Consider the following 123,758-nt stretch of genomic DNA (forward strand, 5'->3'; position numbering starts at 1 on the left):
GCTATAGTATGGCAAAATGTCAAAATATGACATGTGCCAAAATCAGCTAAAAACCACTTTAAATGAAATAAAATAATGTTTCGAGACATGCCATAGCATAGAAAGTTGCAAAAAGGGCCAAATACACCATAAATTTGGCATGTCCAAAAAATGAGCGAAAATGCAAGGCTATAGTATGGCAAAAATTTCAAAATATGACATGTGCCAAAATCAGCTGAAAACCACATTAAACAACATAAAATAGCCTCCCAAAACACACCATAGCATAGAAAGTTGCAAAAAGGGCCAAAAACACCATAATTTGGCATGTCCAAAAAATGACCAAAAATGCAAGGCTATAGTATGGCAAAAATGTCAAAATATGACATATCCCAAAATCAGCTGAAAACCACCTTAAACAACATAAAATAGCCTCCCAAGGAATGCCATCGCATAGAAAGTTGCAAAAAGGGCCAAAAACACCATCAAGTGGTTTGTCCAAAAAATGAGCGAAAATGCAAGGCTATAGTATGGCAAAACTGTCAAAATATCACATATCCCAAAACTGCTGAAAACCACTTTAAATAACATAAAATAGCCGCTCAAGACACACCATAGCATAGAAAGTTACAAAAGGGGCCAAAAACACCATAATTTGGTATCTCAAAAAAATGACAAATAATACAAGGCTATAGTATGGCAAAAATGTCAAAATATGACATGTCCCAAAATCAGCTGAAAACCACTTTAAACGAAATAAAATAGCATTTCAAGACATGCCATAGCATAGAAAGTTGCAAAAAGGGCCAAAAACACCAGAAGTTTGCATGTCCAAAAAATGGGCGAAAATGCAAGGCTATAGTATGGCAAAATGTCAAAATATGACATGTCCCAAAATCAGCTAAAAACCACTTTAAATGAAATAAAATAATGTTTCGAGACATGCCATAGCATAGAAAGTTGCAAAAAGGGCCAAATACACCATAAATTTGCATGTCCAAAAATGACCAAAAATGCAAGGCTATAGTATGGCAAAATGTCAAAATATGACATATCCCAAAATCAGCTGAAAACCACCTTAAACAACATAAAATAGCCTCCCAAGGAATGCCATCGCATAGAAAGTTGCAAAAAGGGCCAAAAACACCATAAAGTGGTTTGTCCAAAAAATGAGTGAAAATGCAAGGCTATAGTATGGCAAAAACGTCAAAATATGACATGTCCCAAATTCAGCTGAAAACCACTTTGAACCAAATGAAATAACGTTTCGAGACATGCCATAGCATAGAAAGTTGCAAAAAGGGCAAAATACACCATAAATTTGCATGTCCAAAAAATGAGCGAAAATGCAAGGCTATAGTATGGCAAAAATGTCAAAATGTCAAAATATGACATGTCCCAAAATCAGGTGAAAAACACATTAAACAACATAAAATAGCCCTCCAAGGAATGCCATCGCATAGAAAGTTGCAAAAAGGTCCAAAAACACCATAATTTGGCGTGTGGAAAAAAATGACAAAAATTGCAAGGCTATAGTATGGCAAAAATGTCAAAATATGACATGTCCCAAAATCAGCTGAAAACCACATTAAACAACATGAAATAGCCTCCCAAGGAATGCCATCGCATAGAAAGTTGTAAAAAGGGTCAAAAACACCATAATTTTGTGTGTGGAAAAAATGAGCGAAAATGCAAGGCTATAGTATGGCAAAAATGTCAAAATATGACATGTCCCAAAATCAGCTGAAAACCACTTTAAACCAAATGAAATAACGTTTCCAGACATGCCATCGCATAGAAAGTTGCAAAAAGGGCCAAATACACCATAAATTTGCATGTCCAAAAATTGAGCGAAAATGCAAGGCTATAGTATGGCAAAAATGTCAAAATATGACATGTCCCAAATCAGGTGAAAACCACATTAAACAACATAAAATAGCCCTCCAAGGAATGCCATCACATAGAAAGTTGCAAAAAGGGCCAAAAACACCATCAAGTGGTTTGTCCAAAAAATGAGCGAAAATGCAAGGCTATAGTATGGCAAAAACGTCAAAATATGACATGTCCCAAAATCAGGTGAAAACCACTTTAAACCAAATGAAATAACGTTTCCAGACATGCCATAGCATAGAAAGTTGCAAAAAGGGCCAAATACACCATAAATTTGCATGTCCAAAAAATGAGCGAAAATGCAAGGCTATAGTATGGCAAAAATGTCAAAATGTCAAAATATGACATGTCCCGAAATCAGGTGAAAAACACATTAAACAACATAAAATAGCCCTCCAAGGAATGCCATCGCATAGAAAGTTGCAAAAAGGTCCAAAAACACCATAATTTGGCGTGTGGAAAAAAATGACAAAAATTGCAAGGCTATAGTATGGCAAAAATGTCAAAATATGACATGTCCCAAAATCAGCTGAAAACCACATGAAACAACATGAAATAGCCTCCCAAGTAATGCCATCGCACAGAAAGTTGTAAAAAGGGTCAAAAACACCATAATTTTGTGTGTGGAAAAAATGAGCGAAAATGCAAGGCTATAGTATGGCAAAAATGTCAAAATATCACATGTCCCAAAATCAGCTGAAAACCACTTTAAACCAAATGAAATAACGTTTCCAGACATGCCATAGCATAGAAAGTTGCAAAAAGGGCCAAATACACCATAAATTTGCATGTCCAAAAATGAGCGAAAATGCAAGGCTATAGTATGGCAAAAATGTCAAAATATGACATGTCCCAAATCAGGTGAAAACCACATTAAACAACATAAAATAGCCCTCCAAGGAATGCCATCACATAGAAAGTTGCAAAAAGGGCCAAAAACACCATCAAGTGGTTTGTCCAAAAAATGAGCGAAAATGCAAGGCTATAGTATGGCAAAAACGTCAAAATATGACATGTCCCAAAATCAGGTGAAAACCACTTTAAACCAAATGAAATAACGTTTCCAGACATGCCATAGCATAGAAAGTTGCAAAAAGGGCCAAATACACCATAAATTTGCATGTCCAAAAAATGAGCGAAAATGCAAGGCTATAGTATGGCAAAAATGTCAAAATGTCAAAATATGACATGTCCCGAAATCAGGTGAAAAACACATTAAACAACATAAAATAGCCCTCCAAGGAATGCCATCGCATAGAAAGTTGCAAAAAGGTCCAAAAACACCATAATTTGGCGTGTGGAAAAAAATGACAAAAATTGCAAGGCTATAGTATGGCAAAAATGTCAAAATATGACATGTCCCAAAATCAGCTGAAAACCACATGAAACAACATGAAATAGCCTCCCAAGTAATGCCATCGCACAGAAAGTTGTAAAAAGGGTCAAAAACACCATAATTTTGTGTGTGGAAAAAATGAGCGAAAATGCAAGGCTATAGTATGGCAAAAATGTCAAAATATCACATGTCCCAAAATCAGCTGAAAACCACTTTAAACCAAATGAAATAACGTTTCCAGACATGCCATAGCATAGAAAGTTGCAAAAAGGGCCAAATACACCATAAATTTGCATGTCCAAAAAATGAGCGAAAATGCAAGGCTATAGTATGGCAAAAATGTCAAAATATGACATGTCCCAAATCAGGTGAAAACCACATTAAACAACATAAAATAGCCCTCCAAGGAATGCCATCACATAGAAAGTTGCAAAAAGGGCCAAATACACCATAAATTTGCATGTCCAAAAAATGAGCGAAAATGCAAGGCTATAGTATGGCAAAAACGTCAAAATATGACATGTCCCAAAATCAGCTGAAAACCACATTAAACAACATAAAATAGCCTCCCAAGTAATGCCATCGCATAGAAAGTTGTAAAAAGGGCCAAAAACACCATAATTTTGTGTGTGGAAAAAATGAGCGGAAATGCAAGGCTATAGTATGGCAAAAATGTCAAAATATCACATGTCCCAAAATCAGCTGAAAACCACATTAAACAACATAAAATAGCCTCCCAAGTAATGCCATCGCATAGAAAGTTGTAAAAAGGGCCAAAAACACCATAATTTTGTGTGTGGAAAAAATGAGCGAAAATGCAAGGCTATAGTATGGCAAAAATGTCAAAATATGACATGTCCCAAAATCAGCTGAAAACCACTTTAAACCAAATGAAATAACGTTTCGAGACATGCCATAGCATAGAAAGTTGCAAAAAGGGCCAAATACACCATAAATTTGCATGTCCAAAAACTGAGCGAAAATGCAAGGCTATAGTATGGCAAAAATGTCAAAATATGACATGTCCCAAAATCAGCTGAAAACCACATTAAACAACATAAAATAGCCCTCCAAGGAATGCCACCGCATAGAAAGTTGTAAAAAGGGTCAAAAACACCATAATTTTGTGTGTGGAAAAAATGAGCGAAAATGCAAGGCTATAGTATGGCAAAAATGTCAAAATGTCAAAATATCACATGTCCCAAAATCAGCTGAAAACCACATTAAACAACATAAAATAGCCCCCCAAGGAATGCCATCACATAGAAAGTTGCAAAAAGGGCCAAAAACACCATCAAGTGGTTTGTCCAAAAAATGAGTGAAAATGCAAGGCTATAGTATGGCAAAAACGTCAAAATATGACATGTCCCAAAATCAGCTGAAAACCACTTTAAACCAAATGAAATAACGTTTCGAGACACGCCATAGCATAGAAAGTTGCAAAAAGGGCCAAATACACCATAAATTTGCATGTCCAAAAAATGAGCGAAAATGCAAGGCTATAGTATGGCAAAAATGTCAAAATGTCAAAATATGACATGTCCCAAAATCAGCTGAAAACCACATTAAACAACATAAAATAGCCCTCCAAGGAATGCCATCGCATAGAAAGTTGCAAAAAGGTCCAAAAACACCATAATTTGGCGTGTGGAAAAAAATGACAAAAATTGCAAGGCTATAGTATGGCAAAAATGTCAAAATATGACATGTCCCAAAATCAGCTGAAAACCACATTAAACAACATGAAATAGCCTCCCAAGTAATGCCATCGCATAGAAAGTTGTAAAAAGGGTCAAAAACACCATAATTTTGTGTGTGGAAAAAATGAGCGAAAATGCAAGGCTATAGTATGGCAAAAATGTCAAAATGTCAAAATATCACATGTCCCAAAATCAGCTGAAAACCACATTAAACAACATAAAATAGCCCCCCAAGGAATGCCATCACATAGAAAGTTGCAAAAAGGGCCAAAAACACCATCAAGTGGTTTGTCCAAAAAATGAGTGAAAATGCAAGGCTATAGTATGGCAAAAACGTCAAAATATGACATGTCCCAAAATCAGCTGAAAACCACTTTAAACCAAATGAAATAACGTTTCGAGACACGCCATAGCATAGAAAGTTGCAAAAAGGTCCAAAAACACCATAATTTGGCGTGTGGAAAAAAATGACAAAAATTGCAAGGCTATAGTATGGCAAAAATGTCAAAATATGACATGTCCCAAAATCAGCTGAAAACCACATTAAACAACATAAAATAGCCCCCCAAGGAATGCCATCGCAAAGAAAGTTGCAAAAAGGGCCAAAAACACCATAAAGTGGTTTGTCCAAAAAATGAGCGAAAATGCAAGGCTATAGTATGGCAAAAATGTCAAAATATCACATGTCCCAAAATCAGCTGAAAACCACTTTAAACCAAATGAAATAATGTTTCGAGACATGCCATCGCATAGAAAGTTGCAAAAAGGGCCAAATACACCATAAATTTGCATGTCCAAAAAATGAGCGAAAATGCAAGGCTATAGTATGGCAAAAATGTCAAAATATGACATATCCCAAAATCAGCTGAAAACCACATTAAACAACATAAAATAGCCTCCCAAAACACACCATAGCATAGAAAGTTGCAAAAAGGGCCAAAAACACCATAATTTGGCATGTCCAAAAAATGACCAAAAATGCAAGGCTATAGTATGGCAAAAATGTCAAAATATGACATATCCCAAAATCAGCTGAAAACCACCTTAAACAACATAAAATAGCCTCCCAAGGAATGCCATCGCATAGAAAGTTGCAAAAAGGGCCAAAAACACCATCAAGTGGTTTGTCCAAAAAATGAGCGAAAATGCAAGGCTATAGTATGGCAAAACTGTCAAAATATCACATATCCCAAAACTGCTGAAAACCACTTTAAATAACATAAAATAGCCGCTCAAGACACACCATAGCATAGAAAGTTACAAAAGGGGCCAAAAACACCATAATTTGGTATCTCAAAAAAATGACAAATAATACAAGGCTATAGTATGGCAAAAATGTCAAAATATGACATGTCCCAAAATCAGCTGAAAACCACTTTAAACGAAATAAAATAGCATTTCAAGACATGCCATAGCATAGAAAGTTGCAAAAAGGGCCAAAAACACCAGAAGTTTGCATGTCCAAAAAATGGGCGAAAATGCAAGGCTATAGTATGGCAAAATGTCAAAATATGACATGTCCCAAAATCAGCTAAAAACCACTTTAAATGAAATAAAATAATGTTTCGAGACATGCCATAGCATAGAAAGTTGCAAAAAGGGCCAAATACACCATAAATTTGCATGTCCAAAAAATGACCAAAAATGCAAGGCTATAGTATGGCAAAAATGTCAAAATATGACATATCCCAAAATCAGCTGAAAACCACCTTAAACAACATAAAATAGCCTCCCAAGGAATGCCATCGCATAGAAAGTTGCAAAAAGGGCCAAAAACACCATAAAGTGGTTTGTCCAAAAAATGAGTGAAAATGCAAGGCTATAGTATGGCAAAAACGTCAAAATATGACATGTCCCAAATTCAGCTGAAAACCACTTTGAACCAAATGAAATCACGTTTCGAGACATGCCATAGCATAGAAAGTTGCAAAAGGGCAAAATACACCATAAATTTGCATGTCCAAAAAATGAGCGAAAATGCAAGGCTATAGTATGGCAAAAATGTCAAAATGTCAAAATATGACATGTCCCAAAATCAGGTGAAAAACACATTAAACAACATAAAATAGCCCTCCAAGGAATGCCATCGCATAGAAAGTTGCAAAAAGGTCCAAAAACACCATAATTTGGCGTGTGGAAAAAAATGACAAAAATTGCAAGGCTATAGTATGGCAAAAATGTCAAAATATGACATGTCCCAAAATCAGCTGAAAACCACATTAAACAACATGAAATAGCCTCCCAAGGAATGCCATCGCATAGAAAGTTGTAAAAAGGGTCAAAAACACCATAATTTTGTGTGTGGAAAAAATGAGCGAAAATGCAAGGCTATAGTATGGCAAAAATGTCAAAATATGACATGTCCCAAAATCAGCTGAAAACCACTTTAAACCAAATGAAATAACGTTTCCAGACATGCCATCGCATAGAAAGTTGCAAAAAGGGCCAAATACACCATAAATTTGCATGTCCAAAAATTGAGCGAAAATGCAAGGCTATAGTATGGCAAAAATGTCAAAATATGACATGTCCCAAATCAGGTGAAAACCACATTAAACAACATAAAATAGCCCTCCAAGGAATGCCATCACATAGAAAGTTGCAAAAAGGGCCAAAAACACCATCAAGTGGTTTGTCCAAAAAATGAGCGAAAATGCAAGGCTATAGTATGGCAAAAACGTCAAAATATGACATGTCCCAAAATCAGCTGAAAACCACTTTAAACCAAATGAAATAACGTTTCCAGACATGCCATAGCATAGAAAGTTGCAAAAAGGGCCAAATACACCATAAATTTGCATGTCCAAAAAATGAGCGAAAATGCAAGGCTATAGTATGGCAAAATGTCAAAATGTCAAAATATGACATGTCCCAAAATCAGGTGAAAAACACATTAAACAACATAAAATAGCCTCCAAGGAATGCCATCGCATAGAAAGTTGCAAAAAGGTCCAAAAACACCATAATTTGGCGTGTGGAAAAAAATGACAAAAATTGCAAGGCTATAGTATGGCAAAAATGTCAAAATATGACATGTCCCAAAATCAGCTGAAAACCACATTAAACAACATGAAATAGCCTCCCAAGTAATGCCATCGCACAGAAAGTTGTAAAAAGGGTCAAAAACACCATAATTTTGTGTGTGGAAAAAATGAGCGAAAATGCAAGGCTATAGTATGGCAAAAATGTCAAAATATCACATGTCCCAAAATCAGCTGAAAACCACTTTAAACCAAATGAAATAACGTTTCCAGACATGCCATAGCATAGAAAGTTGCAAAAAGGGCCAAATACACCATAAATTTGCATGTCCAAAAAATGAGCGAAAATGCAAGGCTATAGTATGGCAAAAATGTCAAAATATGACATGTCCCAAATCAGGTGAAAACCACATTAAACAACATAAAATAGCCCTCCAAGGAATGCCATCACATAGAAAGTTGCAAAAAGGGCCAAAAACACCATCAAGTGGTTTGTCCAAAAAATGAGCGAAAATGCAAGGCTATAGTATGGCAAAAACGTCAAAATATGACATGTCCCAAAATCAGCTGAAAACCACTTTAAACCAAATGAAATAACGTTTCGAGACATGCCATAGCATAGAAAGTTGCAAAAAGGGCCAAATACACCATAAATTTGCATGTCCAAAAAATGAGCGAAAATGCAAGGCTATAGTATGGCAAAAATGTCAAAATGTCAAAATATGACATGTCCCGAAATCAGGTGAAAAACACATTAAACAACATAAAATAGCCCTCCAAGGAATGCCATCGCATAGAAAGTTGCAAAAAGGTCCAAAAACACCATAATTTGGCGTGTGGAAAAAAATGACAAAAATTGCAAGGCTATAGTATGGCAAAAATGTCAAAATATGACATGTCCCAAAATCAGCTGAAAACCACATGAAACAACATGAAATAGCCTCCCAAGTAATGCCATCGCACAGAAAGTTGTAAAAAGGGTCAAAAACACCATAATTTTGTGTGTGGAAAAAATGAGCGAAAATGCAAGGCTATAGTATGGCAAAAATGTCAAAATATCACATGTCCCAAAATCAGCTGAAAACCACTTTAAACCAAATGAAATAACGTTTCCAGACATGCCATAGCATAGAAAGTTGCAAAAAGGGCCAAATACACCATAAATTTGCATGTCCAAAAAATGAGCGAAAATGCAAGGCTATAGTATGGCAAAAATGTCAAAATATGACATGTCCCAAATCAGGTGAAAACCACATTAAACAACATAAAATAGCCCTCCAAGGAATGCCATCACATAGAAAGTTGCAAAAAGGGCCAAATACACCATAAATTTGCATGTCCAAAAAATGAGCGAAAATGCAAGGCTATAGTATGGCAAAAACGTCAAAATATGACATGTCCCAAAATCAGCTGAAAACCACATTAAACAACATAAAATAGCCTCCCAAGTAATGCCATCGCATAGAAAGTTGTAAAAAGGGCCAAAAACACCATAATTTTGTGTGTGGAAAAATGAGCGAAATGCAAGGCTATAGTATTGCAAAAATGTCAAAATATCACATGTCCCAAAATCAGCTGAAAACCACATTAAACAACATAAAATAGCCTCCCAAGTAATGCCATCGCATAGAAAGTTGTAAAAGGGCCAAAAACACCATAATTTTGTGTGTGGAAAAAATGAGCGAAAATGCAAGGCTATAGTATGGCAAAAATGTCAAAATATGACATGTCCCAAAATCAGCTGAAAACCACTTTAAACCAAATGAAATAACGTTTCGAGACATGCCATAGCATAGAAAGTTGCAAAAAGGGCCAAATACACCATAAATTTGCATGTCCAAAAACTGAGCGAAAATGCAAGGCTATAGTATGGCAAAAATGTCAAAATATGACATGTCCCAAAATCAGCTGAAAACCACATTAAACAACATAAAATAGCCCTCCAAGGAATGCCACCGCATAGAAAGTTGTAAAAAGGGTCAAAAACACCATAATTTTGTGTGTGGAAAAAATGAGCGAAAATGCAAGGCTATAGTATGGCAAAAATGTCAAAATGTCAAAATATCACATGTCCCAAAATCAGCTGAAAACCACATTAAACAACATAAAATAGCCCCCCAAGGAATGCCATCACATAGAAAGTTGCAAAAAGGGCCAACAAAACAATCAAGAGGAATGTCCAAAAATGAGTGAAAATGCAAGGCTATAGTATGGCAAAACGTCAAAATATGACATGTCCCAAAATCAGCTGAAAACCACTTTAAACCAAATGAAATAACGTTTCGAGACACGCCATAGCATAGAAAGTTGCAAAAAGGGCCAAATACACCATAAATTTGCATGTCCAAAAAATGAGCGAAAATGCAAGGCTATAGTATGGCAAAAATGTCAAAATGTCAAAATATGACATGTCCCAAAATCAGCTGAAAACCACATTAAACAACATAAAATAGCCCTCCAAGGAATGCCATCGCATAGAAAGTTGCAAAAAGGTCCAAAAACACCATAATTTGGCGTGTGGAAAAAAATGACAAAAATTGCAAGGCTATAGTATGGCAAAAATGTCAAAATATGACATGTCCCAAAATCAGCTGAAAACCACATTAAACAACATGAAATAGCCTCCCAAGTAATGCCATCGCATAGAAAGTTGTAAAAAGGGTCAAAAACACCATAATTTTGTGTGTGGAAAAAATGAGCGAAAATGCAAGGCTATAGTATGGCAAAAATGTCAAAATGTCAAAATATCACATGTCCCAAAATCAGCTGAAAACCACATTAAACAACATAAAATAGCCCCCCAAGGAATGCCATCACATAGAAAGTTGCAAAAAGGGCCAAAAACACCATAAAGTGGTTTGTCCAAAAATGAGTGAAAATGCAAGGCTATAGTATGGCAAAAACGTCAAAATATGACATGTCCCAAAATCAGCTGAAAACCACTTTAAACCAAATGAAATAACGTTTCGAGACACGCCATAGCATAGAAAGTTGCAAAAAGGGCCAAATACACCATAAATTTGCATGTCCAAAAAATGAGCGAAAATGCAAGGCTATAGTATGGCAAAAATGTCAAAATGTCAAAATATGACATGTCCCAAAATCAGCTGAAAACCACATTAAACAACATAAAATAGCCTCCCAAGTAATGCCATTGCATAGAAAGTTGCAAAAAGGTCCAAAAACACCATAATTTGGCGTGTGGAAAAAAATGACAAAAATTGCAAGGCTATAGTATGGCAAAAATGTCAAAATATGACATGTCCCAAAATCAGCTGAAAACCACATTAAACAACATGAAATAGCCTCCCAAGTAATGCCATCGCATAGAAAGTTGTAAAAAGGGTCAAAAACACCATAATTTTGTGTGTGGAAAAAATGAGCGAAAATGCAAGGCTATAGTATGGCAAAAATGTCAAAATGTCAAAATATCACATGTCCCAAAATCAGCTGAAAACCACATTAAACAACATAAAATAGCCCCCCAAGGAATGCCATCACATAGAAAGTTGCAAAAAGGGCCAAAAAACACCATCAAGTGGTTTGTCCAAAAAATGAGTGAAAATGCAAGGCTATAGTATGGCAAAAACGTCAAAATATGACATGTCCCAAAATCAGCTGAAAACCACTTTAAACCAAATGAAATAACGTTTCGAGACACGCCATAGCATAGAAAGTTGCAAAAAGGTCCAAAAACACCATAATTTGTGTGTGGAAAAAAATGACCAAAATTGCAAGGCTATAGTATGGCAAAAATGTCAAAATATCACATGTCCCAAAATCAGCTGAAAACCACATTAAACAACATAAAATAGCCCCCCAAGGAATGCCATCGCAAAGAAAGTTGCAAAAAGGGCCAAAAACACCATAAAGTGGTTTGTCCAAAAAATGAGCGAAAATGCAAGGCTATAGTATGGCAAAAATGTCAAAATGTCAAAATATGACATGTCCCAAAATCAGGTGAAAAACACATTAAACAACATAAAATAGCATTTCAAGACATGCCATAGCATAGAAAGTTGCAAAAAGGGCGAAATACACCATAAGTTTACATGTCCAAAAAATGAGTGAAAATGCAAGGCTATAGTATGGCAAAAATGTCAAAATATCACATGTCCCAAAATCAGCTGAAAACCACTTTAAACCAAATGAAATAATGTTTCGAGACATGCCATCGCATAGAAAGTTGCAAAAAGGGCCAAATACACCATAAATTTGCATGTCCAAAAATGATGAAAATGCAAGGCTATAGTATGGCAAAATGTCAAAATGTCAAAATATCACATGTCCCAAAATCAGCTGAAAACCACATTAAACAACATAAAATAGCCCCCCAAGGAATGCCATCACATAGAAAGTTGCAAAAAGGGCCAAAAACACCATCAAGTGGTTTGTCCAAAAAATGAGTGAAAATGCAAGGCTATAGTATGGCAAAAACGTCAAAATATGACATGTCCCAAAATCAGCTGAAAACCACTTTAAACCAAATGAAATAACGTTTCGAGACACGCCATAGCATAGAAAGTTGCAAAAAGGTCCAAAAACACCATAATTTGGCGTGTGGAAAAAAATGACAAAAATTGCAAGGCTATAGTATGGCAAAAATGTCAAAATATGACATGTCCCAAAATCAGCTGAAAACCACATTAAACAACATAAAATAGCCCCCCAAGGAATGCCATCGCAAAGAAAGTTGCAAAAAGGGCCAAAAACACCATAAAGTGGTTTGTCCAAAAAATGAGCGAAAATGCAAGGCTATAGTATGGCAAAAATGTCAAAATGTCAAAATATGACATGTCCCAAAATCAGGTGAAAAACACATTAAACAACATAAAATAGCATTTCAAGACATGCCATAGCATAGAAAGTTGCAAAAAGGGCGAAATACACCATAAGTTTACATGTCCAAAAAATGAGTGAAAATGCAAGGCTATAGTATGGCAAAAATGTCAAAATATCACATGTCCCAAAATCAGCTGAAAACCACTTTAAACCAAATGAAATAATGTTTCGAGACATGCCATCGCATAGAAAGTTGCAAAAAGGGCCAAATACACCATAAATTTGCATGTCCAAAAAATGAGCGAAAATGCAAGGCTATAGTATGGCAAAAATGTCAAAATGTCAAAATATCACATGTCCCAAAATCAGCTGAAAACCACATTAAACAACATAAAATAGCCCCCCAAGGAATGCCATCACATAGAAAGTTGCAAAAAGGGCCAAAAACACCATCAAGTGGTTTGTCCAAAAAATGAGTGAAAATGCAAGGCTATAGTATGGCAAAAACGTCAAAATATGACATGTCCCAAAATCAGCTGAAAACCACTTTAAACCAAATGAAATAACGTTTCGAGACACGCCATAGCATAGAAAGTTGCAAAAAGGGCCAAATACACCATAAATTTGCATGTCCAAAAAATGAGCGAAAATGCAAGGCTATAGTATGGCAAAAATGTCAAAATGTCAAAATATGACATGTCCCAAAATCAGCTGAAAACCACATTAAACAACATAAAATAGCCCTCCAAGGAATGCCATCGCATAGAAAGTTGCAAAAAGGTCCAAAAACACCATAATTTGGCGTGTGGAAAAAAATGACAAAAATTGCAAGGCTATAGTATGGCAAAAATGTCAAAATATGACATGTCCCAAAATCAGCTGAAAACCACATTAAACAACATGAAATAGCCTCCCAAGTAATGCCATAGCATCGAAAGTTGTAAAAAGGGTCAAAAACACCATAATTTTGTGTGTGGAAAAAATGAGCGAAAATGCAAGGCTATAGTATGGCAAAAATGTCAAAATGTCAAAATATCACATGTCCCAAAATCAGCTGAAAACCACATTAAACAACATAAAATAGCCCCCCAAGGAATGCCATCACATAGAAAGTTGCAAAAAGGGCCAAAAACACCATCAAGTGGTTTGTCCAAAAAATGAGTGAAAATGCAAGGCTATAGTATGGCAAAAACGTCAAAATATGACATGTCCCAAAATCAGCTGAAAACCACTTTAAACCAAATGAAATAACGTTTCGAGACACGCCATAGCATAGAAAGTTGCAAAAAGGTCCAAAAACACCATAATTTGGCGTGTGGAAAAAATGACAAAAATTGCAATGCTATAGTATGGCAAAAATGTCAAAATATCACATGTCCCAAAATCAGCTGAAAACCACATTAAACAACATAAAATAGCCCCCCAAGGAATGCCATCGCAAAGAAAGTTGCAAAAAGGGCCAAAAACACCATAAAGTGGTTTGTCCAAAAAATGAGCGAAAATGCAAGGCTATAGTATGGCAAAAATGTCAAAATGTCAAAATATGACATGTCCCAAAATCAGGTGAAAAACACATTAAACAACATAAAATAGCATTTCAAGACATGCCATAGCATAGAAAGTTGCAAAAAGGGCCAAATACACCATAAGTTTACATGTCCAAAAAATGACCAAAAATGCAAGGCTATAGTATGGCAAAAATGTCAAAATATGACATGTGCCAAAATCAGCTGAAAACCACTTTAAACGAAATAAAATAACGTTTCGAGACATGCTATAGCATAAAAAGTTGCAAAAAGAGCCAAAAACACCATAAAGTGGTTTGTCCAAAAAATGAGCGAAAATGCAAGGCTATAGTATGGCAAAAATGTCAAAATGTCAAAATATCACATGTCCCAAAATCAGCTGAAAACCACATTAAACAACATAAAATAGCCCCCCAAGGAATGCCATCACATAGAAAGTTGCAAAAAGGGCCAAAAACACCATCAAGTGGTTTGTCCAAAAAATGAGTGAAAATGCAAGGCTATAGTATGGCAAAAACGTCAAAATATGACATGTCCCAAAATCAGCTGAAAACCACTTTAAACCAAATGAAATAACGTTTCGAGACACGCCATAGCATAGAAAGTTGCAAAAAGGGCCAAATACACCATAAATTTGCATATATCGGCCAAATACACCATAAATTTGCATGTGCAAAAAATGAGCAAAAATGCCAAAATGTCAAAATATCACATGTCCCAAAATCAGCTGAAAACCACATTAAACAACATAAAATAGCCCTCCAAGGAATGCCATCGCATAGAAAGTTGCAAAAAGGTCCAAATACACCATAATTTGGTGTGTGGAAAAAAATGACAAAAATTGCAAGGCTATAGTATGGCAAAAATGTCAAAATATGACATGTCCCAAAATCAGCTGAAAACCACATTAAACAACATGAAATAGCCTCCCAAGTAATGCCATCACACAGAAAGTTGTAAAAAGGGCCAAAAACACCATAATTTTGTGTGTGGAAAAAATGAGCGAAAATGCAAGGCTATAGTATGGCAAAAATGTCAAAATATCACATGTCCCAAAATCAGCTGAAAACCACATTAAACAACATAAAATAGCCCCCCAAGGAATGCCATCGCATAGAAAGTTGCAAAAAGGGCCAAAAACACCATAAAGTGGTTTGTCCAAAAAATGAGCGAAAATGCAAGGCTATAGTATGGCAAAAATGTCAAAATGTCAAAATATCACATGTCCCAAAATCAGGTGAAAAACACATTAAACAACATAAAATAGCATTTCAAGACATGCCATAGCATAGAAAGTTGCAAAAAGGGCCAAATACACCATAAGTTTACATGTCCAAAAAATGACCAAAAATGCAAGGCTATAGTATGGCAAAAATGTCAAAATATGACATGTGCCAAAATCAGCTGAAAACCACTTTAAACGAAATAAAATAGCCCCCAAGGACATGCTATAGCATAAAAAGTTGCAAAAAGAGCCAAAAACACCATAAAGTGGTTTGTCCAAAAAATGAGCGAAAATGCAAGGCTATAGTATGGCAAAAATGTCAAAATATCACATGTCCCAAAATCAGCTGAAAACCACTTTAAACCAAATGAAATAATGTTTCGAGACATGCCATCGCATAGAAAGTTGCAAAAAGGGCCAAATACACCATAAATTTGCATGTCCAAAAAATGAGCGAAAATGCAAGGCTATAGTATGGCAAAAATGTCAAAATGTCAAAATATGACATGTCCCAAAATCAGCTGAAAACCACATTAAACAACATAAAATAGCCCTCCAAGGAATGCCATCGCATAGAAAGTTGCAAAAAGGTCCAAAAACACCATAATTTGGCGTGTGGAAAAAAATGACAAAAATTGCAAGGCTATAGTATGGCAAAAATGTCAAAATATGACATGTCCCAAAATCAGCTGAAAACCACATTAAACAACATGAAATAGCCTCCCAAGTAATGCCATCGCATAGAAAGTTGTAAAAAGGGTCAAAAACACCATAATTTTGTGTGTGGAAAAAATGAGTGAAAATGCAAGGCTATAGTATGGCAAAAATGTCAAAATATGACATGTCCCAAAATCAGCTGAAAACCACATTAAACAACATAAAATAGTCCCCCAAGGAATGCCATCGCATAGAAAGTTGCAAAAAGGGCCAAAAACACCATAAAGTGGTTTGTCCAAAAAATGAGCGAAAATGCAAGGCTATAGTATGGCAAAAATGTCAAAATATGACATGTGCCAAAATCAGCTGAAAACCACTTTAAACGAAATAAAATAACGTTTCGAGACATGCTATAGCATAAAAAGTTGTAAAAAGAGCCAAAAACACCATAAAGTGGTTTGTCCAAAAAATGAGCGAAAATGCAAGGCTATAGTATGGCAAAAATGTCAAAATATGACATGTCCCAAAATCAGCTGAAAACCACTTTAAACCAAATGAAATAACGTTTCGAGACATGCTATAGCATAAAAAGTTGCAAAAAGAGCCAAAAACACCATAAAGTGGTTTGTCCAAAAAATGAGCGAAAATGCAAGGCTATAGTATGGCAAAAATGTCAAAATGTCAAAATATGACATGTCCCAAAATCAGGTGAAAACCACATTAAACAACATAAAATAGCCCTCCAAGGAATGCCATCGCATAGAAAGTTGCAAAAAGGGCCAAAAACACCATAAAGTGGTTTGTCCAAAAAATGAGTGAAAATGCAAGGCTATAGTATGGCAAAAATGTCAAAATGTCAAAATATGACATGTCCCAAAATCAGCTGAAAACCACATTAAACAACATAAAATAGCCCTCCAAGGAATGCCATCGCATAGAAAGTTGCAAAAAGGGCCAAAAACACCATAAAGTGGTTTGTCCAAAAAATGAGTGAAAATGCAAGGCTATAGTATGGCAAAAATGTCAAAATGTCAAAATATGACATGTCCCAAAATCAGGTGAAAAACACATTAAACAACATAAAATAGCATTTCAAGACATGCCATAGCATCGAAAGTTGCAAAAAGGGCCAAAAACTCCATAATTTAGCATGTGGAAAAAATGAGCGAAAATGCAAGGCTATAGTATGGCAAAAAATGTCAAAATATGACATGTCAAAATGTCAAAATATGACATGTCCCAAAATCAGGTGAAAACCACTTTAAACGAAATAAAATAACGTTTCGAGACATGCTATAGCATAGAAAGTTGCAAAAAGGGCCAATACACCATAAATCTGCATGTCCAAAAAATGAGCGAAAATGCAAGGCTATAGTATGGCAAAAATTTCAATATATGACATGTCCCAAAATCAGCTGAAAACCACATTAAACAACATAAATAGCCTTCCAAGACAAGCCATAGCAGATACAGTTGCCAAAAGGGCAAAAAAACCCACAATAATTTGGTATGTCCAAAGAATGACCGAAAATGCAAGGCGAGAGTCTGGCAAAAATGTCAAAATATGACATATCACAAAATCAGCTGTAAGCAACATAAAAACTCATAAAATAGCCTTCAGAGATACACCATAGTATAGAAAGTTGTAAAAAAGGGCAAAAAACACCATAATTTGGTATGTCCAAAAAATGACTGAAAATGCAAGGCTATAGTATGGCAAAAATGTCACAATATGACATGTCCCCAAAACAGCTGAAATCCACATTGAATGCTGTGCCATGGCATGTCTCTACAGGCTACGACATACGGATTTCAGCCCTTTTTGAGATATGCCAAAATTTGAGATCTTTCACCTCACTATACTAATATCTCCTTTTCAGCCATTTTTTCGATGTGGCTTTTTTTTTAATGTATTTGGCCACTTTTTGAACATGCTATAGTATGACATAAAATTTTGTTTTCAGACATTTTTTTGACATGTCAAAATTTGATATTTTCGTACACTAAGTACTTTTTTTCGTAAAGGGTATTCCATGATGTATTTTTAACATGCTATACTATAACATGTCTCAACAAGCTATCATATGTCGTTTACAGCCATTTTTTGACAAATTCAAATTTTGACATGTCGAAAAAACGTCTGAAAACAACATATTGCAAAAAAATGCATAATCTTTTTCTTTCTCTCTTGCCTCTTGGGCTTCAGGGAATCATAGAGGCATGAAATATGCTTTTTGTGCATTTCCTCGTAACACATCACACAGTAGAATAAAAGATCATGTGAGCAAACTTTTATTTACATTTAACTTGTGAATGACTGTTATCTTAATACTAATGAACGGCTATCATCCATTTGTCTCTGTGTTGTGGTGCATCTTAAATCATGTGAACTGAAGTGGAGTAGAAATAGCCCTAATTCACACTATGGAGATAGCATGACTCTAAAGAACAAGTGTAAACAGATATCAAGGCACAAACATATGTAGAAAGACTTTGAATGGAACAAATAGTACAGAACAATCCATGTTAGGAACAGACATAACCACTTAAAAATCTTGCAGATATCTTAAAAGTGACACTTAACCATTTCTGTTTTGTTTCTTTAAAGAAGTTACTTAAGGAATGTTATTCAGTTTGAGGGGGGTACAGGCTAATCTATGGACAGTCATGCAGAACAATGCACTATAGTACAACCGTGATTATTGATTCCGTGTAAACATTGTACAAAAACATTTTCCCTTCATCTATTTCATTCTCCATGCTTGTTTGTTTTCTTCTAAAAATAAGCTCTGTGCAGTCAAAAGGTTCATAAAATGCCAACATTAGTTAACATAAGTTAATGTGGTTTTTATAAAAAGTTGTTTCTTTTGTACTGTATCTTCATACTAAACTTCAAAGCAAATAAGGAAAGTAAAATGAAAACCTAAAAAACTCAAAAAGAGATCTGAATACAAAAAATGAGCCACATCAAATCAAATAATTACCCTTAAAAGTGGTTCTCAGACCAATCCTTGAAGGCCCATAAAGGATGAAAAATACTTTAATTTTGCTGCATTTTCATTTGCCATGTGGCATGATGAGATAATGGGTTATTATTATGATAAGTTTTCCTCTTTCAACAATTATTTTCCATGTGAGCCAGCTGGATAATATAATTTATGTTACAAATCTAATTTAAAAACCAATAAGGGGGTCCTTGGTCAAATATCTATTTACAGGCACTCAGTATGAATAGAATGAGAACCCCTGATCAAGAGCAGTAAGAAATATATTTCAAAAAAATATTAACACAATTGACAGAGGATGTGATGGTTGCAAATCAGTGATTGTTGAAGTTATGTAAGGTTTCCCCTCTAGGAATCAAGTCTGTTATGGTTTTCATTATGAAAAGCAGTAATCATCACATGGCTGTTGTAGTCTCTCATGCAGTCTGTTTGCGTCAGGCATTTTCCTGAATGGACAGAAAGACAAAAAATATCACCTTTAGATAAATACAATGAAAAATAAAAGAAGAGCTTGAGTTAAACACACAGATTTAGAGCTGCTCAAAGTCACAACTTTCTCTCTTTAAGGATGCCAGCCATCTGTGCTTAAACTAGCTGCAAATAATAATTACATGCATTGTTTAAGTTGACAATTATTTTCTGGTTGGGGATACAAAATGTCATCCACAATTAATGAAATCGCTGGTTTCCTATCTGACAGACAGCTCAAAACAAATATACACTTTTTTACTGTTGTACGAAAGTAAGACAACCTAAAATATTTACATTCAGGAAGCTAGAACCAGCGTGTTTTGACATTTTTGCTTAAAAATGAGCTCTGGAACCTCTAAACTACCTACAATTGTTTGGTAATACCATATATTTCATCATCCTTTTGTCCTACCTTTAGAAAAGACCACAGTCTTTCAGGTTGTTCTTAATAATGACATCAGTGACAGCGTCAAAAACAAACTGCACGTTCTTGGTGTCAGTGGCACACGTGAAATGGGTGTAGATCTCCTTTGTGTCCTTTTTCTTGTTCAGGTCCTCAAACTTGGTCTGAATATAACTTGCTGCTTCATCAAACTTGTTGGCTCCTGGGAAAGAGACAGTTTGGAAAGACGAGGGAGTGTTTTGTTATTAAGATGACGTATTACATTTTCTCATGCTGTGATTTGTTAGGATGTGATTCGTGTTTGTTAGCTGAAACTGTCCCGACTGCAGCCACCGCAGCATGTCTGCAGTCATACTGAAACGTTTAACCATTAAAGCGCTTTACCTGTGTATTCTGGGAAGCAGATGGTAAGGGGGCTGCGAGTAATTTTCTCCTCAAAGAGATCCTTTTTGTTGAGGAAGAGGATGATGGAAGTCTCCGTGAACCACTTGTTGTTGCAGATTGAGTCAAATAGCTTCATGCTCTCATGCATTCGGTTCTAAAGAGAAGCAAAGTTAGTCATGGATTAAAGGGAAATTTCTTTATTTTTCAGTCGGGACCATATTTTCCCATATTTTTAATATGTCTAAGTGACAAATGGAGACAACAATTTTTCAAATTATTCCAGTATTAAGAGAGAGGGCTACAGCCATCAACGTCAAAACCGGCTGCAATGTAACAACTTGGGGCATTTTGCACACCGTCAACATACGTCCACTAAAAGTGTGTGTTTTTGCCTCTGACAGACTTAGATAGTTAATATAAGTTCCCTATTGAGATAGCCTTTTTGTTAAAGGGTAAGGTCCTTTTTGAACCATTAAACCATAAACCATTAAATCCCATTTAATTTATTATCATAAAACACACAATAATACTCATAAAGCCATCTTGGTTTATCTTTCCACTGTTAACTGTTGGATTAGGTGATGGTGATTTGGGGGCTGTTTCTGGTTAAACAAAAAGGATCTTACTCTTTAACAAAAATGTCTATCTTTGTAGGATATTTTCCATTATGTTGTTTGGCACTTAACAATAACAATCTGAGCCTGTCAGTGAAAAAAAATGCACTTTTAGTGGACGTACATTGAGAATGCACAAAATGACCTGTGTGGTTACGCTGCAGCTTGTTTCACGGCTGCCGGCTGCGTTCTTGCTCAATACTGGACTAATTCCAAAAACCTACCTTCTCAATATACATTAGAAATAAAACATTGGAAAATAGGATCTAGGCACAGAAATACCAACATTTCCCTTGAAGGCCTCTACTGAAGCACACCAACATATCAGAGCTGCCACCAGGGGACAATGTTGTTTAATATTTAAAATGGGAGGAATAACCATTGCAGAGGAGGTTCTTCAAAGCATCTTTCAGCCAAGTCTCTCCTGAACACTTTAAACAGTTCAAGAAATTAGGTCAAATGGATCAAATCACTTGAAAAATTTGCTTTTACTGCATAATTACACTCCATTGGTTTAACTATAAATGGACCACTGAACCAGTTTCACTACCTGGACCTTGCTATTATCAAGCTATAAAAAAGGAGGGAGGGGGGATATGTGTAACGCTCTACAATCTAAACTACCTCATACTGAAAATGAGCCAAATTGCAGATTTATGAAGCTCGTAAAGTTAAGTCATCCATGAAGAAGGTTTTTTTTTCCCCTTACCATCTCCTCATCCTCGGCCAGCACCAGGTCATAAGCGCTCAGTGCAACGCAAAAAATAATGGCTGTGACTCCTTCAAAACAGTGAATCCACTTCTTTCTCTCCGAGCGCTGGCCTCCCACATCAAACATTCTGCACAGGGGATGAAGTAAAGGAGATACATTATGCGTGTGTAGAGGGGAAGGAGGTCACAATGAAAGACAGTAAGGTGAAGCAGATAGAGAGCCGGGTACTGAAGAGACATTTCAGGAAGGATATCGGTGAGGAAGGTAGGAAATAGAAAGTTAGTGACACTCCATCCCTGGATGTACATTAAGTTTTCATGAGACTGCTTTGAGAACAGAAGTGATGAGGAGGTGGAGAGATGTCTGTCAGATATCTGATAAAAGACTGCAGGCATCAATGCTGGGCTATGAGAGCAAGAAACGACTGTAGGAGATGAACAAGACATTTAAAAAATGAACAATATAGTTGAAAGCATTCTTCTTCAAAACATCACGATACATGTAATGGACTCAGACCTTTGCTGTCTACCATGCTGCCTGTTAAAAAGTACCTTATTACTACCTCCTCCACCATCGCCTCATTTGTTGTTGTGTGAAGTGTTTGACTCTGCACTCTAATGCCACCTCATGGCTGTATCTATGCTATCATGAAGAACGCATGGAAGTATGAGGGCATTGACAAATACATCATCTGAAATAGACCTAGATCTGTATTTGTACATAAATAGAGTATAAATGCACCCAGATACTTACACGCAGCTCAGATGGAAAAGCTCCACTTCAGCGATATAGTAACGTGACACAAAAGACACTTTGAAATCCAACTTGAGCAGCCTGATAATCTGGACTGAGATGCATCAATATAAATCCAGTTAGAATCTTATTTCAAATCACCGCAAAATGTGGCTTGGATCCGATCTGCAAAAATTACATTTTGAAGAAGAACATTGCCATAACATGAATAAGCATTCAAAGAAACTGCAAACTCCCCGTGGTGCACAGTATACATTAAAAAATAAATAAACTAAAAATAGTCACAAAGTAAAGACAAGGCACTAATGGTTATGAAGGCACAATAATAAGTAATACAGTATTAAGGGGGACAGTGTGGTAGTGTGGTGTGGCTCTTAATCAATCACACATGATTGCATAATGATTGATTCAACTGCACAACAGCACTTGGGTAAAAAGCTTTTTTGCTGTACAGACTTTCTTAAGTCAATCTGCATACATTCTAGATATGCCAAAATCTGATTCGGGCCGTGAGTCTGAACAAGGCCTTAGAGGTGAGAACAAAAACCCTTCATATGGCTGAAGCAACGACATCAAGGAGAGCTGCCATATTTTGATGATACACAGGGCAAATGTGAGGTGTCACAAGAAGCATCATTTCGACAGATCTAAATTGAGCCATTGTCAAAAGCTGACACCACTTTGTTTCTACAAGCATTTCCTTTCTGTACTTATTATGGCAAACAGGACAGACTTATAAAAACGTGACTTTCTTCTTATTGATTGCCTTCATGTATTATTCAGGCCAAATATTGAGGCAGTGACAGAAGGTAAATATCAAAGAGTTTATCAGGAAACAGGTCACACAAGAGCCATGACGTGACGTAGCTGCTGTTATCAACCAGATCTATTTAGCTGCTTTAAAAAGTGTTGGGTATTTCATATACATATCAATACCTAAAATAAAGAAAAAGAGCAGAGATACAGTTTTTTCACTATTACATGACATACTTTATGCAGAATACAACACTCGGAATGTATATGTCTTGTTATAAAATGTTTAAACACTGTATATGTCTCACGCATCCTCTATCAAGAGATATACCTATACATCCATTAATATCCCACACTCGAGTGCTCAGGCTGGGTCAGAGTATATTTTATGTAAGACCTACAGCGCCATGTGAGACACACTCAAATGTTAGCACTGTATAAAGCTCTGGTGGTATTGAGCGAGAGCAGGGTGGGCAGAATCTAATTTATTTACTCAGCTCACAGTGAAATCATGATAATTAAGCTTTTAATTGCTGGTATAATTTAGCTTATGCGTAGCTGAGTTGCACATTTCAAGCCAGGAGGGTCAGTCGCCCCTTGATGCTATTAATGTTGAGAATAAAGTCTAGCAATTTGTTTAGGAGGAGGCTGGTAAGGTGATGTCACTGCTCACACTGACAGATCCTGATGCAATATCAAAGAAACGTATGATGACGGACCTGCTTATACTTTAACATCAAGGCTGATCTCCCAAAATAGCCACAAGGACATTTGATTCAGTATCGGTCATGTTTCTTGTGCTGGGTGGCTAACAAGACAAACTGACATCTGGCAGTATTTTTATGTATCACCAAATAAGACTGCAAGCATGCATCAGAGATGAGTGAACATCAGGGGGTCACATTACCAGTCAGGTTACTGGAGGTCAAATACACCTTCTCACTGCAGGTGAATTGCTGAAAGTTCCCTGGACTCTCACATTGGTCGCAAATGGCTAAAGCGACTGTTTTGGTGAAAGGGAGACAGGGTGAGAATGGAGATAGCAGTGTTTTTTTAAATTTCTTGTTCATTTATTACTATTTTTTATTTGTTTTTTTGTTTCTGAAGTATCTGATGTCCCTTAAAACAGATATCAGATCAGTGCTATATGGCCTTACTTGAAGTGCAGTTCCTTAAAAGTGAAGTGAGTCTCCACGATGCCAGTGGTCTTAACCCGAGTTCGCAGCACATCCTGCTGGGTGGGGATATAATCTGCTTTAGCTATCCTCTCCAGGTCGTTCAGGTAACTGTGAGAGAGACAGACAGAGAGAAAGAGAGACAGATAAGACAGACAGAGATTTCAGCATGATTTGCAGCCTGCATGGAAAAGAAAGAAAAAACAGGCTGCGCACACGCACACGCACACACACACACAAATCTGATGCATTAACATCAGACTAAACACACTGCATTTTACCGAACTGCCTTGAACTGTAATGAACTTGAGCAATTTAGTGAACATTCAGCAGTGAGTCATATTCTGCTGCATTCAATTACAGACAGTTAAACTTTACTTGATAGCTTTCATTAGCCTTTTTAAAAGGCTTTTAAGGGATTATGCAAAGGCCTTGTAATAATTAAGTTATGACCAAATGCATTATGTAGAATAGACACAAATACATGGGTTCTTCCCCAAACTGCAGCTCCAAACAGTTTTACTTAAACCTGGAGTAACTGATTTTGTTTTAACTTTGTAAGGGGATTGGAAACAAGTTGTGGAAAACTAGATGTATTTCATAAGATCTGTATACGATATGGCAAATTTGAAAGCTGAGGAGAGCTGCAGATTGAGGTGGTCGTTTTTAGAAAAATATCAATTAGCCGCTTTAGCCCCACCAGAATGCATTTACTTTTTAAGTCACTATGGCTGCATGCTTGGACATCTACATGAACCAGGACCAGGTGCCTCTACAGTAAAATACAACAGGCAAAGAAAGCAACTTTGTCTTTAAGGGACCGGCTCAACCTACAACATGGTAAAACCAGCAATACCACCAGCATAGTACAACTCAGTACATTGACATGATGTTAGAAAAAGTCAAATTATTACAGCATTATTATGATAGTATGACTTTTTTCAACATTTTAAATGTTGACTTTTTGGACCATTTCTTCCACATTCTATATTATTATAGTCTTCAAAATGCAATACTATGACTTTTTTAACATTTGGAACAATTAATTTTTCAACCATTTTTCCACATGCTATAGTATGGCATTCTGCAACATACTATGCTATGACTTTTTCAACATTTTAAACGTTGACTTTTTGGACTGTTCTTTTGAAATTCTACACCAAAAACGTCTTCAAAATGCTATACTGTTACTTTTTTGACATTTACAATGATGAATTCCTAGCCCTCGCCCTGACCCCAAACGCTACTCCTACTATAGTTAGCCATTTTTCAACATTTTAAACGTTGACTTTTTGGACTGTTCTTTTGAAATTCTACACCAAAAACTTCTTCAAAATGCTGTACCATAAGTTTTATCGGCATCTGCAACAATGTCTTTTTTGACTGTTTTTACCGCATGCTATAGTATGGCATTTTTCAACGTAGTTCAGTATGACTTTTTTCAGCATTCTAATTGTTGACTCTTTGGATTTGGACTGTTTCTTCCATATTCTATATTATAATAGAATTTCCGGCTGACGTTACACTGCCCACCCGCACTGCTGGCTGAATTAATTTAACCCAGGAAATTTTTCAGATAACTTCTTCTTTTGTAGTGTTTGGCACATCCACTAAGATATTTTGATTTACCACATAGTGGTGATATACATATGTTTGAGTATCATGAGTGTATACGCTGAATTGGTTTTAAAGCATATTTCCCCCAGGGTTGTTGATGTCGGGCTTTCACAATGGCTCATTGCAGGCACATATTGTATATTGGCTCTGGGGATGTAAGAATGACTGTTGTCTTGCATGCAGCCCATTCACATTATCATTTCTATATTCTGGCCTTAGCTCAAACTCACCATGGCACGTGTCACACACACACACACACAAGACACTCTAGGTAATAATCCACACATCAACACTGCATTACTATTCACAGAATACTAACACAGTACATCAAAATTGTTGGTACTGTTTACACTACTGCCTTTCTCTCTGCTGCACTCTTTACAAACCACTGACATATATATATAGGTAAATGTACTTGGTTAACTGCTGCTGCTCAACAGTACATAACATTTCTTAAGAAACTATTATGCTGGAGTTAAATATTATCCACTGCATAGCTAATGTCCTAGTCTACTGCTGCATATCTGTTGGTTTAGCGGTGTTATGATTTATCCATGCCAGTCAAAAATTTATTACATCTCCTGCAACAGTAAGACCTGGTGTAAGGCTCTCTATCTAATGCAGATTTTTGGGAGGGAAAGTTTTATTGTCACTCTCCAATCTCCAATCTGTGCTTTGCTTAGTGTAGCTTGTGGGAAGTGAGATGAGGTTAGAGCATGGATGACTAATATCAACTCTGCACATACTCTGTATTCACATAAAAAATCCCCATGTGAAATGGCTGACTGAAATGTCTGAGACCGCTGGGATTATCGCTAGACCCACTCGTACTATGTACTATCCTTGGCGGGAGGATTTCTATGGCAACTTGCATATTCTCTACTGATTTGCTCCCACTTAGTGAATTTGATATACTAGTGAAAAAATAATGTGTATGTATTCAGCAGTGGAATGTAACTAAGTACATTTACTCAAGTAGTGTACTTAAGAACAAATTTGAGGTACATGTACTTGAGTATTTTCCTCTAATTTCACTTTATACTTTTACTCCTCTACATTTCAGAGAACAATATTGTACTTTTTTTAAAAATACATTTATCTGAATGCTTAAATCATGGTACAGATTAAGAGTTTTGCATTAAAAAAGGAAGAGTTCATATTATATATTATATTGTTAGAAATTAAATTACTAAAACAGTTTATACAAGTGCAGCTGAAATGATTAGTTAATTAATCAGTCGGTTGACAGAATATTAATTGGCAATTATTTTGATCAACATTTAAATCTTTTTCTAATATTTAAGAATTATTATCTTGAGTTTTCTGGGTGTTTGGTGTTTTATGTTTTTTTGTATAATTTTGGGTTTTGTTTGTATGTTTTTTTTTACATGGGATTTTGGATTACTGCAGGAAATAAGATCTGTGGCAAATACGTTTATGATACTTGCACATTTTGTTCAGCAAAATGGTCTTAAAATAAATGAACTCCACTTCATGATTTTCTTAAGTGTAAATGAAATCGGCAGAAGTAAAGAGCTAGCATTAGACGATAAACAAACTACACCACTTTCACTCATTTTAGACCTTATTTTAGGCTATTAAAAAAATACAATGCTTACTCATTTCTGGGTTTTAGGACTCGTTCCTGCACCACTCTATTTCAATTAATTAATTTATCTCTGTCTCAACATCTTCCTGATCAAAAACATGGGAGGTGTGTGTTGAGCCAACAGTCTGCTGAAGCTCCGCATCACAGTAAACGTTAAGCCTGTCCACTTTTTTAGTGGTTCAATGAAATACTAAGGATTTAATCTAAAATCCTCTTGTGACTGTACACTGCTTAAATATTGTGTTTCACTGGGAAATACCTCACAATACAGAAGTTAAGGATGCTTACTTTCATTTCACTGAGACTTAAAAGTTGACTTGTCTCCTAACAGTAAAATAATGGGTCTTTAGCTACTTGCAATGGGTAGTACCCAAAAATGTTGAATGGAACATTACAAAGGGTCGAAGCAACACAGACATACGTACACACAATTCACACAAAGTAAGAAGACAGTGGGTTGTCTCCTTCTTTCAGTCTATCAGGTTGGCTGCATTTCTTTCACTTTCGCTCTCTTTCAGTTCTCCATTCACAACTCTTCTCAATCTCCCTCTGTCCCTTTTTGTCTTTTCTCTGTTTTCTGACAGACTGTTGGTCAGTAGGGGAGTGCGGAGGCATCTTCACCATGCTTGACACAACCTGCTCCACTTACACAAGCATTGCATCATCGTCCAAGGCCAGCTGGGAGCTGTAGTGGCCCAGCCAACCTTCGCTTCACAGACAAAAAGAGCTATAAACCCAGCATTACTCTTGTACTTGTATCATAATAATTAATGAATGAACAAAACCTGGCAGACTTACCGAAGTCAATAAAAAGCATAATAAATTATTAAACTTTTTTTTCCTGTCTCAACACAACAGCAATTAAAAATACTTACTTCATATAATTTACTTTATATAACACTGCCACAACATTTATCAACTTATTAAAAAAAAGACAAAAAAACAAAAACAAAAGTGTCACTTGGGAGATTTATCATCACGACTATCAACTCAGAGTTTACTTGGAGGCTAATGCAATGTTTTCATCCCTCAGGACAAACTATTCAGTTCTATGCATATTAGGTTACAATATTAAAGAATCAAACCCAGAGAGGCAGAAAAAAAATCACTAAATGGAAGTTATTGGACTATCTTTCCAGTCTCTGTAGCTCCCCAGGGAAGTTAAAGACACTTTTTCAATACAGCGCGTATGAGAGAGGCTGACAGGAGTGCACCATTAGATCCATCACAATCCCAACAGAACAGCACCCCCAAACACAGGATTATTAAACAGCTTTAAGATTTAATCACAAAACCATGAACCAAATACAAACACCCAGACCTTTGTCACTGTCACTTTTTTGCCTCTGTTATCTTTTAAAAAATAACCTTTAGATGCACTGTTTCTGTTGAGACACTATTTTCTCATATGAATAACAAACAGAATGCAGGATGACAAACGGAGCACATTTGGCAGGTAGCTGTGAGGTTTCCTGCTTGGCCACATTTACATTTATAGTGGTGAAACACAAAAGCGTCCGGCGAAAGCAGGAGTAGAGTGCTTAAGGATAAATGTACAAGTAAAGGAGGATATGCGGGGACAATGTTGATAACAACAGCCTGAATGTTTACCAGTCGCAACAATGTTGAAACGGCTGTTATTGTTTTCACCTCATGCGCCTGTGTGTGTCTGTGTCTGTGTGTGTGTGTGTGTGTGTGTGTGTGTGTGTGTGTGTGTGTGTGTGTGTGTGATGGTGAAATGTGTTCCTGGTGCCACCTATTCTAGAGGAAACTACCACTGAAGCTGTTGAGAACATTGTCAGGTGTTGTAAATGTAGTCATCAGACTTTACAGGTTAGTGGTTGAGATCAAAACGAAGGCAAAGTTGGAAGATGGTAGGAAATAGGAAAGGGACCAATGCCCCCCCAACTATATGCCCCTAGCTCACAAAACTTTACAGGTGTGTAGTTTAGATCAAAGTTAATGCCCAGATTGCAGATAAGTGTGGTCTGAGCAAAGGGGCCAGAAGTTGAAGGGTAGAAAGTAGGAAAGACACCCTCAGATCACACCACTGTGTCCAACATTCACTTTAAGGCAGGTCTGTCAAACATATGGCCCCTGGGTAAGAACCGGCCCACCATGCGTTGGAGGGATAAGGGTGCTAGAGCCAGAACTGGTGCGGGAGGAGTTGTGTTTTAGGTTTTGTTTAGTTTTTTTGGATAACGTTGCTAAGTGTGAGATTTTAAATAAGTCATTAATACCAGAGCCCGACCAATATGATCTCAGACTAATTATGAAGTTAATACTACTAAATTGCGAGAAAAATGTCTTTATTCTTTGATTTTTTGGGTTGCTGGAGATAAAAATATAATAGATAATCCCTGACGATGATTGGTACAATTCAGTTACGGACATTTCTGACTATAAACAGACACAAAAATCAAGCATATTTATTGTATAACTTTGGAAATTTTCCAAAGTAAAAGCCCCAAATGTCTATACTACAAATCTGAAAATCGAGGCCCTATGAAAAAAACATTGCTCCATGAAGTAGTTGATTTCAGATCTGATTTCTCATCTCATCTCAAACTACAGCCAAACTGAAACTCAAGCATTTTTAGTGTATCAAAGTTTGTTAAACTGTAAAATACCTGATGATTTTACTGGCCCAGCCCACCTGGCATCAAATTGTGCTGGATGTGGACCCCAACTTAAAATGAATTTGACATCCCTGCTTTAATAGATAGATTGTTGCATCACAAGTTCTAGTACAAAAGCCGGCACGTTATTTTTTATAAAAAAACAAACATATTTAAATCCTACGTGGCGTCACAGTTTAAAATATAAATAAATTCACACTCACTACGCTGCAGAGTCGTTGAGTTGGTACTCTCGCGACCGTGCGAAGCAACTCTGTATGCCGCTGTCAGCCCACAATCGCCTGATCACGTTGGACAGATCATCAGGAAAGATGCCCTGTTCCTCAGCAGCAGCAGACAGGGCGAAGAGCTGCTGGGCATCATCCTGCAGGGGGCGATAAGGACAAAGTCACAATATGAGCATCACTGCTAAAAAATACATGAAAACTGTTACATCATCTGTATCTACTGTACAGACTTGTGTATGGATTGAAGCAACAATAATACATAATTTAAGGATAGTTTTTCTTAATGGAACAGACACATGCCCATATGTACACTGACAGGGTTTGAAAAAATTATTTTGTCTAACACAAACTGCGGAAGCCTCATATGAGCTTTGGCTCCACTCTAAAATGCATTTCTGCAGTGACTTTTGATCATGTCCTTTATTTCTCATATTGAAATTTTTCTAAGAAAGAATCTTTTTTACAGCGAGGACACCCAGGACAACTACAGAGACCAACATTTCCGATGAACTTATTGGCTAGTAAATATTATTTTAAAGTCTCACTCAAGACACTTTTTAAATGACAATACTAATAGTGTGTTTAACATGATTTTCCCATATAAAAGTGAAAAAAAGAAAAGGGGCAGGGTGCAGATCTATTCTGCCTCTCTCACTGAGAAATTTGTTTCGCTATGGCTTTCTGCTTTCTCCAGTGCTGTTCACACAAGATTGATTGGTGAAAGGGCAGCGCACATCAAGACTGCTGCCGTTAGTATCAGAGGAAACCTTGGAGAGAATTGCTTTTGATTCGTCATGTAAATTTTGCCCTGTGTACATTTGAATCTCATATTTTGGGAAAGTGCACACACAGTACCCCCTTCAGTAGATGAATGCGAAAACACCTCTCCAGTGACAAACTTCGCAGAGACAAAAGTCAGTTTAGTTTTTTTTTTTTTTTTTTAATTTTCAGTTCAGCTCTTTACTCTGAAAATGAAAAATAAAATGGGAAAATAAAAACATAAGTTAGAGAACAACACCAGAATACCCATCAGGCATATTCAGTAAGCAATGCAAGTATTTCATGTCCCCTACCTCCAAACGTTTTGGGGACATTAACCTAAGGAGAAGGACTTTAAGGCTATCTTGAAAAGATCTATTTAAATCTATCTAAATTTATCTATCTATCTATCTATCTATCTATCTATCTATCTATCTATCTATCTGCCTATCTATCTATCTATCTATCACTAAAACCTATAATAATCCAAGCCAATACATGACTCAGGTAACAGCATGCAGGGATGCAAAAACAGAGTGTGGTTTGATTTCCTGCTGTTTTCCACCATGTTTGTTTCTCTCAATTCTCCATCTTCCTTTTGGCATAAAATGACCAATCCTCTCTGAGCTTTATTCAAAATAAGTGAAATAATACAATAAAACAGTGATTAATCACTGGTCAGTATCTGGCTGCTGGATAAACTGTTTCTCTGTGTACAAGAATTATGAATATGTATGTAGTCTTCTCTGAAATAAAGGAATACTTCACAATGAATACATTTCACAATGTTTACTGTGTGTATTTGTCACATTTGAGGGAAAACGAGTATCCATCTCAACCTGCTTCTCTGTCAGGCAGCAAATACATCCTCGCTCCTTTTGTGGGTAGCTGTGATTTTATATTTTTAATGGTTTTTATTCAGCCAACTGACGTTTATTTACCTTGTTATTTGTGAGCATCAATCACCACTTCTGTATTGTGAGGACGATAACAGTTAAGTTTACAGAGTTTTTGTGCATTCAAATGTTTGAAAAAGACAAATAGTCTTGTTTTATTCTAGAGTTTTTTTTTGTTGCAGTGAGTATGACTGTTGAAATTACACACCACCAACAAAAGAGATGCTTTTTTAAAGCTCATCAATTGGATCCTAAGTGATTTATATAGCAGTAAATTTCTGGGACTGTAATATATTTGTTAGAAGTCTTTCTCCTCCATAAACCAAACTAAACAGCAAATAGCGTGGATAACGTGCACATTTTGATTTCGTTGCACATGCACAATCTGCATGTGTGTACTACAATGCTGTAGTGTGTAAGTATGGGCAGGCTAGAACACTAATTGCCATGTGTGGGAGTCTGTGAGAGTATCGTCACGTACATGCAGCCATTTGAAAAGATCTGTCAGAGGGGGGAAAAAAAATCTATTTATCTCGCTCTAATGACCACAGCAGAGTCCTCAATCCTTTATGACAGCCTCACTTACAGCACACATACGCTGCCAAAGCACACTGACACACACTCCTCCACAGGAACGACTTCAGCCACTGTTAGACCTCACTGACAGCTTGTTCATAGGCCGATAGCGTTCTCAGAGTGCAGCAGACTGCATCTCAGCCCGAAGCTGTGACTTGTTGATGTTGATGGTGGCATGTGTTTTCATGTGTGTGCAGGGTGTGTCTGTCGCTCTGTATGTTTTGTATTTAATGAATGCACTGATGCAGTTCTGTGTATGTGCGTTGATTAAAGCTGTACTTCAATATTATAAATTCTTGTTATTAAGCTTTCAATCTAGGCTATAAAATGTCAAAAATAATCACAAATGGCAAATGGCCACATAGGAAACAACCGAAAGTCCCAAAATCCCAAAGACATTACATGTATAATCATACGAAGGTTAAAAAAAAAAGGTTCCTCATGTTGGAGAAACTGAAATCACTGATTTTTTACTGATGCAAATGAATTGGTTGCTAAGGGCCTGACCCCATTAGTTTCTAATGCTATGCCTGTCAATCTTTCTGTTTGCATGAGGCAAACAGTTTACAATGGTACTGATGTAAAATTGTAGATTTCCACTTGACATTCTTAGTACAGTAATTTTTTGAAACAGTGGGTCCTTGATTTCAGACATTTGACAAACAAAAGCAAGCAGATTTGATCAGTAGCTAGCTAATGAAGCTCCATGTTGTTAGCTCCATGATGTGGTTGAAAACACACTTTCTGACTGACTTTTTAATGTTTCCAGCTGATTCATAAAAAAAAATGCATCAGGGGGGTTTTACAATCTGTACAACAAACAACACCCTCTGATCTTGGACCCTCACAGCAAATAAGAAAGAAAAAAAACTCCCAAAAGCTCATTTAACAGGCAAAATATGGATGAAAAGCATCTGAGGAGAGATGCATCTCCCTCTCCCCTTTATGTCGTAGAAAAAAACGTGAAAGTCTCTTGAGCTTGCGTTAACCACAGACCTTACTACAAGCATCTAACCAAAAAACCATTCAAAAAACCCATAGACTTTAAGACGAGAGAACCAGGAGTGCTAAAATGGACTCATTTCTGCACCACTCCATAAGAATTGGAAATAACACTTGATTATAGGCAGCAGGAGTTAGCCAGACAAGCTGACATTTGCATCTTATGATATAGCAAATAAAAACACAGTTAAATCCAATTCACACACCTTTACTCCAATAATTTTGTTTCTGAAAGGCAGAAAGGAAAGGAACCATCCTCCAGACTTACTTACTGAATTCCAAATGAAAACCGCCTCAACAAGTGGATATATTCAGATCTTGACAGGCCTGACGTGCTTTGTTAGATCTGCTAAGCTATGATTTGACAATTACTGTTTGGGGGAGGCGTTTAACTAAAGCTCGGGGCAACAGTCGGCAGTCCGCCAACGTTGTGCCAATTTTGAGCGCCCTCTGCACTCATCGCCGAGGTGTGTCCTGCACTGTTGGCCCTCGTCAACCCTCAGCGGCTTTTTTTTGGCCGATTGACTATGTTGAATCAACAGCGGCTGTGGAGCCTGCCGCTGAATGAAATCACCCTGACTGGCAGTTCAGCTCAGTGCACAATAAGACAAACTGAAATGAAAAATGAAAACAAACAGCTAAAGTGGCTAACTAGCTTTGCTGACTGACTGGTGGTCTTCCTTTCCTATTTTAAATGCCTATTACAGATGGCCGCTGTCTGCTGGTATGGACACAGGTGCAGAACACACGCCGTTGGTTTGGTGTGTTCCTGTGCAACTATTTGTCCGAGACGCTACAATGTGAGGATGAGTCAGCAGGGGGCTTTCATCAACACTGATTCTCAAATGACGGTCGGCCCTTGGTCGGTGTCCGGCTGTTGGTGTGTGTCTATCGCCCTAGTTTTTGCGATGTGTCCCTTACTGTTGGAACTAGCCTGCTTTTTTTCTGGCTTACTCAGCATGCTGAATAGGCAATGGAGCCCATCAGTGAATGAAATCCTTCCGATTGGCTGTTCGATGCATGACAAGAAAAGAGCAAGTGCAACTTTTTGTTTGAGACACAGGCGACCTTAAGTGACATAAGGCAACACAACAGTTGGCCTTCGTCACCACTAATTCTTTGATATTGGTTTGTCTTGGCCTTCGGTCCAAACAAAAAGCAGAAACAGACATGCAAAGAAGTTATAAAATGATGAATCACAGTTGTTTAAAAAGCAGAAACCAGACAATTCTTGCCCACCTGTAAGGTCTTCCTTTCACAGGTGGTAGCCTTCAAAACAATGAATTCATTTGTGTCATTGCTGAGGCCGCAGAGAGCACCTGGCAAACTAAATGTTCTGTTAAAATGTGTTGTGCCAGTGCTTCAGAATAAATCCAATACCCAAAGCAGCCCTCAGTGGAGCTGCGGCTGCTGGTATTACGCACACTTGCAGCCTCTTCTCTCTCTGTATATTGCCACTTTTAGGAGAGAGCAGATCAAAGATGGAGGAGGTGAAGCCTGTCGAAGACAAGGACAGTTTTCCCTGCAGGATCCAGAGATGGATCAGAGAAGCATTACACTGTGTTCTAGTTTCTAGTATCAGCGGCAATTCTTACAGCTGAGAAAAAGGGCTGAACAGGTGAATGTTGGAAATCACATGATCAAGCATTCAGTTTGGCACAGCTTTATTGACTGAACAAGAATTGCCGAGAGGAGGCGTGATTTGAGAAACAAACCTGTTTTCCCAGAGGTATCGCAGTCTTGAAATAATCTTGGTTCACTGGGTTATACTGGAATACAGATACGCGAGGGAGTAAAACGCTTGTATCAGAGATAATGGGCAGGGTTTGCAGCTGAGTTTTGCTTTCATTATTATTTTGAGACGGAAAGAAAAGTGAAAGGGACACAGTGTTTTGTAGAAACAAAGGCAAAGTCTTCTGGGCAAGTATTAGTCTTAAGGACTGCAGCGGCTTTGCAACTACAAGATGCTGTTGATAAAACAGGCTTTGTTTTGTTGTGGCCTGAGGGAGATCCTGATCTGTCCACAGTTAGTGAGGCCAGTTGAATTCTGCCTTCTTGCACAATGACAATTTTTTTCAGGCTGCTATGTTATAAATGCTATGTTATAAAAATGCATTGTGTTTTTGAGTGTTGAGTGTGTGCTTGTGCGTCTCACCACTCTGCCAGGGTTGCTGTACTCTATCTTGAGACTGGCCATGGCTTTGACAATGGCCATAACAGACTGGATGGTATTACTATAAACCACAGCTCGGTACTGCTTGCATTCATCCTCTGAATACCCATCTTCATGGATGATCCTGAGAATGAAAAATATAAATAATATTTATTAGAGTGCACATCAAAGGATAGGTTTTCATTTTTTTCCCCCATGCCTGTCTTCCGTCTGATTCAAAACACCCTGTAGTGCTGAGGGAAACTGCACTGGTTCATCAATACAAGCAGCCCCATTGACATTAACATTACATGTAGTCATTTGATCCATTGTTAAAATAAAATTATTTATTTTAGCAGCTCTGAAATAAGATTTTTTTTATGGCAAGTGGGTATCCTGCCGTCTTTGCGACATTAAAATTAAGGTTTCAAAGCAGTCACTAATATTTTATTATCAGTGAGAATACTTCAGCGATATACCTTATTACTTCAATCAAAAAAAAGACAGTTCACCCCCAAATCAAAAAATACAAATACCTCTTACCTGTAGTGCTGTTTATCAATCTACATTGTGTTAGTGTGAGATGCCAAAGTTTGGAGATACCGGCAGTAGAGATGTTTGCCTTTTCTCCAATATAATGGAACTAGATGGCACTCGGCTTGTGGTGCTCAAAGTGCAAAGAAAAAACAGTTGGAAAACTCAACAGCAATACCTCTTTTCCAGCTGTTTCATATAGGAACTATTTTCTTCCTACTGAACTACAAACGCCAACTGCATCTCTGTACAGAAGGTGGCGTGCATCTACTGCTAGCTCACCTAGCATCACTGAGCTAGCTTATGTTACATTTCAGCCCGAGGACGACGCCATTAATATTTACATGCTATGCTGTTATAAGCATGAGCCTCTTGTCCATGAGTGGATGCATGCTTATTTCTGCATGGTGATTAAGTTGGCAGGTTTGGTAGAAAGAAAATAGTTCCTACACGAAACTGCTCACAGCAAGGTCTTGAGTAACGAGGTCATGATTTCTAGAAAGAGACATTGTTGTTGAGTTTTTCAAATATTTAAAAAAAAGACCACCACAAGCCAAGTGCCATCTAGTTTTGTTTTATTCAAGCCAAGGCAGACATCTCTGATACCTCTGATACCTCCAACACTCAGAAACTCACATTACAGCAATAAAGATTGATTAATAGCACCACTGATAAGAGGAAAAGATGTATTTTTGATTTTGGGGTGAACTGTTGTTTTAAATTAATTATTAAAGCTTTGCTGTCTGTGTACAATTGCTACCTTATTCACCAAGAAGCATATACTCTACACTCTGCATCACATTTACCATGTCAGCATGCTGTGTAGGGTCGGTGCTGTATAGAAGTGCAGCTAACACACAATGAGACTGCTTAAACTCTGCAGCACCCAGGTGATGCAGTTTCCCGAATTTACCTCTTAAAATATTAGAACTCAGAACATGAGAGTGAGAGAACTAAGAGTCTGTGCTTCCTATCCTGAAATGCAATCCTCCAGACTTATCGGGCTGCAGGGGGAAGTGCAGAGAGAGACGGCCCCACATTAATTCTAAAGCAGACCTGCCAACTGCTTTTAATAGCGTCAATGCAAGTAATACTGTACAGCAATAATGTAGCAAACAAATAGTTTGCCTCATTTTTTCCTATCTTACTATTCTGTAATGTCATGTTTACACAGGATGCATCAATGTGTAATGTTACATAATCAACAAGTGTTTCTGTCTTGTCGGATGATTTATCTGTATGCCTGTACGTGTTAATAACCTGGCTTCAGAAACCGACAGACTGTTCCTGCTCCAAGCTCATAAAAAATGGATTCAGCGCATGGCTAGCCCAGAGGAATGTGAATAATTAAGCCATTTAGGGTCCTGTGTGAGTGTGTGTGTTCTGATTGGCGCACAGGCATTACAATATCTTCTGGACTCACAAAATCTTCATGCTGGTCTTGTGCTATGAGCAGTAAAAGACAATAACAAACAGTAGAGGCTGCAAATGTCCCCTGAAACCACACAGCTGAAAGTCTAATTTATATTATTTAACAATGATGTTGTAAAAGCAAACTATTGAGCTTCAGCGTCTGATTTTATACAGTCATTTCCTGAGTATCTTAGCAAAATGCAGAACATAAGACAAGTGAGGTACAGCAACTTTAACAGTGAGCAGAGAATCATCTACAGCTGAAACATTTTCCTCGCAACAAGGAAAACAGAACAACAGAAACATTAAAGCCACAAGCAGCGATGAGCCGGCCCTCACACCTCCACACACGTCGGGGGTGCGGGCGGGACACAGACTGATGCAGCCTTGTCTTTCTGTAAAAGGGAACACAGCATGCAGCAGTAAAATAGTATTTCCTGTGATGCTGGAGCTGGGGATGTGTCAAGTTGCCTTTCATTTGTGTGTGTGTGAGTGACAGAGGTGTCAAAAAGGGGAGGAGCCAGCCTGTGTTACTTGCTAGGCTGCTTGCGAGCTGTGTGAGAATTGACAGGAGCTCCCAAATAAGCAGTTTGATGTTGTCTTTTCCTTCCTCCCATATCATAGAACAGATTTGTGTGGCTGATGTTAATAAAAGGATATTGGGACTCTGTATCGCAAGTTTGTTCATTGATCAGAGCATGCTTTTTTTCTTTTTGCATACTAAATCTGGTCTTGATTAATTTTAGGCCACTTCCAAAAATGAGATTTGTTCTGGAGAAAAATAATAATTCCTTGCATTCCAAGAGGGTCCTTGCACGGTTCGTGCTCGTGTCCTCACAAGTTGACAGATTAATTTATCTTCCTACATAAAACAAATATTATGATCAGTCGTTTGTGATTACGTAAACCTGTGGCCAGGTTCGGTCAGATTTGGTTTGTGGCAAATAACTGGTCAAGTTTCACAGTGAAAACACTCATTTTGGGATGAAGAACTCATATTTGGGTTAATAGAAAAGACCAAGTATTAAAAAATAAAGTAAGATAAAGTTTGCTTTTGCAACTTACTTCATCTGCTTTACAATGGTGCTCTTCCCAGACTCCCCAGCGCCTGTTGGAACATTAAAAAGATTAGAGTTACAAAAGCAACTTCAAAACCATGTTGTTGTTGTCCTTGTTTGTCTTTGTGTGTGGAATAAAGTTGAACTATGGTTATAGTTTTTAGGCTGTACATCAGTGACCCAGCAATGACTCGGAACTAACATCACATTTTGTTCTTTGGGTTGTCTGGTTTATTTATGTTTCCATTTTTGAGGACATGATGTACAGATATGCATGAAATATTCTGCTATTAGTGTAACGTTGATTTTTCATGCTGATAGAAGAAGGGTGCAGGGAAGAGAGATGGTTTAATAGCTTTTTAAAATTTTAATGCTTCATGATGGTAATACTTTTCCTTGGCTTTGCATGTTTCAATCTATTAAAAAGGTTCAGTGTGTGAGATTACGGGGAATTTGGCATCTCTCAGTGAGGGTGGAAGGGGTGAAACTTCCTTCAGTGTTCACTAGTATGAATAGAAAGGTAAGGCCTTAAAGACAGTTCAGAACTAAAGGGGCAAGAGAAGTCCAGGTTATATTGATTACAATTAAAGAATTAAAGATACATTAAAATAAGCTTGAAGATTTTCCTTCAAATGAATGTCCATTAAGTCACTCCCTCTCACTGAATGAGGTAACACAATGGTGACTGTGCCTACAGCCCACTGATGAAAGCCGTTGCAGTAGAGTTTTTTCAGGGTTAGGGCTGCCCTTTAAAAGTCGACGGCTCGATTTATCAGTCCGAGACCTAGGTCGACTGAGATTGCTGCGCAATGTACTTCTGGGGATGTTTTGGTCCCCAGACTTTGCTGCTCTTGACTTTCATGCCATTCTTTGCAGCTGCAGACATGTAAGTATCAGCAAAGAGGGAGAGAGAGACCAAAGTGAAGAAGTGGTGAATTTACAGCTCACAGCAAGTTAATATGATACAGTCTCTGGCTTTTGTTGATATCTAGTGTGAGCAAAAAATCATTAGCACCGTTAGCTTGTCTACTATATTACATGAATGCTGTTGTCACCCTGACGGTCCTGCAGAGCCCATTCAGACTTTATATGGAAAACAAAACAAATAGTCAAATATTCACACTGTACAGCTAAATCCAATTCGACTGGCATAATTCGGGTTCAGCCCCAGAAAAAACAAAAATCGAAGCATTTGATTACCGAGTTGGACGTCCATACCAAGGAAACGACTGAAGCTTCGAAGCATTTGGGTTGTACCTAATTTGCAGTATTATGAGCTGTGTGTCTGTGACAACATTCATGGGAAAAATCAAAAGCAGCATACAATTAGTGATGCATTTTTCCAACACCTAACAGTGGTTGGCCTGCTAGAGAGGGTAGTCGGGGGGTAACGCAACATACTTGCTCTTCAATTCATTTGTGCGCTAGCGCTGCAATGAATGGTTAGTCTGGGAAGTGAGATCAAAAGAGACTCCTGCATATCACCATAGATGCTGCAAAGGACAACGAAACAGAGATCTTTGAGATTGTAACTTAAATTTAAAAAAATTAAGAACATAAGATCTAAGTGAAAAACTGTTTGACAGAAAGTCATTAGGCACAAAACTTTTTTTTTTTTGTTTCATGGTGAATACACCTACCCTGATGAGCCATTATTATCTTGTTATAATAACTAAGCCCGACTGTTTGGCACTTCCCTCGTGCTGTCAGGACCATGCCACCATGCACTGTCCCTTCACGCCACCTGACCCAACCCTGCCAACAAACATTAGCCCAGCCCAAAGCTGATGGAACAAGTGGGACCAGCAGTGCTGTCAGCTCTTATCATAATCATACACATCCAGCACTTTTTTGAGAGAGAGGGTGGAACACAGGGCAAGGGGAGCGCTGTGAAAGCAATGTCAGGGGCTGTGTTCGCTGTCATATGAGCTGTCACTCATGATTTGCTGCTAGACAGGCACGGTGGCGGAGAGGTAGCTTTTAGCTGGACTATCAGGAGATTAGAGTCCCTATGAACAAAAGTACAACATCCCAGAAGACAAAATTAGATTTAATTGAAAACAAATAACAGAACACATGGTTATTTTTTATTAAGTGCTGATTTTCAAGTTCATTTTTTCTCTTTGATCCTCTTTTATTCCCGACTTATACCTGAGTGAATCCTGAGGCAGAAACTTTTTAATCTTACTTAAAGCTAATGAAGATGAAATTATGTAACCAGGCTGCTGCTTCTATTCATTCGTCATACTATCTCAAGGAACACAATGTTTTATCACATCTTGTTCATCTCGTCTCTTAGACCACCATCTACCTCCATCTGGAACATCCTCTAAGTTTCCTTTTATGAGATAAATATGAATAAGTAACATAAAAAAGAATCACATATTTTAGGGACTTGTATGAAAAGGTCCTAAAAAGGTTGACTGTGAAAAGTGGAATTTAAGTCTCCATGCAGACACACATGCACGAAGGTCACCTTTCTGACTCCAGAATAAACTCATCCATTAATACTTCAAACCCAAAGGGAGGTGAACACTTGTGAGCAGCAGTGAAAGGAAGAGTGCTCCCTCACTCTTCATGCTCAAGGTGTTTTTGGAGAAAGGGCCAGAGTTGTTGCTGCATCAGGGGAAAACTTTTTGAATTGACTTTTGATTTTACAGTATCAGGTCATCAGAGGGCAGTAAACAGTGTTGTATAAACATATTGTTTTTATTCATCTTCAGGGTGGTAGTGATCATAAATCATGATAAAAAAAAAAAATAAACAGAATGAATGATCTCTCTTTCTCTGTTATCATAAAAACACAAACATATAGCAGGGACCTAAATGGCAGGGTTTTTTAAGCCACATACTGATATTTTGGAGTTCAGATAAAAACACATCCACCAATATGTCTTGAACAAAAAAACAATATATAAACATTTTTTGATAAGGGTTAGGATAAGAGTTGTGATCAAGATATGCAAAGAGTGCAGTGGGACAATTTTAACCCAATTGCCAGAACAAATGTTTGCATTCTACATTTCTGCAAATGACGTGGCAGATATGTTAAAACACAAAAAACACTTGGTTATGGTTGTGAATGATCATGTTTTGGCTTAAAATACCTAGTTTGGGGGGGTGGTGGGGGGCACAATCATGGTTGTAAATGCCAGTAATGTCTTGAATGTCTTGTTAAGAAACACACAGTTAAATTGCCATGGAAATGCAACCAATGTCTAAAAAACACCCCAAAACAACCGATTTGCTGGTCTCACTGGTCTGCGAGCCAGCATCTGTCTCGCCAAGTTCTCATGCCATCCACTCACATATAGTATATCAACATTTATGAACATTGATATGATATGCATGAAATGTAAATGTAATGTATCTGTACTTCTGGTGACATGGGTGGACATGGGTGGACACTTTATAGCTGAACAAAACTGAAAGGCATGTTCACAGCTCCATGATTCTGTATTTGGGGACTGGTGATACTTTGAGGTAATACTAAAATTGGTTGCAAACATTATGACAATGCTGTCTGACATCTAGGGAGGTAATAGTGTTTACTACCATCATCTTAGTTTTGCATTTTTGCATACTAACATCTACTTTTTAGCACTAAGCACAAAGCTGAGGGTGATGGGAATGTAAGTTATTTATTTAATCATTAATCAAACAACTGGATGATTAAATGCTGACCTGATGATGGCAATAGATAAAAAGTTAAGGGATCACTGAAGTTGATTAAATTCATCCTGAGGGGAACACAAATGTCCGCACCAGGGCTGGGTATTATCTAGAACCTGATAATTCAATTCAATTTATTTTCTTTGGGTCACGATTTGATTAAATTTTGATTCAATTCACTATTGACCCAGTTGCTTTGATATCGATTCAGTTCTGTGTGGTGATGTCAGAAATACCCAAATAATTCATCAGAATACCTTCTGGTATGTGTTCATTAAAGCGTGCATTATCTGTATTGATATAGTGCAAACTGACATCATAACTTAGTTTACCATTATCTTTATTAAATAATAATTAAAACTAAAATAAATAAAAGAACAGGAAAGTGCACATTTTTGCCTGAGCCGAACTTAACAAAAAGAATAAAGATTTATGCAGGATTTGTTTACCTGCATTTGTGCGTGATCCTCAGCGTTAGCGTTAGCAACAGGTTGCACATCTGCGTGGTGTCGGCTTAAACGGTCACGTAGCTTCGTCTTATAGTTGTAGTGTTTTAACACCGACTCACGAGGCTCACACACGACGTAACTACTATCGACTTCGTGTATCCAAACGTCGGCTTTTAATGTTATCGGCGCTGATTTTGACAAACGGTTATCTCGAGTCACTGTCGCCATTTTAATGAATAAACAACAGCTGTTTGGGGGTCACGCGAGGCCTCTGACAAACGTCAATCACACTCCGGCGGCACTCACACTGCCCCCACAGGAGCGGGGCGTCATTACAACGGAAATAATCGATTTCGGGATTTTAAGAATCGATATTGAATTGGCAAAAAAACATATTGCAATGCATTGATGAATCGATTTATTTACCCAGCTCTAGTCAGCACCAAATTTCATTTCAATCCATCCAACTTTTTTTGAGACATTTAATTCTGAACAAAATGGACTTCATGGTGGCCTCAGGGGAACAGTTAGAGGATTGGCAAGTTATTTGGATTCATCCTCTGGGGACCATGAGTCTTCATAGAGACACATATGGCTGCCCATCAAACATAATTCAGTCTGGAGCGAAAGTGGTGGGCCAACTGAGCAACACTGCCATCCATGGAGCTGGCTGCTACCAAGTTCAAAAAAAAATATTATCAACTATTATGAACTATTTTACATATGTAATGAGGGAACCTTGCATTATGAATTAAATATTCTGTACTGAAGAACTTTCCGCTATTTCTTTCAGTCTATATATTTGCACGCTAAACTTGGCCGGTAAGATTACTGAAATATTAGTCAGGCTTAAAAATATACGAACTGTGGATGTGTGAGAAGTGCTCAGCATAAATTCAAGAGGACGCTACACACTACTGTTAGTAACTACCAGAGTGATGATGAAAAAAATATGCACCTATTTGTCTTCTTCTGAACACATTAGGGAAATGTGTGCCATTCTGCTCCAAGAGAGCAACAGTCTTAAAGTCGGTAAACAGTGTTATCTCTCAAATAATTCATAATAACAAACAGGCAGGACATTAATTTATCCAGATGGGACACCGCCAAACTGCTATCTCATCGTTAATTCAGGTACTGACATGTCTGACAGAGAATACAATAATTCATAACCATGGGACAAAGAGCTGCTGCACAGGATTAATCCATTGCCACTGTACTGGGTATAAATACAATTTTATGTGCCCATAAAATGACTAGATGCATACTTTATCGTAACAACTGTCTCACACAGAGTATATGAGCCCTTTAAAAACCTGAGCAAAATGGCTATATTTCTTTCAAAAATATGGAAAGACGGCAATAAGCAACTTTAGAAGAAATTACCCAAAAAATAGCAACTTGTACAAAGTTGCAAGAATATTACCTGAAATTAGCAACAAAAAAAGAATGAAAAGAATGGTAACAGAGCAAAAACAGAAAATGAACTGAAAAAAGTGCTAAAATGAAAAGAAAAACTAATCAATATATTAAAAACAATAATAATAATAATTTTCTTGAACCTAATTTTATGTATATAATTATAATAATTATAAATATAGTTTTCTTGATATTTTTTGTTGATAATTTTCTGACAAAACTCTCTCTTTTTCTTTTTTAGCTAAGCTGCCTTTTTTTGAGAGAGAAATCTCATTTTAAAGGTTTAATTACTTTGTGAATGGGATCTGAACGCTGTACAAGAAAATGGATGTCCATCCAGATTTTAAAGGGTCAAACAACTACACAACAATATTGACTGAGACATTCAGTTCTTCTATTATGTATAAATCTGCAGAATATTTTAAGTGAATAGATGTATTCCCTGAACATAAAGCCCTGGGCTTCTAAAGAGTTGGAGCAGCAATGAGGACTGATTCATACCACAAAGACTGCTCTGTGCGCCGTGCTGGCAGGGGGGACAAGCTCTTTCTTTTCAGTGATGTTGCAACAGACCCAGAATCACTTTCTGGCAATGAGAAGCCGATGCCACCCCTCTTTTTTTCAACCCCAACTATTCATAGTTGTTCCTGAGTCGGTTTTCAGTCAGTGCCAGAACATACAGCATTGATAAAAGCATGATTTGTAGCATGAGGAAGTACTGAAGTGCCCAGGCGACAGAAAACAGAACCATCACTCTAAATGCATCCAATACTCTCCCAGGCCCACTCACACTGATGACAGCTTGGCTGTGGTCTCAGTTACCCACTGCTGATGACACAAAGTCTCCATTCATGTTCTGATGAGATATCCCCATCTTGGCAAACACACAAACATCCACACAGAATCTCACAGCAGATAAAGTCAGTCACCTGTCAACCACATAGTGCTGCATCAATTAGTCTATTAAAGCTGCAGTTGGTTACTTTTACAAAAAGATAGCTTTGTGTCGTATTTGCTAAAACTGTCACTATATTTTGAAAGAGGCACTGGGAAAAAAATCATATCATTTCTCCTCTTCCCTCTGCCTCTAATGGTATTTCCCAGAATTGACCATCGCTCACAAACAAACAAACAAAAAAAAAAAACCCAAACAATCGGAGCAGAGAAGTCTCCAACGTAGTTGTCAATCATATCAATCCCCGCTCGTGAACGGCGGTCAAACTGTCAAATATGGCAGCACTGATCAAATATGAATCAACAATGAGTTTTTCATTGCCTATTTTTCAGCTTAAATGTTTTCAGAAACATTTTAGTGTACTGTTTAGTTGTAAAAATGAACCAGACCAACTTTTTCATTTTACAGCTAAACAGTACACTAAAATATGTTTCTGAAAACATTTAAACTGAGACATAGGCAATGCAGTAGCAGAGTCTTGATTCATTTTTGATCTTTGCTGCCTAGTTTGACCATTTGACAGCACTCCTTGGCTCTCATTGGTTGTTTTCTATAATGTGGTGTAAGGCCATTTTAAATGCTACAAGGCAATTGAATGAATTTAGGGAATATAATTTATTTCACAGATTGTCCATCTCATGTGGCACTGTGGGAATACAGCAGCAGTTTCTGCAAATATGACAAAAGCTATTTTAAAAAACAGCTCAAAATTGAGTAATTCTCTAGATTATTTAGTCAGGCGAAATGACAAATACTGGCATTTTTCAGCTTCTCAAACATGAGGACTGGCTGCTTTTCAAGATGATGACTTGACCTCTGGGAAACTGCGTTTTTGGAAGTTTGTCATATCTTACCAGTGAAATTGACATATTAATCAGTAATGAAAATGACTGTCAGTTACAGCCTGTTGTACCTACCGAAAATACACTTCTAACTTAGCTGATTTAATGTCTTATTCAGTTTGGCAGTTTTTAGAAGTGGGAAACCAGTGAGGGATCAAGTCTTCTCAACTCTGTTTTGACATCCACAAAAAGGCGTGTTGGCTCTGTATGCAATACCTCCACATGTGTACTCTCTCCCAGTGAGGCAGCTTGTCTTCTGGTCAAAGAAAAAAAAAGGAGTGGCAGCATGACTCCATCAATGTGTCTTTCATTACGCTAAGCTCCTCCAGAAGTCTTTTCTCTCCTTGCTCCTCAAGGTGCATTTATGGGATCGGAAGATCCTCCATGAGTGGGGACCGATTTACAGGTCATGGGGAAGAGAGGACATGAGTTAGTGCAAGTTAGGGTAATGAAGAGCACACTGTGTCTCTCAAAGGAGACAAGTGGTCGCCTACATTCTCCTCAGACCAGCAGGAAGAGTTAGCAGTGATAAGGACTGCAGTGAGGGGTAAGCTGGTTTGTCCAAACTGGAAGAAAAATGGAAAAAAACATACATAGTAAAAAGCATCAGTAACACCTGCCTTCAGTGGCCTGTACTTCATCCATATGTTTTAATTATGAGCTTGAGGTCAAGGTAAGTCATATTATAAAGTTGCTGAGAATAGCTGCGTACAACAGGGAGGAGGTAAAACGTGCTCTGGTTTAGCACACAGGGCACAGATTCCCTTTGGAAAAGCTGACACAGTAACACCTCAACCCTGTAAGGTGTGGAGACACTGAGCAGAGACAAACCTGCATCTAACCACTAGTCATTACAAAGATGCTGAAAGTATTTTATCTAGGGCTGTTAGCTTTAACACTTTGATTGCGATGCAATTAAAGCGTGTAGGTACTGCATTATTTATCTGTTTTGTTTTTTTTGTTTTTGTTTTTTTTTTTTATCATAAGCTGACATTTCTATCTTTAAGAGGCTGTACTGGGCTGGGTTTTAAGGCTACAGTGATGATATCTGAAATTAAGAGACTTGAGGTACCAACCATGTCATGCTAGCTTGAACATGAAAAGAAAATGTGTTCTATGGGAACCCATGAGTCTCCCCTTTTTTAGACATTCCCACTTTATGCTATTCCCATGCAGTTTTTTGCTGTCATTTGATTCCTAATCAAGACAGTCTGGTAAACAATTGCTTTACCCTGTCAATTTGGACATTAAAACTGTTTTTAAATGCAAAACAATGGAATTAAAAACATGAATAAAAATAGGATTAATCATCTACTCAAGTTCTGTGATTAATCACAATTTTAATTTTTTTGAAAGACCTAATATAATAATTTTTTAAAATAGAATGAGATGGAGGACAATATGGAGGAAAACCAGAGAAGAGAAAGCACCTTAATTAAAAGGAAGTTAAAGAAGACAGACAGTTAGGAGACACTGGCAGTAAAGGTGGACAGGAGTGAAAAACGAGCAGGAGATAAGAGTGGGAGGATGACGATGCAGAGAAACTGGGAGCGTGCGAGAGGGCCCTGCATGACGGGCACTGGTGAAGAGGAAAAGTGGTGGGACGAGGACTGACATGAGTGCCCAGTAAATTTATGAATATTCACAACAGGTTGTCTGCCAGTTTGCACATAAAGTCAGAGTTCAGCTCAAGTTTAGTAACTACAAGCGACATGAAAAATTAGAAATTGAGGCTCAATATGTAGAGTGTCGGAATTAGTAACACTGAAGCTAAAGCTGAAAAGCATTCAGTGAAAGCCGTGGGCAACCACTTGTTTTGTTCTTGCTTTCTGCGTTACTTCGCTGACAGCAGAATAGTGGTTTGCTTGACTGTGAGCGAAAGCAAATATGAGCAAGTCAGAGAACAGCAGACTATTTTATAGAGAACTCTAAAACTCCCTATCCTAATGCAGACTGCTCTTAAAAGGCTCACCACTTAATGACCCATTTAATATATTTACTTCAGAAGAGCCCTCTGTAATTATGGCACTAAAACCAAAATCAGTGTATCACTTTAATAGGCTGTTAATTTACAATCTTGGGGCAAATAATTTCAGGTTTGAGATCCTTAAATTTTCCTTTTAGTACAACTTTAACAATTAACAATGAAAGGAAATGAAAGGAAGCACATTATAACTTGATTGTCTATTAGCAATCACACATTTTTACTTTAAATGTGAGATATTACTTAGATAAATGTCCATAAGGCATACTATTACAGTAACAGTAGTGCATTTTTACTTTTATTTCTTTTAATGCACCCAATTACTTATGCATTCTACCTATCTATCCCACAATAGATATTAAGAAAATGCTACAAAACATCTGACACACAATTATAGAGGGCTTTGGCTTTGGTCCAGTTGTGGGGAACAATTGATTCATTTACATCTGAATCCATTTCCTGGATTGACAGTAGGAGATGGTCTTGCAAGTTTATCCTAACAGCAGCTGGGTGATAAGACCCATGTTAACTCGTCTGTGTGGACTAAGACATGTGCTTCTTTCAGGGCTGCAAGACTAGCGAATGTGACACTTTGCATTTTCCATAGAGTCCAAACAAGACTGTCCAATCAAAAAGCAGCTGTCTCACAGAAAAACTAAACCTGTCTTGGCACATTCGACTTACTGGAGAAGCGAGTCAGGCCCTGCTCCTGCTGCAGGAAAACATTCTCACTCTTTGCAAACTGCATCATTCTGACTTTCAAGAAAAATAACAAGACGGAGAGTCACGCTAGCAGCACGCCAACATAAATATTTTCAGCCCCCCACCCGCTGAGATGCACCTTGTCATATTTCTTATCTTTTTGGTAACTGGTGTAGATTGTAGACTGTGTAGACTGGTGTAGTTTGGTGTAGATTCATCATCTGCTTTATGTTTACCTGGCACTTCATTCACAAGCTTGTCCATGCTTTACTAGTGGTGCAGAACTATGCATAATTTATGTTTAGCCTCATGTTGCCCCCACTTTACAACTCCAGAACCACAGGCTTAGTGTGTTAGTGCCCACCAAAGTTATTACACTTCAACATGCACATGAAATTTCAGTAGGGCTGTACCCAAATCAAAAATATGCCAGTTGATTTGGATTTGGCAGTTCAATACATATAAGCGCTGATTTTTTTGTTTTCCATACAAAGTTTTAAAGGCTGAATGGGCTCCACGGGACTGTCAATGTGACAGCGGCATCCACATTATATAGCACTATCAGCACAAATGGCAGTTCAAAAATGTGCAACATTTTTTGCCTACACTAGATATCAAGAGACTGTATCGTATTAACCTGCTTTGAGCTGCAAATTCACCATTTATTCACCTTTCGGTGCAGTCGGTCTCTCCCTCTGTGCCGCTGCCTGCATGTCTACAGCTGCAAAGAGTGGCATCAAAGTCAAGAGCACTCACTCCATAGCAAATTCTGGAGACTAAAACATCCCCAGAAGTACACTACACAAAAAAAAAAAAAAAACAACTACTCGACTTAAAGCAATGAGGGGTCTCTGACTGACTGTTCTCCCCAACAATGCTTTTCAGCTCCTCCTAAAGGGATCTCAAGGTGTTTACAGGCCAGAAGAGATGTATAAGAGATGTATAAGTGCACTTGCATATTTTGGGTCATTCCTCTGAGGCCTCCTACCAACTGGTAAAACTCTAATGGGAGGGGTCCAGGAGGCATCCTGATCAGATGCCCGAACCACCTCAGCTGGCCCCTTTTGATGCAAAGGAGCAGCAGCTCTACTTCGATCTCGCTCCAGATGTCTGAGCTCCTCACCCTATCTCTAATGCTGAGCCCAGCCACCCTATGGAGAAACTATCTCATCTCAGTTGCTTGTATTTGTGATCTCATTCTTTCCGTCACTACCCAAAGCTCATGACCATAGGTGTAGGTCAGAATATGGATTGGAAAATCCAGAGTGTTTTGCTCCAGCTCAGCTCAGTTGCTGAAATATTTTACTAAAATTAAGAATTCAACCAATGGTCTCCCACACATTCTTTGAAAAAAAAAACACCCGTTGCTTCGTACTGATTTAATATTTTCTAAGTAGAACCGTTCATCAGGAGTGCTATTGGAATTCATTCAGGTATGCATTGCACCACACTCTCGGAGCGCAAAGCATACTCTAGGCACAGATGAAGCAGCAAAACACCAGAAGCAGTGACAGTGAAGCTTTACCATCCATTGCGCTGGGTCTAAAAGATTGCTTTCACTTGCCTCAACAGCAGCTGCTGTTCTCGTTCATCGATCTGACCAGCTCTGACCAGATCAAGAGATCAATTGTTGTCACTGCAGCTCAAACTCCTCAAACTGCTGGTGAGGGAAAAAAGAACTCATGACAAGTTCCGCCTGCATTCACGGACGTGCAAAAATGTGCAAATTTAGAGTGATAGAAAAGGACACACATTTTTACCTGGTAATGTCAGTTTTCCAAATGCTTAATATACTGGAGACCGCGGATGTTTGTAGAAAATTTCATGGCAATCCATTAAATAGTAACGGAGATATTTCACTCTAAACCAATAAGGTGGACTGAATGACTAACCCTGGCATCCCTATAGCCATGCAGCTAGCCTGGGTAAGATTCTGCCAGCCAATTAGAGAAACTTAATACAGCTTAGGTGAGAAAACAACTCAGCAAAGGACACACACACACAGAACAAACACACAAAGGCAACGTCATAAATCCATTTTGCTATTTCAAAACAATATCACAGCATCCTTGCGAGGCCTCTAATCACAAACACTATGTTTCAATTCTCTGTGTCACACAGCCCACTGCCGTGGCATTTCTTCAGTGGGAACATGTAACAAATCTCAGCATATGCCAGCGTCATAGGCTTTCTATTGTCTAAGTGACTGCCGTGAGAGAATGACTCACTGGCCTGGCTGTGACACGATTCCTCCTTCGCTCTCATCCTGGCCCAGTGCCCCCACTCGATGGTGTCACGACTGCTCACATCCAACTAGCTTTTACCGCCATTTAAAAGGTTAACCCCCTCTGGGCGTTGATGACACTGAGCAGAATACACAACAATGATGCTGATGCTATTTCTAGCCTTGTCGCAGTGTGTGCTGAGAGTGCTGACTGACACAAGCAGACATGAGTAAATACATTTAAAAATAGTATTCTTACTGAGCCATACTGACGTCTATCCAGCCATACAGTATCTGATGAATAGAGATCTGCTGTAGCAGAAATAATATCCTTACTAATGAAATGTGCGTGTTTATGAGATTGGTCATCAGCAGCAAAACATTTAATTAAATCTGAATCCACTATTAAGTCTCATTATTTTCTGACAGCAGAGCAAAAGACTTGAGATTTAAGAGCAAAGATCCAAATTCAGGATTGTCTTTCAATTACTTGGATTTGACCAACTTGAAAAAAAAATAGACAGGTCAAACGTATTAGCCTCAGCTCTGTCATAAAAAAAAAAAATCTAAAAAATAATTTTGCATTGACTCCCAAGTGTTCTGACCCCAAATCAATCCCTTATCCTACATATTACAATGACCTCTGTCTGTCATAGTTGAGCAGGATGTACAGCTTCTTAGTCACATGATCAATATGATGATATTGATTGCTGACTAAGTGTCATCCCAAAGGTGTTGCTTGTGATGATGAACCACCCAACACTTTTGATCCATTCTCACCACTCTTACTAGCCTTGTTTCCTGCAGGAACAGGGAGTTTTTTAAGCAAAAAAAAAGCTGTTGCTTGCACAGAGGCCATCAGAATTTCTGAAGGTGCATCTTTGCATTACACCAGAATAGGGGTGAAATTTAGCGCTACTATTGGAGTGACTACAGAGTCACTTGACCAAGGAATAAATGCTGACTGTAACCTTTTCCCCACTTAAGAAAAAAGCCAGACAATTTTTTTCTGTTTTGTTTTGTTGTCAAATGGGAAAGAGGCAAACGAAACAATTAATGAAGTAATTGATGAAAAAATGAGTGTATGTGCTTAACACTGAACTAAAAATGTTCATGAAATCAACCTTTAAGCCTTTAGATTCTGCCAGGTTATGAAGACATATTTTTCATTTCATAACAGTAAACTGTAAAAAAAATTGTTAGATGGAGTAAAAACGCCGGTAGAGCAAACAGTGTAACATTTAGCCCAAAGGTAGGAAGATCTCAATGACCAACCGTAAATCATCAACACTTTCAGTTATCAGTCAGTCGAGGAGACTCAGCCTCTGTGTGTGTTTGTCAGTGAAAGTGGATACACTTTATTATTTGTGTGAGGGAGTTAATCCAAGACACTCTAAATGAGTGGAAAGCACTTGGTTCTAGTCCATTGCCCTCTGTCAGCAGGCTGTTATTAACAACCTCCTCCTTTTCACCCAGCCTGAAATCAAGTTTTTCTCTATCTTCCTTTTTTCGCCTGCAGATAGCAGCAGTCTTTAAATTATTATATGCAGCTACTCCACCAATTCAAGCAGCCAGGGGGAACAAAGATCTAGCATAGTGAACTGTATAGCAACGTACACGTTCTAGTGGGTGACGGTCTACAAACTAGAATAGGGAGCACAGGTGTTTTAAGCACAGTCAGGCAGTCAGCTCCCCCCTCCTCCTACCAACCCTGCATCCCTTTTCACATGCAAAGTGGAAAGAAATGGAGGAATTTTACATGGCTGGATACTGTACAGTATGTTATCGCCTGGAGTGGAAAAGTAGGTCATCAGCCTCACAGGGAGCAGCGGAGCTTCACTGCTTTTCTCTGCAGAGTAGGATGCTTGCTGCACTGTGCTGTACAGCCAATGATAACTAATCCTGTGTTACGTGTGCTCACAAGCAGCAATTGACGCATTGATGTGACCCGGATGCTCAATTTACGCCCTGCAATCCATTCGAAACTGCTAATGTGCATCTCGAAGCCTCTGCAGTATTCCAAAAAAAAAAGTCAATGTAGCACATCAAGCAGAACACAAAGGAAGTGATGGAAGTTTCACAGTTTTTCTATATTTGGTGTCTAAATCATCAGTCACGCTTGCAGCTGCAGAGAAAGTTAAGCAAAGGAACAGGTGTAGATTTTAAAGACTCTTGTTTAGTACAGTCTAGGGAAAAGAGAGCATCAGGGAGGAACAACAGAGACAAGAGGATGCTCATTCTGATGCATACAAATCTACAACAGCACACTGAGAGCCCCAGACAAACAAAGGCAACTGTTACATGACATCCAGATATGTATGCAATCCAATCAATCACTTCTGCCTGAGAAAGAGCACTGAGCTTATATGATGAGCTGAGACACACTTTATTACTTCCTTTAATAACAGAAGCAAGTGCACATTGACTTTTAATCCTTTTAGACCTTGGTGCATCCTTCAGCACCATCAACCATCCTGCTTTAAATGAATGCCTTTAAGCAGTGGGTAGGTGTCACCGGCACTGCTCTTGAGTGCTTTATACCTTTCCAATACAACATTCTCAGTCACCATTGGCAACTCATCCTCCTCCTCAATAAAGCACATGCTGTGCAACAAGGTGCCATTCTTTGTCTAATCAATTTCCCTCTACATCCTCAGCTGCGACTGTGTAAAAAACACACAAAACAGATTATTTCATTGCTCCACCAGTGATGCCCAACTGTTCTCTCTTTAAAGCCAATCATCCAACCACTCTCGACATCGTAAGATTTCCTGATGTCAAATGCAGAATGTTTCAAAGCAAAGTACATCTCAGTGAGACGCTGCAATAAAGAAGTCTTTTTGCTAATATTAGATCATTCGTAGGTGATTTTCACAGTGATGTGACCTTTCAGGAATTAGGTTATGAATGTATCATTGTCCTGATTCCTACCTTTTGAAAAATGTCAGCTTTGTACTTTTAATTATTTAATGCTTCTCATTTTTATCCCATTCTATAATGGAACAGTGCTACCAGTGCAACAGGGATTTCCATCTTGTCGTAGAAAATTATTATATATGAAAGTATGTGAATGTAATCATGAATAATTGTATAGAGATGTATGATTCACACATTAATGGTTTAGATATTACTGAGGACCTCAGATTCCTTCACTGACTCCAGGGTGTCTGAATGTTAAGATATTATGAAAGTAAGACCTTGTGGATGTGACTATAATGACAGACGCATTTGTATGATGTGTGAAATGTTATGTATAAATCTGGCTGATCCTCTGTTACTTTAAACTGTCTCTTTGTCCACACATTTTCATGCTCTACTAAGAGCTTCTCAGATGTGATTTATGTTGTCATTAAACCTATATATTCATATAAGATCAACTGTGGCTCGTCTTTTTTTTATTATTCATCAAGATGAAGATTGACCGTGAGTACAAGTTTTCATACTCGTCACATCTCCATACATCTTATGTGCTTATGAGTCAATGTGAAGTTTTTTTTGTCCACCCTGCTGGTGTTATTGTGGTCAACTTGTACTGTTGTCAGTGTTCTTTCTGGACTGCACAAATGTTCGCCAGATGCCCATCACTTCCAGCTTGCTTGCAATGTCTCTAAAGCCGTTTTCATATTCTTCTTGCAACAGCAGTGTCGTCCTGCATGGACTTCTCACTCAAAACAGCAAGCAGGGCTTCTGTTTCATCCGCAGGCCAGGTGCTCGCTATTCTACTTTCTCATTTCTTTTTCTGAGACATAGTAGAATCTGATAAAGTATCCTCAGTATGTCTGGCAATAGCAACAAAGGCTATTTAAACATGTCGCTGAAACATTACTGAATTTTGACAACGAATAACCTTGACCCCTATGAGCCCTTCTAACATCACAGCAATCTGCTTAGAGACGCTCAGACAAGCTTTGGCCCAATTCTGAGTCGGTCCATGTTAAGCACAACTCTGCATGTTTAAACTTGTAAAGGAGACGCAAATCAGTGCAGCATGGTTTGACTCGGCATGTCCAATAGTGCCAATAAAAAAAAGCCCTAATCAAGACATACGTTTTTGTGATGAGCCTCCAATCATATTTCTAGGGCTGGGGATTATTTGAAATGTATTTATATCAATATGATGCATGAATTTAAAACCCAATATTTTTTCGATACATGATTTGTGGAAAATAAAAAAAACAAATTCCTTAATTATTTAAAAATAAATAAGCCACATTTTTTAAATGGTAAATATCGTCCTAAGACAGGCTGTCATGGGAGAATTTATCTGAAATTAAAATTAATCTCACCAAATATCAAGCTTCTAATCCCTCAGGTATGACCCTGCAAATGCTGGAGAAAAGAAGGTGTGAGCTACAAAGATAACTTGATTTGGAAATAGTTGGAGGGATATCTACTTGGATAGCTTTCTGACACTGATCTTGTCATTATCTAAATCCTTGGCTCAGACACACAGGCAGCGTGCAAAATGTTGTGCTCATATTACCTTAAAGGGAAGCCTGTGCACAAATCCACACACCATAATTCAGCACAGTTTGGGTCAAATTGTCATCAAATAACTTATCTCATAATAAAAACTGGGTTTTTAAAGGGTTTTTAAAACAAGGGTTTTTAAAACAGAAAGGGGAAGCTCACTTTTTATTTGTTTGCTTTAATACTACACAACTGGCATAACCTTTTAATTGTGGGCATTAATTCGGTAACAAGATGAAATTCCAGAATATTACCAAATTCAAATAGAAACAGCTCAGATTTATTTATTTATTTATTTATTTATTTGCAGCTTAGTTAATATGTTCTTCAGATTTCATTATGGACATTGTTTCTATTTTTTTTCTCCATCACATATCATTAAAAGTATTCCAATTGTGCAGACAGTGACACCAACAACCATGGATGGGAGGAAATAATACTAATGATACAATTATTACATATCTGTTATTACATATCTATAATACATATCTGTATCTGGTATACACGTCGCCTTTTATCAACAAGAAACTGCAGCAAAGAAATGCCTATGAACCACAGTCTCCATTACAAACTTTGTCCACCACACACACATTATTTTTCTTCAAACTGTAAAATGCCACTGAGTAGGTTTAAGTACCAAACCTTGGTCCGTATATAAAAATATCTTAATGGCAAAAACATTATTAGATATTTGACCAAGAGTCAACCTCCAGGCCCAAAAAAACAAAGAAGTGCCCAAAACTGCAGTTCATCTAATGCCTCATCTAAAGCCTGCAATGAAGTACAGACTTTATAGTGATATAAGACTAAGAAATTCAGATCTTTCCAGCCCTTTCCTGTACTCAATCTACTGTGCCTGGAAAGCGAGTCCTCTCATATCCAACCATCACAGCTGGTGTTTGCCTGGCAGTCATACTGCTTACTCTCCCACCTCCCTATGTTTCTGCATACCGTCTTGTCAGCTTATATGCACTCGCACACACACGTCAGCAAACAGATGAGACATCAGGAGTGCCGGGCAGCTGCTGCAGTGTTAGAGAAACCCCATAAAACCATCCCGCATTCTGTCAGCACAACAGATTGTCAGGGAGAGTGAGGGCTCTGCTACCAGTGGCACATGGCAAACAGGGCAGTTGTGCATGTTTGTATGAGCTAAGACAAATGTTGGGAGCTTTGGTTGGCCAAGGAACACAAAATCTTCCAATGCAAAAAATAGCCTAATTTCCCTGAAGGTAGCGGGTTTATGAAGAAGTCATTTCAAAATTAAAGATGCAATAGGGCTTTTTCATTGAAGACATTTCAATATGCCACAGTAAGAGAAGCATTTGATGAAATTATGGCTGAATTCCATTTAGCTGCCATTAGGGTCCTGGTATTGTGCATGCTTGCTCAATGTTACTCTCACTGGGACTTTTGAAAAAACACATCTTTATCTTAAAGAGCAGTGTAATTTATAAACTCACCCTTGCATGCATATGTAGTGTGCTTCTGTGTATTTGTGTTGGGTGGGTAAAAAATGACTATTCACACCTGACAGTCTGTCTGTTAACTAAAAAAACAACAGATTTTCATGAAATGCCCATGTGGCTATGAGGTGCTTGCTGTGTGTTACAGCAGCTGTTTCATTACTGTTGACAAAACAGCTGATGGCTGATATGCTTGAAATGAAAATGGGATATTGTGTCACTTCCACCTGGAAAACACGTCCAAATGTTGGAATGGGGAGGTCGGATCCGGCAGTGTTGGTAGTGAAATGAGGGTTGGCATTGCATGTGCATGCACTAGTAAGTTGCCATGGTTACAGCACCACATTGCCTCACCATAACTAAATTGCAAACATTAACACATTTACACGTTTGCATGGGCCCACAGTAGAAAAACTATAATACTCTAAAAGCACAGACTCATTGAGTAACAGCTCTTTATGTGCTCTGTATCGAACCAGTTTGTTGTGTTTTAATGGAACTTCAAGTAAATACTGGAAGGATGACGACAGAGACTGTGAAGAGCATTGATGGTACTTATCTGTTTCCTTTTGTCAGTTTAATTTGGAAATTATTTTACAGCTATAGCGTTTATAAGCTAAACGATGTAGACAAAACCACAGTAGTTTTCTCATCTGTGTATGCCTCTGAAATGGCTTGTGATGAGTCCTTATTCACTGTCACACTTCCATCTAATGATCTCTTCATGCTTTAATGGTCCAACACAAAGCTGAAAGGCATGGCATTAATGTGCTGTACTCGTGCTTTGACTTCAACACTTAACCTATCCATTCATCTGGAGAGCAGGGCCTCTGTGTATGTAGTAAAGCTCATCTGAATTGCATCTGGCGATATAGAAAATCAATAAACCATTAACCACAGTCTTGACTTGCTGAGAGAGGAACACAAGGAACACAAGGATCCAAGTCACTGACTAGTCTCGAGTCTCACTGAATTCACAGCAAAACAACAATGAGCAATGACAAGTTACTAACATGCTGCACAAGTCAAATGTATGATCACTAAGAACAAAAAAAAACCAATTATTATATCTGTAATAAACTCAACTGATAATAAATCTAATCTAGTGTGATGTTATCAATACTATCCTTGAATATCCTACTGTTATGACTCGGTGCTCTAGGGGAAAAGCATAAAAAGTTATTTATTGCATGGAGCATTCATAGGTAACTTAGATTTACAAATAACATAAAAAGATGAAAACCTACAAAGAAAAATGGACTGAAGGTGCTGCTTATATCAATCAAATAAATACACTACAAGAGTCCTCACAGAATTAAAGAGTTTTATCAAGGTCACCCTGACTAAATAAAGGGGTAAAAATAAATAAAAGCTCAACTGTGTGACCTGTCCTACTCTCACATGGCGACTCGGGATAACGTTACAAAAGCGTAAGCCAGTGGCTAGTAATGAAGGACAGAGACTGTGGGGGAAAAAGGCAGATTTTCACATCTAACTCGGTAAATGACGGGTTTATTTATACCACATAAGACCTGGCGGCTGTTGGAATAGTGAACCAACTAAATGACTAAGAGGACTAACCCACATGGTTTGGCAAGCTTCATCTTGTTTCTGTTGAGTTTGAATGAAGCATATTTCATGATGTGTTAACAAGGCAATTAAGCAAAGGCTAGTCTTAGACGAAAAAGAGAAATTTGAATTCAGAAGGTGTATGGTTGCATATTCATCTGTATTTCTCAGAAAATAATTGTATATTGTATAAGTATATTACCTTTTTTTGACATTTTGTGACTTCAGACTAAAGCGTAGTGAGCTTGTGCGGGGGTGGGTGTGGGTGGGGATGGATAGCGTCGCACACAAACACTGTCATAACTGTTTACCCCAGCGAAATTTCAGGAAGGCATGAAAAAATAGATACCGTCCAAGCCTACAAAAGTGACTATATCCTAATTATTTTCATAAGAGAAACACGCAGAAATAAAAATGTTAAACTTAAGTACCAGGAGATAGATATAGACAGAAAACAGAACAAACAAGAAAGAAACCACTTTGCTGTTAAAATAATATCCATTTCTAGGACCTACGTTTGTGTCTCGAGTTGAATGTACTTCATAATCTAGAGAGTTTTTTTTTTAATGATATCAAAATCTTTTTCCCTCTAGACTGGACAGTTTTGAATTACTGATAAATTAATGGCACATTAATTCAGGCTGGATCCAACCAAATTAGGTCTCCCACAAGAACAAACAAGAGCAATTTAAAAATTCGGGGCATTTTTTACACAGTTATAATATTCCACGGTGAAACTTAATGCATCAAATGCACACAGACAGGCATCCTGTCCGTCGTTCCGGATCCTGATCTGAGCCACAAAAGCAGGCAATACAAATATTTTTAGACATGTGATAGCATAACACCAAGATGCATAAATTAAAGGTTTTTGTATTATTATTAATATCTTTTCGATTGGATGGAAATCGGCCATTAATAACAGGCATAAACTTTGATCATTCTTTGTCTCACACCATTATCTATGAAACAGAAATGTCATTGAGGTGACCTTGAATGCTGTGCATTTAAGATCTTCTCACTTACTTTACTCTTTTTCCAGTGTGTCTTGTAAATTAGCGTGACGCTTTGCTTATTATTGGGAACAAAATCACACTGCCTCTGAAGAACAGTATCATGTCATCTCTTGTTTCTTGTTAATTTCTTTATCTATCTGGCCTAAAGTTATAATCAACTGACTGGTCCTTTCCTTCATTTTAATCTGTTTTGACAGACGCCAACCTTTGCTTGGCAAAACATCCCCATCTGTTACCTCTGTGTTAACTTTTTGTTCATATGAAATCTTTCTGAAACATCTTAGCCAGCAGTGAGTATTGACTCGTTTTACATTCAAAGGTGATCGCTGAAAGCATTTTGGTTTTCTGCTGTTTTGGCAGAATGAAAAATGTATTAAGGGTATCATTCACTATGAATGTAACCATGGCAACCAGGCACAGACACTGGTTAATTTCTGTGGCTCCAGAATTTGACATACTCATTACACCCATGATGACACTTTCCCAGTCTGAGAACTTTTCCAGTGCAAATATGCATATTTCAAAAAACATTTAAAGAACCCATACTTTACAGGGTACATATGGCAAAGAAATCAAGCTGTTATTGCATAAATTTAGTCAGTGTTAACAGATTCTTTCTAGTGTCTGATTACTTAAAAAAACACCAGCACAGTGCCTGTGTGATGCAGGTGCTGCCTGTGTTTCTGCAGATGACACCAACTAAATCTATCGCCCACACAGTGCTCCTAATGCAATTCCTGCCTTTACATAAGTCACATCCTCTGTTGGCTTGGGTCTCATTCTAGTGTTGCCATCCTGGAGACTAATGTACGAGCTGCATCACAGACTCAGGAGCTCGTTTGCCCTATTGAGACTTTTATGTTACCCTGTATTGCTTCTGTAGAGTGGTGCAGGAATGAGTCCTTAAATATGGACAAGAATTAGCATTTTAGCACTTCTGGTTCCCTCCTCTCGAAGTCAATGTTTTTTTTTGAGTGGGTTTTTGGTTATATGTCTCAAATTAGGGTGTGGTTAACACAATCTTGAGAGACTTTCACGTTTTATTTTGTTATATAAAATACATCTGTAAATACCCCATTCTAAAATTTTAAAGCCTTTATGTGTCTTAAAAGGTCAGTTGCTAGTAAGTGGCTAAATGCGGTGACAGAGCGTCATCACCATAGACTGCAGAAATAATGGATGGAGCTACTGGGAGGTTACCCAGTAATTTGTAGGCTGCTGTTTTAAAGTCTCAAGATTGACATTTCAATCGGTGTCATCGTTGTCATGGAGGAGCGACTCACAGACTGTAGCAACAGGTAGCAATGACTCGCAGACAGGCCATCACTCAAGCAGTCCCCCTTATGCATAACTTTAGGCCTTAATAAATTGGAAAAAGGTGAGTTATAAAAGAAATCATCTCAATAGAGTTGGCATCAATTTTGAAATAACTGACCTAAACTAATTTTTTGTACCAGGCTGTAAACATTTTTATTTCTGCTGTAAAGTTGGGCATTTTAACACGGGGATCGATGGGGATTGACTCTGTTTTGGAGCCAGCTTCAAGTGGCCATTCAATGAGCTGCAGTTTTTAGCACTTCTGTTGTTGGCTTCATTTTTCAGCCTCAGAAGTTGCCACTTAGTCATCACACCAAATACGGCTTCAAAGCCTCCATGTGGTGGCAACACTGAAGTCATGTTATCATTGTGTAGTCCATTTATAGCCTAACATTAGCTTTTCACCTAACGATTGCATGTATGCGTCAGAAATCATAAAAGTGGCGTTCATTTGTGAAGATTATCTTACTGAACAAAACATGTTAGTATCGCAAACTTTTGTTTGGCTTATTTTCAGCAATAATCCAGAATCCAATAAATAATCCCAAAGGCCTTTACTCAATAGAACCAGGGTGATGCTAATTTCCATGCTGACATTCATATAAATGTCATTCCTGCAGCCCTCTGTTGACCTCACTGTTGACCTAGATCACTGTAACACTGGCCCACATGGAACCGTTAGTCCTTAAGGGAGTTCCCTTTGATCAAGTCAAGAGGTTTGATCCAATTTTTAACTAATGAAGGGTTTTTGAGTGTTTTCCCTCCACACTTACTTGCAGATTTAGGTCTTGTTTACTATGAAAATTGGGCCTGCAAAGCCAAAAAATAAATAAAAAAATTACTACCTGTGATAAATGCGCACTAATTAACTAAATATCAAAACTTAATTTTTGTGCATGTGCTTATGACTTGCAGAACAAATGTGTGATGTATCCTTTGGTCAGTACTATGAGTAACCGGTCAAGCTACTCTATATTTTATGATTTTATGAATGAGTGTGTGAAAGGGGGGGTGATGGATATGCCAGGAATCAGCTGGGAGGCAAATCAATGAGCAACCTTGAATGTTGGCATATGGAGCTTCAACTTCATGCACTCTGCATCCAAGCCACTGAAAATAAGAATATAAATGCTATTGAATACACTGAACACACATTGCTGCTAAGCAGACATTTAAACCTTTCAGCAGCTGGTGATGAACATTATGTAAGCTAATTGCTTCTCCAAAAATGTTAACAGGAAAGAGAAAAGATGACTGGCACCCTCAACAATGAAGCTGCCAAATTTCTGAAAGTTTAACTGTGGGCCAAATACCTCTCCATGCAGCAGGAATTCTGTGATGAGGGAGCAACGCTCACATTGTTCATCACTGCCACAATATCTTTATAAACTTATATAAAGATATTCATTGTGAAAAACTAGTTAGCATTTTGAAAATGCTTTTATGATCAAATTAAAATGTTATGTGAAGCTCTCGCCCAGCACTGCCGAAACCCTGAGGTTTCATTTGCAGTGGCTGTGTGTTAGGCTTAGTCGTGCATTCCTTTGAGCAGAATTATTTGTGTGCATGGGTGCAAAGCCAGTGAAGTTGTTGTTCTTGTTGCTGCACCAGCCAAAACTATTGGTCGCTACTGCTCCCTCTACTTTCCGTTGTTGTGATGACACAATTTTGTCTTAGAAAACCCAAACTGTTGATATGGCCACAAGGGGATGCAGTTGATAACTGTTCCTAAATCACCCTCTATTGGAATAAATTACTTCTGATCTCCAAAAACAGAGCTGCTTGTTGTACTGCGAAAATCACAGATGGCATTGACACAATTATTGATGGCTGAAATCCGTTGAGATAATCCAGTGTCAGGGCTCTGGGATTGTCCTTGTTGGCTCACTGGCGTGGCTCAATGGGACATTCAATAAAACCTCATTGACAAACCTTATTTTACCTGCTACTGAAGATGGTGCTTCAAGAGGACAGTTCACCCCAAAATTCAAAATACAAATATTTCCTTTTTCCTGTAGAGCTATTTATCACCCTAGATTGTTTTTGTGCGAATTGGCGAGTGTTGGAGATATTGGCTGTAGAGGTGTCTGCCTTCTCTTGAATATAATGTTGGGACTCAGCTTGTAGTGATAAAAGCACCAAAAAAAAAGACAGAAAAGAAAGAGAAAAACTCAACATCAATGTTTCTTTCCAGAAATCATGAGACGCTTACTCCAAATAATCCACAGATCTTGATGTGAGCAGTTTCATGTAGCAACTATTTTCTTTCTAATGAACTACAGCCACTATTGTTACAGCTCACCGGAGGAGGATTAAATAACATTTACATCTCAGACTGGCACGAGCAAAAGCCTCTCGTCCATGAGCAGACACACACTTTCTTCTGCACAGTGATATGGTTGGCTGGTGTAGTTTGGTAGAGAAAAAATAGTTCCTACATTAAAAACTGCTCACAACAAGGTCTGTGACTTATCTTGAGAAACTGAGTCATGATTTCTGGAAAGAAACATTGCTGTTGAGTTTTTCAAATATATTTTTTGGTGCTTTGAGTGCTACAAGGGCCATCTGGTTTCACTGCATTTGGAGAGAAGGCAGACAGCTCTATGGCCGATATCTCCAACACTCAGCAACTCACACTAAAACAATCGCAATTGATAAATAGCAGTACAAGTAAGAGGAAAAATATGTATACTTGATTTTAGGGTGAACTGGGCCTTTAATATGCACATATTGTATGTTCAACAGTCTGTCATCAGCAGCATTTCATTTTAGTCTACCACCTCTGCAGAATACAGAAATTTGAAATATAATGGTTCAACTAAAGGATATTATTTGGCACATTTAGGAGTGACTGCAATATACCTGCAGTTACCAGCCTCTCTGTGGAACAACCTGGCTGGTAGGACATGTGAGACATGAGAGATCTCTTTTGTTCTCCTCTTCACGCTTTGATTGTACCACTGAACAAAGTCAGGGAACAATTTATGTGGGATGTTTGCAGAGGTGCATAAATCAAATCTGATCACATCGACATTTCATGTGGCCCACTGCCCTTTAAAGTGTTCTGACATTTTTTTCAAACTGCAATTAGTCATTTGCGCCTATTTTCAGAGTGAGAGAAAATCATCCACAGAGGGAATACTCCTGTTTCATCACATTGTTTACAGTCCAGGACCTACAGCTGGTACCGTGTATACAGTGTGCGCTTTTTAATGAGCAGAGGACGCATTTTGATTGCGTGCTCAATTATGAAGCAAAAATGCCAAACATTCCCTGACTCTGGCATCTCTGAAGTAAATATATTTACCTTTTGTTTGGTGTTAACAGAATAAACTGTACTTTTTGCTGCTGGCCTACTAATAGACAGTTTGATGACATCACCTTAAACTTTTTTTTTATTTTTTAAAGCCTAAACTATCTAAAGATTAGTTGTAAAACTAACAGATGAACTGTTTAAGAAAGCAACAATTAGTTGCATCTTTATGGGCTTTACCTTACTGTGAGATCATTCACACTTTCCTGCTTTCTATCTCTGTGTAAATGTAATCTTGATTATGCTTTCACTTAAGAATAATAATGACATGAAGTTCCTTTATTTTCTGATGAATGGTCTCACACTATATCCTTGTCACCTCAAATTTTAATTTCGTCCTCTGAGCTGACAAAATGTCTTTACTAACGCAAAATTTTAAAAGAGAATATTAAACGTTCCCATTTAATCTGGCCTGATTTTTTTCTTTCTAATTAATTACATGGATTTATAAATATCCTTAGCACAGTCTTTCTTTTTGCCTTATCCTCTGTCATCTACTAACTCTTCCTCTGATCCTTTATATTGTTCTCATTCTAAAGCCTACTTATTTTTTGCAAAACCAATCAAAAGGTCATGATCATACCAAGTCACATCCAGCATCTCCTGCGTTAACTGTCTTTCATGTCAAGTGTAACTTACATGAGTGGGTTGATGTTGACACACGTTACGCCTTTATTTTAAAAAAGACTTCACCGCTTGCTGAGGCAGTCTTACACTATTCACCTACCGTACGAAAGAGGTTGAGTAGAATATGAAAGGATGAGAAGGGAAAGAGATAAAAGAAGCGTGCTAAATTATAAATGGGGCTGATAATGGAAATGTGATTGGAAAATGAAAGATGGGTAAGAATCAGCTGCTGTCATCTGCATAATACAGGGTTGAGAATGGACTTTGGAACAGATTACTATTTTGCATTTATTTGTGAGCTTTGATAAATATGTAAGTTAATTAAACACAGCTCTCATCCAACACTTCCATTATAACTTCAAAGGCTGCGGAAAACTGCTGGATAACAACTGCAGGTATCACAAAGTCAGCAGATAAATGTACTCCTACTGCAGTAACATAAAATGCAGAGCATGTTGTAAATAACCTCAAAATTACATCAGTGCCCAGGTGGCTTTACCTTCATTCACTCTTCCGTACACACAGTCCAGGTCTACTAGGAATAACTATGAAGAAGTTCCTACAAATAGGCAGAAATCAGATATCTCTGCAGAAACCTCCAGAAGCAACAATTCAAAGTTATTCACAGAAACAGGAGATTTGCATGCTGGTATTCCAAAAACAGGAGTTTGGCTAATTTGGCCTGCTTACCATCATTCAGCAGTAGGAGACTCACAGCTCATGGAGGCAGTCTCCTTGTAACTCCAGAACTTGCTTGAGAGGTATCACATTTTTAAGTGGTTTCCAGTTTCAAAGTAATCCAGTGGCAGTTACATGTATATCCATCGCTACAGTGTAAACAGGATCTGCTAACAGCTACTTCGGCATACTTTTAATTGTTCCAATTCGCCAAAATGTCAACAAATACAGGCTAAGAAACACAAGGTTTAAGTTGAAGAACACAGTGCATCTCACTGACCCTGTTGAATCATTTTACTTCCTGTTTACAGCCCCCAAAGCATTATGGGAGCTGTAGTTCCAAAATTTAGAGCATGATTATCCCCAAAACAGAAATCAGACAAAAGATAATGCTAATAGAAGAAACACAATCTAATAATATTAACGGTGTATGTTACACTATGCTAACATTATGGCTTTTTTAAGTTTTAATGCTCAGTTCAGATTAGTTAGATAGATGATATTCATGCCCAAACTGTTCATACTCATCTTTCAAGGAATCTAAATCAGACATCTTTACCCTGAAATGCTTCACAAGCAACTAGTAAAGAGATGCACATGCACATAGGGACAACAACCAAATTGTCACATTTGCAAGAGAGGCAAATGGGGGGAAAAATGAACAACATAACTGTGCAAGCCCCATCTCCCAAATGATTTGTTGCAGAAGTCACATAACCATTTGATATATTTTGAGGATAAGGCTGAGAAGACGAAGAAACACAAAGCTATAGCTCTTTTAGCAGCTATTGCTGGTAGTTATGACGTAACAGAGTAGGAGTCAACAGATGATCTGTATCAACTTTTTACTTTAATGACTGTGGATACAATTAATTAATTAAAAAGTACAAAGAAAATGTCAGCACCTTTAGTTGGAGGAACTTGTAGTTCTTTAAAACCTCAGAGAACAATTTTTATTTATTCATTTTTTATTTTAATTTTCACTTTATAAAAAAAGCTCCTTGCTGTATGTGATGTTGAATGTTTCAGTTTTGTTTTCAGTTTCATATCTGAAGATGAACTGTTCCATTTATGTTGAAAAAACAACTGTGACATTTATTTTGTAGCAACTGTATGTTCCTTAAATAGTATTTTTTTTTCACATCACATTATCACAATATACCCTGAAACACTGCAATATTATTGTATGCCCGCTCCTTCAGTGAACTATCGATCAGAACCTACAGCACAGTTTGGCTATCAGTGACAGTGCTGCTGTTGACCCTTTGCACTGCGTATAAATGCTGTTTTACAACAGAGAAAGGTTATGTCACAAGTGTGTCTGTCATGACGTGTGTGGAAGATTGTCTGCCCTCGAGTGGCTAAAAAAATGACCTTAAGTAAACACAAACACATGTACACTCTCCCATATATACACACACATCATCTCATTCACAGACTCAAAGGCACACACACACAAGGCCTGAAAGATGTGTCTCTGCTCATTAGTCCACTGTGACCCTGAGCCAAGCCGCCTCATTAAGAAAAATCCTTAAATCGCCTCTGATACTCCTAGCAGAGGTCACTCTTTTATGCTGCTACCAGAAATAATCTGTATCAAGGGATTTATTGGACGTTGTTCATTTTCTTCACACAGAAAACTCACCAGTGACTCTCAGCTGTTTAATCTGTGAAGGTGCAACAACTACATCAAAGTAACAAATCCTAAATGAGGCTGCAGCGAGCGTCTTTTTTGCAATTTCAGCACATAAATACGCACGCATTTATTGAGGACTTAGTGGTATTCAGAGGAGACATGACTAAGAGCATATAAGTATATTCTTTCAGTTTGTGGGTAGTTGTGAAGTTGTCATCTCTGGACGGACAGTCTCACCCGGAGTCCTCATCTCTGTCATGAGAAGCGAGTCATGTCTGTGAAGCACTATTATTATCGTCTGCCTGGGGTGAGAATTAGAGATAAGCTGCAGTGAAGGCTAATTTAAGGGGGGGGGGGTTCAAAGGAAAGAAGCTGGGCAAAAATAAGAGTATATCCTCACTTAACATTCTCTGTGAAAATGTGTTACAGGGAAACTGAAACTGACCCTCAGTTTGCCACTTAAAATACTTTTAAAAGTGAAATTCCCCTCTGATTGCAACACGATGTTAATTAGACATCACTAATGTGACAGATAATAGCTACATGTGCTGAATATAAATTAGTCATGATTGCAAGCAATTATAATATTCGGGCTTAAAACTGGTCATTGGAATACATTTTATCATTAATCATAACAAGCAGCGATGATTAATGATTAGTTTGTGCCCAGTCATATTTTTCTGCTAAATTTGATCTCATTGCTTCTACAAATTGAATGGTTAAAAATACCTTATTATAGCTGCAACATTCTACATTAACTTATCAGGCAACCAAATCATTGCACAGCCCTCTGAGGGCTTTAAATCAGTAACTGTACATCACCAACAGCTGCATCGCTTTGCATTTATAATAGTGTTACCTTAACTTCAAACAGCTATTCTCCTTTGAATCTCAATACCTACTCTTTACTATACGACAGCTGGCATAGATTTTTTTGTAAGTGATGCGCCTTAATTGTCTGTTACTGATCCCTAACCCAATTTTTCTTCAAATAGTCCAAAAGGCTCAAGGGTATAATTTCAGAGTGATGCACTCAATAAGATCTCTATGTTATTACTGACCAGCCACCAAAATTCAGATTCAGATTTTTGTTTGTTTTTCTAGTAGGAGTACACCTGAATTAATATGTTTCTAAACCGACACCTGGGACCACACAATATATTGATTTTATATCTTCATCATAATATGATATTAGATATTGTCTTAGATTTTGGATGTGTTGTCTTTTCTTGGTTTTAAAGACTGCATTACAGTAAAGTGATGTCATTTTTTGAATGACTCGCCACAGATATTTATCAGCTCCGGCTCTGATTGGCTTCCAATGGCAATGATGGAAATAAAACACCTCAGTGGACGCACAAATTGAGCCCCTTGGCTGAGGTGAGGCATTGACGGGCTCTCAGAAAATACTATCCATTACCACCTGAGCAGCACTCCAACACTGAAAAGAAGTAACCGCCATCACATTTTCACTGGCCTCCATACTGCTTTTTATAGTTTACTAAGCTGTGGTCTACCAGCTCTGGTCTACTGGCAATGGGAAAAAGGATTACTGCCTATTTTAGCAGGTTCATCTGTATTTAAAAAGACCATACGCACAAACATTAACTTTGATGGAAAAGGGGTAATTTTTGCCTGTACACACTTAGTCATTATATCCACATTACTAATTAGTTTTTATCAAAAATGCCATTGTGTGAATATTTTATGAAAGCACTAATAGTCAACCCTACAATATTGCAAAATATCGTGATTGAGGTATTTGGTAAAAGAATATTGTAATATTTGATTTTCTCCAGCCACACAGAAACCCTCGAATTAAAAAAGATCTGCATCATTATGATTAAAAATTATTTAAAATGGAACAAATGGGAGTTACTGTTGTTTAAAAATCATTCATCACTACATATATGTGTGTGTAAGCGATGCCAAGATGTTGCATCACAGATTTATACAACACAAGTTTTTGTTCCTGCTTCCAGGTCTGAAGAAGACGTCTAGTCAGTTAGTTAGAGCTCTTGAGTATGGTGCAACATGGTGAAATCAGTGTTTTCTTACAACACTGAGTGGTGAGAGAAGAGTCCTCTGAACCTGTCAAGTTTTCTTTTTAGCCCTGTGCTGAAATATAATGTAAAGTATCATCCCGGCCAGTTAGAGGACACGTAAAAGCTCTCTATGTCTGGAAAGAGCTCAACTAAATGTTCATAAACTCTGTTCTCCTCCACATAATTTGATTCTGACAGGCCATCCTTAGACCTCACTGACACTTACCATGAGCTGTTACATTAATCAGACACCTCAGAGATAATCCAGTTGGTTTTTGCATTTTGTGCCCAAAGACAGAACTTAAAAAAGGAACAGGCTTTTTGGTTCCCCCGACAACTCACGATGAAAGAAAAAAACGTCTTGGCCAAATGCCGTCAAGCCATTAAAAGGTTTTGATGCTCCCCTTTCCTGCTTCAGTGGCTACCATCAAGTGACTCATCTTCTCTTTGGCAGAGAAAGTTGGTATAATTTCATACAGAAGCGAGACAAATACACAGCAATACGTAATGTCCTCAACTCAACCTTAAAGTAAATAGTCTGCAAGCTGAACCCCCCTCCATGTTCTCACTGCGTACAGTAAATGGCCACTAGGAATGAGCCAGAGGGTGTTGTCATATTATCTACATTTAGTGATTTTGTTAGTCTGACATAATATCATGATGGTGGGTAAATACTGGTGTGCCAGTGCTGATTTGAAGACTTGAACAACTACAGTAATTACACAGTGTTATGTGTAAGAATCTTCAGACGACAGAGAAAACGTTGCTTGAAATACCAAACTCCTGTGTCAAAAAGTAACTTTTCCCAACTGAGATGCTTTATTCCAGTTTGTTAAAGGAATGGTTTAACATTTTGAGAATCTCTCTTATTCGCTTTCTTGCTGAGGGTTAGATGAGAGGACTGATACCACTCCCATGTCTGTAGGCCCAATATGAAGCTATAACTGGTGGTCAGTTACCTTCGAGACGGTCTCGTACTCTCCATGCTAGACAGATATAATCATACCAGAGATCACGTTAATAAATAGCACCTGTTAGATTTCAGATATGGAGCATGAAAACAAGTCTAAGGAGAAACATGCCCAGAGACACATATATCGTGATGATAAGGCTGAGGAAAGCAATTCAGAGGTAACCCACGTCTTTTTCCTATATCTTTAAAAAATATGTTTGTTCTGTTGCTGAACGATTCAGTCAGCAGTCACCTTAAAACCTTTCTGTAACAACAACTCCACTCGTTGACATTATACACAACGTTTTTAGGATACACATCTCATTTAAAAGTGTCTGTGTGTGAAGAGCACATTGAGTGGCTCACACAAGGAAGCAAACAGGGTGAATTCATTGATGGATTTTCCATGGAGTCAAAATAGGGCAAGATATTACAGATTTAACCGACAGCAATTGAATGACGCCACCAACGGCAACATGCCCAAGGAACTGGATGAAATTTTCACAGTAGCTGCTGATTTTAATCAACTCATCCTTCACCTCCAAAGATGCAGCAGGATCAAGAACAAAAGTAATTTGTTTTTTTTAACTTTTTAAAAGGTTTAAAAAATGACCAATAAATCTACCATCTACCTTCTTTTTGAGAAGTTTGTATTTTAAGAGAGAACATACTGCATAAAAACTACACTTACACAAGGGCCTTTCGGTCTTCAAACAGCAAACTGAGATTTTCATTGATAAACATCTTAGTTTAAGACTGAAACTGAGGATAAAACTCAGTATTATGATTCTTTCGACGACTGATATTCAGTGAGTATGAGTCCAGTCAAAACGCCTTAAAACATAACAACCAGCCATCCTCCAGCACTAATCCTGTCCTTTATTAACAGCTCGTCGCAGTGAGATGACACCCGCCCAAGCCCAACCACCTCACCACTTTCACTCCCCACAGCACACACACACACACACACACACACACACACACACAGAGTCCTCAAATTTCTGAGTAGTAGTATTCCAGGTCAGCTGTCAGTTGAGCTGTGTGCACATTTAAACGATAAGAACGACAAAGACAAATCAAGAGCAAGATGATGTCAAACAAAGACAGCTGAATCGGATAAGAAGGGAAATGAGAATGTGGTAGTGAGTGGGAGGGTGTGTGTTTGTTGTGTGTGTTTATTGTGTGTGTGTGTGTGTGTGTGTGTGTGTGAGTGCGCACATGCAAGTAGAGTGAAATACAGAAGAAGGGAGGGGGAGTGTGTTTTTCCAGCTCCAGAATCTATTTAATGAAAAATGTTTTTTATAGTCAGCAGACAAACAGGGATTGTTTTTACTGTGTTTCTCTGTGAGAACAGACTGATGTGTATTTCAGAGCGAGGCGCTGAAGTGTTACACTGTTAATGTTTAGTTTTAGTCCAAAGGTTTTGATTTATTGAATTAAGCTTCCAGGGCAAAATGCCAGCTCAAAGTTCTGAGAAACTGTGTGACATGTTGACATGATGATATCTGACTTATCTCAACGTACATGTCAGAATCAGCTTTATTAGCGAAGTAAGTGGTTTTTTTTTAATGAATCATTTGACAGCCCTTATTTATATATATATATATATATATATATATATATATATATATATATATATATATATATATATATACACACTCACATATATACATATGTGCATATACACACACACACACACACATATATATATATATATATTTATTTATTTATATAGACAGATAGATCAATAGATACACAGGTATAGGCCCTATATTTCTATATTTTTGGGGGCCCTGAGCACATTTGTCTGGGGGTCCCCCTCATTGTAATGTGTTGCCACCCACATGGCACTAAACCAACTTCTGTATTATTACATTAAGCACACATAATGTACAAATAAACCTGTGAAGACTCAAGTGAGACCTATTAGAAATACATCTATTCTCAAAATGACTAAACAGGGTTTCCCACATTCATTCACTTGTGGCTGACCGCTATGATAAAAACATCTACCACCAAGTATAGATTTCATATTTTTGGAGCTGAACCATTCATTAGGATCAGTAACAGAATATAGTACAGTTCGGTTATTCATTGCAACACTCTCTGGGAGTGCAGAGCATACTTGGCACAGACAAAGCAGCATAACATGTCTCAAAGTTTGCATTCACTCACTGCTGCAGCAACTGCTCCTCTTATCCATACTTCTGATCAGCTCTGATTGGTTGGACAGATCAATTATCCACCATGCGACTCAAACTCCTAAGGCTACATAGGTTCTTATTCTGTGGGAAACACTATTTATTCTATTGTTTTATTCTCAGCTGTGAACAGATAATGTACCCATTTACTCAGAAAATTCAGGGTCATCTATAGTATCTTTTGAAATTCACTGTCTATGGAGCAGCACCAGACTATAACTTACAGCATCATAAAACTGAGTTTTAGCACTGTAGGTTTTGGATTCAGGAGCAAGTTCTTCATGTTTTCTAATATTTTGGACCGTGAAGAATAACATGTATGAATTTTGAAAATAGGTGTAGTTCCCTTTTAAATAATCTACAGTCAATACAATATTTGTCTATTACTCCCAAAGCTGTGAATAGTCCTTCTCGTGGCCTTTTGTTTGATCTGGTCGAAGTAAGATGCATATTTTAGTGTTTTAGTCTGATTGGGGCTGAATGTCACCTGTCTTCATCTGAAAGTTGTCAGAATTAAGGATATGACCTGACCAAAAGGACACGATGCACAAGGCAACCATATGGTAGAACAAAAAGTATACGTATGGACACTTGGGATGGCTATGTATATATGTGTTTTAGTATAAGTATTGGAAACATGAGCATTGGCATGGCTTCTTCTCTGCACTGTAGCTAAAATGATGTGCACAGGTCTTGGCTATTTGGAGGAACTGTGGTTTGATGCTTGGTCAAGTCTTAACTATATGTCTTTTTCCTTTAAATTCATATTTCCTCGACAGCATCTTGTTGAGCTGCTGGATTATTTATAAGATCCTGTTTTTTAATGTTTAATCAGGTGGTCTGTGGATTTGTTGTGATGTTTCTCATCTGCAGCACCAAACATTCCTTTTACTTTCTCAATATGACTTGAGGAGAGGAGCAACCACCAGCTGTGACCTACCTAACAAGAGCAGTTTCACTTCTCTGGCTGCCTTCTCTCCGTCCTCTCGGAGGTTTTTGTCAATCATCTTTGACCTCTCCGCGGCAGCCTTATCCTCGGCGCTCACCGTACAACCCATGGCTCCAAACGCAGGGGCGCACCGACCGCTTGCGCAAAAAAGGCTTCACTGCTGATGGTGTCAGCGTGCCAGCTGATGCCAAGAATAACGATGGAGCAGCCTCCAGCACTGCCTTCTAGAGAGGAAAATCGGAGCTTTTACCCACGCGTAAAAAGTCAATGTCCCTGCTCTTCTGTCCAAGTAGAAGCTCAAAGATGAAGCACCCAAAAATTTGGTTTATCACAGCAGGCTGTTACCGCTGGTCCATGTCGACACACTCAGCCTCTGTCCTGCACCCATTCACAGGATGTCTGGTGTTGTCGGCCTGGTGGCAGCACGTTGCTCGGTCGCGCGACTGCTGCAGTCGTTGTCGGTTGTCCTCAGTAATTCTCAGATACTCCTCTGACAAAGTGCACGAGCAGTCGCATCGACGTCACTTTGACAACTTGTCGCGATAGTCCAATTAAAACAGGTGAGCTCTCCACTGACTCGTGTGGAACCAATTAGAGGGGGAGGCAGCGAGGCGTGATTTTAGGAGTGCGGCGTGCAGACTGCAGTGGGCGCTGTGCCAGCTTCATTCCTCTGCATTTCACATGCAGGCAGCCCCTAAGACGACAAAACACAGTACAGCAGCCTGAACTGCTCCCAGTGAATGGCTAAACTGCGCAGGAGCAGGTTTGTCTTTGCAAAGATGCAGGACGGGCTGTTAAAATGGATAATGGGTCCTTGAGTCACATGTTAATGAAATACCACAGAATCAGTCTGAGGGAAGAGTTGATTAACAGCGCCCCCAAATGGACATACATAGACATTTCTGTGGCAACTGACAGATATTGGGGCATATGTTCTGTAAAGCCATAAAGACATAACGATCATAAATAATACGTTTATTTATAGAGCACCCTTCAGACAAGAAATGCAGCTCAAAGTGTTTTACAAAAGGAAAAAACGAAGAAAAAATCAGTTTACAGTTATCAGTAACATCTATTGGGTTTGAAGCAATGCTGCTCAAGGCTGCAGGGATTGTGCAATAGTTCCATTTTTCTTTTCATTTCATTTATTTTATTTATAAGGACAACACACATTAATAAACATTTCTGTAAATGTGCCAGTGTTAGTAATCAGGCTAATTTTCAACTGTACATGTACTCCCATGTACTCCTGGTAGACAAGATGTTTCAAAACTCTAAAATGATCAAATTGTTTTTTTTTAAAGCAGGGCGTGCGCTATATGTGTTATTTGCAATGTATGTGCAATATTTTGTATGTGCTATTTGGATTATGTGAGGATCCAAGGAGCGGTATGTTGACACAACAAGGTCAGCAGTGAGGGATCATAGCGACCTAAAGTTCAGGTTTAGTGTTTTTTAAGCAAAGCTTAGACTTGACAGATACTATAAGACCACTGACCAGGTTTAGATAAACTCCTCCTTTAAACCATGTTTGGACATGGAGACATCTCTATCAAGATGTAAATATCTATTAAATGTATAAAGTATGTTAAAAGGCTTACAAATAAATTGCAACACACACAAAAAAGCCAAATAATTAAAGTTAATTTGATTTGTTCATTTGCTCTGAAAAACAATAAGGGATATGTGCTGCTTAAATAAGGATTAGTTTAAGGGGAAAGGATGAGAACAGAGACAATGTAAAAACATCTACAATTATTTTATTGCCAAACTAAAACTGTCCCTGCTATTTACACTTTACAAGCTACTGTAAATATGCATCACAAATATAAAAGGTTTACATTTATATACATTATTTATAAAGCCACGTCTTATTTGTCAGAATTCATATACCATATAATCATTAATATTATTTTATAGTCGTGTCATTTCCATAAATCTATGTCTTGAACAGCAGCTATAATAAAATATCACATACATTTGTTTAGGTACATGAGAAATGCATATTTGATATACTGCGTCTGGTAAAACTGTGGTACCTGTTTAAAAGTTAAAGGCATTTCAAAGCAGCAGGTAGTCAGTTGTTATTTTGGCATGATCCCTTAAAGTGAAGCAAAACTCTATCCACTGAACATGACAAAACTAAACCTTCATTTGAAACAACCACAGGAAATACATGTGAAAAAGCAAGGGATGCAGGTTGATACATACACTGAGTATTTCCTTGGCTGTTGTTCATAATTTATCCATAAAAATCAAAACTGCTAAACAAATAGTCATTAATAATATATAAATAAAATGAGACAAGTGCTGATTTACGCAGGACTTTTCTGGAGCCTGAGAGTTGTGACAATATAAAACCATCTTTGGGTAAGAGCAGCAAGTATTTGTTTTAACATTTCTCTGATTTATTTAATTTCAGGTTTAAATCTTCTATTTCATTTTAAACTTGTAAATTAGTGATCTCTATATAATGTAGTCTGTTAAAAGGTTAACTTAAATGCAGTTTGTAGCATTAATGTGATACACAAAAAACACCTGAAGGATTACTGAAAGTATCTATCCACATCCCTAAATTAAAGGTACAGTGTGTAGGATTAAGTGAGGATTGCAGATTGCAACCAGTAGAAACTTTCCCCTGTTAGGATTCCCTCAGTGTTCATTGTTCAGGTGGTTTTTAGCAGAGCAGAATTATCCGCAAAGGTCTCTCCCTCTCCAAAATAAATGGATCCGGTGATCAAAACCAGCAAAAATACTGAATAAAGCAGTTTCACATTACAATTCAGTGTTTCTCTGATGCTGTTTGGCATGTTTAGAGACAGGCCGCCAGCCCAGCACCTGTTAATGTGTGCTCACCCTTTTTTCTCTGATAACTTAAGATCCTCTCCAAACAAACACACCTGGTAATTTAAACTGATACAAACACTAAATAAAGCAGTTTCCCATTATAAAAATCTTCTTTTTTTCTGATGATACTCTTTTTGGAGGGGCTGCTTGCTATAGTGGCAGACACAAAAAGGCAAATGTCATTATTTAGAGCCAGTGTTTGGTGTCCACCTCTTCTGTACCAATCTGAGGTACTGTAGGAACATGGCGGTGCAACGTGGGGGACTCCATATACGAGGGCCCGCTTCCTACATAAACTCATCAGTCTAAGCAAACGAAAACACAACTATTCTTATTTTCAGGGTATTATACCCTAAAGAAAACATACTTGTTATATTATATCCCATACTGCCAATATAACCCCTAAATCCTGCACATTGGACCTGTAAGCTCAAAATTAGTGTGTCATCACTGGCGGAGGATCACAACAGTAATGTCTAAAACATTATTTCACGTAGCATCTTTCAAGAAGGGCTTCATAATACTAATTTAACACTAAAACACCTATAACACAGAATGAGGCTTCAATACACTTCACTGTAAGATGCCAACTGCACTGTATTACAATAACATCTACCTATGACAGTGTCAGAAGAAAACTGTGTTCACTATATCAACTACAGGACAGACTGGACATGACGACATGCAAAACATTAACCTCAAGTCTAAATAGTCAACAAGTGAAAGCAGATCAAAATATTACAAACCAGTGAGCCAAAGACGTTAATCACAAAAGCCTAATACATCTTCAAATTAGTACAATTAAAACTTGTTAAATTCTGCCAGACGGCAGGTTAATGTTTACAAATTCACGGTGCTTGGCTAGGCATTGTTCAAACTAGCAGAGGTTAGCTGGGTTCACCCAAATTATAAAAACAATCGAAACATATTTTCCAACTTTCCTTTAGTGGTGTCTAATCAATAATGTTTTGGGGTTTTATTTGCATAGGCTTTACGATATGTAACTTGCTTAGCTGTCCACATATTTTTGTCCTTTTAGTGACTCTCAAAACTCGTGAAAGTACATGAAAAACTACCTGCACGACTGGATACCATATATCAACAGAGGTAAGTGATATCCTGATATTAACCTTGTGTTATGTTGAATTCATTAAGAAAACATTTTTTGTTCCATGCCTCCATGGTGAACGAGAAGTCCAAAACCAGAGAAAATTCTTTATGAGTTAAAGTCAAATGGGGCCACGTTTAACAACAGCAAAACTATATCAAAACATCCGTTCACACATGTATGGAGAGATCAGCTAAATGTCACTTTCAGTTCTATTATAAAAACTCCACCTTTAGGTGAAAATGCATGTGTTTGTGAAGCACTGAGCAAACCGCTGGATAAACGAGGTGCAGATTAAGAATGCATGAGTTACATGAGAGTTTCTAAAACAATGTTTTGATATAATTTTGCTGTTGTTAAACGTGGACCCCAATGATGTCAATTCATCAAGAATTTCCTCAGTTTTTGGATTCTTCATTCATTGTGGGGGCATGCGAGAAAAATAAAATGTTCTTGATAAATTTGATTTTAAACAACATGACTTGACATTGATTTAAATGGTGATTTGATGGGCGAAATATTCCTTTAAGTGTTACTTTAAAGGTACTAGGCTTGTAACATTTGGACAGAGTCAGACCAGCGGTTTTTCCCTGCGCCGAGTCGTAACGATAACTGTATCTTCTCATCTAATGCTCTGCAAGAAAATGAACAAGGACTTTTTTCCAAAATTCATTTCATTTAGGTTCCCAGAGCAGCCCTGAAAAACATGGCATCTTGGGATGAATTTTCACTCAGTGGGGGCATCACAAAAACTTTAAAAAGTGATTTCTGAATTGTTTAAAAGGAGTTTTGAGAATTTAGGGGATCAATGAGCAAGCCTTAAGGCTGGGTAAAAGTTAAGCTGTACTTGGCTTCTATTTAAGGTCACAGTTTGGCTTCATGTGTGCTTAAAGTTCTACAAAGTTAAAGTATGAAATCCTTAAATCAAGCTCTTTGTATTTGAACGTTTAAAATCTCTTCAGTCGTAACTCTTTCCATCATATATATACTGTAAGCTAAAACAAAAACTGATATCATAGACGATATATTTGGATCATTGACTTCATCATATACAGTAGTTAAATATAGTCCATTTGAAATTAAAAACACAGATATAGTATAGCTAAATAAATATACACTCCTGTCTTTTTTTTCTTTTTTTTTGCTGTGTGTTCATGCTGTTCCAAATGCTAAAAGGCACCAGGGTTTCTGAAGAGAGTTAGCTGATCTGGAACAAAAGCTTTGTATGATACGTAACACCTCGACAGATCATGATATGAAATGTCACCTGCAGTCTAAGGCCTTAAAGCACTCTTTTTGTTTCATATTACACCATGATGAACAGTTCAGAGTGCAGCTGGTTCAGGATGAGATAATCTGACTGTCCTCTTTTGTGCGTCTCATGAAAAAAAATTCATATTTGTGTAAAAATAATTATTTGTCATGTATATCTTGATGCATTCCTAACAGACAATCATGCCTTTTTTTCTGTACAGCTGCAGCTCTGTGTGTGTGTGTGTGTGTGTGTGTGTGAATGAAGAGGAAGCAACAGGAAAAAACTAATTCACCATCATGGTAGCACTAACAGATGACCCTGTTTAGTCCTGATTATTCATAGAAATTATTAATGTTAAACTGAATTCCTGAACATCGTTCAAGGATTTTGTTCAGATATGTGTGAAGTTAAAGTCAAAAAAGCTAATTTAACTCGATCAGTGTGATTCCAACTCACATGTATTCTGTATATTTAGTACCGTTATAAACGCCAGGCTCTGTGCTGAGCAGCCCTGTAGTGTGTTCCCACTGAGGTGATAGTGCTCCCTTTGCATTGACCAGTTCTTTTTTCCCCTTTTTAGAGCTCACGCACACTGAAGCAGCATCTAGTGGCCTCCTGCAGCGTGGCCGCCCCCTGTTGTCCAGTCGATGATGATGAAGCTCAGACTCATTACCATGAAGGAGACACCCAGAGCAGCAAAACAAAGAGCCTGAAAACAAGGGGAGAAAGCCCATAAGTACTAAAAAATTAAAAATAAAATAATAATAATAATAATTATAATAATAACAACATCTATATCGCACCTTTAAAAACAGAGTTTACAAAGTGCTTTGGCAAACAAAGCAAAAGCAGATATTGAATATATAAAAGGCAAAACAGCTAAAGAAAGCCAAGCAGCAGGACAAATAATGCAAGATGCAAGAAAGCAAAATGTCAATGTAAAAAAATACAAATAAATAGACCATAAACAATAAAAGCAATTAAGGCAACAAAAAGACAAAAACAAGGAAATAAAGCAAATAAAATATAACTAAAATAGGGACAATTATAAATAAATAAATAAATAAAAAGACAAAGCAAATCTATAGAAGTGGGTTTTAAGAAATGATTTAACAGAAATCACTGATTCTGCGAGCCTTATCTCCTCAGGCAGATCGTTCCAAAGCAAGGGGCCCTGATGGCAAAGGCGCAGTCACCTTTAGTTTTAAGCTTGACTTTGGAACGGCCAGAAGGGCCCCACCTGAGGATCCAAGGCTGCGAACTGCCTCATATGGGGTCAACATTTCTGATATGTAGTTTGAGGCCAGACCCAGACCGGCTTTAAAAGTTATCAGTAAAATGTTTAAATTAATTTTAAAACTAACAGGAAGCCATCGGAGAGAAGCCAGGATTTAAGTGATGTGATGTCATCTGTTAGAACCAGTAAGAAGCTTCGGTCACGTGATTATCAGTGACAAAAGCCTGTATCACACAGTAATCATCAAATTAGCACAATGAATGACAGAAGAGAGAAAGATTTTAAGGCCTCACCAGGATCTTAGGAACAGAGTTCATGGGTTCGTCATCTTTGGGAACGATGCGGATGTAAAAGACAGCAGGGAAGATGAAAATGAGGCAGGGAGCCGACGTTGCACCTGTAAAGTGAATGAGAAAGGACATTTTTCACTTGTTTTCACAGGCCACAAATTGTTGCCAAGCACAACAAGATATAGGTTTTACATTAGAGGAACCTTTAAAAAAATGCATGAATATCATTTAATCAAATTTAGATGACGTTTTATAGTAATTATGTTGACTGGATAATTCATTAAAGGGATAAAGAAATACTACAATACTTGGTCCAGTAATTCCATCAATTACTGTGATTTCAGTTTTGCATTTTATTTGCCCATTAATATACCACAAGTCTTGGTGTCCACTTAGTTTATTTCTCTATCTTTTTCTATTAATATATAACTACATGAAACTATCCAAAATATTTCATGAGGAGGACACTGTTAAATGTTGTGATGAATACAGTGATAGAGGTGACGTAACAGTGCTAGAAATTGGGGAAAATGTAAGTGAAATCTGATTTTTCACCTGTTTTTTAACTTTATTATTTTTTTTAACAATAAAAATAAATTCTCAGATTGTGAGCCCTAACAATACACAAAGGCTGCTGTAAACAGCTCTGTATATGGCGCCATCTGCCTACACGTGTTTTGTCAAAGCAGAATCTGTTGCTTTGAAGATGCCCTTGGCCTTGGCAGTCCTTTGACTTAAATGTTTTTAACTTTGACCTCTGACATGTGACACATGAGGACAGAGCGTGACGATAATATTGACTTTGTCCATAGTGCAAACACGCACTGGTCACGTTTTTTTTTTTAGTTTTGCTTTTTATGTTTGTTTTTTTGTGCATCGGGAACAAGAGAGCTCAAAACAGCACAAACACTGCCATGTCAAACAGGAGCATTCAGCCTGTAAACAGAGACAGAATAAGTAACCCATAATCACAGCAAATGTAGAATATCAAATACAGCCAAATAAAAGTGGATTAATAAGACCTTTAAGAAATATTATCTGTTGTTTTCAGTCGTTTTCCTGATGTTATTTGTCAAGTTATGACATTGATTTGTATGTTTGATACTTGTCTACAACTTTTCAGTGTTTTATGGTGATGATGTTTCTTGGGGAAAAAAAAAATCTAAATATTGAAAAGAGGAGCCAATGACATAAAAAGCCTCAGAAGGCCTTGTACAGTCTTGTAATTAATTGATACTGTCCAGAACATCCATGTTTTTTATGTTTATGTCCAGTGCAGTCACTAACCAATGATGCCGAAGATGCCCAAAATGTTGGGAGCAAATATCACCAGCATGTTGATGAGGGTGAGCAGGAGGAGGGCAATGGCAATGTGACGCAACCAGTTGAAAGACTTGGTGGGGAACAACATTTGCTGGATGGCTCTACGTACCTGTGGACAGACAATAGAGAGAGGATTCAATGAGGACATGATACCACAGTATTGTATTTAGTGAGCACCACACCAAACAAATCAACAATAAACTTACAGGGAACAACACGATAGGGACGGTCAGCGTCACAGCTGTGAGGACGGCCACTCGCACACACAGGATCAGAGTGTCGTAAGGGTCGATTCGGCTGTAAGTGTGCAGCAGTTCAGGCTCTACATTGTCTATAGAAACAATGGAAACATATACACAGAGAAAAAAACTTCACAATAATAAAGTTTTCTCATATTTCATATCACATGTGTTCAATAGGTCTATTTGTGTTTCTGTTGTTGTATTGCCTTCTGTGTATTCCATTTCTGCGTTTGTTTGACAAAGCACTTTGTAAACTCTTACTAAAGAGTTATTATTCTTATTTTTAATTGTATTATTATTATTATTATTAGTAGTAGTAGTAGTAGTAGTAGTAGTAATAGTAGTATTCTCCTCACCACAAGAGGGAGCTTGGACTCTATGTGTAATAAGTGAAACAAACACTGTTCAAAGCTGTTTGTCTTCAATGCAAAAAAAATGCTAACTATTAATACTAAATATTATTATATCCCTAAACAACATACAGTGAATCAAAACCCTAAATTAGGAAATTTGTTGTGTGCCAAGTCCTAGTTGACTTTCTCTTGAAAATTTGAAATGATTAGCTATCTTATCTGTTTGCTGCCACTGTATTTTGTTACAAAATATATAAATATACATAAAACATATAAAAATATCAATAAGTATTTGTAAAAGTTATATTAGGGCAAGATTTCTGTTTTTAATATTGAATAAAATAAAAGGGATCAGAAAGATCTGAATTTGGAAATCCTGTATTTTGTTGTCCAGGATCAACTAATCTATCTTGTTCCTTTTTTTTAAGTAACACTGAATTGGACCATCCTGATTCAGAGACAAACTTTTTAAAATTTCCAAAATTAAATAACCAGTGCTCTAAATACGACTGTATATTCATATCACTAAATTTGACCTGTTTAAAAGTTTTATTGTGTTTTGTTTCTGAAATCCACCTTGAGTCGCCCTGGAATCAGGATAATCCCAATTTTTATAACCCTGCCCTACCTACTTAAACATTTTGAAGAACACACACTGAAGGTTTGATCCACATCAAAACCTAAACTGGATTATGTGATCTAATCCGATTACAGATTCCTTTTTTCTTTTCAACAACTTATTTTCAAGATTTGATCCCTTAGCCACAAACCAATCAGATTATGTCTGATTCAACTTGATTCAGACAAGATTATTTTTTCTTTTAATCAGGTCACCAGTGGGAAATTGTCTATGTGTGGAGGAAGTAAAAAATGTTCTCCAGTAAAATCTAAACTTTATTCTGAGTGAGCAAACCATCCCTATAAACCTGCACTCATCAACAATAACTGAATGTGGTGCTCTATTATTTTTTTTAACAAAGGAATTTCTGGATAATGGTGTCTCTAAAGTAGTTATTTTCAACTACCCAGTGGAATAATTTGCATGGTGATGCTTTAACATTTCAAGACAAAGACAGCAACAAAAGCCTTTTTGATATCATCACCATGAACTATTCCCTTTTTTTTTTTTTTTAACAAAAAGCATCTTTCAGCTCTACTGCCTTTAAAGTCAAAGCCATACTTGTTTTGCTTTATTGTGTATCTTCTGACAACAAGAAATATTCATGAATGCATTGACTATCTGATTTTTGCATAAACATTATTATTTTTCACTGATATTGTGTGTATTGTGACACAAACTCCAAAATAGTGCCAGGGACAACTGCTCTCACCGTAAAAGGTCAGGTAGCCAAAGAGCGCTGCCAGGAAGTACATGCTGTACATGACAAGGATGGAAATGTTGGACACCTTCTGCATCTTCCTCTGCGTGGGACTGAAATCACAGAGTTGAGAGTTGCATGAGTGCCACATTCGGCAGTGACATGTTATAAAATATTTGCAGGTTAAAGAGGGGTGACTCACTTGCGGAGCTCGGTGTAAATGGGGAGGACCTCAGGGTGGCAAACAAAGGCGAAAGCCAAGATGGGAACAGTGTATGCTGTCTGTGAAGAACACATTAACATGTGACTTTCTATGATTAGCAGTACAAGCAAGCCTCCTAAAGTGTGGGAACTCTGGAGACTTCAACATTTGTGACCTTAATGATTTAAAACAACTGCCTACCTGTGAGTTCATTGTGAACATGCGTGGGGAGCAGTGGGAGTCATCGTCCTCGTGAACTAGGCCATTGTTGTACTCGTGGCCGTGGCTCGAGACATTCAGGCTGTAGTGGGCGGCAGTGCTGTTGGTTGAGAACTCCTCGAACGGGCAGGGAATCTGAAACTTTTTGTAGATAACCTGCAAGACATGAAATAAATTTAAAAAAAACAAAAACATATGTGTATATCCAAAGAAAAGCAGTGGTGGACGGTATCAAAGTACATTTATTTAAATACTGTAATGAAGTGCAGTTTTTGAGTATCTGTACTTGACTTGAGTTTGTTTTTTTGTTTTTTTTAAAAAAACCTATTGCTTTAATTGTACTACATTTAGAAGACAAATATTGTACTTTTGACTTTTGAAGGATTTCATTACTTGTTATATTTGCTTTAAAGTCAGTGGATGATATTTTCTTTTTTTAATGCTGAGGTTCATAAATCCACATCAAACTGTTTGTAGTGTCAACAGTGGTTCATTTTTGGACTTAATAAATGGGTGGATATTTGCCCCAAATTAAACAACGTTTTTGGTTGTGAATTCATACTATTTTCAGCACCATTTTTCTATCCGGCCGAGTTGCTGTTGAAGCTACAGGTGTGCAACTGGGATGTTAGGTTGTTTATTAGAAACTGCATTTACAGCATTTTTATTATTTGCAAGACAAGGCATTGGGATAATAGGATGAGGGTTTTTTTGCATTTAGTTAGTTGAAACAGAGATACAAGCGACAAGGACTGCAGCTAAATTCAAAAGGAGGTCCTTTTGTGTTTCTGTTTCTGTGTGCATATAAAGGCTTTGCAGCAAATTGTATTGTGACAATACTCAACAATTATATATATTTTTTAAAAAGTAGTTTGAATACTTGATTTTTCTTTTTTTAAAGCAAGTTCTCTAGTACTTAAGCTCAAGTGATAATTTAACTCAGCAACTTTCATTTTTATTGGAGAAATATTTGACGAGGAGTATCTATACTTTGACCTAAGTAGTTTTGTACTTTGTTCCACACTAAAGAAAAGACATAGGCATGAAGGGATGTGTCAATTTCAGTAAATTAAAAAAGCTAAAAAAGCTAAAGCTTTCAAGCTAAAAAAAAAAAAGAAAAAAAGACATTTCACATCATATTAGTGTGACTCAGGCTTTGAGTACTTTGGTTTTACTCTCAACCTTTGATGTGTGTTAAGCAGCTCCTATATTCGCCTTATCAAACATAGCCGCATACCACTGAAAATAGAGACGAGGGTGGGAACGAGACGGGGTGGGAAAATGTAAGCAACATGTGTGCCAAGATGACACGCCAGAACAAATGAGCCTCCTTGTGAAGAGTCACAGTGGTGATGTGCCACTATGTGAGCCGGACCCACTTACCGCAGAAAGAAAAAACACCATACAGCTGAGAGAAAATCCGCTGGTATAGCCAAGGTAACCTGAAAATAAAGAGGAGGAGACAGTCATTGTTAAAGCTCCTGATCCATTTGGCCTTCACATGATGTTATTGTGAGCCATATTAGTTACATAAGAACTCCACAGAGCTTACAGTCAAAAGGTTTCCTACTGTTCTATAAATGAGGCTTCTGCAAAAATGCCCCCAAAATGCCCTCATCAGGAGACCTCACAGCCCTGTGACACCAGGAGGAGCATATTTATTTCATGTATTAATGAATAGCTGAGACTGGAATAAAGGGAAAATAATGTCTAATTGGCCCCCTGCTGTTTCCACTACCAGAGATGGGATAAAGATAGACACTAATTGCTTGACTTTAAGGTAACTGCTCAATCAAACTGTTATTATCTATGTTGGCTCAGAGTCAAAAGAAAACAGCCCTAATGAGCAAGATAGAAAATGTTTCATTAAAAAAAAATTAGCTAATTTAAAATGGGTAATCAATTGGAGTTTAATGTAGAACACTTTGATAACTGCTCAACTACTTCAAATAAATTAACCAAAGTTTAGGGATCTGAACACTAGCTAATGTGTTTTACAACAAGCTTGAGTTAAAACATAGGCAGAGAGGTGCAAGGACATCATTCATGTGTAATCTTGTAACCATACTTTCATGTTCAGTAGTGTTCTCTGGCCCTTCTGGCTTGTTAGTAAGCAGCAGACTACAGTTTATCATGTTTCATCTTTAATAATTCACACCAATACAAGAAGAAAGTGGACGTCCAGTTCTTCTGTTTACCCAACAACAACACATGTTAAACTGAGTCTGTTACACTATAACCTGTCCTCACTAACAACGGCAGGTAGGAACTAATGTTACCTTTACTCTCCCTTGAGGCCAGGGGGACATTAAATAGCAACATTAAGGCACACATGAAAACATAGAAATAAAATAATAGCTCAAGTGCTATAACTGAGAGAGGAATAGTTATGGTATAATATAATACAAAGTAACTTTAAGTCCAAAATAATTTAAAAAAAAGGATGTATGTATATACACACTTTATGTGCACAGTGACAGGTCATCAGTATACATTGGCATGCAGGGCATACTTGACTCCACTGTTTATAAAAAACTATCATTTATTAGTGTGAATGCTCACATCATACCAGTTGTGAGTTATTGTTCTTGGTGTGGACTGTTACTGTCATGTCCATTTTTTTATTACATGATGTGCCTCTTTCACACAAGTTGCAACAGACAAGTAGATAGTCTATTAAACAGATGGTTCTCTGTGGAAGAAAGAAATGTCTCAGTTTGTAGTTACTCACCGAGCTGTTTCATTAAAGCCAGGGGCAGGATGATACTGGCAGAGACCATGATGACCAGGTAGTTTCCATTCAAGTACCACAGACTGTTTGGAGAAAAAAATATTGTTTACTTTGCTGAGCTCAATATTTCAAACACTGGCACAGAGACATAGCGCACAGAGAGACGGAGACAAAAACAGAGTGGAAAAAGTGTTAGATGGTAAGGAATAGGTTGATGCATTTAGTGAAACTGTTGGTACTACATTTTCTAAAAGCACTTCAAACACAAGGTTGTTAAATTCTAGTGGTCCAAATGGTTGATGTGTGTGGCGTTTTGCCAGACCGACAGCGACCTGCTGGGAACATCTTTGGCCTCGAGAATGTGGAAAAAACGCGTCTGCTTATGTTGGTCTCAACAGCAGTACTGAAACAGACTATTACATAACAATGATGATTTATGCGACAGTTCACAGTTGCAGGGAGGGAAGAAACAGTGGAGACTAAACAACACAGCACTGAAAACGTCAGTAAATATTACCAATGTCAGCTCATTCCATCACACCATTGCCATCTCTGTCCCTTTCTTTTTCTATTTTTTCTTTCTTCTTTCATTACCATCCCCTGAAATCATCTCTAATACTCAACCATAAGACCCAAACTAGTTTCCAGCTTAAAGGCATTGTTTTAACAGTTTTGGATTGTGTGTGGATGGACTGACATATCCAGTCTTAGCACCTCAGTCCAATAGGGGGGACCATGTTGTTGTACCATCATCTGCGATATATGGGTCCCAAACACACACACCCATTAAACAAACCTCGTGCAAATGTCCCTCATAAAACATGACTCCCTTATGTTCTCTATAAACCCTGTACAACATGTACTGTATGCTCTTAACACATGTGGACATGTTGATGCTGGGATGCAGTCAGGGTGTCTGGCTCGATGTCACGGTGAGCTGTGTCGAACTGTCACAGTGACCTCATCACAGAAATATATCCCAACTGCTTGTCCTAGCTTAACTTGAATTTCAAAGGTAGGAAAAATCCTATTATCATATTACAGAAGCCATTCCTAAACTCATGGCTGTACTTCTTACCTTATCTTAACCTTCTGAAACTTGAGCAAACTGGTTTGACTTCTTTCAAAAACATTGGAAAGCAATGAACAACAAGAAACGACCCAAAAAATTAGCTAGAAAACATGTAAGAAAATTATCTGAAAATTATTTTAAATAAATGACTGAGTAAATCAATTGATCAATAAATACATAAATAAATGGGAAAAAAGTAGAAAGAACAAACAAGGCAAACAACACTTGGAATATGCGCTTAAAAATTATAATAATTATGTAACATAATTTTAAATTTTTGTTTTCCCTGTATAATTTTTTTCCATTTACCCAAGACATTGTTCCCTAGCTCTTTAAAAAATAATTTTCTAAATTTACTCCTTTCTTGCAATTTGTGGAACATTTCTTACCAAGATTGTCATTGCCATTTTCCCCCTTGTTTTTTGAAGAAATCGCATTAATTTGCTCACAGTTCAGGGTTCAAGGTTTAAGTACTTGTGAAAGGTGTCTGAAAGTGGAACAATAAAGGTGATATTCCTTCAGCTTCCAGAGGGTTAACTTATGAAATACTGACCAATACTTTTAATTTTATTCTTCAATCAGTACACCTCTTGTCTGCCTGTATACATGTTTAGAATGAAGCGGTAAGCTACTTGAGATGGACAAGCCAAAATATCAACAGTTTTCACTTGCCATTGGCTAGCTAGTTAGCTACCATAGTCCATAAAAGCCACAGCTGTTCAAGTTTAGATATGAGGAGTTAACTTTGTTGACAGAGGAAAGGGAAATCTTTCAGAGTTCCAGTAATGACGCATTTGCCTTAATATAGTAACAAGACTTGATGGAAACCACGTAGCTTTGGCTGGACTTTCTAGGTTAAGCTTTGAAACCTGAGAAAATTGGCTTGACTTCTTTCAAACACATGGGAAGACATCAACAAGTAACTTATTATTATGTCACATAGTTTTAAAGGACACAGTCTATCTCATCCTGATTTAGGAGTCCTAGATTGGAAAGTCCCTAAGGTACGGTGGTTCTATTATAGCCAAAATCCTATCCTATATACGATAGGTCTTTTTGGTAAAAGAAGATAGAAAACATGTTTCTGCAAAACCAACGACCCTAAAAGTCATTCTAAATTGAGATAAGAGAGTATTTCAGACTTAAGTCTCTGTAATGACGCATTTGACTTAATATAGAAACAAGACTTGATGGAAACCACGCAGCTTTGGCTGGACTTTCTAGGTTAAGCTTTGAAACCTGAGAAAATTGGCTTGATTTCTTTTAAACACATCAGAAGACTTGACTGAGCAACTTATTATTATGTCACATAATTTTAAATATGGATTTTTAAGAATTATAAACATAGTTTTCTGGACATTTTATCCTTTTTTGGATAATATCTAATAACTTCTCGCGGCTAATTTTCAAGTCATTTTCTTGTCACCTTTTACTAACTTTTTTTGTATGTTTGTTTTCTGCAATTTTCCAGAAATTTCTTATCAAGTTGCTCTTTGCCTTTTTCCCACGTTTTCAAAAGAAGTCAAACCAATTTTCTCAGGTTTCATAGATTTTAATGCCTGTGAAAGGCATCTATGAAAGACACGGCACAACAACACTAATGATCCAGGATCCAAAGGGTTAAGGTTTGCAGGTAGAGTAACAAATGTCTTGCACAGGAAGAACTTCACATGTATTTATTGGGAATGGTGATCAGATGAATGATCCCAGAGGGAAAGATGTTACCAGCAGAAACAGTGTAAACAGTAGTGTAACTTCATCACTCACTCACTCACTCACTAGCTGTGTTTGAAACCGTCCCCTCATTCACTCACTCACTATTCACTATGTAGTGTGTATTAAATAGTGCACTATATAAGGAATAACTAAACGAGATTTCGGACACTACATTGGATTATTTTTCCCCCTGAAATACACGTATTGCAATGTAGCAGACGGGACTTAAATGTAGGGTACATCGTATGCACACTCAAATTTTCTGTGCATTGCAGGCATTTTATAGTGCACTAGTGGATGAAATTAGCAGCAGAGAATTCGAACACCACTACCAAATGGCGAACACAATATATAGTGCACTATATCCGTGATAGGGGACGATTTCGAACACAGCTACTCACTCACCCAGTGACTTTTGTGTGTACGTCTGGCCTCGGCTTTTTGTGGTCCAGCTATTTCTCTTGATTATAATTACTCCCAGCATAATTGCTTTGGTAAACAGATGATATGTTGTTCTTTGTAGTCATGTGACAGGAGTCATTTTAGTCCTCGAGAGGATCTACCAGTTTAACTTAATGGATTATAAAAGACAGACTCTCCTTGTGTGTTTTAATCTGTGGCAGTTATGGTAAATCTCGAACATCAGTAGCTTTAGACCTGAAAATGAGCACCAGCAACAGGAAGCTTATGGACATGATTATCAAACCATTAATGTTCGCTGTCTCCTAAATCCTGTGTATAGAACAGTCTTTGTGTCCTACAGCCCCCTTTTTAAACTGCTAATCCTGATATTCTTAACCTTCTGAACGAGACACCAGTTAGATCAGCTGTCTGCCATGACCCGCACAAGTGATCTATGAGACTAGCTCGCTCCCCCCTCGCTCAATGTGTGTGGAGGAGCCCTTGAATGCAGAGTAAGTCTCATGAATCACATGTCATGACCTCTTTGGACATTTGTCCAGTAGGTCATTTCAGACTATCAGTTTTCAAATGTGAAGAGAAATGCAGCTGCTGTGACTCTATCCAGTGTTGCAATGCATGGCCTAATTATCAAATATGGAAACTGTGTGGTCAAAAAAGGCCTGCCTGCATCATATTAATGTAAACTGCACCACCAGAGAGCACTAACAGGTCTTTATTTTATTTTATTTTATTTTATTTTATTTTATTTTAGTGTTTATTATTAAAATGCAAAATGTCACAATCAGTGCATATTTTGGTCACAGTTTTTTTTTTTTAAATAATCAAATTTAGGGGATCCTTATGTGTTATGTGTTTATGTTAAAAAAAAAGAAGCATCAGTTGACAAATCATTCTCTTTTTTTTTTTTTTTTTCAGGTTTCATAGGTTTTAATGCCTGTGAAAAGCGTCTGAACGCGGCACAACAGCATTGATGTTTTTCCAGGTTCTGAAGGGTTAAGCTTTGCGGGTAGTTCTATATTGGTATATTGGTATTAGCATAAGACATTTAGTACACATTTGGAACCAGGTCTTTATTTAGTCAAGTCTCACAGCAGTCAAGTCCAAGTCCTTGCCCTCGAATTCAGTCTCAGGACTGCTGCAGTGAATTCCTGCTACTTCCAAATATCTGACCTTCTCCCTGTGTGACCACACAAGCCCGCAATCCCCCCACCCCGACTACCCACCCCTCACTCCACCCTGTTCTCCTGACGCCACAGATCTGAACAGCAAGAGGCATGCTGAGTGGAAATGAACAGTGTGTGTGTTTCGGTTGCTGAGAGCTGGCCCTGATCTGACCTGTCCTTATGCTCAGCCTCGGAATTTGGCACCCATGTTACCTCACCTGCTGCTGTCATTTGAGTGTGTGTGTGTGTGTGTGTGTGTGTGTGTGTGTGTGTGTGTGCGTGCATCTGTGTGTGTGTGTGTGTGAGAGAGAGACAGAGAGATAGAGTCATAATACTTCATACGTCACTTGTGATTGTAGCTAAGCCTCTGACCCTGAAATGAATACGCACAAACAGGAATATAAGTATAAGTTTATCCCACGTCAAAATTAATCAGCGATAAAAGCTAATGATGTGTCCTTCAGAGGGCTTAGATGTAAGAGCTTTCTGAAGGGCATGGCACAAAAATGGAAAAGCCCACTAAACTCAACAACAGTAAGACATTAAAGAAACAGGTCAGACTAGATTCTTACATAGATATATGTAGTGGAGATAGAGTTTAGAGCGGACCTATTATGCTCATTTTAAGGTTCATAATATTTGGGCCAAATGGTTAAATGGTTAAAAAACACACCTGTAGGGGAGTCACGTGGGGATACCTGGGAAATGGCAGCGCTCTAGATCCGCTCCCGGTCCCTGACCATAATTAAAGGCAATTAAACCATGACAACTCTCCGCAACTAATTCTAACTACGCTAGGTAAGTTGTGGCTTTATCTACTTACGCAGAAGTTCTGGATTTTGAGATGAATCAACCCAAACGAAGTGTGCAGACTAGATCTGAAAACTACTGTCCCCGTGGATGCTAGCTCAGCTAGCCCCGGAACTAACCGAAAATAGCATGGAAGATCTTTTCTCGGAGATCACGAAGCTCGGGGAAACTTTAAATCAAGTGGCGACTGATGTGACCGTAATACGGGCAGACACCACCGAACTCAAGAACTCGGTATGTGCGCTCCAAACAAGAATGGATGAAGCTGAAACCCGCATTTCCAATGTGGAGGATAGCGCAGCTAACATGGCCAATGATAACATGCGGCTAACAGAGCGAGTGGATAAACTTTGGCAGAGAATTGAGAACTATGAGAACCAAAGCAGACGAAATAATGTCAGGCTGGTTGGACTGAAGGAAGGCAAGGAGGCTGGAAGTAATATGAATGATTATGTCAGGAAGATACTACGAGATGGTTTTAAACTGGATGGAGAAGAATTTGAAATCGAAAGGAGCCATAGAAACGGAGGACCACGGCCGGATGATAATGCAGCCCCACGTATCATACTGGTGAAGTTTTTACGGTATACGGCCTGAGAGAAAGCTCTTGCTGCTGCTAAGAAAATAAAAGGGCTGAAATGGGAGGGATGCACCATCTCGATGTTTGAGGATTTGACCAAGGAGCGCTCTGACCGGCGGAGGCTGTTCTCTCCCATCATGAAGATCCTGTGGCAGCACCAGGTTAAACACACGCTCGCACACCCAGCAACCTTGAGATTTACGTGGAAGGGGAAGAGATGGAGCTTCACTGACCCGGAGAAAGCTGAATGCTTTATACGGGATAACATTACTACCGTGGAACAAGAGGACTAAGTGATATACGCAGCACGGAGAGTTGAACTTTATTCTGAAGGAGGCGTCGGGGACGGGGACCAGCTGGGAGCTGTCATGACCAGGGGGCGAGGAGGAGAATGACGGTGCCACCCAGAGGATCAACACGGACCGGAATCAGCAGAGAAGATGCTTACACTGTCAGGTTCTGTTTTGAGACAGTGTTTTTTGAGTTGAAAACGTTTTTCTTTTTGTTTACTGTTTTTGCTGATGTGGCAGGACTTGGATTATGGTTAAGTCTAAATGTTTGTTATTGCAAAGGCAAGGCATGGATCTATTACACTGAAATTTGGAATAGTATGGTTTTACTTTTGAAGAGAGGAAAATATTGTTTTTATAAACTTTATGGGTAGTCAGTATATCAACATTGTTTCATGGAACATTAATGGTTGCAGCACTCCTACCAAAAGGAAAAAGATACTTACATATCTAAAATCGAAAAACACAGATATTGCTCTTATACAAAAACTCATTTTAAAAAGGAGAAGAAGCTCTGAAAATGAAACGTGATTGGGTGGGGAAAGTATTTCACAATTCTGTATCTAGTAAAAGCTTCTTGAGTTGCCATTTTGGTAAACAAAAAGCTTAATTTCATATTTTCAAAAGAATTTAAGGACTCTGATGGGCGTATCCTGTGTGTAGAAGCTAAAATTAATGGAGTAATGGTTATATTATGTAATATTTACGCTCCCAATAAGGAGAGCCCAAATTTTATTTCTAAAGTCTCTAAGATGTTGGGAGGCCTGGATGGTCCACTTATATTAGGGGGAGATTTTAATCAAGTAATAGATGACCATTTAGATCGCAGTAAAATTAGACCTTCCCTATACTCGAAAGAAAGAAATGCCATACACAGTCTACAGGAAGATCTGAGTTTAATTGATATCTGGAGGCTTGTTAACCCGCGGGAGAGGGAGTATTCTTTTTACTCTCATTCCCACAAAACTTATTCACGAATAGATTTTTTTCTAATTTCACACTCTCTCATAGATAAGGTTATAGACTGTAATATAGGAGTTATAGCAATAACGGATCATGCTCTGGTGGAGCTACATTTAGATCTAAATGTTGATAAAAAATCAAAGTTGGAAGATGGAGAATGAACACAAGTTTATTACAGGATGAAGAATTTGCTAAAAAACTTGGGGAAGATATCTGTAAATTTCTAGAGTTAAATATTGGTTCAACAGCGAGACTAGCTACAGTATGGGACGCTCTCAAAGCATTCGTAAGAGGAAAATTTATTTCTCAGAGTTCCTTCAAGAAAAGGAAAGTCGTAATAAGTTACAATCATTAGAAAAAGGAAATAATTGATTTAGAAAAACTGTTAGCGGAACGGTTCGAAGAGGAAAAATTTCATAAAATCTGTCAATTGAAATATGATTTACATGAAATTTATAATAAAAAAACAGAATACGCATTGTTTAGGCTTAAAACTAATTTTTTATGAAAAACGGAGAGAAGACTGGGCCGATTATTAGTGACAATTAAAGTCACAGGGCATAAAATAACACAATTATGACAATTAGAGAAAATAATGAACTAATCACATCCACAACTGGCATTAACAAGATCTTTAAGAGTTTTTATGAGGAATTATATACATCTTCAAATATAACAAAGGAGGATGATTTGGCCACTTTTTTTGAAAACATCACGCTGCCACAGGTTCCTCAGATGGAAAGAGATCATTTAGAAACCCCATATCAAACACAGAGGTAAAACTGCTATTATGGCTATGAAATCTGGGAAGTCACAGGTGTGGATGGCTTCCCAGCTGAATTATAAGAAATATCTGGATGCTATGCCCATTTCTTACAAAGGTTCTGCAGGAAGCATTTGAGTGTGGATCATTACCCCGACAGCTTTAATGAAGCTATTATAACCCTACTACCAAAAAAGATAAAGATTTAACAGACCCTGCAAATTATAGACCTATAAGCTAATTAATGTTGATTGCAAAATATTATCAAAAGTATTAGCTCTGAGATTAGACAAAGTTTTACCAAAAATAATACATAAGGATCAAGTAGGCTTCATAAAAATAGAACATCAACTGATAACATGAGAAGACTCTTGCACCTACTTTGGTTGAATAAATCTAACCTGCAACCTGTTGTTGCCTTATCCCTTGATGCCCAGAAAGCTTTTTGATCGGGTGGAGTGGGCCTTTCTTTTTTGAAACACTATCAAGATTTGGGTTTGGCTTTAATTTCTGCCGATGGGTGCGGATCCTATATTCAAATCCGAAAGCTGCTGTTTTTACAAATGGCATGATATCTCAGTTCATTAAAATATCTAGATCAACACGCCAGGGTGTAGTCTTAGTCCATTATTGTTTACATTTCTCGAACCTTTAGCTGTAATGATAAGAGAGGAACCAAGAATTCGAGGAGTTACCGCGTGGGGGCAGGGGAACACAAACTTTTTCTCTCGGCGGATGATATTCTGGCACTGTGTCCGGGATCCAGCTAGTTCTGTCGTGACAATTACTAGAAACTATTAAAATATATTCTAAAATTTCAGGGTACTGTATTAATTGGCATAAGTCAGAGGCCATGCCAGTTTCCCTGGTATGCTCCCCTACCCTACTTAATTCATTTAATTTCAAATGGCTCCCAAAAGACATGGAGTACTTAGGAATAAAACTAAATTCAGATATAAAAGAAATTATTACAACCAATTTAGAAAAAACTATTAAACAAAATTAAGACTAATCTGGAGAAATGGGATAGAGTTGAATTTAACACTATGGGGGAAAGTAAATACTATTAAAATGGTCATTGCTCCCCAAATTAACTATCTTACAGGTATGCTTCCTCTATGCGTATTCCCCACACAGCTATTACTCAAATATAACAACATGATAAAATGCTTCTTTGGGGTACGAAGAAACCCAGAATCAATTTAGATAAATTATACCAGCCAAAGAAAGATGGGGGCTATCCCTACCAAATATATCCTATTATAGCTATTCTTTTGAAATGGCAAAACTTGCAAAAACACTGGAATGTAAAAAATGCAGACCTAGACTGGATCTTGATTGAGCAGGAGCTCACGTTCCCTTTCAAACCCACAGAGAATCTCTCACAAACAATTAAGCAAAAGGATGACAATATGATGAACCCAATTTTAACTCATTCAAGGAAAACTTGGCGGGACATGCATAAAAACTGTAAAATCTCTCATAACACCCAAAAATATGCATCTATTTGGCACAATGCTAAAATAAGAATAGGTAAACAAACCATTTACTGGGCCCAATGGTTGAAAAATGGCATTAGAACATTAGATGATATTTTTGAGGAGGGTAATTTGTGTCCTATCAAACATTATTAGAAAAATTTAAACTTAAAGGAAGAGCCCATTTTTGGAAATATTTACAACTCAGACACTGCATTAAAGATAAGATACTTTTACATGATGATGCTAATATTATTGATCAGTTCTTAAAATTACCATCAAGAATTCAAACAGCCTCCAAGTGGTACGAGATATGTCCCTGGAAGACCAGCAAAGGGTGTGATTATTTAAGGAAGCTATGGGAGAAAGATTTGATTGTCTTTTGGATGAAGGAGTGTGGAAGAGTTCTTTCCGACACTGAAAAATATGTCAGAGAAGCAAGGAGCAAATATATTCAATATAAAATAATACATAGATATTACTATACCCCTACTAGACTGAATAAAAATGAAATTAATAAATGATGACTTATGCTGGAAATGTAAAACACAACGTGGTACATATCTACACGCAATGTGGGAATGTACTCAAGTTTTCCCATTGTGGGAAAACGTTTTGAAGGTAATAGGGAATTGGCTAGGATGTATTCTTCCAATCTCACCAAGGCTCTGTCTCCTTGGGGACAGAACAAAAGTACCAAATTTAAACAAATTTAAATATCGAATATTAAAATCTGCTCTATTAACTTGTGCTCGTCTGATTTTGAGGTGTTGGAAAGAACCCCAAACCCCAACTATGGAAATGTGGAAAGTTCAAATGATGGAAACGGCTGCATGTGAAGAAATGTTGATGAGACTGAACGGTGGGAATGAATCTGCTAATGAACAATGGGAAAGGTTTAGAAATTTTGTATGTACAGGAAACTGAAAAGTAAATATTTATCTGTCAATGTGACTTGATATGATAGTATTCAGGGTGGTTCCAGGTCTCCAAGAGTAAAATTTAAGATTTTTGATGCCTTGGGGCTTGGCAAGCCAATAATTAATTAGTACTTTGAGAACCTGCAACTACCTTATACCACACCTACTGAACACCCATTATTCAAACCTTATTGTTGAACCTCTCAGTTTTTATTTTAGATAATTGGTGATAGACATTGCCTGCTGGAACCTGCCAATTTGTTCTGTTTTATTGTATTTGTTGTTGTAAAAATTAAAATTCAATAAAATGTGAATTACAAAAAAAACACACCTGTATTCACCCTTTAGCACCCTTTAGCATTTTAGTGCCTGTCTCTTTAAGCCCAGCTCCCGAAAAAGCCTAGTCTGCTCTTATTGGTCAAGCATTTCCAGGTCCATATATGAGCTCATTGTGTCTCTGCACAGTCATCGCAGCCAAGGATTCACTGTAACAAGTACACAAACTTTTGACCAAGAAAAATCAATCACCAATAAAGGCCTCCAAACTGAAATTAAAAATATAGGCAATCAAGTCTATACTTTCCTGGCATTATTGTCAGGTAGGGCATGTAGCAGTGTGTACTTGCAGCCAGGAAAGACTGTAACAGAGTATAGCAACACTTTCTAACTTTAAAAAGTCACCAAGAAAAACTGCCAAGCCAAAATCTTCTGGAGTATGACCCAAAATTGTGAAGAAATCAACATCAGCAAACAACACCACATGTTTCGCTACATCAGCACATAAAGGTCAACAACATGTGGAAGTGTAGCTATTTGCAGCTGGAAAATCACTGTAACAACTACCAACCAAGAGAAATCACCAATATACATGTAACAGTGTACTTGAAGCCGGGGAACAACTGTGACATGGCACTTTCTGATGAAAAAATCACAAATAAAACCTGCTAAACCAAAGTATTCACTGACCTATTCTGACAACATTGACAACTGAGATTCTGTTTGCCTGACATTAGCATGTAGCTAAAGGTAACAGTGTTGTCTACGCAATTTTAAACACTTGAAGTCATTTGTCTGGAGCAGATGACCATGTGAGAAATCTGTCACAATTTTGTCATGGTTTATGTACTTTTATATATATTTACCTCATAATTTGATATTTTGGCCAAGTTTAATATGAAAATTTGATATTGTAACATTAACAGAAAATGAGTAAAGCATACTAAGTCCCCTAAGAGGGCTGTCTGGATGTTTGACCCCAATAAGTTCAACATAAGGCTGTGTTGGTTTGCTGATATTTCTGAAGAGAGTCTTTTTTATCCTCCAGGCCTGAGATGTTTTTAAAGAGACTAATGCAGTCGCTGCAACCCCATTTGAGCACAAGGTTTGGTTTTAGAGTTAAACAAGCAGCTGGAATCCACTTGAGTAGTTAGTGGCCTTATGCGGAGTGCCTGTGTATGTGGCATTACTCTGACGTAAGCACCACTTGCCTCGACAAGCTGACAGCACTGACTTATGTTGTGTGTAGACATATCTAACAGATAGTACCCAACCACGGGCCCCCTGTCGCTTAGCCAATTAGAAGCTGCCATTTTCATCACACCCCCACCCTGACAGAATCAATGACTGGTGCAAACTGAAATATTTTCACTGCCCACATAATCTGCCAGGCCCCCTGACCTTGCACAGTGTCTCTGCTAGACAGCAGACAGGAGTCCCATGCATTTCAATCTCAGCACAGAGATGTTGATTTCTACAAGCAGTTACAGTAAGTGATAATACTCACTCAGAGTTGGGATCTGCCTTTAGGAAAGCTTGGATGACCAGCGGTAACTCAGATTTCACAATATACAGGTAGCTGGACATGGCTGTAACAGACAAAACAGAAAACAGGTGAATATGTGTGGCCAGGCATGTTTTAGTGGAAGTATGCTGGCACAGAACAAACAGACGTCAGCTATGTCAGGTCACATTGTTTGTGGAAGTGAAAGAGCAATATACAGCTGGGGACATTGAGGTCATGAACTCATGTGAAAGAAGGCAGGCAGATGTTACGATCTACAGTTTAGGAGAGGTAACGCATGGTGGTATTTTATTAGCAGATTTGACTCAGTACATTTAAATATGACCTTTTTTAGGCTGACAAGAAAGGCAAGAATATTATTGTTTTAAGCCACACAAGTTAAAACAGCGTTAAGACTTCAATGTTGGGCAAAAAAAAAAAAAAAAAAAACTTAATAGAGCTAAACACTTGTTGAATTATTGATCAATAGAGAACCATTTAGCTATTTTCCTAACTGATAAATTGTTTCAGTAATTCTCGACAAATTTCTGTACATGACCCAGCTTTTCAATTTTGAGAATCTTGCTGTTTTTATACTGCTGATATGGTCCATTAACATTGAGGTCTGGACCGTTGTTCTGTCAAAACCAGTTATGAAAATGATAGTTAGTTGTAGACCTTAAACTCACAAAAAACTGAGCATAAAAAAAATCAATTTCATTGTGGTGGGTTGGGGTAGGGGGGCTCAACCTTAGTATTTCTAAAATCTTGGCCATGTCCTTGGAAAGTGAGTTACTGGCATCACTGAGTCAGTCATGAGACCAGTCAATGATTATCTCAACCTCCGCTCACGTGGTCATTGCATCTACTTGGGACTGAAAAAGCTCAATGAAATCCTTTGCATTCAGTCTCTGGGCATTGCAAATTTAATTAATTTAAATCACGCTGTGGAATACACTTAATGACAGTCTAATGTGTATCCACAAAGCTTTGGTTAGAAACAACCAGCCATACATGTTCAGTGAGTGGGAGGAACATTTGTTCACACACCACTGAGAACGCAGCTGTTTACCAACACGTCACCTAATCTCTGTTCTTAATACGTCCTCATATTCTGAAGGGAAATAAGTGATTGTGATTGTGTGTGTAGTTGGGTAAGGGGAATATAAACTCTGCAACAGGCAATCCGCAAACATATGAATCACTAAATCTCCTCACCTCCAATATTCTGCAGGGTGATTGCAATGCCAGCAGCCATCTTTCCAGGAGTGCCAAAAGCCCTGTACCCCAGCTGTTCATAAGCGCGAATTCCTGTAAACAGATTACAAACAATAACACGCACTCAGTTATGTTAGCTGAGATGTCCCTCTGAGCAACACACACAGCAAAATAAAATGAAAAAGGCTGTGTGTCTGTGGCCGGTTGATGACGAACCATACGTTATTTTTTTTACAGTTTGTCTACACATTATAAACTTTGCCACACTGGATATTAGAATAAACTAATTAATTGACCTTTTTATAATCAGTCTAAACCATTAGATAAATTAAGCAGACTGGAAACCAAATCCTTCTAATCATTCTGTCATGTAAGCAACATTTAAATTGTATTTGACAATCTGAAGTATGCATGTTTAAACTAGTCACTCTATAATTTCTTTTTAATTTTGAATGTATTTCCTTTTCTAGAATAACTTTCAAGCATGCTTTATATATATATTTTTGTTTTTATACTAAATGGCCTTTTAATCAGTTTAATTGTCTTACATGTCTTTGTAACTTTGGTGTAATCTGGTACACATTCTTACTTCTAACTTGTAATATATCGATGCTAGGTACCCCTCCTGCATCTGTTTTGGACGTTCAGGGACAGCATGTCAATTTATGCTTGTAACATATCTTTTCAAAATAAACTCCACATTCACAGGGAAACTATGCAGACTTAATTGATTTTGCTTTAAGTGTAAAAAACACCAACACCTGCTGTATCTCATATCACCGCTAAATGGTGCCTCTGTGCATTGCTTTATGATGCCGAGGACCATGCCACTGACCAAGTGTCGGTGCCAGTGGCCTATTTGACAAGTTGGGAGTGAGACCGGATTAATCAAGAAACAGCAGAACTGCTAAATTCTGCATTAAGTTTATGTATAAATTTGATAACAGGGCTGTACACTATAATATATAGCTACATTACCTTGTTCAGAAAGGTTGAGACATAACACAGGGCTTACCCACAATGCCAGAGGATTTGAGCAGCAGATGAATGGAGTACGCTGACAAGAGTGCTACTGCAGTCAGAAGAAACCTGTGAAACGATACAGAAGAGAAAGCCACACATCAGCATCTTATATCTCTGTAGATGTCAGCTTTATAGTACAACAAATTCTACATTCCCTCTGGGATCATAATTTGGCATCCATCTTCTGTCCTTTTCAGTGTACATTACAATCAACCACTTGCATTAAGTTGTGATGAATTGTGCATGTTCTTAGATGTTCCCACAAAGAAGACAAAACTTATTTATTGTTTGATCTGACATTGTGTATTAATGAGGGGGAAAAGCCTTTTCATTAAGTCTGGGAAGTTGAACTGCAGTAGTGGCTGATTTTCCATGACGTCAGTATGCTGCCATTGTATGACAGTTTAAAACTGATGCTGTTCATTGTCAGAAATTTCAAATCGTACAGTATTTATTGTGACACAATACCAACAAAACAATTATAAAACAAGACAAAGCATTGTTGAAATATGCTTGAAACAGGCTTTTTTATAACAGAATATAAAGGCTCCCCATTGATAGAAATCAATAGTCCTACACATGGATGAAAATGATATTTTCCCAACTCTTTTGTCTGGTTGCAGTGGCCCTCCTACAGAGTCAAGTCAGCACAGGGTTCTCAGGTCAGCATTCCTAATAGGTCAAAGGTTGTTCCCAAATCCATCACCTTTCTGAGACCTTTTCCCAGCACTTCTGTACACTCTGTATTTCTTGTACAGAGAATCTACCACTGGCCTTCATCTGTAGGCAGAGGGTTTGAGGCTGTGATCCCACTGAACAGTCACGCTGTAAAATCTGACGAAGTTGAAGCTGAAGTTGATTTTACTTAAAAAGGTCTAGGAAACCAATTGCCATGGAAAGTGTAAGTAATGTAAGTTATATTTATTTAATTGTGCAAAGTTGTTGCAAATTAAAAATGACAAGTTCGATTACATCAATCTTTTATTTAATGATTTCAGTATACCAAGTTTACTGTGCTTAAAATCTGTATTTGCAGACTGCAAAACAGTCAATCATTTTTTTTTCTTAAACATGTTAAAAAAACAGAACTCTCAGATCTCCGAACTTCATCATTGGCAGAATCCTTGTTGTCATGATCAAGTTGCTAACACTTAGAAAGAACAAGGTAATTTCACTTTTCATTTATAAGTTGCTGCATCTTCACAAAATTAAGCAGGCTAAATACAACTAACTTTTAAGTAAACTTAACACTTAGACAAAAAGTAAACCTAATTTAAGATTAATCATTATGTTTACTTTCCTTTTTCAAGGTAATTGGTCTCCAAGATTATTTTAAGTAAGATTAACTTATCAGATTTTACAGTTCATTAGCACCATGACAGCGGTCATGCAAACAAACCTCCCTCAATTTGCCAACAAGCATTTATTTTACAGGTCTTTTTTTGGAAATAGCACATGTAATGTGATACCTGGTCTAAATGATGAAATATCCTCCTCTGGATCCTTATGCCTTTTTCAAATATTCAGCAAGGCATCAGGCTTTTCATGGACGCTCTATTTCTGTGTCTCACTGGATATATGCCGATGAGGAATGAGAATGTCTATTTCTATCTTTGCTTGTGGATTAAGGGTTCTCTCAACACTGCAGGCTATAATCTCCACAAAAGCCACAGCAACAAAGAAAGTTGGTAGTCCAAATAGGTGCCACTGAGGCACCAAGGACCTCAACAACATCAAGTGTCAACATGAATGCCAACGACGTATACTTGCCAACCTCGAGACCTCAAAATAAGGGAGGATTCTCGACAACATGTGGACACTTTATAGATATATATAAAATTTGGGGTAACTTCTTGTGAAGTTTAGAAGAATATAGGCCAATTTGCTCGGGTTTCAATGGACTAAAACGCAGAGGGCCCTATTGTAGTCATGACTGTACACCTTCAGTTTGGTTGCCTCAGGGTGCTTTGAAAACTAAATGTGAGTGAAATGTCAGTTGCACCTACTGCTGCACAGCAATGATCCAATTACATAAAACCAGAAACCAAGCATTTGTAGTTTGGATACCACTGACCCGATAACTAACAGGAATTTCATAGGAAATCGCCTGTAGCCTCCTTCATTAGAGGAGCTACTCTTTGAATGCTCCAGCTTTGAGATGAAAAATGCTTTGGCTTTTTTTCAACAGTCATGCTACTGTACTTGCTCTCTGCAGCTACACAAACATAGACTACTGCCCATGACGAAGACAACCAGACTCACGATCTGACAGCAGCATTCAATGAGCGATCCAGATGCCTCACACAAGGTCTGGATGGTCAGTTATTCCTGACTGTGGCCTTTCTGGGGTCTGTATGAGGCAATGAGGGCGGGGTGGGATGGGAGCCTGGGAAAAGGGTATGAGTAGAATTGGGGGTATCATGGTATATGATATGTTTCAAGATGCCATAGCAGAAACTAAATAACTCCTACGAGTAACCAGAGCCCCCCTGGTCCTTAAAGGGATACCATGCAAACGTTGTATCATTACTATTTAGGTAGCTCGTGTAAATGAACTATGTTAAATTTCCCTTCATCTTACCAGTGCCCAGATCTCCCTGCATTTGCCTGCAAAAGCCATTCTAATTTTCACTGGCTCTTTTGCTGTTACTTGAACAAAGATTGTATTTTCTCATTTCCATATGCCTGCCATCATGAACACAAAGTATATAAGCGGATCAAGAAAGTAACAACCCCCACCCCTCAAACTCAGACTACACTGTGGAACTAGGCAATTCTGATTAAGAAAAGATTCAGTGTTGCCTATTAATCACTTTAAATGTTTTCAGAAACATATTTTAGTGCACTGTTTGGCTGTATTATGAGAATTTGTGAACCGGAAGTGGGCACCATACTGTCTCCTGAATGGTGGCTGAAAAAAAATTAGATCAAACAGTAAATCAAAGCAGCGCTGATCAAAAATAAACCAACATTGTAACTGAGTTGCCTATTTCTCACCTAAAAAGTTTTTTTTTTTTAATTCCAAACTATTACCACAATAAAAACATGAGATAAAAAGTAACATGTAGATATATTAAAACACCTACATACAATAGCAAATACCAACCAATTCATTCACCCTTGTACTTATGAGAGCTTTAAAATCAGGTAGAGGGACCAGTTCTCTAAGTTATAAATGTTTTGGATGTTTTTCCAAGTGAGAGAAGCAGAGCACATAAAAGCTTTCTTTCCCAGCTCAGTCTGTGCACAAGAGATAGACAACAAGACTAGATCTTGAGATCGCAGAATATAGATACAGTCAGATCTCTGTTCAATCAAATTGCAAATGTAAGAGGTGAGTTTCTACCTCTTGATCAAAAGCAAATGCCACAGCCCTATTTTCTTTGTTTTCTCTGGTCATGTGGCACCAATCTTAAAAGTATTTGTGTCTTCCTACTGCATAGATACACTAGTTGTGTAAACAGACCATCTTCCAGCAGTCAAATACTTCTTTAATCACACCAAACAGCAGCCCGCTTCTTAACTGTAATCCCCCAAGAAGTACATTACAGAGTCACAAGGCACCATGGTATGGGTTTTTTTCTTTTCTTTTTTTTTAACACTCTTTCAAGTGCATTCAACCATCTAACAGACTCCACCCTACAGTGGAGTTATATAGCTGTAGGTACAGGTCCACAGAAACACACTGGTATGTTAAGAAACTGACAACAATTCAGCCCTGCAACCATTAACACAAGGGGTTTTACTTATGTTAGATACCGGGGTGGATTCTAGCTCATACTTTGCAAATAGCCACTAAGTGATCAACACACTCATTTACTCACAGGAAGAGGAGTATGCCGGTGTTGGCCATGGCGTACGCCAATCCCAGGATTCCACTGCCCATGATAGCATTACCCAGGTTGAAGACAGACATGCCAAAAGAGGTCTTCCCCTCAAACTGAGTGTGAGAAAAACAAGCACACACATTAAATCTCAAATATAATGCTCTTTCTGTTGTTTTATGTCTGTAAACTTTTACACTTACATCTGTGAAGCGTATAGGTTTCTTTCCATCTGCACTGGGCAGAAATCCTTCATTCTCCAGTCCTCCTTCAGGATCATCAAATCTATGGGGGGCAAATTTATGGCTGTTATTTAATGTTCTTTCTATTCATTTCCAAAATGTGTGCACATATCTGCCATAGCGTACTTATGTTTGTTTGATTTTTGTATTATCATATGCATGGAAACAAATATGCAGTTAAAAAACCCTTCATAGAAATCCCAACAGACATACCTGACTGTTTGCGTGCCATTTCTGTATAAGGATCCACCAGACGAGACGAGCAAAAAACAAGGTAAACATGCATTTAAAGATGGGAAGATTATGCAGAAAGTAAGTGATACTGTATGTCACCCACCACATTCATTATCCTGGTTATTATTAAAGGGAAAGTCTTATCAAAGAGACAAAGGAAGATGTATGTAAATCAAACCGTCCAAAAGTCTCTTTTTTAGTTAGCTTAACAGACAGTTGATTTACATTAAAGCATCCAGGATTTAGTTTTCACACAAGTATAACTGATACAGAAAGACAACAGGTATAAAAAGTGTTTGACACATGCTGTGTTAAAATGCCATAGACAGTATGTAAGCGACAAAGAGCAGCCATTCATCTGTGTTAAAAATAAAAGGAGAATACTCACTGATCCTCATCTGGCAACGTCTTCATTGGCACTCCAATGTCACTGCTGAGGTCGTGACTTTTCCCGTTGGCTAAGATGTTCATCTCTGCTTGAGTAGGTTCCATCGTGAAGTTGTAGCAGATTTTTGCTTCAGTGTGTTTGAGAAAGATGATCCTTTGAAGATGCTAAATATCTTCAATATCTAGGGCAAAGGGAGAAAGTTATAAATCAGTTATACACATTTGCTTGGATTTATTTGCTTAAAGGAATACTTTACCCACAAAATGACCATTTGGATATGAATTACTGTTCCTGAAGAAAACTTTTTCGTACATGCCTCCACAGTACAAAAAAAAAAAAAAATCCAAGACTGAGAAAATTCTTAAATAATGGAAGTCATAGGGGTCAACGTTTAATAACAGCATAACTATATCAAAACATCCGTTAACAAATTGTCACATAACTTGTGCAGTATAATGCAAGTCTCATTTATCTCATTTATGCTCAGTGCTTCTCAAACACATGCATTTTCGCTCAAATCTTACTATCTAAAACACTTTCGCATAAACAGTATCATGCACAGACAAATAGCATGCCTGGGCAAGAGCATCTGTGTTTGAACCCTGCTCAATGTAAAGCATGACCAGAGTTCACCCATTTGCCAAGGCACACTACATCTACGCAGAAGTCTTAATATTGTAACAGTTTAGCAAAAATGCATGGGTTTGGAAAGCAGTGAACATACAACCGGATAAATATATCTTATGTTTAAAGGCTATGAAAACACATTTTCTCAGATAAGTTTCTTGCAATGGTCAACAGGATCCTAACTTAGTTTTCTGCCAAAGTCCAAAAATTTTGGGCTTTTTTTCCACCACGAAAAACGTTAGATGTTTTATTTTTCTTTGTTTGTTTGTCCCTAAAGAGGCAGATAAAATGAATTTTTGGGTGTCAAACAAGTCTGAGGTCTTGCATGTTTAGTAGTGAATATTTAACATGATAGATAAATGAGTTTTTGAAACCATGGTTTCAGGTTTTTAAAATAATTTTATTAACAGTAAAAGGTTAAAAAAAAAATGAATTTTCACAGTAATGTAATAAGGCTATAATAACTGGTTGATTTTGACTTTTGACACAACAGGAATTCTGTATTGTGAAAAGGGTAGGCCTATGGCAACAGCCTATGGTGTATTTCTTAATACAGTGCAGTTTGTTGACTGCATTATTGCCTATTTTTTTTGTCTAAAGAATATTTAACTCGAGCAGCGGTGGTTAATGCAGTGACATGTCTGTAAATTCTGCCATCAGATGGACGTCATAAATCCTGTTCAATATTTGTCTGTACAACATCTGTGGAGCAATGGCTCTATTGTACTGTTGACACAGTGACTTCCAACACCCGAGACTTGACCTCATTCACTCACTCATTCAATTTGTTCACCGAAACTTCTGCAATACACTAACATGAATGGTACCGAGCTGTAAATGATCACAGGCTGAGATAAAAGCCTGCAAACTTTGACAATTTTTTTTTGCTTTTAAGAATTTCAGTACTGAGCAAGGTAAACAAGTCCAGACCACACGCTCAAAGGTCAAGGTCTGTTTGAGCTTTTTGGACTTTTGTTTGCGTTTGTCTTTTGTGTAGTTAATGTCACAAGCCTGCAGATTCTCAGTGCAACATCCCACACAATGACACGGTGGTCTTTGTGACGAATATGAGCACAGTGTGATCAAACAAAACGCTAATCACTAACAACAACGCGCCTTAAATTACAGAGAAAGTGGTTTGCAAAACAATTATTACCTTAGTACTATGATAACACATTTCAGCAGTATTTTTCCTAAATAAGCTTGGGGCTTTCTGTACCCGTAGTTTGAGGAGACAGGAGGTTTATTTGTCAACCGATAAATCACTGGCAAACTATAAAAATGAGATCTCTGTGGGAAAATTCACATCGTTCACATTCAGTCACATTATTATAACTGGTCATTGCCTCCACTGACCCCAGTGACATAAATGAATCCTCTTCACTACTTCACAGTGTGAACTCAGAGAGACAATAGTGTGTTGTTAGCTGCTTCCTCTGTGACGAATGTACAACAGCTCAATTGTGTTCACAATGTCCTCTCAGCCAGAAGATCACGATTACAGCTATTCATACTGTACAATTAAAGAGGACCATTGATAACATACCACTACAGCTACAAAAGGAAGTTAAGAGGAATAAAACAAAGTCACACTAATCAGGTAAACAGGCCTGTCAATTCATCAATAATTTACTCTCAAATACTACTCAATGTATAAAAATCTTAAGATCAAAATCTGGAGACCATCTTATTTGAAGTTAAAAAAATAAATCATTTAACTTCAGAGAGCCCTTTCGTTGCCTTATCTACTGAGTCGTTCTTTTTGCCCTAAGTTAACATGTCCCGTACCATCACCACAAACATAAAAGCGCCTAATGTCAATACTTTCTGTTGCAACACTAGACTTTGATAATCGTCATTTCCAGAGAGACTGAGTGGGAAAAGAGTGACGTGTACGTCACTTTAAAATTCAGCACATCACTTGTTTTTTTTTTATACTGCCTCATCAGTGATAAAGTGCCCGATTTTAGCATCACATCAAGAAATTGTTCCACTCCTTCTACCTATAAATTACAAAGTATGTGCCTCCTCCGGGAGAATCCAATCGCTGATGAAAGCAGCAGATTAGCCTGGGGCCACAAACATTTACAGTAAATAAATGGTCATTGTGGAGTCTCATGTTGTTGCCGTTTTTCCGCCCATATGATCACTGCTTTGTGCTACACATTTGTCACCTGACAAAACACCCTGTACTGTATAATGCTTCATGTCCGTTACACATCATTAATGGTAGTAAATGTTTGCTAAAACAAACTCACTTGTCACTGGCATTACATGTTTTTCTGTTACGTTGTTCCAATGAGGTTAACGTTTACAAGTGGGTGTTTTTGTTTTTTTTCATAGATAGATCACAGCCGTATACCACCACGAACCAGTCAAGTTGGACTTACATTTCACATCCATGTCTATGAGAACATTTGTATGAAATTTTGTCATAATGTGCATATCAATTCTTGATTTATGGCCAAATATGTGTTTTGTGAGGTCAAAGTGACTTTGACTTTTGACCACCAAGTTCTAATCAGTTCCTTCTCTAGTCCAAGCAGATGTTTGAGCAAAATTTTAGGACACTCCCTCAAGGTAGATACAAGTACACCACACAAATTCAATTTTAAAATTGCCACATAAAAGGTCTTCGATTTCCTGAATGATCTTCAAATAATTTACAAGATCTTGATCTTCAAATAATTCACAAGTAAAAAAAAATGTAATTTGTAAACTCAGTGGATGATAACAAAAATGCTCAACAGGCAGACTTCCAACTAACTCATTCATATTAATTGCTGGCATAAGCCAGGAGTATTTGCCACAGGAAACTATTAGGGAAATCACACACCCATAACAAAAACATGACCAGGCTTTCTCTGGTCTTTTGGTGAGTGGAATAAGGACCTGTAAGGCCACATCAGTCTGTTGCAGTTCTCAGTAAAAGTCAAGGTGCAACACTAAAGGTAAATTGAGGCCAACTTCCGCGTGAGTCTTCCATAAATCCAACTCAAAAACACTTGTCATCTCATGATGCTTTCCAGTTTCACGAGGACACAGTCAATCAGCTGCACGAACACAACTGACAGGACTGAAACTCTGCAGAAACTTCTGACATTAACAGATGGAGCCTGAGATCAGATAAGTTCCTTAAACAGACACATCGCTAAAACTATTTCTGCTGTTGTAACTGTATCCAGCAAATGGCATGCTGGACACTTTATCCATATGTGCGTCTATAAACATGTCGCTCAAGACGATTCAGGACAGCTTGTTAGAGACTCGACTGGTGTGGTTTACGACTTCATTGTTGTGCTGATAGCTTGGTACTGAAACAAGAAATAGTGTTTACCTGTCTTAAAAGTTGTTTGGGTCATCTTGGGGATGTCTAAGTATAAATTAATTACAGATGTGTACAAATAAAAACAGAAACACAAGATTAATGGCGTGCAACGATATAATATCGATGTTTCAGATAAAGGCTAGGAGAAGGTGTGATCCTCAGTGCCTCACAAAATGGATTATGTTCATATGCATGAGTTTTTTTCCACCATGTACAACCATAAAAAACCAAATACTTGCTGCAAATTTTATTGATAAAAATAACACTTCATACTGCTTCTCCTGATCTACTAAGTCTTTGTCTTTGTTTCCTGGGTGACTCTCCTGCGAACTTCCTGCTAAGCGCCAAATGTTCTATTCAAGAAGATAAAATGCATAAACATTTTGATATTTGTTTGGTGAGTAACATGCTGTTTCTGTATCAGTAAAACACATTAAATAAATTCATCTGGGGTTAGATAACATCTGACTATTTACTGACACTGATGTCTGTCTATATGAGAAACCGCCATATGGGCATATGCTCTTCTAGTGAGCACCAGCAGGCTCACCTTACACTCTACTGCAGCCTATAGTGAGTTGTGTTGTGTAACACATCGGCCCCGAAATGGCATGAGAGCGAAAAGTCCCATTCTGAGTTACTGGACTTAGGTGACATTTGAAATGTTTGAACAGGTGGGAGGTTGAATGGCGATTAGCTGTTCAATTTTTCCATCTGTTCAGCGTTAATGTGAGGGCGCAAAACATTTAAGTCTTAAAAACAACCAACGATTATTTCCTATGTCTCTTCGTGTCAGTTGGACATAAAACAGGGCAGGCACAGGACAAGTGAGGGGCACATGTAGATGAGGAGATGCCCATGTGGTGGTGTATCAGGAACAGGCACGAGGTTCAGTCAACAGCGCCTGGCAGCACCAGCTCATCTCAGCCACGTGCCTGCTGGGGACAGAGGAACACATGCTCATGTCCGGCGATATCGGCCAGCACCTGAAACACATAATCTGCTCTGTGGCAAAGCGGGCTAAAGGGACTGCTTTTATTATGGTCAGTTTCTCATGAACTGCAAAAAAAACTTTTAATGGGCAAATGAACTTTTTTTTTTGTTTGTTTTATTCTAGTGGATGTGTCTGTAATGAGAAGGGAATTAACATTTTCGATTTCTATGGCCTCTTTCTGAGGATGTATCTTTAAGGCAGATATTACCCTCATATGCAGGTTCATTAAATAAAAATGACAGATAGATAAAAATTAGCTATAGGGTGTGCTAACCTACAGGGGGTACATGATTTGAAAATATATTGGTATTTCCTTTGCATCATTTTTGTGTACCTTTCTTGCATCTGTGTGTAGCCTTGATACATTACCGATGTATTTTCTTAATGTTGTGTATTTTTTACTACTATTTTGGGATAATTCTTTGCAACAAGTGTGGTATGTCACATGTGCTTGTAGATGCATTGTGGGTATTTAACTTGCTGGTATTAAAAGTCTGAGGAAGAGCCGGGCGCTCGACAACGTCATACAGGAGAAAAATCCTGCATTTAAACGGGAGCTACTTGGCGGTTGGATGATCTAACCAATGTGTGATGTCATAGTAGCTACACCCATTATTTTTACAGTCTATGTCCAGCACCCATTGTCTTTTTTTATTTTTTCAGAAAGGTAAATAAATAAACTCATTCAAAAAATACTTAAATTCATGACTCAGTACACTATACCAACGAAATTAAGCTTTAACAGCAATGACACTCAAGAGTTGATAGGCGATAAAGGTCATACACCATCCTCTACTCACCTCCTCATAAGCCAGTGCTTGATAGTTTCAGCTTTTCTGACTAAATAATCAACATACACCAAAAACTGTGGAAAATATGACAAAATTATATTAAATAGTCTGTGTGGTGATTGAGGGAAATTTCACATCCTGCGTGGAAGCACAATTTCAAGATATATTACAGCTGTAGATTACACAAAAACAAGTCTCACTAAATAAAGCTTTAAAATTCATGAATTTGTAAAAAAAAAATAATAAAGTATGTTTCCTTCACCTTTGGGCCATGATGGTTATGAAACTTTCATCTTCAGAAGCAGATATATAAATGCAATATTACCTGGCAAAATATTGCTATTCTGTGCTGTATCAGTTTACCTGCACCCCACTACACAACAAAAGATCAATAGGCTAAACTCATGCTATTTAGCTTTCTGCATCACTGCTTTCGGTATTAAAGCAGTGTGAGGCATCACATAAACACTCACACACTAGTGATTAAATTACATCACATGTAAGCTTTTGACAGTAAAGTAATTGAAGCTTTTCAAGTTTCCCCTGCCATTTTTAACACAAGCATTTATCAGAAAGTCTTTAGCATCCTCTGTCATATTTTACATAGCTGTCTGATGAAACATGCAGGTTGTTATGTCATAAGATGTGGGATGGTAATCGGAACAAAAGTTGCTAGATATTAATATTAAGACAACTCAGTTGTCAAGGTTGTGTGGTTTGGTGTCTCATTGGTGAGTAACTGCACTATTACAGTATACAGCAGTCTTGGCATGTCTCTGTCTGTGTGTGGCTGAGCCAGCTTTAAAAGCAATAAAACATTTACACGTGGTTTCACATTTACTGTGACATTCAGGAGCATTTGGTCGCTGTAGCCAAGAATAAATGTATATGGGATGGAGAGGAGGGTACAACACAAACATCTGATATCGGTTATCGTGTAAGTTATGAGTGTTTCATGAAACATAATCTCATTAAAAGTCTTCATGGGATGATGATTGATGATGATCTTCTGAGTCCTTCTCACACACAGACCGACTGAATCGTTAAAGGCCTCGTAAAAGGAAGCAGCACTACTGAAGTACTAACAGAGAGCTGAGATATTATACAATAGTCTGTTTTACAAGCAGTCAACACAATCTGTGCTTGCACAACGATTTAGCTGAAAATATTACACTCAGCTGTCACACTGATGATTTGCAGGGTGACTTCAAACAGCCCGAACATCTATCTATGCAATGTTAATCTAGGTAGCATGCAGCCTGGTAGCAGGTGTGGTGCTGGACCCCGAAACTGCCTCTCATAAAACAATATCAGAAGCAAATGCATGAAATGTTTTGCTCTTTTGATCAGCTAAGGGCATGACTGATGTGTTAAAGCTTCCAAACACATTTTAGAAAGTAATGACTCAGGGTCAAATTTAGACTGTGTAGCTGAGCACGAGCTGCAGAGGTGGCTTCAGTCGTGGGAGGTCCAGAACTCTGTGCTGCATGACTTCATCAAGTTAAACACTGGTACAGATCCATATCTGGCCATTAGTTTAGGCTCAGGCAACCCTAAGCACTGCGGATGTATGTTATGAGGGTGACGACTGAAACATCCTGAATCATGGTTAGAATACGGGAGAGGGGTGAAAACACAAAAGCGCGTGTAAAAGAAAATGCAATCTGGTGTGAACCTCCAATCAATCCTGCCTTTGTGAACCTTAATGTTCATTTTTTTTGACACTGCATTGGCTCCATATATATATATATATATAATTTTTATTTATAAGTATACTTTCCAACACATATTACTACAATAACTACTTGCAGTTTAGTATATTTTTTGAAAGTATGCTGATATATAATATAAAATACACTTAAAATTAAGTACACTTTGTATTAGTAGAATTATGTATCAGAATCAGGTTTTATTGCCAAGTCCATTTACACATACAAGTAATTTAAAATAAGTTTTATAGAGTTGGTATATTTATTTCAGTACACTGAAGTTGAACTTATTGACATCTATTTTAAAGTATTTCTTTAAAACTATATGTTAAATATACTTTAAGTTAAGTACTACAAAGTAAATGTGTACTTGTAATGATGTCTGTGTACTTAAAAGATACTTCTAATGAACTGATGTATACTAATTTTTGACCTGAGTGGTAAATCAACTGGACTGCACGGTGTGTTCTAGGTATTTTGACCATCGCCTAAATGAAAAATAAAGAGAGGAAGGAAGTAGCTCTATGGTCTTTAATGCCATTATGTGCTGGTGTGTGCAGTTTCTATGACGATGATGGGTAAAGTGTTATTGACGATGGAAACAATGCCAATTTAAAAAAGCAAACAAGTAAAATGTCTTTAATATCCCAAGTGTTTCAGTCTATGATGTAAAAATGTAAATAAACTAAAGGGTAAGGACATAAAGAAGTATGAGAAAGAAGCTTGAATGAGTACTTGTTCACTATAACAACACACCCTGTCAGTTACATAAGGAATCAGTTAACTTCCATTAATCAGGAGGGCATGTTGACAAGCTGCAGGGGACTTTTCTAAGAAAAAGCCTGGTAACCAACAGCTGGCAGCAGGAGGTTCAGGGTAATTATACTCCAGGCTGCTCATTACACTTGAGCACAGGTTTGTCTTAATGTGTTGACACAATACGAAATGTTACATTTATAAATTTAGACATCGGATGTTATAAAAATGATCTCTGTTTTGTAGCTGTTGCTGATGATTGATACATCAACATGTATTGTAAACAAAATCTAAAACACCTTTGAGACTGGCATGTCTTTGTGAGCATGTGAATTTCTATTTGTTGTCAGTGAAACTCTGTTCCACTCTGTGTATTTACAAAAGAAACACATCACATGAGAAATGTTGATGCTGGTCAAGTGTGACTTTAGGACCGGTTTGCATCAACTGTACAGCCAGGTGATGTAAACCAAGCCAGTATTACAACGTACACTCATTTCTGCCACGTTGTATGTTGCTGTGCGGTGTCTTCATATCGGTTCACTTTCACCACTCACATATTGTTGTTTCAGTCGCAGCTGTTTTCAGTGAAAAGCACTGATAAACCCACTGCATGCAACCTGCTCAGCAACAAATAGCAGACTAGTAAAGCTGGTGAACACAGTGGAGCATTTAGCAGCTTAAAGGAATACTTAAGCCCCCAAATGATCATTTGTACGTCAGTTACTCACCCCTTGTTACTTTGAATTTGGGAAGAAAAAATTCTTTTTTCTCACATGCCTCTACAGTGAATGAAGAATGCAAAAACTGAGTCATTTTTTGATGTATTGAAGTTAAGGTGGGTTGGGGGGATTTAACAATAGCTGAACTATATCAAAGCATCTTTTACAAATTCTCTCACAACTTGTGCAATATAATCCCAGTCTCATTTATCCAGTCGCATGCTAAGTACTTCAAAAACAAGCACTTCAAAACTGTAATATTTAAAACATTTTTGCATAAACAACGCAGGTGCAATACTTGTCTTTGTGTTTGAGTCTTTATGTGTTTCAAACATTACAGTTTCAGCAAAAATGCACACGTTTTGGAAGTACTACTGAGCTAAGGACTTGTTTCATAAGACTTGGTTTACTGCACGAGTGTGAGAGTTTGTAAATGACTATTTTGACACAGTTTTGCTGTTGCTGTCCTTTTACTTCAATTCATCAAGAATTTTCTCGGTTTTTGGATTCTGCGTTAAACCATCATTTTCATCATCATTTTATCCCGAATTCATAAAATAAGGAGAGAAACTAACATACAAATGATCTTTTTGGGGTTTAAGTAGTCTTTTAAGGGTCAGATATTTCTGTCAGGTGTAGGTGGAGACCAAAACTGAGCTTTAAAGGCAGTTAATATGACACTTCTATTAGCCAGGTGGGCAAAATTACAGCTGAAAGTTAATTATAACATTTCTCTTATGGATGTAGAAAGTTGGCAACTCTTAGTTAACAAGCTGCCAGATGAACATTAGAGGTTATTATATGTTAGTGTTGTGTTTCCAGCTTGTTTCTATTGCTGCATAAATAAGTAAATAAAATCAGTTTGGTCTATTGCAGTTTTAAATATTTAAAATATTCTGAATATTGCTGTCTTGTGTATGTTGTATTGTTGCAGGGTTTTTCATAGTCAAAACTTGAGACTTGAATGTTTTGCTCTTATATTCTAAGCCAAGACATATATCAGCGTCTTGTATAGCCTGTTAACTGCTGACATTTAGTATATGCTTGATCCTGTATCTTGCCAAGTCTATGGTCATTTATTTCCTGTGAGTCTTCAAATCCAATAAAATATATGGCTCTCTGTGGATTTTTTTGGGCAGCACATATTGACTTGAGAACATATATTTTGGCACTGATTGCTCCAGAGGGAACAAACTCATGGGAGCGTTGGTACCATTTTATACCCATCAAGCTACAGAACACCACAAAAGATGCTCTTTGAACGAACTGAGAGCCACAAACATAAACAAATTCCACTTTGAATTTAAGGATGATAAGATATAAGCTGCTGGGACAATTTTCAAAAAGATGTCATAATCATCATCTATTATCATGCTATTTAAAATTAAATGGCTTGCAAGAAACATTTAATTAATTACATAAATATATGCAATTTATCCATTTAAACACACAACATCAACAAAAGACTTTCCAGTGACTTAAATATAAATAGACAACAGCACATGATATGGTCAAGTTCAGCCCCTGAGATTAGGAGCCTCATGACAAAGATAATAATAACCTCTGGAGTGTCTGACACTTAACACTTTGGCTGACTCAAATGCAGATATTCACAGGTTTCTGCAGTGTGACAGAGAAGCACAGCTGGCTGCTTCCCACATGGATAAAACATCGGCCACCGTGTGCTCCGCACCTGTCCAGCTCCTCCTCAAACTCTCAGCCACTTTGATCAGTGCGCAAGCTGGGGTCACTGACCACAGGCAAGCTTATCTGCTCATTCTCCACTGCGATGAACCCAGCATGAAAACCCACAGGGTGTTAGTGTTTAGATAGGGGCCAAAGTCAAAAACATACCCCCTCACCCACACTACCTTAAATACACAGACACAAGTTCTCTGCACAGTCAATCTGTGTCCTCAGATCTGTGTTATATGGTTTGGTACTTTGTTCAGTGCCTCACAATATCATAGAAAGTTCCATGTTTTCACCAACCACATTTTTCCATGATGACGGCTCAGCACCTGCAACAGGAGGTTAAGAGCCTTATTTCACACCTTCTCAGCAGTTGTTGCATGAGAATATTCACACACACCCACTGCTTTCCAGGTCAAAGATGGAAACTGGCAACCTGCAACACACTTGTAATCTCTTCCACCCTTCAGCATGTTAACAGGATACATGATACAGATAAGCACAAACAAAAACACCAACATCACTATTATTATCATTATTATTATTATCATTAACAAGTGCAAGAATGTAATAGTTACTGAGAATAATGATATATAATAATGATTGGGAAACAAAATGCAGCGACATAGAAAGTGTATAAAGTTGTGTATATATGAGCTCCACGGACACTTTACTCCATATACATTTTACTATCACATAGGACCAAGAAGAAATCAGCAAGTCATCACAGCTATTTTGGACATTTTGCTCGAAAAATGACAATCAATTGATTTAAAACAAAATCATTATTATATCTTTAAAAAAAAAAAAAAAACAACAACAACAAATATGCCACTGATGTCATAATGATTTGAAATAGTAGATGGCACTGAGAGAAACAAGAAGGAGCAGGGCATTTACATTTAAGTCATGGGTGCACCCTCTGCTTCAAGTAAAACATAAAATTTAACTATTAAAAAAAAAAGACTCTCATAGTGCATGAAAAGGATGCAGAAGAGAGACTTAATATTTCCTCACATTATTTTCAGGTTCAAAATAATAACACGGTAACAGAGTGGCTCAGCAGAGTGTGATAATGTGCAGCATTAACTTCCCACACAGAGCACTCTTCCTCCACAGTGGTATCTTTAGCTACAATAACAAAGGCGAAGTGCTTTAAAAGGCTGCTACTGGCTGTTAAAGCTGTGCTGTCTATATTATACTCGTGCTGACGCAAACTGTGTGCCGGGCTGATATTTTGAACAAACTGGGCTATTAGTGTGGGTCGGATATGGTTTTGATGGTAGGAGGAAAAGGAAATTGCCTTTGCGTTTACTCCATGCCATGTGGCTTGGACACCAGCAACACATGAAGGTGAAAGCTGAGTGAACTGCAGGAAAAAGCTATCAAGAATGGCAGAAGCTGTAGAAGAAGGCGTCGTGGGTATCGAAAGGCTTGATCAGCACTTGCGTAAAAAAAAAAATCCCCCTCACATATCCACTGAAACTAGGCAACATTTGCGCAACACTTTGACCAAACAAGAGTAATACCTGTTTGAGTCACACACTGGCCACGTAGGCTGAAGCCATTCACCCAACTGTTTTACCTGTTGCAATAAAGCGACCTTAACCTGCAGGCTGATCCGACCTTTATTAGAGAAAGACTTCAAATGCAGAACGAGTCGCAGAGACAATAGATGGACAATCTGTCAGTGACTCCTTGAGGCACATGGTCCTGACGTCTGGACTTGGCGCTCCCTGCAGGAGCACCAAACATACTATTCTTTCTGTATTGATCACTCCCCCAATAGGAAACAAAGCCTAATATCCCAGTGTTAACTGCCATGTGACCATTTGCGCTTTGCAAAACATGTTTTCATCCCTTTTATGGTCTACATCAAATGTGTTTGATGGAGGAAAAATCATACTTTATCTAAGATTTGACTTCACAAATCCCAAAAGAATCAGTTAAAAGCAAACATCATGTCAAACATAACGCCATCATCTCTGTAAGCAAAACATTTCTCTGTTTAAACAATAAGATTTGTTCAGTCTTACCAAAGGTTGCTGTCACGAAGCTTCCAAGTTAATTCCTCTGATGAGCGGGAGTGAATTTGATGATCTGATTTTCTATCTTTATCTCACTGAAGGTAGTGGTGTCTATATTCGTGGGGGTTTTACGCACATTCAGACCGTCGCTTTTTATGTCAGCAGCTACAAAATGCGCCTCAAGAAATGGTCTGCATTGTAAAACCATTTGAAGCTCAACTGTGGGGGTCGCGTTAAGGTCCGCCTCTTTGGCAACCCCCCCGGGAGCTGCGCTGTTCGCTGAAGGTTTCACAGCCTGGTCGTGGTAGGTGAGCGAGAGACGAGGAAACCAGAGACCGTGGCAGTCACGCGGGTTTCTTGTCTTTGGCACAAAAGAATTGCGCATAAATGGCACAATGTGTAGTCTAGCAATGCGTAACGCACATCGCCGCGAGAATATGGTGCGTAAATCAAAGAATACTGTGGAGAGGATGTGGGTTACACGTGTGGGCCTTAATTGGTCGTGAGCGTCAAAGCAGACATTTAAACAGGGGCGTTTGTAGGATGTGAGGACACAGGGGGCTCCGAGGGGATCCTCCCCCTGAATTTTTGTTGTTTTTAATGACCAAGCTCTACTCTTTTTATTTAATCATTATTGTTTTATTTCATTTTTTATGTACTCTGGCACCTTACTGAGCCTTTGTAATAGATGGAATTTCATACAGTGAATGTAGCTTGAAGGCAACAGTATGTACAACATAATATGCACTACAACATACATGCACTGATGGCGAAGTGCATGTATGTTATGTTGCATTAACACAAAAAGACAAAGAGATGTCTTGCGGTTGTGATCAAGGCTGTTCAATAAATGACATTACATGGTGTCAGAAGCGCCGAAAGCAACCGAAACAGACTGAAATGTCAACGTTTAATCTGCTGAAGGAGTTCAAAACTAAATTAACTAAATTAGTATTGAGTAGAAACAGAACCCTTAACAACTTCAAATCCTTATTGACTGGAGTTGGAAAATTTGTATGTATAACAGTAAATTTTGGTGGACTGTATTTATTCAAGTACAAGTTTGAACAAAATGACCTTATGAGATCCGGGACCTTTTATTTTTATCAGCCACATCCTTTTTTCGATTTTACGGGTTTTTAAGATTTGAGGATCTTACTGTTTACACACCATACTGCTCACTTTATTTATTTACTTACATATTTGATAACCCAGTGTTTAATTTATTATTATGTTTTTATTCAATGATCACCGAGACCTGAGTACTTAATTTTGTTCTTTTCATGTACTGCAGGCTGGAATGACAATAAAACAATTCTGGATCTTTGATATAACCTACATATTAAGATCCTGGGTCATGTATAAAACATTCAGAACTGAAGCCTTAAATACTAAAGCCTAACGCCACCTCTGCATTTAAATATATGAAATGATGAAATATGTGACGTGTTGTCTTTCTATGTCCCATTCACACACGCCTCTTAATACATAAGCTACCTTACAGGCAATTTCCCGCAGTGATGGTGAGGTATATTTCCCCTTCTGGGACTCTTCCGTTTCCCTCTCTCTGCCTGTTGTATCTGATCCAGCAGCTCAAAGCACGGTGAAGCCTGAGATCAGGCACCTGGTAAGAGTGAGGAATGTGGAGAGCTTCTCCCCACACACTCATGAGAGAACAAAAGCTGGGCACTTAATACAGAGGTGAGGAGGTCGTCTATGCCTCTGGAAGATAAATACCTTGTAATACAATCATTTTCTAATTGATTTTAATTGCATAGCTGCGCAACAAGCGGAGCCAAATCCATATCTTTATTTTGAGAGGGGAAAGATTAAGATGGTTATAGCATCGTGCAGATGGGAGTTCACCAAGCTGGGGGGATTTAAAACTGAAACGCAACTAGCAAGTAACTGTAGCCTACTAGTGTAAAATGTAATTGTCCTGGACTGTGGGAAATTGTCTGTAGCTCACCAAAACATAAGCAGCACAAAAACATGTGCGCTAGCAATATAGTAACAAAAAACTGAAATACAGAACACAGACCACAACTGGAAAAAAAATGTCAATCAAATGCTCAAAACAAAATGAAAACCATTAAAACATCAAATAAATTAGGCTACTATGGAGCAATATTTGCAGGTCAGACTAGATCAGTATATTTAAACTCATAACACGCACTGATATAAGACGGACACACCTACACTGCACTTAATAATGTTATCACTGTAGTTTGTTCAGCAGAAGTTCACCAAGGAGTCATTCAGCAGGTTTAAAGTCATTAGAGAGAATAAATGGCCCCTCCAGTGACCTCTAGAGGCCATGTCTTGTTCCTTGTTAACACCTCCAACAACAGGATATCTCTGCAGAGTAAATCAGAAAGCAGTTTTTTTGTACAGGGTGACAGTATTCTCCTGACCTTTTAGGGCTCTTCATCTTTTTCTGTTCAGTTTGTTGACTCGTTTGTGTTACGTTTTTATTCATTTCTGTGAAGCGTCCTTAGGTTTCATGAAAGGCGCTTTATAAATCTAAGATAGTAGTAGTAGTAGTATTTAATGGACAGACAGAGACAAAACTAATAATGTGGCATTGGAGGGAAAATCACTTTAAGATCAACAATATTAACTAATATACTGTTAAAGCCTTCTGAGTGGATCAAACTCAAAAAACAGTTATTGATAGAGTGCACACCTGATGACCTCATAGTACCTGCATTTTCACAATCTGTCATCTTGAAACATTTTCTCTCTATGGACATTGTTAATGCATATTTCTGATATCGGAGGGGTTGCTCATTGGTGAGTATTTATAAGACTCATGCAGATAGATAAGCATGGATAGAAGCTGGACATCTTGAGCCAGTTCCTGGTGTTCAAATGAAAACTACTATCAATACCGTTGGGCATTATATTATCGGGAAAAAAAAAATACCCCATGATCTACAGAACACTTGTAATGTGTCATAAAGATATAACTCATGTATTCAACACCCACATTCATACCTGACAATCATTCATTCATTGCACTTGGTGTGAAGACACTTTACATTGAGTATCACTGTTTTGGCTTTTTTTAAAAAAAAAAAAAAATATTGGTTTACACAAGATTCTGTAACTCTGCATACAGGATATGATATTGGTTCAGTATTAGCATGTTGTGTTTCTCAACTTAGGTATTTTCTAATCATTTGTATTTTTTGTCAGCCTCAGCATGGTCTACTGCTCAGCTATAAAAATGTGCAACATTGTTCGTAAGCCTGTCTTTTAGCTCTTATACTGCCAGAGAATTAATCAGACATGCTTTCTTTATCTCTAATTAGCTTAAAAATGACACTTTCATGTGCTAGGCATCACAGTGCAAAACTGTGCCTCAATCTGCTGAAAATATTAAAAATTCAGTTTTATTTTGTTACTTTCTATTTATTACTTCATTTGATATTTTACAATACAATGTAATAATATATTTTTTGATATGTTTCTTTTGTTATAGCCTACAAAAAGGCCATGGACATATGTCAAGTCTAGTTATTCTTTTCATCCAGATGGTTTCTCCAGAACAGCTGGAGGTATTTCCGTGTTATTAAAGAAGCTGACTTCTTCCACTATCACAAATTATATGTTTTTCAGAAAAATGGATAAATGCTTAGCTCTGCAACTAGCATCTAATGGTAAGTCATGAGAGACACAAAATGGGGCTATAGACAGCACAGCTACACACTTGCTTTAGAATATACTATGTACAGTTTGTTATTGTATTGCACAGCAGGTTTTAGGTGTGGTGTGTTGACGGCACGTAGAAAGTCTACACAGAGCAGTTTCAGAGCGTTAACAGAACAAAAGGATGTAAAATCAAACTACACTCCATCTCGCTCTTGTCAAAGAACCTGAAGACTTTCAAGTGTTGTCTGATGGGATCCTTGGTAGAAGGCTACTGGAATTACATTACTTACATAACATATTGTACAGTATAAATTGCATTTAATGGAATTAGTTGGTCATATCATGTTGCCCTGAACTCCTGCCTCCTGCTCGCTCACACACTACAGCACTCAGTCAAAATCTGCTTTGGCAATGAGAGGAACTTGACAAGCTCTTTGATCAATTTTACCGTTTATTTAAAAGAATTACGTAAGCCCGCTCATAGAGAGAGAGAGATGGCTCATCTTTCTCAAGCTGCAGCTGGATGTTTCATTTTTATGACGTTTCTGAGAAAGCAGGGTGGGAATATAACAGCAGCGTTTCCCCCTCAGACCACAGACTGTATTGCTACAGTATATTTATGTAACAGAGGTGGATGTGAGGTTCAGAACATTTCTCACCCAGAAGATGAAAATATCAAAGGATGAGGCCCCATGAGGTCTGTGGAATAACCCAAGGGATATATTGTATTCTGCTGCATTATGTAACACACTTGTTTGTATAAGGACTGCCAGCACAGAGACGGGTTAACTGACCACCTCTTTGAGAGGACGAACAATATCATTTGCGATACAATTCATAGTTCCACGTAAATGCGCCCTTTTCTGATCAGTTCAATGGTAGAAAGTATAAGCAGCATCCAGTAAATAACCTTTCATTCCCCATTAACAGAGTAATTTTCTCCTCTTCTCTTTCTGCTAACAAGCAGATGCACAAACAAAGACCTTGAACTCAGGGGGCAATGATCTCTTTAACACACGGGAGCAACACAAATAGATTTCTTCAGCTTACTATGGAGTCACCGAGGGGGGATGGGAGGAAACAAACATTAAGGCACGCTACATTAAACATAAATTACAGACTAAAAAATGTAGAAGTTGGGTTAAAGCCTTTAAAACCTGAGCCAATTGGGTTGATTACTTTAAAAAAAAAAAAAACATGGGAAGAAGGCGAAGGGATATGCAACCACCCCCCTTCCCTCAAAAATCAAAATAACCCCCATCCCGAAATGTGTGATTTTTTACATGACCAAAATATATGGGGCTTATTGACATTCGTTTGCCTACAGCATCTCCAGAAGCTCTGTTGCTTTCCTAATTGTTTGTATTTGATAAATAGTGTGATAAAAAAATCGAATTATATTTTTCCAACCAAATTCCCTCCATCTGTTAGAGCTAGTGGAGGTTTGCTGTGTGCCACAGATTGGGGGAAATATATTTTTGATGTCACTTTCACAGGACAATTAGGGTGCAAGGTCAGCAACTGAACCATAGGGGCGGAAGAACATTTAGTATCCTGCTGAAAGACACCTCAGCAGGGAGGACACCAGTCACAACATGGTTTTAAACCTGTGTCCTCTAGTGGAAGCTCAGTCTCACTGCAACACCTTCAAAATACATCAGACACGCGCAGCAAACTTTTGAATTGTTAAATATTGTGAGATCTTCTTCACTGCACAGTGAGACAGCCTGTCTTCATAGTGACTTCTAAAAAGCTTTGAGCTTCAATGCTGGATATACAGTTTACTAAGAGATGATGATCAGAGCACGGCAAACTGTAAACAACACGTCCTGAGTCAAAGAGTACTCAAAGGACATATGTCACAATTAAAAGAAGTCCCAGCTGGTGTTGTTGTTATTGATCATGGCAATTTTCATTTACCCAATCTTTTCTGCCTGTAAGAATACTATAGTCTAATGTTAAAAAAAAAAATACAATAACAAAAAAAAAACGACTGCATGTCTCACCAGGCATTTTGTCCATTTCCAAGTTTCTTTTTAATGGGATATATTTAACATTCAGGACATGGTGGTACTGCAACACTATTCAGCAGTGCATCTTTTCAATTTAGATAATTCTGGTAATAGGTTTT

General features: G+C 37.8%; 2 protein-coding genes across 5 annotated transcripts; both read right to left on the reverse strand.

Annotated features, from left to right (window-relative positions):
* Window positions 1-18,352: 18,352 nt before the first annotated feature.
* gnai2b (guanine nucleotide binding protein (G protein), alpha inhibiting activity polypeptide 2b) lies at window positions 18,353-74,080 on the reverse strand. Of its 3 annotated transcripts, none has more exons than XM_042507258.2 (9): window positions 73,306-74,080; window positions 38,836-38,878; window positions 35,827-35,968; window positions 30,415-30,575; window positions 24,329-24,457; window positions 21,663-21,792; window positions 20,340-20,493; window positions 19,965-20,157; window positions 18,353-19,527 (listed from the first exon to the last, which is right to left on the reverse strand). In XM_042507258.2, exons 1-8 carry the CDS (start codon window positions 73,421-73,423, stop codon window positions 19,967-19,969), a joined length of 1,068 nt encoding a protein of 355 aa, XP_042363192.1. In that variant the 5' UTR covers window positions 73,424-74,080; the 3' UTR covers window positions 18,353-19,527; window positions 19,965-19,966. The 3 variants fall into 3 exon arrangements, with proteins under 3 accessions (XP_042363192.1, XP_042363206.1, XP_042363199.1); XM_042507272.2 differs by lacking the exon at window positions 73,306-74,080 and adding an exon at window positions 65,544-65,799; XM_042507265.2 differs by lacking the exon at window positions 73,306-74,080 and adding an exon at window positions 42,950-43,185.
* Window positions 74,081-75,054: 974 nt separating this feature from the next.
* slc38a3b (solute carrier family 38 member 3b) lies at window positions 75,055-118,258 on the reverse strand. 2 transcript variants are annotated; one of them, XM_042507282.2, is made up of 17 exons: window positions 117,983-118,254; window positions 105,328-105,508; window positions 104,919-104,939; window positions 104,667-104,748; window positions 104,464-104,579; window positions 100,632-100,705; window positions 99,617-99,709; window positions 98,402-98,483; window positions 86,441-86,523; window positions 85,093-85,151; window positions 83,692-83,865; window positions 83,491-83,570; window positions 83,301-83,401; window positions 81,581-81,705; window positions 81,339-81,483; window positions 80,055-80,158; window positions 75,055-79,233 (listed from the first exon to the last, which is right to left on the reverse strand). In XM_042507282.2, exons 2-17 carry the CDS (start codon window positions 105,429-105,431, stop codon window positions 79,129-79,131), a joined length of 1,548 nt encoding a protein of 515 aa, XP_042363216.1. In that variant the 5' UTR covers window positions 105,432-105,508; window positions 117,983-118,254; the 3' UTR covers window positions 75,055-79,128. The 2 variants fall into 2 exon arrangements, with proteins under 2 accessions (XP_042363216.1, XP_042363224.1); XM_042507290.2 differs by lacking the exon at window positions 104,919-104,939 and having other exon boundaries at window positions 117,983-118,258.
* Between the last annotated feature and the right edge of the window lie 5,500 nt (window positions 118,259-123,758).

Source organism: Plectropomus leopardus, chromosome 2 (genome assembly GCF_026936395.1).
Source record: "Plectropomus leopardus strain MGB_pleo_1.0 chromosome 2, ASM2693639v1, whole genome shotgun sequence".
NCBI classification, from domain to species: domain Eukaryota; kingdom Metazoa; phylum Chordata; class Actinopteri; order Perciformes; family Serranidae; genus Plectropomus; species Plectropomus leopardus.

Excerpts from the sequence above, each read along its gene's own strand:
- gnai2b (XM_042507258.2), bottom strand. The coding sequence starts at position 73,423 with ATGGGTTGTACGGTGAGCGCCGAGGATAAGGCTGCCGCGGAGAGGTCA. Across the intron at positions 21,793-24,328 it reads TTTAAGGAACTGCACTTCAA|AATGTTTGATGTGGGAGGCC; the intron begins GTAAGGCCATAT and ends TCCCCTGTGCAG. Across the intron at positions 20,494-21,662 it reads TGGCCGAGGATGAGGAGATG|AACCGAATGCATGAGAGCAT; the intron begins GTAAGGGGAAAA and ends GCTTCTCTTTAG.
- slc38a3b (XM_042507282.2), bottom strand. The coding sequence starts at position 105,431 with ATGGAACCTACTCAAGCAGAGATGAACATCTTAGCCAACGGGAAAAGT. Across the intron at positions 85,152-86,440 it reads GGCTTTAATGAAACAGCTCG|GTTACCTTGGCTATACCAGC; the intron begins GTGAGTAACTAC and ends CTTTATTTTCAG. Across the intron at positions 79,234-80,054 it reads ACTCTGTTCCTAAGATCCTG|GCTCTTTGTTTTGCTGCTCT; the intron begins GTGAGGCCTTAA and ends CCTTGTTTTCAG.